Source organism: Amblyomma mixtum, chromosome 2 (genome assembly GCF_055824585.1).
Source record: "Amblyomma mixtum isolate Tamu chromosome 2, ASM5582458v1, whole genome shotgun sequence".
Lineage (NCBI taxonomy): Eukaryota > Metazoa > Arthropoda > Arachnida > Ixodida > Ixodidae > Amblyomma > Amblyomma mixtum.
This window is the reverse complement of record NC_143013.1, coordinates 79072188-79216022: the sequence shown is the minus strand read 5'-3', so window position 1 is coordinate 79216022 and position 143835 is coordinate 79072188. Positions and strand designations below refer to the sequence as shown.

At 46.1% G+C, this 143835-nt stretch overlaps 4 protein-coding genes, 2 long non-coding RNA genes, 1 other non-coding gene and 2 pseudogenes across 9 annotated transcripts in view; 4 read left to right on the top strand and 5 right to left on the bottom strand.

Moving 5' to 3' along the window:
• The window catches only part of LOC149359839 (engulfment and cell motility protein 2-like), a 4577-nt gene extending 2768 nt beyond the window's left edge, over positions 1–1809 (top strand). Inside the window, exon 1 of the mRNA XM_089571947.1 lies at positions 1–1809. This exon is cut by the window's left edge and continues 2768 nt beyond it. The gene's annotated coding sequence lies outside the window, so the exon portion shown is untranslated.
• Positions 1810–10848: 9039 nt separating this feature from the next.
• On the top strand, positions 10849–68801 carry Tomosyn (syntaxin-binding protein tomosyn). 2 transcript variants are annotated; one of them, XM_089571943.1, is made up of 29 exons: positions 10849–11154; positions 13068–13165; positions 16534–16615; positions 16730–16830; positions 17310–17444; positions 18349–18412; positions 22387–22470; positions 23782–23905; positions 25375–25450; positions 27223–27377; positions 27548–27620; positions 29806–29956; positions 33217–33284; positions 33671–33711; positions 35625–35833; positions 36840–36965; positions 40164–40318; positions 42081–42169; positions 42368–42483; positions 50309–50459; positions 53077–53145; positions 56210–56326; positions 56499–56615; positions 57039–57371; positions 59167–59275; positions 59482–59577; positions 61087–61211; positions 61919–62043; positions 65962–68801. In XM_089571943.1, the coding sequence occupies exons 1-29, from the start codon at positions 11017–11019 to the stop codon at positions 66097–66099; spliced, it is 3465 nt and encodes a 1154-aa protein (XP_089428069.1). In that variant the 5' UTR covers positions 10849–11016; the 3' UTR covers positions 66100–68801. The 2 variants fall into 2 exon arrangements, with proteins under 2 accessions (XP_089428069.1, XP_089428070.1); XM_089571944.1 differs by lacking the exon at positions 53077–53145 and having other exon boundaries at positions 10850–11154.
• Positions 65131–67186, bottom strand: LOC149359838 (uncharacterized). The gene is made up of 2 exons (XR_016288811.1): positions 65898–67186; positions 65131–65447 (listed from the first exon to the last, which is right to left on the bottom strand). It is a non-coding gene; the product is annotated as an uncharacterized LOC149359838 (long non-coding RNA).
• A 990-nt stretch (positions 68802–69791) lies between the features above and the next one.
• On the top strand, positions 69792–80632 carry LOC149359836 (uncharacterized; annotated as a pseudogene).
• Positions 80633–84453: 3821 nt separating this feature from the next.
• Positions 84454–107208, bottom strand: LOC149359833 (uncharacterized). Of its 2 annotated transcripts, none has more exons than XR_016288809.1 (3): positions 107160–107208; positions 99865–99928; positions 84454–87621 (listed from the first exon to the last, which is right to left on the bottom strand). It is a non-coding gene; the product is annotated as an uncharacterized LOC149359833 (long non-coding RNA). The 2 variants fall into 2 exon arrangements; XR_016288810.1 differs by lacking the exon at positions 107160–107208 and adding an exon at positions 100525–100593.
• Positions 94076–98853, top strand: LOC149359835 (uncharacterized; annotated as a pseudogene).
• On the bottom strand, positions 104686–104984 carry LOC149359834 (signal recognition particle RNA). The gene has a single exon (XR_016289309.1).
• Positions 107209–127447: 20239 nt separating the features above from the next.
• Positions 127448–130801, bottom strand: LOC149359832 (uncharacterized). Its single transcript, XM_089571942.1, has 2 exons — positions 130386–130801; positions 127448–127662 (listed from the first exon to the last, which is right to left on the bottom strand). The coding sequence occupies exons 1-2, from the start codon at positions 130649–130651 to the stop codon at positions 127602–127604; spliced, it is 327 nt and encodes a 108-aa protein (XP_089428068.1). The 5' UTR covers positions 130652–130801; the 3' UTR covers positions 127448–127601.
• A 4975-nt stretch (positions 130802–135776) lies between these two features.
• On the bottom strand, positions 135777–143549 carry LOC149359831 (uncharacterized). The gene is made up of 2 exons (XM_089571941.1): positions 138949–143549; positions 135777–136002 (listed from the first exon to the last, which is right to left on the bottom strand). The coding sequence occupies exons 1-2, from the start codon at positions 139227–139229 to the stop codon at positions 135948–135950; spliced, it is 336 nt and encodes a 111-aa protein (XP_089428067.1). The 5' UTR covers positions 139230–143549; the 3' UTR covers positions 135777–135947.
• Positions 143550–143835: the final 286 nt, after the last annotated feature.

Genomic DNA, 143835 nt, shown 5'->3' with positions numbered 1-143835 from the left:
GTTCCTTGGTCGCGCAGCTGGGGTTTATTTCCCTCTAGCTGCCGTAAAGTGTGATATGAACCTCTCTCGTGCGGTGTATTTGTGATGCGCGTTTGTTCAGGCTGCCGTCCCGTTCCTTTATAAGGACCGTATTTGTCAGTTGTATGCAATAGCGGTGACGCGGTGTCGTGCGTCGTGAGAGCAGCGATACAATGAGCCTCGTGTGTCACGGCGTTGAAAGCAGCAATCACATGTAACAGCTGTCACCTGAAGCTTGATGAATTGGCTTATCTTCCGCGTACGTCAAGTTGTGCGTGTTGAGCTGCCGAGTGAAGCTCCGCCCTCATCCAGGACCTCCGCGCCGAGTCCCTGCGTCCGTTATTAAATGTTTTCTTGTTACCTAAACAAGAAGCTAATCACCAGGAAAAAAATTATAAGCTCTAAATTTTCTACCTGGCTTGTTTAATACAAATATTGAAAGCCGATTTCGTTCACTGTTGAGTTTGGCCAGCGGAGTAATACAGGACGCCGCAGACCGTGGCCCAGTGTTACTAACTGCTGCTTATTTTATTTAAAACTGTATCCTACTATAGTTTAGGCGCAATGCATGCTGTTAAAATGTAATTACTGCTCGGAAAGCTTCCCTCGCTGGTCGCCATGACTACAACTCTTCCTTTGGCGTGTGAATGAAGATCGCCGTCTTGTAGGAATTTACGGCGACAACGAAGTGTTCTTTCAGGTTGTGCCTACCGAGGAAGCGGTGGGGAGCCCTCAAATAGAAGTAACCTGCAGGGACCACGTTATGAGATGGCTAAAGCCGTATGCCCTCCGGATCACAGTAGCTATTGATTCAGTTCTACGCGTCTTGTTCTAGTGTGGGTCCAGGGTGTTGGCGGTAGAAACCGTGGCTAGGTATCAACTGAAAGTGCCTGTTTAGGGCTGTGAGAAAGTAGTGACTCCATTTAGGCCAACAACATAAGCGAACAGGTGATACAGGCGTAATAGGAGCTGCCCCGCCTTTATAAAAATGGTCTGTAGACAGTGTATAGGCTTCTTATAGACACTATTGCCTTCCTATAGATATTTATTGTTTTGTATTCATAGTCTACAAAGTGTGTATAGACAAAAGTGTGCTGAAAGTGTATGTCCATAAATCTATAGATTGTCATAGACTGTCTACAGCATTTGTAATGCCTGTTCTTTAAGATTTGTCTATAGAGAGTCTATAGACACAGAAGTCTATGGATAGTCTAGACTGTCTAAAGAAATCTGTAAGGGCACTTGGCTCTATGGTTACGGTGATCGGTGCTGACAAGACGCGGATTCGATCCCGGCCGCGGCGGTCGAATATCGATGGAGGCGAAATGCTAGAGGTCTGTGGGATGGATGTGCACTTTGAAGCACCCCAGGTGGTCGAAATTATTCGGAGCCCTCCGCTACGGTGACCCTCATAGCTGGAGTCGTTCTGGGACGTTAAAACCAACAAACCGTTACAGGCACGACAAACACGTAAATTGTAAATTGTTTGACGTCCCGAAGTGGTCTACGAGGGACGCCGTTGTAAAGAGCTCCGGATTAATGTAGAACATCTGAGGTTCAACGTTCGCTGGCAAAGCACAGTAGACGGACGCATCGGAATATCGCGGCCGAGATAAAACTCGCTAACTTTGGATCAGCAGCCGAACGCCACTGAGCCACCGCGGTGGGTATACTAATTTAGCTGTTCTATGACGAAGCGATAGCTGCACAAGGTGCGCGGAAAATCTACCGTCCTATTTAAACGCGTCAAACACTATTTCACTGTGCAATAAACTTTGTTCCTGACTTCTGGTTTGGTTTATGGGGTTTAACGTCCCAAAGCGACTAAGGCTATGAGAAACGCCGTAGTGGAGGGCTCCGGAAATTTCGACCACCTGGGGTTCTTTAACGTGCACTGACATCGCACAGTACACGGGCCTCTAGAATTTCTCCTCCAAAGAAATTCCAGCCGCCGCGGCCGGGATCGAACCCACGTCTTTCGGGTCAGTAGCCGAGCACCATAGCCACTGAGCCACCGCGGCGGCCCTGTTCCTGACTTCTGACCTACCGCTTTTGTGATGGTGTTACTCAAAGAAGTTGTAATAGAATTGGTGCTCTAGGTCTTTACAGATGGTCTGCCGAGGAACTCGCGTATCCGACGACGTCAGGACACCGAAAGGATTGCCACTGACTAGATTTTACTTGGGTATTATTGCGAGGGCCCCCTGGGCTGAAACTGTTTTGTTAGGTGATGGAATTAATGGAAGTTTCGAACGTCCATTTTCCTAAGGCGCAAACCACTTGTCGGTATGGTTCCTATTACCGGCGATGCTATTCCGCCTACGGGGCACATATCTCTGGGTGCTACCAAAAGAGCGGATTCCCCCCCCCCCCCCCTCGAATCTTTAAGTGCGAAATCTATGGAAAAACCACTTTCACTCCAATACTTTCGGCAAATAAATTCGAAGAAATGTATGGTACAATTATAGGACCGGTCGTTCCCAGAACAGCAACTTTCTGACGGTTGACTGCTGAGCCGAAGAACCCCAGTTCAATCCTGGCCGCGGCTGCCGCTTTTCAATGGGATCGAAACGCAAAAAACGCCCCTATGTTGTGCGATGTCGGTTCACGTTAAAGATCGCCGGCTATCCGCAATTCAGGAGACCTCCAATACGGCACCTCCCCTTTAAGTCACTCCAGTGATAGGGCCACATCGAAGGAGGGGGGGGGGGGGGGGAGTGGATCGCTAGTGATTTAAGCACAGGTGTAGAGAGAAAGCGTCTGGCGACCTGTTATACGCACCGTTTTAAACAGAGGGGAGAATTTATTTTTAAAGGTGCTTTGCTCGAAACACCCGAAACAAGCGATTCTCACGCTCTGCCAATGTGCTCGTTGTGCAGCCTTGGAGCTGAGTGGCCAGCTCTGGAATGACACGTGGTTGTTGTGTTGTTGCGACTGAGAGAAGGAAAGTGCACGGGCCTGCCGACTGGCTCGAGCCGAGTCACCACCGCTGCCTCGTACAGACAGAGCAGAGTTAAAAGATAAGAGCAAAGAGTGAAAGAAGAGAGACGCGTCGCAACAACCGCGTCCGCCGAAGCGAAGACGCTGGCTGAAACGACAGATACCCCAAGATCTCCCCTCCCAAGTTGCTTTCCTGGAATGACACGTGGCGTGAGGGCACGGACTTTTCTTTTTATGCGAAGCATATTACTAGAGCTACACTACAGCCCGTCGAGCGCGGCGGTGGAGCTACCATCGACCTTTAGCGTGACCACGTGACAACATGACGTCACAGCAGAGGAGAGATGGGCTGCCGGCTCGCGCGGTCGGCCGCGGCGATGGAGGCTCCACATCAGAGGCGCGGCGGCTGACCACGTGACAACATGACGTCACAGCAGAGGAGAGATGGGCTGCCGGCTCGCGCGGTCGGCCGCGGCGGTGGAGGCTCCACATCAGAGGCGCTGAGCTGACCACGTGACGCTACAGCAGCGGTATAAAGCTGAACTTGCCTCGCTCTCCGGGCACTTACGAGGCGGCCAGGTGTTGGGATGCCGCCTAGAAGCAGGGCTGATTTGAACGAAGTCCGAATTACTAGTCATCAGGGACAGACGAGCTCGCCTGCCCGTCCCCGACCCGCAAGAACCTATTGTGCTTCAAGTCGACACACATCCCATACCTCCGGTCCGCACCATCCGCGTTCTGGGTATGTTAATACAGAACAACACGCAAAACTCGGAGGCCATTCAGCGCCTCCGCACCACAGCCAATCAGATCAACGGCCTTATCCGCCGCATCAGCACCCGCCGCAGAGGTATGAAGGAGGATGACCTCTGTCGGCTCACGCAAGCTTTCCTCATTAACAGGATAGTCTACTCCTACCCCTACTATCACCTCCGCCGGAAGGACGAGGAAGCTGTGAACAGCATTATACGTTCAGCGTACAAAGCGGCACTGGGGCTACCTCAGTACGCCAGCACACAGCACCTCCTCCAACTCGGCATCTACAACACGCTCACAGAACTCATAGAGGCACACAAGACCGCCCAAATCCACCGCCTCTCCCGCACTAAACACGGGCGGCTCATACTTGACCGTCTCAACATCAACCCCATAGGCGACGTCCACCCCACGACGCCCAGCCCATTCCGATAGGGGTCTATAGCCGCCTAGTTATAAAACCAATCCCCAAAAACATGCTACCTGGCCGCCATGATACGCGCCGTCAGCTGAAAGCCCAAGCACTAGATGCCACATACCTTGCCGACGAACACGCAATATACGTAGATGCTGCACGGCAAAGTGCAAACACATACGTGGCTTGTGCAACCACGCCACAGTCTACTCTCGTCACCGCCGCCACAGTAGTAGCTCACTCTCCGACAGCGGCAGAAGAAACCGCCATCGCGCTGGCCATCGCTGACCCACGTACGCGCACAGAAGCGACTCCAAAAGAGCATTACAAAATTACTCGGCAGGTTTTATCTGCCACCCCGCTGCACGCATCCTTCGCGGCTGCACTCCCGACCATAAGATCAACCTGGTCTGGGCACCCGCCCACGCGGGAAACTGGAAACGAAGGGGTCGACCGACTAGCCCGAGGACTAACCAACCGGGCGGCCGGCCTCACGGACCCAGACGCTCTTGCCGAGGCTCCCCAGACCTTTGCCGAAATTACCAACCTCTACAGAGAGATGAGACGCCAGTTCCCGCCTCCACACCCCGACTTGAATCGAGCGCAAGCCACCTTGCTCCGCAGGTTGCATACGCACTCTATCCTTAGCCATTCTAGACTTTCACTCATCACAGACGGGGAATACGACCCCGTCTGCCAAAATTGTTACCAGGGAGAAATCGCCACCCAGGCTCACATTCTCTGGGGTTGCGCGGGAAATCCGCCCCCTCGAAACTTACTGCCAGCTCCCTCCTAAGAAGGATGGAACCAACTCCTCAAAAGGCCAGACCAGGGTGGTATTCTCCCGGTGTCGCCTTTTGCGACATGTCGCAGTCGCACTTCGCTGATTGGCTCGAGCCGCGGTGACGGCGGCGTGACAACACGGATCCGCCTTCCTGCTACGTCGTCGTGACGTCGCCGCAATTTACTACGCTTAGTCGAACAACGGAATGCGCTGAAGCGATTCGCGCGGGCGACGGGCTACCGTTAGCGTACGAACGCAATCGGCAGTTGCGGCTTTTGCGCCCTTGGCGTGAAAACATGGCGACGTCCTTTCAAGCGAGAGCCGCCCGCTTCAGCCAATTCAGCAGTCCTTGCGATTCCGGTCGGCATGTTTACCGGCAACTACTGGTGTTGTTACTTTTCGCTATGACTTACCTTGCTTCGACGATAAAGTTTAAGCTGCAATTCAGCCTAGTTTTTTAGATACGCTCTCGATTCTGGAGCGCGCAAGCCTAATGGCACCTCCAGCTACACTGCTACCGTCTGCAACTGCCCGAAACGCAGCCGAAACCTAGCACAACCGTCCGGAACGAAAGAAAAATAGATTTGGAGCTTTTTCGCGGTGTTTTATAGACTTAAATGAAGTAAAGCGAGTTTATATTAAATTTGCAAATGTTTTTTTGAACATTAGACGTCATGTGATGGCAAATATTCTTGCTATAAAAGATACGAAACTACTGCTGCTAGTGAATCAGCAGTGGTAAATTGTCGCTTCTCGGAGTGAATGAATGCACCGCAGACGAAAGTGCCGGCGGCTTTTTCGGTTTCTTCGAGCATCTGTAAGCACTTTTTTAGGCCCCGCCCATATGCGACCTGTCGCAAAAGGCGACACCGGCAGAATACCACCCCAGAGCACCCAACTGGCACTCATTTCGTGGGCCCTGGAAGTCGCCCCCACCTGGGGCCACACCAAGCCCACCTGCCCTAAATCCCACCAATCTATGGCAATAAAGTTGTTTCTCTCTCTCTCTCCATCAATTTGCTTCGCATCTGACTAGGCTTAACCTTAGCTAAGCCTCAGCCATTTTTCTTCCAGCCTAGACGAATAAAAAAAAATGAGGCAGTGGCTTAGCTCTGGTTAAGCCTAGATATACAAGCGAAAAGTTTCAGTTATGCTTGGTTTGACGTCATGGCTGTCGCAGTTCGCGCACAATGCACTGGGAGCACCACAATAACGGTGGAGGCGTTCGGCCGTCCACACACTGCCTGCACTGAGGAATGCGGAGAGGAGGGTTGCCGGCTGCGACGCGGGCAACACGCGGCTGCAACGAAAGGTCAAACGGCAGGGAGAAGAGCGCGCGCAGTAGTAGCGGCGGTGAGAAGGCGGCGCACATGAGCAGTAGCGCGCGGCTGCGTCACCACCTGCGCTGCGCGTGACGTCACTCGGTTTCGCGCATGCGCATAACTCACCAGTTCGGCTCGCGCGATCGAAGCTCGGCTCTGACCCGCGTAGTGAAGCTTTTCGCTTGTTTAGCTCAGGTTACCTGGAGTGACCGCGATGCTACAGCTGGTCGAGTGGAACTCGCCGAGTCGAATTGCTGAGTCAGTCTTTCGCCGCTGCGTTTCGCTGGGTGTTTCTTCATCTTTGTCCCTGCACGTGGGTTCACAGTTACTGCGTAATTTCTTTCCTCAAATTCATTTTCTTCATTACGGCCCCTCTTTCTGTTTCTTCTTTCACTCCCACTTGCTCCCTTCCTCTACAAACGGATGTCCACCGAGATATGCGTGACAGTTACTGCATAATTTCCTTTCCTCAAATACAATTTTCATTTTCTTCATTACGGCTCCTCTTCTTTCACTCCCACTTCCTCCCCTCCTGTACGGTGCGGTTCGGGTGTCCACCGCGGCGGTTGCTAGGCAACGGCTCTTGAAACAGCTCCGGCGCACAGCTGCAGCCACGGGCATACGGCCGAGGTGCGACCACGCTCGACGAGGCGAAGTGGCTGGCGTAGTGAAGCTGTCGCTTCAAGAAGTTGGCAGTGGCTTAGCTCTGCTATGCCAGGATATACGCAGCGTCAGTAGTGACGTCACGTGGCTCTGTGCCAGCTGTGCACAGTGACGTCACTCGCGCATGCGCAGTATGGTCGACGGAGGGGGCACGCGAAACGGTGAGACTGTGGCCAATAGCTCACGCTACAAAATTGCAGCCGATTTGCATAGTTATTAGGTGCGCTAAGACTGCTTACCCCTGCTATACTTTTATAAGCGATGCAAAGTGCACCGGCATTCTATGAGGCCGCTCCGCCTTCTCGTCGGCTAATACGCGCGACGCGGCGTCGCCATCGTCTCCTCCGCGCGTCAAGCTCACGGAGAGCAGGGTCGGCTTGCACGAAAATTCTGAAATTTCCCACAAACGTCCTCACGCGAGAAAATCTGGCACTGCACTGAAATCAAGAGAGAGAGAGAATAAACTTTATTAATATAAAGTAATTACGTGAGTGGTACACTCAGGTCCACGAAACTATTGGCGAATACGGCCCTCCAGGCTTGACCGATCAGCTGGCGCTGATTGGGGAGCTTTGTGTGAGCCAGCTTCGCCTTCCACTGCTCATGGCTGAGTTCCTGTAAACTGTGTACTTTACGTTGGGCAGATCCAAACCTTGTGGAAGATGTCGGAAAGCCCGCTTTATCACGCACGCGCGGCTTTCATTACATAGAAGAGGTTTAATTAAACGAAATTTTTGTGAAATAGTGATACAATAAAAAGAATGATGCTGACCCAAGAAATGACATGTATTCTGGACATATCGTATAACACATTTGATGTTTAGCCAGAACTGCATGTTTCTAGTGGAGTTGGACTTCGGTTTTCGGCCGGCAGTAGATGTACTCGTCTAAATGACCGGCCGTTGAGGTGGCAGAATTTTAGAGCGCAGCTCTTTGGCGTCCGTTCCTGGGTTTCGCGTCGGCGTCGGCGTTGTCGTCGGCCTCGTAACCAGCTCCGCCCCCCTTTCATCCCCCCAGCGCTATCGGCGTCAGCGGTATCAGTCAGTCGCTGCTATCTCTTCCCTCCTCCCTTTATCGTGTTGTCCGCTTGCTGCGCGCGCTTCTGCCCCCATCGTTTGCCGCTGGGTGTACACGCCGCCCCCCTCCCCCCTCTTCCTGCGAGTCTCCGGTTGTCAAAGCGCCGGCTCGAACTTAATTCCTTTCTTCGCTCCTCCTCCAATGCAACCCCTGTGCGGTGGCAATCAGAGAGCCAGATCGGTGGCGGCGGATCTGTATATGTGCACCGCCCGAGCCGAAATTGCGAATACGTGTGAAAAAAAAAAAAATTCTGTGATAGCGCATACATGTGTTGCTCGATTTCTTTGCCTCAATCTATCGAAAAGGTGAAACAGCTTATTTGCTGCGCTCAAATTTCGCATTAGGAAGTAACGTAATCGTCGGTATTTTTGTTTCAGAGGGACAGGTCCCTGAGACCAACCCGTTTAACTCGTTCTCTTTGTCGGCAGAATTGAAGTTCAGAGGGTGCTACATCGGTCCCTGTATGAAAAACTGCACAAATAACAATCCGTGGGCACTGACAGAGGTGATGAAACCAGTCAGTCTTGCTAAGCGTGACCACATTTGCGAAATTAGTTTGTTAGAATCAATCACGAAATAAAGAAAAAGCTTTTTACAATTCTTGTGAATGCTGCCCACAAATCAGCAATCAACTAATAACACGCATTCCCTGCTCCAATGCGTCATTTTATGTCCTGAGAAAAAGAAAACACAGAAAACAAGAAGGTCTTCCGAGGCGATTTTGAGGATGGACAACAATGTCAGGTGCGTACTTGTCATATTAAGGACGACGCAACATCCTGAGGATGTACTGCCGAGATTCTACTCTGATATTGTTACGCCGCGCTGCGGCGCTGGCGCACTGCAGTGCAGCGAAAAGAAGAAGAAGAACTCGGTGTGCGCGAGACGGTGGTGGAGCCCGCCTGACGACGCGCGGCGCGGCGTAACAATATTATTCCTCAACTACTGTTGTTATCTTGATCATTCATCTATCCGCGCCTCAGGCGTGGTTTGTTCTGCACTCCACTAATGATCAGTCCGGCAGTCCGGACACAAAATAAGTCATAGGTGGGACACCCACTCCCCCCCCCCCCCCCCCCCCCTTTCGAGAAATTTTGCAAGTTGCCCATGATTGCACCCCTTCCCCAGAGTTGAGTGTACTTTCAGCAACGTAAAAACCAGGTCAGTGGTGTCATATGTGCTACTGCAATATTTACATAAAAATACGAGTGCACACAGACTACTAGGACTTGATTCGTAAAGATAATTTATTTTCTCACAAAAAAAGTACGAAAAATCGCAGTTATTTGCAATATTTTCGCATACAAAACAAAAACCTTTGCTCTACAACAAAGTCAGTAACTGCGAACGAATGGAATTTGTCAAAACTTCTACCCCATTCACGTGAATCTGCATCTTGCCGCAGAGGCGCTTTAAAAAAACAAACAAAAGAACACTTCTAATTTTCGCTATAGTTTATGATCATTTGAGGACAGTGCAAAGGATAAAAGAAGGCTGACGCGAAAAGGTGAGCTTAATTTTTTGAACTGTGCCTGTAATTAAAAGGAGTGCCATGCGTCGTGCGATGGCGAAGAGTGACTCTTTTCTGCAATAATTTCCACTTCTTATTATTGAGCCGCGACATCGTACATCAGTTTTTTCGAGTACAGAGAACAGGGGGAGAATTTCGGGGTGTGTTTTGACAACGAACACAAGACACAGCATTTGACAAGACACAGTATTTGACAAGACACAGCATTTGACAATGCTGTGTCTTAATTAGAGATGAATTATGTATGCAGACCTATTGAAGTAAGCCTTAAAGTGGCAAGAGGACAACTCAATCGTATTATTGTTTCCCGTAACAATTAATTCTCTGGTTCTTTCTGGCTGCTTTGACGTTTGTCCGGCAGCAAAAGACGCGTTTATCGATGAAAAAATTGCCACGAATTCAGTCTTTATATCCTTTGCGGCACTGCATGGAAGTTAGCATTCAGTCATCTATTTGCTTATTGGTTAGGTCGAAGCGTTTTTAATTGTATCAGCTGCGCAGGCACAGTACCCACTCCACGAACCTGTTGCCGTGTTTGAAATCGCCGCTGCTAAGGGTGATGATGATGATGATAGCTACATGGTTTTCGTTTTCAAAACAAATCACGCATACTCTGGCGGAATCCTCCTAACTTTTCTGCGTTTTAGTGTTCTGCTGGTTCTGCGTCCGTCGCAGTTTTTTTTTTATGGCTTTGCTTTGCTTCACGCGTGTAACTGTGCCGGAATAAAGTTTTCCTTGAACACTTTTTAAATAAAAATGTTAGGTATGGAAATATACTGTATTTTGAGTGTATTGGAGGTTTTTCGACATGCACGGTCTGACAGACAGAGGTATTGTGGTAGGTGCATTCAAAAAGATTTAGTATTTGGTCTTGTAGAAATCCTCCGAGCTGGCGCTCGTGGCACGCCTTTACAAGCACAAGCCACGCTCGCATTTTTCTGTTTCACCTGTAGTAAGAAAATTATGCAACGCATGGACTCGCATGGCTGAGCTCGAAACCGGGAGTTATGCGTGGAAATATGTCGCTGAAAACACCAAAAATGCTCGGCCGGTGCGGCCAAGGACACTCGTTTTAGTTTCGGTATTAAGCGTTGAGCAGATATTTAGAATATATGCTCCCAGAATCGTCACGAGCGTATTTTCGAGTGCCAAGCATAGAGCTGCTTGTATTATTCACCGTCTCGCAGCATGATTTGCCTAGAGAAATGCCTTTCCATCGTACACACACGTTATTTTAAGTGTTGACGGCATACCAAAACTACCTGTGCTGTCACGTGACGTACATCCGGGTGATGGAAACTTTGCGCTCATTGGACGCCGGAGAAACGGCTCAGCGACCCCTATCAGAAACCGAAAGAAATTTTTTCCGTAACAGTTCACGCTTCGCGAGTCGGGCTGTGTCCACGTAGTTTTTTTTATTTATCCTTTTACTCAAACATTGCTTTCAGATGCACTGAGTGCAGCGTACTCATGTTTCCAGTAGGATAACGAGACCGCATCTTCATCGGGGATGCCTAGATCCGATACGAAAAAGTCTGGATTTTTCAAGGGTGTTCTCGATGGGCTACGGTCCTCGGTAACCCAACCAGTGAAACCAGAAGCCGACGTCGAAGAGACGCTGCGACCGGAACATTTTAAGGTTTCCAGAGTAAGCGAACACACATTTTTGAGACCCGTTATGGATTGCGCCACCGCTCTTTGCGGGGACATAATTGATTTCGGTGCGCGCAGCCGTCCGAAAAGGGGGTGTGATTTGTGTTATGACGGGAGTCGCCATTTCATTCGCGGGTTCATGTGTGCTTGTCAAGAATCCGCCTACCACGGTAGGCGCATGGAATGCGCTCGGCTCTAAGCGTGCACGGGGCTTTTTGGATTGAATTAAAGTGGAATTTGTGCGGAGCTCGTCGAGTGTGGCTTAGAGAGTTTGTTCTGCACTGTTGGGTATGCAGTATGGCATCTAGACGGTTCGCGTGCCTTGATTGCGAAAACACGACTTTGTTCAGAGAGGTCTGCTACATCGCTCTGACCGTAGCGCTTTTCGTGCTGGTTGTGCCTTGTACGCATCTTATGGCGTGCCTGTAATCGTCTGGCTGTCACTTGACGTCGGAAGGACTGACCTCTGACCACCGCATGTGAAGTGCTGTACCGTGCGCCCGGAGATATTTTGAAGGCTGAGTTCTCTCTCCAGCGCTGTGACCGCTGCCAGCTCGTTTGTTTTGGTTTGCACCTAGATATATTGTGTTGTAAACTTCTGTTAAAAGCACGCCTGCTTACCTCGCGGCCTTCTAGGGCGCAACTAAGTTGATTCCTCGCAGCGTAACTCCGACATCGAACATCGCCGGGTTTCTTTAGCACGCGCTTTCGTGAAAGGTTCCCAAATCGGTATTTCCAACGCGGCGCGTAGTCGATTGCAGGCTTGTGAGCGGTGGCCGCAGGCTCAGTAGATGTAGTCGCCGCAGCGCTTGATGTCGATTATCGAATTCGTTGTCGCCTAAAAAAGGAAAAAAAAAAATCACGTTGGGTGCTATTTTGTCTCGAATGCAGCGAGCGCGTATGTGCTGGTGAATCGAGTCGCAGTCTTCGCGTGGCTGCATCGGCGGCAGCTGTGGTTACAAATGTCAACACCATATTGCTTACGTTAACTTTGTCCCGATTTTCGCTGGTGCTAACGCACACTGACCGTTTCCACTTTTTAAGGCTAGTTTGGACCTGGTGGACGTGCTAATAGCAACCGCACAACCTTTATCAATCTGGCGCCCTCGGTAGGCCGATGTAGACGCAATGCAAGTGACGCAGATTGGTTGCATTCCTGAGAGCGCATTAATCATTGCTGAGGCATGACCTTCTCTCTCTCTTTTTCCTCTTCTGCCCCTGCCACATTTGGCTTGCTTGAGTTTATGAATCGCCGAGGTCTTTCTGCAATAAATGAAGGTGTCCATCAAAATACCCACTGGGAGTGTACTGAAAACTGACACATGATCGTAACGTGTGCATGCTGTATACTTCACAAGCTGCAGATTGGAACACAGTATCTAGAATTTGCACACAGCGTGACCTTTTTGCATTCTAAGAGAGTTAGTACAGTGCAATGTATAGGTTGAATTTTTAATTGCCGTATTTTAAAAAAATGCCTTTCGGTAAACTGGCATGCATTTGCTTGTGCTTGTACATAAAAGGATGGCTACAGGGCTAAATCTAGATTTTGCGGATTCAATGTGATCATCTGCATCGCTGTACTTTTGCATCCTTTGTACAAATACTAAGTGGTCGTCTGGTGCTTTAAACTTGCAGAGTGTTTTGCACAAAGTTGAGCTGCTGTAGGGTCCAAACCTTAACAGTTTTAATGCTGTGCTAAATTTATTTGAAGAAAGAAAAAGAATGAACTATAGGGAGCTAAACCTGCTCTTCTTTTTTAGCTGAAACAGTTTGAATCACTTCTTGAAACCTGCTTATAACTGCTGAAGTTTTATTGCTCCGTGAAAAAAAAAATAAAAAATGTATATATGAGATCACCTACTTCAGTGTGCTGATGGACATTCTATCACTTTTCCTGTCTGGCAGACTGTGCGCCATGGATTTCCTTTCCAACCAACAGCACTGGCATTTGATCCTGTGCAACGGATACTTGCCATTGGAACAAAAAACGGCTCTTTGAGGTTGTATCCTTTAAAATGTGCATGTGATGGATACAGCTGTTGACTAAGTTAGTTTAAACTGAACCGGTGCTCAATACTGAGGCTTGTGGTGTACACTGTAAAGAACTCCAGGCGTTCGTAACTAATCGAGAGCCCGCCACTACACTGTGTACCTCAAAGCCCACTCTGCTTCTGTAATGCGAAAATCATCTTAATATTTAGAGAATGTTAGAGAATTACTTTCTTTTTTGAGTGGGTGAAATACAAGTGTAGCTGCTATATTTCTGAGTTCCAGCAGACAATAAATGTGATCGCAGCCCCATACTTGGTTCTTGGAACTTTCCCAGTGGGAAGTTCGGATCGTTCTAACATCTTGTTGGCATTGTGGGCTTTGTTTCATGTAGAAAACCTGCCTTGCTATGTACACGACGATGTACCGTTTATTTAATTTAGTTAATACATACTTCAGGCCCTTATCGGGCACATGCAGTAGTAGTTAAAATAATGATGTTGGAAAATCCAAGGCGGTTGGGCCATGTTGAAATTTATACAAAATGAGTGCAAAAACAATTGAGGCAACTGAAAGTATGCATTTGAAATGAGATATGCACAAAAAACTAGACAGTCAACCTATTTAAGAGCAAGAAAATACACTGCACAAATCAGTTTCTAATTCTAAATTGTGAATTTAATAAAATCTTCGAGAGAGGAGTAAAGTCAGCCAGAAAACCATTCTAGTGTGTGGTTGTGAGAGAAAATACTATATTAGTATAAATTTAAGACTCGCAAGCTATTGTTTTGTTCTATTTCGATTAGTTCTCAAACAATTCTAAAAGGATCCTGCATGTTGTGATAGAGAGCAGATACATTGGCTTTAGTGAGGAAATTATTCTGCCATTATATCAGTGCCATCTAATATGTATAAACATTTAAACAATTTTCCTCATTAGTAAGCATAACATTGGTGGTTTTGCTTATGCTAATTTTCATCCCGTACTTTATATACACTGGCTTTTGAATAGATCCTTATTTATTAGGTGTGAATTGGTCCTACACAGTGTTTTCAGCTGCAAATACTATGCAATCGTCTGCAAGTAGTCAAATGTTATTTGATGAGTTAATACTGAAAGATATTGTTCAGATAAATTAAAAGTGGAGAGGTAATTGAGGTTACTTGAAATACACCTAGTCATAGTGGCTCGCTGCCTCCAATTGCCAAGTGTTAGTAGATCCTTGAAATAATGTTACCCGCAGTTGCGATTGTGATTAGTTCATAGTAATGGTAATAGTGATATATATGATCATGAGGAAAGGCACAGTAACTGTCTGCATATGGTGGACATCCGAACTACATTGTGAAGGAAGGGATGAAGGATATGGAAGAACTGAGATAGAAAGATGCTGAGAGGGCTTTTGGTAAATTTCGACTGTCTGGGGTTTCTTATTGAAATGAATCCGAAATGAATCCAGAGGCTAGTTGCGAAATCGTGATGAGGGTCAATGTCAAATGCATTAGAGGAGTTGCAAAAAATCGTTTCTATCTGTATAAATTGCACTCCCTGTGTAATGCTTTCTTGGTAGTTGTATAATAGCTCTCATTGTCACCTTTTTTTTTGCCACCTTTTTGTTTGGTTCAGAATCATTAGTTGTTGAAATGATGTGGTTTTGCACCATTTATACCCTGATCTATACTTGGCCAGATATAACGGTCTTGTATGATTTCTGATGCAGTGAACCTTTTTTTTTTTTTTCATTCTGTTGGTGTTCTTTGCATTTTGTTGTATTGAAGAAAAGCCTTACGGTTATAAGCTCGCTGTAAGGGGAGTATATGTTGCACTGTAAAGTATCTGTAAAGTGAATTCTGCAGCAAAGCTTTCAGTAAACATTGAAAGGTGTGAAGTGTAACATGGACTGTAAGCTCTGTGTGTACTGTGCTGTTTCTGACTTAGCATTGCGTGAATTTTTCATGTTTCAGGCTTAGTTCTTTGTTAATCTCTTTGGTTTTGTGTTTGTGTTATTCAAGTTATTTCTTCTTTGCGCATACAGTTCTGTGAAGTTCAATGCTTGAGTTATGTTTATTGATTTTTTGTTGGTAGATGCTCTTTTTGTTCTGTGTGATATTTTGTGACTTTGTTTTGACCTAATAAATGGTGTTATGTTTCTTTCGACAGACCACAGTGTGTCATTGATAAGCCTTTTGCATTTTATCTTTTTATGTTTCTATCTTACAGCTTGTAATTTGGTATTCTGTTACATGCTTTGGCAACAAGGTGCTAGCCTTGATAGCCTGCACAACATTGGCACTTGCACAATGACACCTGCCCACAATTTCAACAGCACCTACGACTTTTCATTAGCTAAGAGTGTTTGCATACGATATTTTCACACCATACAGAACATTCCATCTTGTGTAGCTTGATGCATATGCAGATTGTCTGCATTGCGAGTTATTTATGCTTATTTATTAGGTAAACTCATGAACTACTAGCTTCTAATTCTTATGTGCCTTCTTTTCTGCGTGCACTTTCTGATAATTTAGTACTGTAACAAGTAATTCCACAGACTACGATAATTGAGTACTGTAACAAGTAATTCCACAGACTACAATAATTGAGTACTGTAACAAGTAATTCCACAGACTACGATAATTGAGTACTGTAACAAGTAATTCCACAGACTACGATAATTGAGTACTGTAACAAGTAATTCCACAGACTACGATAATTTAGTACTGTAACAAGTAATTCTACAGGCTGTTTATTGGATATCTTTTTAGTTTGGTAGTACTGTGAGAATCGGAGGGTGCCAGTTCTTGTAGGTAGGCATAGTATGCTAGCAATGACAATTGTCTCAAATGGCGTGATTTATTGTCTGATCCCGACATGAGATACATCATGCAGGTTAGCTGCATGCTGAGTGTGGTTGTTGTTGGGCTTTTTGATACATTTCAAGTTCTATGTCCTAATGAATGGGCAGTTGGAGCTTGATAAGATTTCATTTTGCATTGATATAACTGTAGAAGGAGATCGCTGTAGTGAATACTTTTGCTGTACATTTTCTGCCTTAGTCGACTAGGCATTAGCTGTGACCACAAACATTGCTACAAGGCTTTTGTGCTTTTTCATCACTTTTCCTCACTAATTTTCTTAGTGCACTGAGCCCGTGCATTTAACGTCTTTCGTATGCATGTAGTCAGGTGCACAGAGTCGATAGCAATGCATTTTTTTTGCTTTGCATTGCTAGTTGTTGCATTAGGCACTAGTGCTGGTGGTTGCAGGTTATATGCATGGTCATTAAAATGAAACTCAGTAAACGTAGGGAAGTTGAACACTTAAATTTACCCCAATACCATGCTTTCCATTTTGACTGAGCCTTGACCCAATGTACCAAAGGTTTGGCAGGCCTGGTGTGGATTGTACCATTCAACATGTGTTGGAGTATGCTGTGATACAGATTTTATTTTTGGTGAATGAGGTAAGCACCTTTGCTTCTTTATGCCTTATCATGAAAACAAGGGGCTGAGTGAGGTGCATGGCTGGGGAAGAGATATTCAGTGTGGCATGGTCATGATATTTGGCTGCCTTGCAGGGTGCCCTGATTAGCGTGTGCGCAGATGATACTCTCCACCTATGGAATCTGCGCCAGAAAAAACCCGAGGTGGTTCACACACTCAAGTTTCAGAAAGAAAGGCAAGTGTCGGCTTGTGTCCTTGCTTAGTCTGTGCTTGCGTTTTCATGGGTTTTCATTAAGTACATGTAAGAAAAGATGCACGGTGAAATTCCGTAACTGATCGCGGGGTTGAATATTGTGCGCTTCTTATTTTAGTTAGTCTTTAGATCAGTTTCAACATTTCCACTGTGAATTACAGACTGCTCATTTTCTTTCCAGCGTGATAAGCAGTGATTTTATTTGCGATTTCTTGTTTGTTCATGGTGGAGTGCAGTAACTAAGGGTTATGAACTCGGGAGATGCTCACATGAGCCATACTGAGCTCTCTCCTGGTTTCTCGCTGATTTCTCTCTGATTTCTCGCTCAGTATTGAGAACTCGTTTGATGCATGTGTTGATCACTGCTATTTTTCACTTTTCAGTGGAGTGAAGATATCACGGTGAACAGGATTAGCTGCTGTGAACTCTACTCCCGCTTTTTTTTTTCCCCTTTTGTTTAGGATCACCCACTGTCACCTGCCCTTCAGAAGCAAATGGCTGTATATTGGCACCGAGCGTGGGAATTTACACGTAGTGAATATAGAATCATTTACTCTTTCTGGCTATGTCATCAACTGGAACAAGGCTATAGAATTGTAAGTATGTGTACGCAGTGCATTTTTTGTACATTACTTTGAAGTCTGTAAATTTTTGTGCTTCGTCTGATTGTTTTATTCACACCCACTTGTAGTTTTGTGCATGCTGGGATGCTTTGTTTAGAAGCCCTAGCCCTCGGAGATTCCTTCTGACTTCTGTGCTTTTGCACAAGAATGTTGTAAAACAAACTGCTGTGCTTCCAGCCTCGTAGGGTCAAACAGTTACAGAGGTGAAGGCGTCATCTTTTTAACACCCATCGACAACAGATGTTAGACATGGGGGAAAAAAATGGCTTACAAAAATATATGTTCTAGTTAGGCCAGTGAGCCCTGTATTTAAGTGTACTGCTTCAAGTGGAGCCAAGATGCTAGTATTCTTGTCTTGTGGGTGTTGCTTTGTGGTAATCTCTCTGGAACTTGAAACTGCTGCAGTTGATTATCTGTGAACATTTAGTAAAGGTAAAAAAATTCATGACTGAAACTCTTATGAGAGGTATGTTCCCTCCATATGGGCTGCTTTTTTGCTGGTCCAGGGAAAAAATGCATGTGATATGTTTAACACTGAAATAAAGCAGGTTAAACTATGGTAGTGAAGCCATGAGGGAACTCAAGTAAAAGTAACAAAAATTGACAAATTTCCTGGCTTCTATTTCCTGCATTGAACATGTGTTTCATTGTACTCAGCTGTATTTTATGGTTTGGTATGTGTTGGCAGATTCATCTGATTGGAATTTCTATTCCCGTTGCTACACTAAAAAAGAAAAATTAGTAGAGATCGCAACAGAGGGACGTTAATTCAGTTCACTTGCTTATCACGATGCATGTTTTTGGCATAAAAAATGTCTGCTTATGTTTTTCGCTTCTGATGCACAGAGTGAGAACTTCGCTGTGGGCTTGTATGCAGGTCTCGCAAGACGCACCCTGGCGCAGTAGTTCACGTCAGCGACAACCCTGTGGACTCTAATAAGGTCAGCTGGGCTTGTTTGGTTTCTGTTGCATTCCTTTCCCACTTTGGCACTGGAGTTTCCTTAGCAGTGCGTGTGTTTTACTTGAAGCTGGCAGTGGCATCGGTCTGAGATTGTAGTGCTGTGTGCCACTATGGTGTCCCTTAAAGCGCCCACCTTTCATTGGTTTCTTCTTACATCGGTTCTTAGAATATCGAGTCACCCGTATCGGTACTAGTAACTGGCACTGGTTGCTGCCTAGGGCTGGAGTGCTAGACAAAGCATACTCATTGCAAGGTAGTCCAAGCATGTTATGCGTCGCCATCACTTTTAGGTGTGACACTGTGTGTAGAGGCCCGAGGTTTGTACTTAGAGCCACAATGCCGAAGTGTGGAGTTAACAGAGAAGGGAGGCAAACAGTAGCACTACTCGCTGCTAAGCACTTTGCTGAAAAGAATGCCTTTATACAGAAAATGCATCATGCCAACCAGAGGTGTACAGGTCCTTACAGTATGAAAGGGAACAACAAGTTCGCACAAGAAGATAAATTTTTTGGTTATTTCTTTATTAAAGTTAAAACTGATGTTTAGATATTATGCGTCAAGAGGGAAAATATAGTGAGCAAACGAGTAAAATTGTGCTTGTTACATGTTACGAAGTAAGCATAAGCTGAACACTCAAACTTTGTCCCCTTTCATGTTGGAGGGAACTGTACGCGGCCTCAGGAGCACTACTCATAGAAAGAAAACTGGGAAAAAAGAATTAACGACATTGAGAAAGAAATTCGTGAGAGAAAAAAAGAAGAAATCTCAACCACTTAATTGTTGCCATATCACACACTGGATTATTATAGGTTGGTTAAAAGGAAAAAAAAAGACCACTGAAAGGCAAAGGCTGTTTTATCAAGGTGAATGCTGTGCTTTAGAGTGCTTTTTGTTGTGTGTGGATGAAATGGTGAATTTGGTGTTGGTCAATTTGACGTGCATTTGTCAGAATTTTTTGTTTGCGGTCATGTAGGATGACTTCTTTTCAATTCACCATATAAACATGTGCTTATATGCTCTGGGGTTTAATTAAGATGTTAGTTGAGTACATTCTTTTTTATGCATATACGTGTACTCCATTAGATTTTGCATTTGTTGTGATGCCTTGTCATTTTATTGCCTGCCTAGGATTTGTATTATGTTATCACTCTTGTGTGTTAGTGTACTTAATTTCAGGTGCTTCAATTATACTATCATGTTATAACTAACCTGTTGATTTGGACATTTTTTTAGTTCGTGAAATTCATATCGCACTGTACACTACACCCCTCCCCCCATGTAATACTCTCGAAAGAGGACCTTTAGGGGTATCTTAAATAAGTAATGGACATTTAGTTTTATGTTGAAGAACATTCCTGCAAAAGCCTAAAAATAAAGAATATTGCATGAAATGAAGAATATGGGAAAATATATGAAAATATATGAATACTACATGAATATGTTAATTTTATATGAAATGAAAAAAAAAATGCAATAAAGTAGATAACCAGAGATGGTTTTGCATCTTCCACTGCACTAGCAAAGGTTGTCAGGACACGGCTCTGCGGTTGTGATCTACCATATGTACCATAGAGTAATGAGAATTTTGTTAAGCTTAGGCAGGCTATTGGTGTCCTCTGCCACCATTTTAATATAGAAGTGATGCTGCTGCAGAATTTATTGTCTGCTTTTTCTCGTTTAGTATTTAAAGCTGTGGGAGAGACTGCAGTTACCTTAAGCCTAGAGCGTTTTGAAATGGCATGCACATTTGTTTGTTTGTTTGTTTATTTCATCCGGCAAGCATAATATGTGTCCCGTTCTTTCCTGGTGATGCCACTTATGGAGCCCTGGAGAAAGTGCCCAGTCGGTGGCTTTATTAGGAATTATCTATTTGGAATACTCGTATAAATATAGGAGCTTGTCTTTTATGTGAGGGCAGACATGATCTTTCCATTTCACCTTTTTTGTTGGGGAAGAAAAAAAAGGGCACAGAACAGTGAGAGGGATCAAGGTTTTTGCTATCAGTAAAAAAATATCAGCTTTCTCGAGATTTACCACGTTGGCACATATGGGAGTGCCTTGTTATTACATCGCTTGCATGCAGAGGCTGCGCAGTTGTCTACTTGTAACTTTTTTTCATCTTTCTGATGACAGAGATGAATTGCGAGCACCCATTGTGCATTGTATGCTTGAACCCCAACTCTAGCGAGCATTTGGCAGAGCAAACATTTGGACCTGTTTCCATGCATGTGCAGAGTTGGCAGATGTATGTTGGTGAAATGAGTAGGAGCAAGTGTGGCTGGAAAAAATTTCTCTTGATATCGTATCATAATATTAACCGTTTACTTGTGAATTCAGTGTCACGAACTCGGGATGTACCGTTTGCCCCTTTTGTGCTCATTGCTACGTAGTGCTTGGATACAAAATTCGATGTCAAGTTCTCAGTAGCCAGTGCTTTCCAGTTAAAATGTTTTGCATCACTGTGAGCAAGCTGTGTGAAAAAAGGAGGGAGCGAATTTGAGACATCCAGCCAGTGTACAACATTTCCTCGTCTCTCATTTTCTGACAAATGCTGTGGGAAAAATTGGAAGACATTTTTGGATAAAAACTGTTTACGATCTCGGGTCCTTTGAGTTGGCTTGAGGTCTTTAATTTTGTGGATTACTGCACAAATTGCATCAAATATTAATTGTTGCTAATTAGTGGCATGCCGATTTCTCATCAGATTTTAGCGGAGGTAACAAAATCTTGATATTGGCCTTTGAATGTGAATATATTAGCTAGCATAATGTGTAATTATGGATTTTTCTTTGGTTCCTTCATAATTTAGGCACTAAAGGATAACAGTGATAACAAGTCTTCATATTAGGATAGCTGATATGGTGTGTTGCCAAAGGCAGGAATACTTTTTCTCTCTTTTTGCAAATACGTGATAATGTGGTGCACAGTGTTAGGCTGCGATATACAGTAATGGAACGTCTGCTGTGATACTGTACACAACTGTGACAAATGGTCAAGTCATTGGCTCTATCTTTGAAGTGGGCAATATGCTTAAGTTCGTTACTGTACGTGGAGTCTGAAATCTGAGTTGTTTGCTGTTATTTTTTGTTAGGAAAATTTACCACACCTTCCCTTGAGTAATGTTCTGAAGTGCAAGTTTATGAGCAAGTCTTGCGAGGCTGCTTTCTTCTGTTCGAAATCTTGCCCTTGAGGCAGCTTGCCTCCTTGCTGTTCTGTTCTTTTTCCTTTTGTCGGAGGCAGTCTTGTGTGTCTAGTAGCAGTGTCACCTGCAATCATCACTTCAGTCAGGTTTACCTCATGCACACCATTTTATCTACCTTTGCGGCCGCCGCGGTGGCTCAGTGGTTACGGCACTCGGCTGCTGACACGAAAGACTTAGGCCCGATCCCAGTCGCAGTGGTCAAATTTCAATGGAGGCGAAATTCTAGAGGCCCGTGTGCTGTGCGATGTCAGTGCACATTAAAGAACCCCAGGCGGTCGATTTTTCCAGAGTCCTTCACTACGGCGTCCCTCATAGCCTGAGTCTCTTTGGGACATTAAACCCCCATAAACCATAAACTTTATCTACCTTTGCCAAGAGCAGGCATGGTTAATTGCATTGGGACTACAGCTGTGGATTTTAGAGAACTCCCCAAGTTCTCTAAAGGCTCCCCAAGGGCTCTTTGCATGAAGTTGACAAAAGCTGCTAAGTTGAGCAGTTTTCTGCATTCCTTTAAAATTCTGTGACTTCTTTGACAGCATGAACTGTTAGCCTTGCCTCTTGATCTGCGGACAGCTTCTGTGACCCTCCAAACCTCAGATGTGCCCATATCCCCATCTCACTTATTTTCAGAATATCACAAGTCGTGCGCTGCATGCATTGAACACTTGAATATTGATGGGAACTGATTCTCAGTGAACAGAATTAAGGTTCCTTGAATTGAAATATCCGTACTTTTTTTCTGAAATGCACAGCTGCTGATTGGGTTCGAAACGGGAGCACTAGTTCTTTGGGACCTGCGCAGTCGCACTGCTGATGCAAGGTTTCAGCACTCTGAGGTGAGTATGCTCCTGAAAGTGCAGTTTTTTTTCTTCTAAGTTCCCTACATTCGCTAGCTTTCTTGCTCCAATTGCAGGAGAAGCTCACTTTTTCAGTGCACCACTGGCGGGAAAACACTGCTGAATGGTGTTTATGAGGTGCTTGAAGGAATAGTCCTTGAGGGAATAGACACTTGATTTTACACTCCCGTGAGAATATCATCAGTCGATTTGGGTGAATAAGTTACTTTAATGTACATCTAAACTCGCGCGGAAAACATGTGAAATGTGCGTTTTGATGTGCAAAAAAAAAAAACTATGGCCTTTTTAAGCCCTGCAAATTTCAGTGGTTGTCATCAGTAATCAATGTAATGCTAGACAATTTCTTAAACAAGACCGCAAAATGTCCACTACTCGTACCCAGGCCAAGAAACAAGAAAAAAATGTTGTGGAACCCAGATGCATACCACACCTGTTATGTGGCATGGAATCATCCCAAAGAGGAAAGGCACGTGTGTGCTGAAGAGACGAGAAACACCATTCCCTTTGATTCCCATTCCACAGATTGCTGTGGAAGTATGGACACTGTACTGAGTCATTCTAAATGGCTAACATTGGGAATAGTGGGCACTCGAAGGGTTATAGCTCGGAATGAAAGATAGACATTACAGTGCTGCACCAGTGGTCAGTTGTTTGTTAGGATTTGCACGCAACCTTGGGTCTCCACTGTGCTCATTGTTTGCATTTCGATCAGTGTCATTTTCTTTGTTTCTAAGTTTAAACTGGATGACTTGTGAGAATTATGAGAATAGTGGATTCTGCCTCAGGGCAAATTCAAAGTGGGCCGCTATTTGCCTCAAGAAATTTCAAAGCGACTATTTCAAATACCTCTACTACATAAAAATGGCTCAGTGGCACGGTTAGACATTTTAAAAGAAATTATTTTTCTAGTATACAGAGTTATTGCATGCAAAAAGAAACGTCGCACTTAAGTCCTAAAGCTCAAGCTCTAAAATTGCAAATGGAGTGCCTCGAAGCACGTCAGCTGAGCACCTGAAAACAAAAATCGCTGAAAGGAGGTGTTCCAAAAACACTGTTTGCTCGTGATGAACGCTTGAGGTTTTAAATGATAAAGATAAGGATTAAATCGAATACTGGGTATTTTACTGTTCACCTGAATACCTAAGGTCATTGAATATTCACGTAAACTTTGAAACAAAGATTGGAAGTTTCACATGAATGCATTAGTTTGTGATGTTGTGCTCTGCGCACTGAATAGCTTGCACGCCAAACCTGGCTGCCTGTCTGACAACACTATTTTTTCATTGGCAGGCTCTCCATTCTGTGGCATGGCATCATGAAGGCAAGCAGTTCATGTGCAGCCACTCCGATGGCAGCCTGACTACATGGAACATACGAGCACCAGCAAAACCAATAAACGTCATCTTCCCGCATGGTAGGCTATGCACTGCCACTCAGTTTCATGAGCTATGTCATGGACCTTGTCTTCGATTTGCTGCATACTGTTAGGTTTAAATATGTTTGAGTTTACCTGCTTTCGTGTTGGTTGAAAGTTCGTTTTCATTTGTTTCCCATCTTTTTACAGTAAGTTCACTGCCGTAGAGGTATTCTTGATATTTTTCATGCTTGTGTGAGTGCTTTAAGAATCTGTGACTATGGTTGCCATCTAAATTCTGGTTGTATCTATATTACTTTATGAGAACTATCTTTCTGCAAAACTGATTTTTCTTGAATGTCTTCCCTAATCACAATATGCTTGAGGTGTGTGTATTGTTCTAATGTAAAAAGGCTGGTAGTTAGTGTTCTGTACACCATAGAGTCTGCAGACTGTATGGTGTACAGAAACCTTGAGATGCAGATCTCCACTTACGCCTATACCCCATTGAACATTCTGCTGTATTGTAATGACAGCACAAATGAAGCAGTGCCCGTGGCTGTAAGAAGGAGGGAACTTGTGTAAACGTAACAGTTTGGAAAATATCACTGGAGTAAGTGGCATTTTTAAACAGTAGTTCAGCATGAGAACTTTGTAGGGTGACTTTGGAAAACTGCTTTGAAACATTCTTGATGTCATGCTCATTAGATAGCTTTCAGTATATGGTCACCAGTATTGTGCCTGCAGTACTGTAAGCAGGATCAGTACAATATTAAGGTGAAAGCCTTTAATGCCTCATCATTGTCAACAGAAGGTTGTCAGCAGTGGTGTTACGCTTTTCTAGTCAGACCAGAAAAAAAATCTTTGTGCACGATGTGCTTCGAACCACCATCCTTCCGTTCCACAGCCGAGCGTGCTAATGGCTACGCTACTTCCTGCCAACGCATATGTAGTTCTCCTAAAGCCTTTAATAATGGCTCATACTGTCGTCTGTTGACAAAGCGTGTCACACGCGTTTAACTCGAGAAATAAAGAAGAGATAGAGGAGGAAAAAATGAACCTAGAAGCCAAGTTTGATGACTGTAAATTAATTAGTTGATTCTATAGGCAAAAATGTCAAAATTGCGTCGAAATAGCGCGGACATCGATGTAGCCATGGGAAAGGTGTGATGTCACATCCACCGAAAGTCGTCACGGCATAGCGAAAATTGTCACAGAATGGTCGGAATAACGTTGGATTTGTGTCAAATTAGATGGAAAAATGTGTAATTAAGCGTAATTAACACTTAAGATCCCCGAAAGATGTATAATTTTGGTATCGATATAGCCACGGGGACAGTGTGGCGTCACATCCACCGGAAGTCGTCACATCATAGTGTCCTCGGCTTTCGCGTCTCAACACTTTAGTTGCCAAAGTGTCCTTGCAATTTTTTTGGCTATCTTTCACCTTATCCTTGCTTCTCCTCTGTCCTGTGTCAGCATATGAAAGGTCATGTTTCTTTTTTCAAAACAGTTCATTTCATTTCCAGTGCGGAATGCAAAAGAAGGCAAACCTGATCCATGCAAGCCCATTTACAAGGCGGAATGGAAAACAGTCAGGGGGGCGTACGTATCAAGCTCAGAATTCTTTACTCCTTTTTCTTTTCCGCTTTGCTCTTGAAGCTCAGTTAACCATAGCTGTTCTGTTAACCATAGCCACAGTAGTAACCTGCACTAACACTGTGAGATGTCAGCTTCCGTTCAAAATCCTTTTTTTCTCCTTTCTGAACAGGAAGTCACGTCATGCAAGTACCTTAACCGAAATGGTTTGCATGCAGCCATTTGCCAAGGAAAAGATGTGTGTCCTAAGTAGCCAGGGGTCTCTGTGTTTGTGTGTTGTAATGTTACCCTTGAACGGAGCCCTGCATGCCGGCATATACCTTTCTCTGACGGTGCTGATGTGCGCTAAGTGATGTTATTCTGTTTCCTTAGGTTTAATCTTACACTTTATTTTGTTGCAATCGAAGCATCGTAACTTCAAGGCAGAACATTTTAGGTCCTGCTCAACGTGAAACGTAATCGTTTCCTTGTTTTTAGGAGATAGTAAAAAGTAGCGGTTTTAGATTTTGAAGCTTAAGTTAAGGATAAGACAGCGAGATATGGAAAGAAAAATTGTAGGTGTAAAGTTAAAGACACCGGAAGCAGGCAGAGTGGGTGAGGGAACAGATGGGGGTTAAAGGGGCCCAGAAACACAGTCTTAGTTAACTGTTTTGCCTGTTGATTGCATACAGTGAGTTATAATGGTTCTATTAGCGTCGGTAATACCACGTACATTCCGTTTTTTAATATTTTAATGCCCTCCCAAAAACAACTTCATGGCTCTGATGGTGTCACCACACAGTGGCGGGTTTTTAGCAGCGGATATGACATCACCTGGCGCGAGCTTGATGACCGGACAAATAGTAAACATACTGAAAATTGTGTGAATAAATACACATTTTGTCACCTGTCTGCGTTTTATATTAGATCAACAAAAACAATTTGTTTGTCTTAGATAAAAGCCCTGCAAAGCAAGAAAAATAAAAATACACCACCAGGGGCGCTCTGGCATGGAAACAACGCTGCCAGTCTCACAGAGAGCAGGCAATCATGGAGTACAAACTTCCGCGACGTGCTCTGGCTGGCTGTTTTGATTGGTTGCGCCAGGTGCCGTCATTGGGAGAGCGAAATAGGAGTGGGAAGCCCCGCCAAAATCGAGTTGAGGGCAGCGTTTTGTTTGCTTGTATTTTGAAATTTCTTTACTGAATAACTCCCGTTCCTGTGCATCGATTACTGTAATTCTTTTTAAGTCAGCATCTGTGTGACATAAAGAACCCACCTGAAGTATAGCCGGTATTCCCCCAGGCAGTGTTTCGCAGCCCCTTTAATGATGCCCTAGTCGAAATCAAGAGTAAGAAATGGGTTTGGGCAGGGCATATAATGCGAAGGCAAGGTAACCGCTGGTCCTTAACGGTAACGGAGTGGATTCCAAGAGAAGGCAAGCGTAGCAGGGGGCCGCAGAAAGTTAGGTAGATGGATGAGATTGAGTAGTTTGTAGGGATACGGTGGCTGCAACTGGCGAAGGACAGGATTAATTGGAGTGACATGGGAGAGGCCTTTGCCCTGCAGTGGGCAAAGTCAGGCTGATGATTTCCTGAAATGGACATAGCTTAAGCATGAGATCTTAAGTGTGCTGTAGCACATTTGGGAGGTTCGTACTTTTAGGCAAGCTCTGTCTGTTAATGTAGCTTTTTTTTTAGTCTGGTAGCCCAACGAGTTTAAATTAGTTGCTTTTACTTGAATGCTTGCACTGAGTTATGCATGCTTTGTTACACTATTTTTTTTTCTTTTTCTTTCAGGGACTCCTTTGTTATTTTTTCGGGAGGCCTTCCCTTCGACAAGAGTGGCCAGACACCGGCTTTGACTGTTATTCATGGAAAAACCACAACAGTTTTGGAAATGGAGCACAACATTGTTGATTTTGTTACCCTCTGTGAAACCCCATTCCAAAGTGGTGCGTTTCCTAATGTCTGCTTGTGCGCACTTAAAGTTGAAGTAGTTAGTGGTGGTCCGTGTTTTAGAATTGCGTATCTCCCAGGCCTAACTGTCTTGATGTGCAATGTGCCAGTTTAGTTAAAGAACCTGATGGGCAACGTTTTCACTGCCTTCTGTGTTTACTTGCAGATTTCCATGAACCCTACGCTGTTGTTGTTCTTCTACAGAATGATCTAGTGGTGGTTGACCTCACAAGCCAAGGGTATGTATTGACAACAACCCTGCTGCTACTGCTTTTTTCTTTATGGTATCTTATTGCTGTTTTAAAGCGTAAAGTTACTGCTTGAGGCCACATCGGTATTTGCTACCTAAGCAAGAGGTCTGCAGTATTGTGTAAATAAATAAATAAATAAATAAATATAAATCAGTAATATGCACAGTTACTTCCTTATAGTACTACATGGCTTGCATCCCATTAGCTGAGAGGGGCACATTCTAGGTTTCTAATGGGGCGAGTGTGTGAGCTTCAGAGCTGGTTCCTACCTTTGACCACTTGTGGTGTAACAGGATGTCTTGTATCAGCCGTTATGGTCACAGGCAGTTCTAGATGACATTCTTGAAACTGGGTTACATATTGATGCGCATAAACACCTACAAAAGCAAAGGGCAGAACAGCTACAGGTGCTGCAAGGGTAGTTGGTGTGCCGTATAATGTGTTAAGGTAACAAGCTCTGTCTCCACCACTAACTTTTTGCCTGTCGTTCTGCTTTCTTCCTGTTTATTTGCTGTCTGAAAATGAAAAGCCAATCCTCGACTGCAATGAAGCTCTGCAACTTGCTCTGCATTCTTTGGTTTTTGAAACTAATTTGCTTTTTTGGTATACTCCAGCAGTGTGTGGAAATGTGTGCTTCAGATTTGAGTCGAACGATAACTTGCTAGATGATTCCACTTAGTATTCTGGATCTTGAATAATTTGAACTGCAAATAGTCAAGCTTACGGTGCCAGTCTCCTGACTTGTGCACGATATGTTTCTGTCTTTGGAGATCACGGGGCCATGCCAGTGTTCAGCTTTGGTTCTTGTGTACCAATTAGGGAGCTTTTTCTTTCCTCTTCTGTTCTTTTTTTCTACTGTAACCTGGGGTACAAAATTATTGGCAGCACATTGCCGGCACGCTGTGTCCGCCCTGTCTGCATACTCATTGCATTGTACTTAGCCCTAATGCCCATGGTTTCTTAAGAATTTGTTTTTAATATGTGCTGACTTCTGTTGCCATGTTGACTGTGGCTTTGTGTCATTTCTTGCGATTATTGTAACACATGTGTTACTTGAAACAAAATGGGAAGGTGTGCCTGGGAACTTTGTCAGAATGACAGAGTGAATTCCAAAGGAAAGGAAACGAAGTTGAGGGCAACCAAAATTCAGGCAGAGAGGAGAGATTAGCAAATTTGCTTTGGTGGCTGGCATGGGACAAAAATAACTGTAGAGCATTAGGAGAGGCTTTTTGTCTTGTAGTGGATATATTGGGTTGTCGATGATGTGATCTGGTGGAGCGGGCTCATTTGTTTGTTTCTAGCCGTTTGAAAAATTTTCAGTGTTGGACATTTGCATAACTAAAACTTCACTTTCCTTGGAAACATTTGGCTGCATTTGCAGCTGAAACTTCATTGCGCACTCCTAAAGTGTTCTCATAGTGAGTTCATTCCTCCATACACTTCACATGCATCATCATCATCATTTATTTACCCTTAAGGGCCCTTGGCTTAGGGCATTACATAAGGGGGGGGGGGGGGGGGAAGGTCGTTTCATAATCAGTGGTCAGTAAAATCAACAAGAAATACAAAGTACAGGGTTCATGGTCAACATTAACATTATCAAAATATTAACATGAGAAAGACACAGCAGCTCAAGAACAACTTGGAGAGAGATAAGAAAAAAAAAAACACACATGCACACACTCAAAAACACGACAAAATAACTCAGCCCTTGAAATGTGATGATAATAACTGCCTGAATTTATTGGGTTCTGTTTCAATAACTATGAAATCGGATAAGTCATTCCACAGTGTAATGGAGCTAGGTAAAAAAGATTTATTACTAAATGAGTTTGTGGAGCCGTGTATGCGCTGCAGACTTAAAGAGTTAAAAAGTCGTCGTGAGGTGCGAAGCGGCGGGTGCAATACAGAGTTTCTTAGCTGTGGGAAGGTGTAGTACAATTTGTGAAACAAACAGAGCTGTGAAATTTTATGCCGGAGTGCCAGGGGTTGCAGATCAAGGGATGCCTTGATAAGAGTTACACTGTGATTTCTGCCGTACTGCACTGCAGTACCTTGCACTGCAGTACTGAAGCCATTTCATTCCTGTATGAAAAGTACAGCCTCTTGCGAGTGCAGGTGTTTTGTCGCTAGTCTTTCCTCCAGTGACTGACCGTGCATTCTGTGGTTGCAGCTACCCGTGTTTCCAGAACCCTTACTCGATGGACCTGCATGAATCTCCTGTGACCTTTTGTACCTACCTGGCTGACTGTCCGACAGACCTCATACCTGCTTTCTACTCGGTGGGAAGCAAGGCCAACAAGAGGGGCGGGTTCTCGGAAAAGGTGTGCACATTGCTGTGGCCACCCCATTCTTGCCGATTTCCGACTGGTAAAATTTGACAGTATACGGCTCCCAGCCTCTGACTGCTGTTAACCGATACTTACCGAGATCCACCATCCAAACATAGTGACCTAACTCATTTGTCCAAAAAGAAACAAATTACAAGGAGGCACCCACTATGTTCTTGATAAGTTGCCTATGGGAAATTTACTGTGGTCTAACAGACTAACATCGCTAATTGCATATATTCTAATCTGCGATGTGAAGCAGCTCTCTGAATCTGCGAAGTAGCAAGATATCCATCACGGTCCAATCGTAACTGAAGATCTGAATCCAAATCGCCCCTTAGAACAATTCTGTTCAGTTTCGCGGAGCTAGAAAATTTCCTCTGGATCGTCGATTGACGTATGCCATAAGAAGACACTGACTGAACGGTGCCCTCCAGTAGTGCAGGACCACCATGGCATACTTATAACTGTGACATGGGCTGAATTGTGTTTGATTTTGAGTGGTAATAAAGCAGCAAGAATGCCTTTTGCTGCTACAGCACTTAATTTCAAGCATTAGAAAAGTGTATATATTTTAGTTCCTGTGGTGCTTTCACACAGTGTTTGGTGTATTTAAATAGTATACTTCTTCTGGACCTGTTTTGAGAAATCATTTGGCTTAGCAGGTTCTTGTTTGCTTTTATTTTTGAGAACGATGTAAACATGCATTGAATATTATCAGGGGTATACCTTTTTTTTTTTTTTGAATTTTTTTCTTTATTATCAGAAACAGTACGCAACCAGTTGGTTGGACCCACAGCCTTTACGGCTAGTCAGGGGTCCAAATACAAAACAAGTACAATATTACTGCAGACCGTGTAAATAAAAAACTTCAAGATTAACACACACAATTCAATTCATTCGTAAATTTCCATGGAAATTAAATAGTGTTTTAAAGATGCCGAAAAGTTATTTTTTTCTTTAACTTCATTAGGGATTTCATTCCACACATGAGCTCCGCTGTATTCTAGGAGTCTCCGGGCGTACATATTGTAACAAGGTGGTAAATTAAATAGATTGTTGGTTGCAGCTCTTGTTTGTTTCATTGGTAATCTAAATAAACTAAGGGGCAGGGGGTTGTTAGATTTTATTACATTGTTTACTATTTCAGCTATCTTCAGTTTATATGCCATTGATAGGGGTAAGATACGAAACTGCTGAAAGAGTGGCCTGCTGGCTCTCGGCGAATGTTTGAAAAGTCAGAAATAGAGAGCACGCAATCTTCACTGTCACATTCAGGTTGGCTTGGCGGGTCGACTGGATGACGGGACAGGCAATCGGCGTCTTGATGCAACTGGCCAGACTTATAAACTACTGAAAAATTGTACTCCTGAAGGCGCAAGGCCCAACATCCAAGGTGGCCAGTAGGGTCTTTGAGTGTAGAAAGCCAACACAAGGCGTGGTGGTCAGTGACTACGGTGAATGGCCGCCCATACAAGTAGGGGCGGAACTTCGTAATGGCCCAAACTAGGGCTAAGCACTCACGTTCAGGGATGGAATAATTCTGTTCGACCGTAGAGAGGAGTCGGCTGGCATAGGCGATGACGCGAGGGGAGCCGAGCTGACGTGCAAGAACGGCACCAATGCCAGGACCACTTGCGTCGGTACGTACTTCTGTGGGGGCGGATGGATTGAAGTGAGCCAACAGTGGCGGACGGGTGAGGTGGGCAATAAGAGCGGCGAAGGCGGCCGATTGTTCGTGGCCCCAGGAAAAGGAGACGTCTTTTTTCAGAAGCTGCATGAGCGGACGGGCGATTTCCGCGAAGTGTGGTACAAATCGCCGGAAGTATGAGCAAAGTCCAAGGAAGCTACGCACGTCGCCGCTAGATTGCGGTATAGGAAAACCACTTACAGCGCGAATTTTGTCGGGGTCCGGCTGAACGCCATCGGTGTTGACCAAATGCCCTAGGATCTTGAGTTCCCGGCGACCAAAGCTACACTTCTTGGAGTTCAACTGAAGGCCAGCTCGTCGGAAGACGCCAAGGATAGCCGAAAGACGATGGAGGTGGCCCTCAAAGGTTGATGAAAATACGATGACGTCATTGAGGTAGCACAGACATGTGGTCCATTTGAACCCGCGTAGTAAGGAGTCCATCCTGCTGTATTATTTGAATAAGTTATCATACGAAAAGCTCGTTTTTGAAGGCGAGAAACAGGATCTAGGTATGTTTTATATGTACCACCCCATGTTTTCCACCTCTGAAGATTATTTTTATGGTATAGGGGACTATTGCTTGATTGTTGTATTTGCAGCCAAAATTACATTGCTGAGTACCTTGCTCATATGACTCTGTTACATATGTTGTTCTTCATAGCTTCCTGCTTTATGCAGATGTGCGGTGTTGTTTCCATCAGGGGTGCAGCCAAAATTACTTTGTCACTAGTCCTAACAGCAAAGAACAGTCAGACTTGATGCGATCACTTCTCTACTTGCATACCTTTCACAACTTGGCGCAGGCTGTGACACACATTAGCTTAGCCCACATGGCATGGAAGTGCCTGGGTTTTGCACACCAAGCTCAGAAAAACCTAGTAGATAGTAGTATCATATCTGAAGTGTTGGCCGCTTCTTCATCATCAGCCCTGAGTGATAACTTTTGGTGCTTACAAGACATTCAGAATTTTAAACAGCTCTGAAATTTCTCCTGTCAGAAGGCAGTTAGGGGCTGTACAGCCGCCCCAGAATCACACACAAACTGCAGAAAACGGCCAGTGAGCATTCATGGGCCCGTGTGTTCAATCCAGGTCGTGATACTCCTTGGCTGTTGATCGATAGATAGGACATTGTAGAAAGCAACCTGAGTGCTATCATATTTGGCCATTCTGTCATGCATAGCACATGTGTGATCAGCACCTGTTACTATTCATTGCACTTGCAATGCTGACAGCCGCAATCTACAGCATCCACGTTTAATTCAGTTCGGTTCACTTTATCCCGTTAATGTTCCTTATAAGGGGCATTACATAAGGGGTGAGTGTTAGCAATTCTAGTTCATTTCTGCATGCTGAAAATGCGAATGGAGCAAGCATTTAAGTGTTAATTGTCATTTCACTTAAAGAAGAAAACAAAATACTAGTTGCACAACTTGGAGATGGTGGCACTGGCTCCTGAATCTTGGAATTACTTAAGAAGCTTGTAACTCTCAGCAACCTCTGCTGATGTGTTTAGGTGCCTAATCTTTTGCCCCTCCTGCTGCTTTCCCGTGTCTTTCTAGGAGTGGCCAATCAGTGGGGGTGAGTGGGGCACATCAACTGTCAGCTATCCTGAGGTGATCATCACTGGGTAGGCATTGATTTTATTTGCTTGAGTGGCTATTCCCAAGATGTGAGATGTGCCTCGAGATCCCATATATCCGGACCTCTGTCTGTATCACTGTATGTCTATGTAGACAAACATAGACGTATAGACCTGCATGTCTATGTATCCCACACCTTGGAATATTTCCCAAGAGACAAATCCCATGATGTAATAGGATATGTCCTTACTTATCGTATGTATATGTATTGCAGTAGGAACTGTAAGGGTCTGTTACTGCTGTTCACGTGTAAAGGATACTGTAGTCGGAGAGGAATATAGATATTTTTGAAAGAGCAGGTAGAAGAGCAGCAATTGCCTTTAGTATTTTACAGGGCAACTGTCTGAGCTTAATGCTGCTTGTATTTTTCCAGGCATGCTGATGGCTCCCTAAAGGTGTGGGATGCGTCTTCAGGTAGGAACTGTGCCCTTATTCAATCCTTGTTGTTTTGTTACGTAAGTGTCAGCACTTGAAAGGAGACATGGGGAGACTAGGACTTGCAATCTATGTTAGTGCCTTTGGTAATAAAATGCTTATACATGGTGTGCTAGTATTACTTACAGCTGGGTTTTATAGTCACGCTGAAGCTTGGCTGGGTATCGAGGAATGTTTGTGTTTGCACCACAGAGTTAAAATCACTGGACTGCTGTTTACCTATTGCTTATACAGTGAGTACAAGCTTTGCTCTGGCCTGGCGCTCGGCTTTTCTGGGGTGAAATGCTTGAAAAATGGGTCTTTGGCACCACCTCGTGTAAACGAAAATACCTCGTGCCATGGCGCACTGTGGCAATAGCTGTCCTTGTGCCACATATATTCATCACCAATGGACTGCTGTTAGATAAAGAGCAAAATGCAATTTTATCAAGATGTAATGGCACTAATGTTACACTTGCAAAGCATATTTTGGCACATTTTTGTGCATAATTGTCTGTACTCTCAGTGTCAATATGCGTTAGTTTGTTAGAATCCTTAGGAATGAACAAAGAGTCCTTAGAAATGAACGCCGCCGCGGTGGCTCAGTGGCTATGGTGCTCGGCTGCTGTCCCGAAAGACGCGGGTTCGATCCCGGCCGCGGCGGTTGAATTTCTTTGGGGGAGAAATTCGAGGCCCGTGTACTGTGCGATGTCAGTGCACGTTAAAGAACCCCAGGTGGTCGAAATTTCCGGAGCCCTCCACTACGGTGTCTCTCATAGCCTTAGTCGCTTTGGGACGTTAAACCCTATAAACCAACCAACCTTAGAAATGAACACATTTACGTGGTTCATCATGTTCGTTTTTCTTAAAAGGGATGCCTTATTATATCCTTCTTTGTGCTTATACTTGTATTTGGAGTAATCATCTGGTAAAAAAAGTGCAGTCAGCTGGTTCCTGCTGTCTTTTATTTCCAACTTTGTGTAATCTGAAGATGTATAGTCGAATATCGATGCAGAATCATACCATTCTAAGTAAATGTATTGGTGAGAGGCAGTAGGTTTCTTGCTTTTGAGACTCTCCAAGTATCACTGACATGCATCATCTGTTCATCAGTCTTGTTGCATCCTTTGAGGATTTCTGACGCTTGTGTATAAATTTTGCAAAACCACATTAAAGCTAAATGTTTTTAGCAGCTGTTTTGGCGAGATGATTTTGGGCAGAAAAAAATAAATGTGCGTCTCCTCACTGAAATGGTCTTGCAAAAGTTGTGAACAAACTTGGACACCTGGGGAAGATGAGCATTGCTGTCAGGAAACTGAGAAACTAGCTTCAGATGTGGTGCCCATTGTGTGCCAGTGTACTTGTCGGCTCTCTTTTCTTGTTAAGCCTACACTGCACCATCCTCTTCGCTCGAAAATGTGCTGCATGTCACTGAGGCCGTTATCTGATTATGTGTATCTGCCTATGCTTTTGTGTGTTTCAGGCTGGTGAACTATTGGTTTGGGCTTGTTGGTGTAGCATGAGTAAAGTGGTAGCACATAGTTCGTGGAAGTAGAAGCTAGTTAGCTGCTTTGTATGTAGTTGTGATGGATAACATAAAATGATTAGTAGTGCCAATATAAGCATGCCAACTGTCATGTCTGACAGAAAGTTTGGATTACTTTAAGATATGTCTCAAGATGAAAAAAGACTTTGGTATTAATGCTTTAATTCTTTATTTTGTATTTTTAGTACTTTTTTAGACACTGCCAAAGGTGTATAGTTATGATATTTGTGATAAACACAGTGTTGGAAGTCGGTATCGTCACTTCATTTGTTTGTGCCCTCTATGTTGCACCACGGTTACTTTAAGGCAAGTTGATGGAGTTTAGTTCAGCACTGAACCCGCGCGTTGTTCTCTGTCGCCTCCGCAGTGACTCTGCAAGTACTGTACCGCTTGAAGACCTCCAAGGTGTTTGAGAAGCCCAAGAGCCGGGGCAGCCAGGAGGTGCCGGATGACGACCCCTTTGCCGTCGAGAAGGTGGCCTTCTGTGCCGAGAGCCGCCTGCTGGCGGTGGCTGGCTCCAGCTTCTACGTCATTGTGTTTGTCTTCAAGAAGCAGGAGGCCTCGGTGGAAGTGGACGTGAGTTGTGTCATGAAATTGTTCTCGCGCAAGAGCACTGTCTAGTCTCATTCAGGTCTAGTCTGCAGCAACACTGGAACTAGCTTCAGGCTGTCTGTTTGCTGTCTCTTAAGAATTGAAAGCAAAGCAAGAGAACTGAAAGGAAACGGAGAGTTCAGTTTTTTAGCACATTCACTGGAGCAGTGATTTTCGGGATCCTAATCTCTTAGTCATGGGCTACCCTTAGATTTTCATGGGTGCGGCATGACTTACCAGTGAGCCTCTGGTGACATGAACTTACTGGAACTGACAACAGGTGGCAATAGCAGCCTGACATGTGTGTTTTTTGCATGTTCTTTGAGAATATGAGCTGTCCCACGGCTTCATAGCACCACTCAGTAGTCGTGCTGCACAGCTGAAATACATGGCGTGACCTGCCAGTGACCCATGACACAGTGAATGCATTAAGCAACTTTTATTCTTTGCCAAAACTACCTTTACCGTGAAGATTTCCCTCGAATTGGGGAAAATTGGTAAATGAGGATTGCAAACAGGCTATACTTTTGCAGAGAAAATCATAAGTTGAAGTGTGTCAGTCCAGCTGAGCTTCAAATTATTTTAGAGTAGCATCATGATGCGCCTTGGCAAACTTGGGTACACACAGCTAGAATTTTTATTCTAATACATGAATGGTGTTTACTGCATGAAGTTTTAAAATTTCATTCTTTGCACAAGCAGTCATAACAGAAAGTCTAAGATTGTGCCATGAGCTTCGATGAGAGGTCCAAGTACAGTGTAATGCATTTTAAAATGCTAAACATTTCTTGCATTCACATAGTTATTTCATGTCTCAATTGAAGAGATTACTAAGTGTTGGTTGTGTGGAGGATGCAACCATCCTACTTACCTACTTTTATTGGAGCAGTTACTGCTTCCTTGTCCATGTAATTACAAAGCCAGTTGTGTACGCTTTGTCTCCCCAATGGTCTTGGTGTGTTGATTGCATGACGTGAGTGACTCCCTGCAGGTGCTTGAGACGCCAATCCTGTATGAAGTTGATGATGAAGGTGACTGTTCCCCTGAGTGCGAGTACCAGCGTCAATCGTCGCAGCAGGGTTCCTGCCCCAGTGCCTTGGAAGAGGGGTGTAAAAAGGTGGGCATCAGTCGTCCTGCGTCATTTAACGAAGCGGTGGTGGACTGAGCATGCTGAAGCGATGCTGATCATTTATGCAGTTAAGGATATGTTTTGCTTTTATTTCGTGCTTTGTCGAATCTCCAGCTACTATTTTCCAACTGTACCTATTTTTTCCTTCAAGAAATCAGCATTTTGACCATAATATTAAATTCAGATCATCGTGTGACTTGAATTTATGCAGGAGCAGACAATTTAATGGCATGAAAGTTTTGGACATCTGGCGGTCTTAGTATGTTGATATCTCAACATCTGGGACAGATAGAGATGTCATATTGTTTGCTAAGGGAAGCTGAAGGCACAGCGTGTGCAATAATCAAAGTAGATTTGTTCAATCGCACTTCAGAAATTTATAATTTCGCAATGTTTATCGATGCATTACATTCACGCCTTGAATCTTGATATTCTAAGTGCTGTAAAATTACTAATGAGTAGGGGTGTGCGAATATTCGATAATTTCGAATATTCGATCGAATAGCACGGTATTCGATATTCGCTTCGAACCGAATTCTCGGTGTTCGAAATTTCGAAGTATTCGCCTCGCGCGAATAGTGTTTCTGGGGCGCTTGCCCGCTTGCTTTATGTGGTTTCAGTTCCGAGTATTGCCGCATAGATGGCTTTTTTTTATCGCGCTTTCAACGCTCGGGGGTCAGTCAATACACGAATCACAACCAGGTCGGGGTGCGAACCCAGCTACAAACGAAATAAAGGTGAGGGCGACGCGCTCTTGCGGAAGATCCTGCGTTCTGGCCGTCTCCGCCGCGTCGCTGCCACCGTGTCGAGGCAGACGCAAAGAAGGAAGAGCACAGCCATCAGTCGTCTAAGCTTCAAAACAAGAAACCTCAGTTTACTGTTGTTGTTGTTGCGACTGAGCGAAGGATGAAGAGGAAAGTGTACGGGCCTGCCGACTGGCTCTAGCCGAGCCACCACCGCTGCCACGTGCAGATAGAGGAGAGTTCAAAGATAAGAGGAAAGAAAGACAAACGAAAAAAGACGCGCGTCGCACAACGCAACAACCGCGTCCGCCGCGGCGGACGCTGGCTGGAAGATCAGATAAGCACCGAAGCTGCGCCCGCTCCACTGCCTCGATTTTTTTTTCCCGTTAGAGTTGCGGAAAAGATTACCAGATAGGACAGATGCGAAGATAAACACGCAGCCCTACCGCGCTATCGCTTCACCCTGGTGACGAATCATGCGTACGGAACATGAGCGACTGTTCTCGGCAGCTTTCAAGCAAGCCATCATATTACCGGCGGAGGCGCGAAAAATTCAGCGGCAGCGCGGGGACTCGATGTCGCCGAAGTGTATACTTACGTCAATGGGAAGGGCGCCTTTAGCCTGTGATAACGCTAAGCTTATTGTGCACCCGTGGAGGATTACTGCCGTTAACGCTCGGCATCTACGACTGGCGTCTTTTCTTGCTATTCTGACTGCTTGCGCGTTGATGGGAACGGAACGCCGCCGTAATCAGGGCACTGAGCCATCTTCGGTGGTGTGCCGAACTCCGTCGCCGCAACTCGGGCACTCCCATACGTTGGAGGCTGAGAGCATTCTTTATGGAAGCGCGATGCTGAGTGCTGCTCGGAAGTACTACCGGGGACAATTTTGCCAGGACGCGCGAGCGGTGCGAATGACGTTTCGCTTGCGGCGCGAGTTTTGTACAGCCGTTTCCATTCTTGCTCGAGGGAATGCAAGTCTGGGAATGTAAAAGTTGTTCTTCCAGTATAAATTGCCAGTAAAAATTGTTCTTCACTCTAGGTGTTAAAATTTTGAAGTGTGGTTTTAAATAAAGCCTCAGTGCAGTGTGTAATGGCATCGTGTGTTGGGAAAATAAATGGTTTTGGAAATGCCTATTGTCACTCAGCCTCTTTTTAGTGCCAGAAGTACTATTCGAACTATTCGCTTCGAAATTATTCGAAGAAAATTGCTATTCGCTTCGAATTCGCTTCGAATCAAAAAACCACTATTCGCACACCCCTACTAATGAGGGTACAATGGAAAAATGGTTTTGATTATTGCCCTCTTTACTCACCATACTGTGTAGTCATGGATTAAAAATGAATTTTTATTGGGCAGTTTTTTTTTTTGCATCGAGGTACCAATGAATGACTAATTAAAATAATTATCTTGGGAAGCGACTAATTTTTCAGAAAAGTAATTTCATTGATGAAATCAGTATAAAAAACTGAGCAAGGTGGTACAGTTTCATTATGATTGGACTAAAAATAAGGAAAATAGGTCTAAGACCAGTGTCCCCCCTTACGGTTGCTGAAAAAAAAAAGGGGGCATTTGATGGCTCATTCAAAAAAAAAAAACTTGGTGTCTGTGCTGGTACATTGTCACAGGTGGCTCTTTTGTTGGTTACCTTAACCCTTTGAAGGTTTTTGCCGTATATGTACGGCGGCGGTTTTCTGTCCCGCAATGTCTTTGCCGTACGGGTACGGTTTTGATCTTCCGTTTGAAATTTTGCACCAAAAGAACAATGCGTGCTCACTGGGGGGTGCTGCCACCTATCAGGACTTACAAGAAGTGTTTGAATTTTGTGCTGCCTTCTTACGGAGATAAGCAGAACTTATGTCTAGCTCTAGCGCGGCGGCATAGACTGCGGCAACACCCCTTTTGTAGTTTTGGTTTCGCCGCGTGATCGCAACGGAGTCGCGCGAAATTTGAGTTTTCTTTTTGTCAGCACTACCTTGCAGGGGCTGCCGAAGTTGATTTCTATCTTTATTGGCGCTGCTCTTAGCTTGCTTAATGTTGCTCGCGAGGTATTCTCGCCCTCTGTGGCAATGCACCTACGCGGTTTCGATTCCGCCGCGGGATCACAACTGAGTCGCGCGAAACGTGTTTTCTCTTTTTGGGCACTCTCTTGCAGAGGCGGCGGAAGTTGATTTCTATCTTTATTGGTGCTGCTATTAGCTTGTTTATCACCGTCGCTCCTGAAATTCTATTGAACATTTTCCAGTTGTGAGTGATGCTGTCACCAAAGTACTGTTCCTAATATTTTTTTAGTATTTATTCTCGATTATATACATTTTGTAGATTCAAGATCCGCAATAAAGTAATTTGACCACCTGGGAAAGTTTTCTTCAAAATAATTCGACCCTCAAAGGGTTAAAACGTAGAACTGCCGCCCTTGGTGTCTTGATTGGTGCTGTGCAGGCTGCGTCGGAGCACTACACCTCGCTGAACGTCAAGTCGGGCCCGCAGAAGTGGGGCACAGGCTTCCAGCCTTCCCTGGTGTGCATGCTCCCATGGGTGCGGGGGGAGACACCCGGACACATCACTTCTCTCAGCGTCAACTCTACGTACAATCTGTACGTCCTGTGCGCACACCACTGTACTGTGCTTCTGTAGGGGCAGACTGCCTTGCATGCGTACATGCCGTCATTAATGTGGTTGCTTGACAGATCAGCAGTTGGCATCATTGTAAAGAGCTTGTCAGTGATGACTAGGGCCCGGAAATTTAGGCATTTGCCTAAACATGCCTATAAATGCCTAAACGGGGGATTTTTGCGCTTGCCTGCAATTTTGTCATTTTTTAGGAAATACTACCTATTTAACTGCACTTTTTGCCTATACATGCCTAAATCTGGCACTTTGGTCCTCTGTGCCGTTTTGGTGAAAGGCGCGCGACGATGCATGCACAAAAGGCTCGGGTCTCGCCGAACCTTTTTCTTGAATTGTAACTTGAACGCAGTGTAACGAAGTGTTTATCTCGAAGTGTAGTAAGAGGCGAGTTTGGAAAGAGACCTGACATACATTAGTGCAAACTTCTCAACATTGACAGAAAGGATGACAAAATTGGAAAAGGCTGGACTCTCAATAGATGAACCGTTGAAGGTAGTGGCAGAAGTACCAGCAGCACTTCAGGGACTGGAAGGAAAGGGTGCTACTGCTTCCACAAAGATGCAACAATTAGTAGAAATAAATAGACGCCTAGAAACAATTTCCCAAATCAGAGACTTTCTACGCGGAGACGACACGGCCACATCACCTGAAGGCCTAAGCCTTTATCGACTCTAATGTTTTAGGTTCGCGCCACTAAGTTCATGTGATGTCAAGAGAAGCCTTTTAAAGTACAACGCTATGCGTAGCGAAAACCGAAGAAGCTTCAAGTTGGAAAACCTGAGAACGCACTTTATTGCTTCAGTTGAGGACTGCATACACTCTGTGCTTGACTTACAAATCTTGTACTTATGAATAAAGAGTATTATTCAACGCGCCTATTTTTGCTTTATAGCACCTATTTCAATATTTTTTAGAGCCTAGATGCCTGCCTATTTCGGGGTTCTTTAGTGCCTAAATTTCCGGGCCCTAGTGATGACCTGGCCTTGCTGTCTGTCATATGCTTCAGATCTTTTTTTTTTTGTTGGCCCTCTTTACTTCTAGCACTGCTGGCAGTGTAACCAAGCTGAAGTGCAGTATGGCACATCAGCTATGCAGATCTAGTTCCTTTTTAGTGATATTGCTGAAGCATTTGACCAACAGATGCTATCATAAAACAATGATGGTAGAAAAATGATAAAAAAAAAAGTGGAGGGGGAAACGTCCAGATATCTGCGGTTTTATGGCATTAAAAAGTGAGTACTTTATCTTAACATGCACATTGTGCAAACATGTTTAGTGGCCTTCTACAGCTTGCAAAAGCTGCAAGAAGTAAATTTTTAAACATTTAGAAATGACAACTGACATCTCCAGCATGTGTCATTTGTCACCAGAAAGCTGAAGCTTGGTCTTCATGCATGCTAAACTAAATGACTGACTTGAAAAGCATGTTCTGTTTAGGTTCGTGAACAACTGTACTTAAAGAATGTACTCACGACTGTGGCCCATGGGTTTGAAACGCAACAAGCCATGCACAGTATCCAGCTATAGCTCTGGTGTGGTCACGTAAAGCGATGGATTACCTTTTGTTAGGTATTTCGTTATCACTATTGAGGTAGCATGGTGGTGTCCGCAGTTGTTTCAACCTAGCAGTCTGGAATCTTCCTCGTGTTTACTTAGAAGTCAACTGCTTTAACACTATCCTCACATTTTGTTACATCTGAGGCAGCGTTCATTCCTCTCCCTCTGCAGATTAGCCTATGGCAATGAATGTGGCCTGGTTGTTGTGGACCTTTGTACGAAGACCTGTGTGTTAAACCTTGGTACCCCCGATTTGTATGGTAAGTGCCCGCAGTTGTCACCTAATGCAATTTCTGTGTTGTTCTTGGAGTCAGTGAAATGAAAAAAAAAAAAAAGCCAGCAATTTCAAAAATTACTTGCTGATTACGCCTGGTAGCTTGGCCAGGTTCATGGCTTTGGCGCACATTTGTTGCGCTCATTGCAACAACTTTTCTAAGTTGTGTTCCTGCCACCCACAGGTTCGTCTGATCCCTACCAGAGAATTGCCCGATCACCCAAACGGAATGCAATACTGCCTTCTTGTGACAACAACTCTGCCGAACCGGAACAGTGTCGTTCTCCTAGCGCCGACCAGGTCAGGTCTTCCCGGCGTTGCTTCCCTTAGCTAACACCTAACTAGGGTAGCTAGCCATTCTAACCAAGCGTTAATGGTCACAGGCATGTGTTTAAAGTTTCAAACACAGCTGTAAGCGTTTTACTGAGGATGCCAGGCTGGCAACATTTTTTTTTTAATGCTTTTGCATATTTTTTATAGCTTAGACTGCTAACGCGCTTGGGACATTTTTGGCAGGTACTTGTTTGAAGTCTTAGCTTTTGTATCGTTTATAACTTCTTGAAGGGCTTTAGATAAGCAGGCATGTATCGTACGCATTATGTGAAAAGCTGCAATATGTTGGTTGTACAGTGTGTCCCATGACTCTAGCCAAGCTGTTTAAAGGCGGCGCATCCTATAACCCTGACCTTAATATAGTGCTGTTGGCATTTGTCTTGGGCAAGTAAGTAGAAGCATTTTGTCTTGCGCAGTCAAGAAATATACGTAGCATTAAAATGTCTGGTTAAGTGGCAAAAAGTTGCAATTGGAAAGTAATAGTGCGTCACAGGAAACCTCGAAGACACAGTTTCTAACCTAGTAATTTCATTGTAAAAGCCTTTTCTGCTCTCCAAACAAAGCTTGCAAAGTTTGTGATGCAGTCAAACCATGCTATGGCAAATGTCACTATAGTGAGATTTCCAGTACAACAAAGCATTTTGGATTTTGTCACCTAACCATATAATGTAATGCAATTGATTTTTCTGCACTGTGAACAATTTTTAGTCGAGGTTCTACTTCAAGTAAAATTTTTTGTGGAGTAAAATTAGGCATGAAAATGTTGGCTGTCAGTTTATTTTACGACATGCAGGGATTCTTGCGCAGTTTAATATAATTGTCTGGCTTCATCAAAAATGGCTGCCAAAGTAGGTACTCATTTTGAATGCTGCTGTTGACATTCCACTCGTGTTGGCGTACAGTGACCACATTGTGCACAAACACTACCAGTGGTCATGTCATTGTCGATCATCCGGAGTGGACAAATTTCTAGAAATAAACATTTGGGCAATCTCTAGTGAATAGTCTAAGTCTAATCTTTCATTCTGGCCTGATCTCATAAAAGCAGTTGCCACATCAGTAAAATCTTCAGTCCCATAGATTCCGTTATAGTTCCGAAATGAAGTTCTCTGCATCGAGAACTTCATTTCGCATGCTTTGTTGTAAAGGTAGAATAAGGTTTTTGCTAACCATACAGGTGTTTTCTTTTGGTTTCTTTTAAAAATTTCAAATTGAAATATTTCATTCATTTCTGGGGTACCATAGTTTGACAGTTGACCTTGTTGAAGATACTGTTTGTTTAACAAGTATAATTTTATTTGCACAAGACAATACTTCAATACGGATTCAATTTAATCCATGCAAGTTTGCTGGTTTTCTTCGAAAAAAGAAAAAAAAGTTGGTCAAGAGACTTGGGACACCCTGTATATGAGTGCAATGTGTACAGCAGAACCCCGCTATAGTAAACTCGGTTATAGTAAAAGCTCTGATATAGTAAAGTGAAGCTGTGGTCCCATTTCGCCATAGGCGACTGTACAGATTTTTTTTTTTGGTTACAGTAAAGATTTTCTCCGAAGAAACGGCTATAGTAAAGAGCGTACTCCCCGAAGACTGATGACATCGCGGCATGCGCGGCGCGAAGTCTAGGATCGCGAGGCAAATAGATACTGAATGCGCTCTTTGAGGTGGCTTCACCACTAAACTGAGAGCCGCGAGGAGAAGCCAACTTTTTGAAGATTTTGAGGCCGTGAGGCAAAGCGCGCGGCGCGCACGGAAAAAGTAAAGCTGGCAATGAACGTAGAAAGAAGGCGGCGTGGGTCGCTGAGAAAGGAAAGTCAGTAAAAGTGCAGTGAGGAGCAGAAAAGGGAAGAAAAGGGCGTGCGTTTGTAGCACGGCAGCGCAAAGCCCGGGGAAGCAGTGGCAAGATGTGGAGGCGGGGCTGAACTGCTTAGGCAGTTTTGTCGCACTTGACTTTGTCATGCGCGTTTCTGAACTACTACTTCTTAAATGACGCTGAAGCCACAGAAGACAATGATGTGATTATGAAAAGCTCTGGTTTGTCACATGAAATCAAACAGGCTTTATTTTAATAGCCACATTGTATTCGTATAAATGCATACTTCTACAAGACGTTAACGATGTCGAAAATGTTATAACGTGTGATAACTGATAATAAATGATTTTCACCTAAAGGTGTCTCTCATGGCCTTAGTCGCTTTGGGACGTTAAACCCCATAAACCAAAACCAAACCAAACCAACCACTTCGTGCTTAGTAAGCAGCTAGAGAGCATAGTCAGAGCCATGCCATCACCAACTACAGATATAGTAAAGGCCCTGATATAGTAAAGATGTTTTACTGGTCTGAGCTGCTTTACTGTAGAGGGGTTCTACTGTATTGGTATATTCTGCATGCAATTGCTGCTGTGCATTATGGGCTTTTTCCACAACCTGCAAAATGGCTTTCTTACACTGCTCTGCTGTCCATAGTAAATTAGGCACAGCCTCCCTTCAAATCTGCCATTCGGGAAATTCTAAACAGTCCTTTTTTTTATGGTATTTTGTTTTTATGAACGCATTCTCTGGAGCACGTGCACATGACTGCCTGGATTGTTGGCACTGCCATACGAATACTGTACAAGCCATTTCAGTGAAAAATTCGATGTTTTTTTTTTAAAACCAAAGCTTTAAACTAAAGCATCAGTGTGAGCAGACAGTATTATAAAGCAACTGTTCACCTGGATAGCCAGAGGTTTTGTTTTTGTGTTGGCTTTTTTTTTTCTCAAAGTGCCTGAGTCATGCTGACAGAAAGTCTATACCAAAGGCAAACTGTTTTGCAATGTGACAAGGGAATGAGGTCATGTGAGGAAGCCAGCTTGTGTTTTGTGGAAGAGCCTTGCTGTTCTATCACACATGCTTTTGTTATTGGCAAACGTTTGCTATAGACTGTGTAGCTCTTTTTTAAAGCCTTTTTCTGGGTTTCTGAATTTGCCGCGTAGTATGGTGTTGGCATACGTGACATCCACTTGTAAAACTGTGTATGTGCTTGACAGGAGTGTCCAGTGGAATAGCAGGTGCTGGTTTCAGGTGGAAGTTCTTTTATGAGTGTACGATAGCATACTTGTCTGTTATGGTGAAGAAATATAGCTTTGCGCAAAACAACGTAACTTTTGATAATGTAATTTTAGTGCTTCCTGCATGCTCTTTTGATCATTATAATGATTTTGTCTGGGATTAGTTAAACCTCAGGCATTATTCCACTGGGCATTCTTTGTTCAGGAGACCTTGGTGTGGCTTTTGGTGTGATGCGAACATGTGGTGCTGAATATGTGGGCACACACAATAGACACAAATAATGATTTGCGCGACGTTTTGAGAAAAGAAAAAGTTCACCACATGAATCAAACGCTTTCATTTCTTCTGCATCTACCATTTTGTCAAGTAGCGTTCAGATCAATTTGCACACCTTGCCATTATCTTCCAGTATGGCCGATAGCCAATGTTGGCACGGAAATAGCTCCTTTGGAGAGGGAATGGAAGACCTAAGCCTTCTGCTTTCTGCTGTGGTGATCAGAAGTCACATTCTCCCTAAAATGAGCATATTCGAGAGTGACTTGCAGAAGTGCATCAAGGTCTCCTTTTAGTAGCAAGGCTGTTGTCAGGCATGCATTTGTGGAGGTTCTGAAAGCAAAGCATGACACTCCGCTTTTCAAGCTTGCGTGCTGTTCGTGTCTGTGCTTAACAGCTACACCCAGCAACTGTGCGCCATACATGCTTTTTGTGAAAGGAAATGCTTAAGGGGACATTAAGATGACTTGTTCTTTTTTTTTTGCTTTCCAAGAGTAGAGACCAGGGCTTGTAAACTGCATTACTTGTGTGCGTAGTGCACATTTAGGTGCATTTCACAGAAAGTGCACACTTGTTAAAGCAAATTGTATTTCCAAGACTCTTAACACGGTAGTGACACCAGTACAGAAACACCGTTGGGCAAGTTTTATGTAGACTTCATTGCAATATACCCCAGCTGTTTTGTTGGAGCTAATGCAACACCTAAACCAACTAACAAGAGTGTTGTGCAGTCCATGAATATAATCTCGTGAGAACGTACCATATAATCTCGTGAAAGGGAAGCACCTGTGTATGGGCTGCACTTCCTGTTTTGGACTAGATAAATGAGAGAGAAAAAAATACGGTTATGCCTCATTTTTAATTCATGTATCGGTCGCACCCTGAAAATTCACACAAAAACTTTTTTAAAAGTGTGACCACCACACGATTTTATACGGTACATAACTGTCTTCATTCGTCGTACAGAGCGAGACAACTAGCTAGCCTCACAGCTTGCCAAGTGATAGTGCAGGCTTATGAAAGTCTCAAACACCTTGCTGCTGTTTTTGAATTTGTGGCGGAAGTCTTTAAAGGAAGTCAACAGTAGCTGCAATGGGGTATAAACGGGTGTTCTCCACGTTCAAAACATTGTGCGAATTCACTGTAGCTGAATGTATTAAGGTCATTAATCATTGTCATGAAGTGCCTCTCTTCTGTCACTGGGTGTCTCTATGTCAAAATTTCGTGCGTGTGCCTTTCTGAAGAATGGAATGCTGCCACGCAAACATTGATGGAGTTGCCAGATGGTTCTGTCTGCTTCTGTATTTTATAAACGGGTGGAAGCTTCCAAGCATGGCCGAACTGTTTAGTAATGTTTCACGTAGTTTACTGTTTAACTGTACAGCCATTATTGGTATTTCATTTAGTGTCCCTTTAAGATTGTATAATCGTGCTGCTACATCACAAGCTGTTGCATGCAGAACCTCTGCTGAAGCAAGTGCATGGCTTTCAGTGTTGTCCCTTCTGTGAGGTGTGGCCTTCCTCCCTGGCTCCTCTGCCCATTGTTTATTTAATTTTGTTGCCTCTGCTTGCACGGAGTACGGTGTTTTGTGACGTTCACCCTGCCCCCTTTAAAGAGGGTTGTGAACCTGAGCTTTGCTGTTTTGAGGGAAAAGCGTTGTTCAGTTAAACAGAGCTACAAGCGAAAGTGAATAAAGGGAAAGGAAATTGAAAAAACGCAATAATTACGAAGTTCCACTGCATAGACTTTTGCCCTTGTTATAAGTTGCTCAGTCTATCCTTGCAAGCGGCAAAAATTGAACTGATATCAGCAGGCATGACCGCTGTGTTCTCAGCACAATCTTTTAGCTATTTTCGCACTGTTCTTGTAGAGCTGGGAAGTTAGGCTTAAAATTTCAGCCTAGTGCCAGGTCATAAAATTGCGCGAATATTCAAGGAGTGTACGATGGGGGCCTAGTTGGTAATGCATGAACTTAGCGCGAATATCTTCACTGCCACCTTGTTCTAATGATTCATTGTTTGTGGCCTGCAGTACATCGTAGTGTTACCGTAGCATTGGTAAATTACAACAAATTTTGGCCTTTGTCGCCTTGAATACAATTTAACTTTCTTTATATGCTTCATTTTAGTATAGTATATTTATCAAGTTTCGGTCAGCTTTTGGCTAGAAAGCTTTTGCTGGCGGTCCTCTTTTGTAACGATATATTATAGCAACTTTCTGTCAGTTAACTCACATACATCACATGAAAGTAACAGATGAGTGCTGTCAGGTGCCTAAAAAATGTCTTTTGAAAATTTGTAACCGTACTGTTACCCTAGGAATATGGTCTTAGTGTTGTTTCCTGCGTATGCCAAAGATGCTTGCGTCTTACTCTTGTAAGCAAATTTGTTCTTCAATCTTGCACCCGCTTGTATGGAACTTGCAAACTGAAAGGCTAAGAAGTGTTTCCTGCCAGTGTTCAGAATGCTTTTGTAGTTTTCAGTCTAATTAAACAGGTAGTTCCCGTACGAGGCATTGAGTTCAATAATTTGTGCAAGCAGGCCAAGCCATATGTGTAGGCATTGCACTTAAAGATCAATGCTGGGTCTGCATAACTGGGAGTGGGGAAAGTTAACATAGGCTTACGTCCAGAAGATATGTCTGATTTTCCCTGCGAACTTTTGTAAGATGATGAAATATGGGCTTTGGGATCTAGGTATCGCAAAAGAAATATTTGATCTTGTATGAAGATGGCTCATGTAATTCCAAATAGTTGTTCATAAGCTGCAAAGGTGATGACTAGGGCTTTAAGGGGGGAGCCTGGTCTTGAAAAGAAAATTTTATTAATTTAGTCATAGTTATGAAATTTTCAGGGCACATGTATTTTTGTGCGCTGACCCTAGATATGTCATTTAATTTCATGTAAAACAATTTCTTGAGCACTTATGCACTCTTTATACAAGTATTTTACGAAGAGCTTTGAAGAAAATTTGCTCTTAGAAACTCGCCGAAATTTATTCCATTGGGTTCTTTTGATACCAAGGAATGCAATAAGGGTAAAATTATAATCCTGGCTATCATAGAACTTGAGTAATAGGGTACTGAAGCTGCCACTTAAGAAGCAGGAATGCACACTTTTCTTCTCATTTCTGAAGCGACAACTTCAAAACCCTGTAACATAGGTTCAATGATAGGCAGGAAGACAATTTTACCCTTATTGCATTCCTTGGTGTCAAGAGAACCCAATGGCATAGATTTCAGCGAGTGTCCAGCAAGCAATTTTTTTCAAAGCTATTCACAAAACACATGCATAAAAAGTGCATAAGTGCTCAAGGAATTGTTTTACATGAAATTAAATGGCATATCTAGAATCGGCACACAAAAATACATATTCCCAGAAGGTTTCTTGACTGTGACTTCATTAATAAATTTTTTTATTTCAAGACCAGGCTCCCCCCTTAACGGTAAAATTGATGGTGCTTCTGTACAAACCGTTTTACTAGAATTTTGTACTTTAAACTATTCTGATTTGCATGGCACATGCCAGGCCATAGTCAACCTTGTTTTTCTTTCGATCAAGCTTGCGCTAGCTACTCACACTGTCGCTACTCTCTCCCTTGTGCTGTGACCCACAGTGGAGATTTCGTGTGCGCCTCACCTTGCTGCCGTCTCTTGCGTGCTCCATGTGCCTTATTTCTTTTTTTTTCTCCCTTCCGCCCCTTTGCCTTGCCATCACCTCATGCCCTCTCATCTCTTGTCACTTCACCCTCACTTCACCATAACCACTACCACAACCACCACCACTACCACCACTGGTTCCTGACCGTACCGTGCTAATTGTGCCCTCCCAATTTGGCTGGATGCAGAGGTCTATAGGTAGGTGGCACCTGCTTTCAGAACCTTGGAAGGAAAGTGGCACGCTCATGTGCGCCCGGCGTGATAGGCGAGGCAGCTCAAGGTTCTGGATGTCTGCCGCCGAGGCATGTGGAAGTGGAAGACTTGTTTCGGGACACGGATGTATTGCTGCACTGTATTGCATCTAGGTGCAAGCTGAGCTTTTGACTTCATGGCTTTCTGCGCCCACACGTGTGGGTTATCAGCATGAAAAAAAAGCAAGATATTGAACTGCTGCTTCCTTCTTTTTACTCGGGGCATGTATGGCTGGACAACATGCGTGTTAACCATGTTGTAACATTGATTTCACTAAAAGGTGAGCATACCACCAGCAGTTCTTTTTGCGCGCAGAAGTTTTCCAGCACTGCGTGCGCAGTGTCCAAAACCGAAGCTGCATTGGCTGTTTCAACCGGCTGAAACTGTGGTTTGCAATTACACGCGTGCATGGCTTGGGAAAGTTGCGTGACAGGTGTCCAGCTGTGTCCTGAAACAGTCGTTGCACTGACATGCCTCGGCGGAGACGACGATGCCGTGTGGGTGGGTTGATGTGTCCTTGCTGACTGTTGACCTTTGTCCTCCTCCTCCTCCCTCAGATTAACGGTCTTTGCAATAGTGGCACGGTCGCAGCCCAGCCATCTCAGTCTAAGCGGCAAGCAGACGCCCGCCGCAATAAGTCACGCAAACTTCAGAAACTACCCAACTTGGTTTCCACAGAGGAACCACCCTGTTTCAACACTATACCAGGTGGCTGATGAGCTCGCCTCCTTCTCCATCTCTGTGGCGCCTTTGGTGAAGTTGATGTGTTCATGCGGTGCGGGTTTGGGGTTGTGCGAGTGCATAGCTGCCTGTGTGTAGTTACTAATTTCCAGTGCACCTGATATGTGTAGTGTGTGTGTGTGTGTGTGTGTTGCAATATGCTATTAGTAGTGATAGCACAGTGTTGCTTATAGTCTTAGCTTCTTCGCAGATTTGTGGTGCTGTGTTGCTGTAATCAGCAGTGCTTGTGTAGACCTCATGGGCTATGTACATTGTGCTAAATGTGGTAAACTAGTTGCAGCTGCCGGAAGTAAAGTTGGCTGACAGCATAGCACCTGGATATTGTCATGGCGAGACGGGAAGAAACTTGAACAGATAAAAAAAAAAACTTCTCATTTGTTGTAACGACAAATGTTGCATGGCAGTATGTGACAGTAATGACAGCGGCAGCTTTGTACAGCTGTGTAGTGCCTTCACAAGTTCGTTGGTCTCTCTGAATGAACTTCGGAATTATTTTGTGCTGCTCTGACCTCGTGCAGTAGAACGGGTGACATAAAAAAAAGTAGCGCCATCGTTTACATTGCCTGCTTTCTCCGATTATAGAGACTTTAAAGCTGACAGATAATTTCTTGTCCTGTCATTGCCGCATACTGTATGTTAGCACATGTTTTGCTGAGCATGATTAATTTGTGAGATTTTCCTCTCACAGTTCATGTTTTAACAAGATCCTGAACAACCCTTTTCCTGTATCAGCTCAGTGAAGGAGAAACGGTAGTGTTTTGGTGTCAGTATACGCTCACTCACAGTCTGTTGGATTCTACTCCTTGGTTATTAAATTTTTCTGCCACCTGTGGCGAGGTTGCTATGCAAGTATGTGAGCATGCTAGGGACAAGCAAAGGTTAATTACTTTTGACATTAGCGACCTTCCTAGGTTTTGTATTGGAGGTGACCACCTCCTCCATTTAAAGGGACGCCAAGGACAAATTGAAGTTGGCCTGTGCCAATAGGGTACTGTGTTCTAATCAGGAAGACGCCACTCTCTAAAAAAATCGAGCTTTTTTGAGGTAGAAAATACCACAAAGAACCAAATGCAGGCGTCCACCTCACCGGCCAATTCTGCAGGTAAAATTCATGTGTGAACACCCATTTTTGGGCATGTACCCTAGAGACTACACCACTCTGCAAGTCACTTCAGAATGGTGGCAACCAGTCCATTTTGGCGTATGTGTCATGAGCTTGAACTGAATGGCAGGAAAATTTTGTAATTCGATTTTCTCAGCCCTGAATAAGCCTTGTACTGCCGGATAAATGTCGACATACCCAGAAAGAGCCGAAGAATCAATTTTTACTTTACAATTACAATTACTTTTTAATTACACGGAGTTGTCCTCAGTACCCCCTCAATGTACAGCAAGGAGCAAGGGTTAAAGGGATCGACAACTGAATTTTAAGGGCCGAATTTTTTTTTGGTGCAACAGAAAGATTGATGTCCAAGCTGCCCACTTTCACAATCGTTTAACTAGAAATTGCATGGAAGATTTTTACTAAGCATTTTTCTGTATATGGGAGCACACTCGTTTTTTATTAATCCTGATACATCTTCTCGATGACAGCTTTTGTAAACCATCTGTACCAGCGGGCCGGCAAAGGCAACATTGTGGCGCTGTTTATTAACAATTCAAAGCACCTCAGCTCGGCAATCTCAAGGGAGTGGTAATTTTTTTTTTTACATCAAAAGAGGCATTGGAGAGAGTAGAAACCATGGTAAAAGATAGTAAATAGTTTTGAGAAAAAATATGCATTTAACATATGAATTTTATTAGACTGAGATCTGGTCACATGGTAGGATACACTCACAAATTTTTGCAACAAAACATCGCTTCAGCTTCTTTTATGTGACTTTCAATGGCAAATTAATGTTTTTACTCCTTATTGCATTGGCATTGGGATGCTTGTGTCTGTAAATATGAGGCAAAGTCTCCGTTTTTACCACGGTCTCATGACATGTTTTGGTCAGTTGTCAGTCCCTTTAGCGGTTTGAAATGACAGGTGCCAAATTGCTTTCGCGCACTTCTCAACTCCGTGGCAGCCGATGTCGATACTTGCAAGATATGGAGTGGCACATGGGAGAAATGTAGTGGCACATGGGAACTATGTAAACTAAGTTTCTTTGCAGCCTGAAAATGCATTCTGGAATCAAAAGGTGCATTCTGTGGTTATACGTGTGACCACTGCATTGCACCTCTCAGTTCCAGACTGTGTGGCCAGGTGACAAAGAAATTCATTTTTTTTCTCGCAACTGCCATATTCAGGAAGCATCTGAAGCCAGGCACATATTAGCGCATGCACTCAGTTTCAAGCCTTGATGGCAGGCATTACGCTTTAAAGTACACAAAGGTCGTTCAGCATGATACGCTGAGCCTCTGTATTTGTGTTTGAGCATATGTGACGTCCACGTGCTTTCCCGGTGCCTTTCTAGACTGACAGCACCTTATTATCTTGAGCGTCTGAGTTGTGCTTCAAGACACTGTGTGTGCGTGTGTGTTTGTGTGTGTGTAGTACTGCTCTTGTGAGGGCCACTCGTAAGTGCTGCTTTTTCGTTAGGAAACCCTCAAACACCTAGAAATGAGCGGCAAGGTCTGAAGTCCCCCAGTGTCGCTTATCAGCGAGATGGTACGCCCCACTTGTTCTTGGTGCTGGGTATGGCCAGGCTTTTGGTGTGCTGCTTTCTCTATGTCACCACCACCACCACCTACCTGCACGCACGCAGGCGCGCGTGCCAACCCGTAGTGGAGCATTGCATTGTGGCCCTCCAGTCATGAATGTTCGTCTTGCATGGGCTTACATGAACACATGACAGCAGTCATGCCGGTGTGTCTCCTGACATGGGGCTTGTGCTGTGCAGCAGTTCTTCACGGCGCACTTGTCCGCTGCCGCTGTGGTTGCTTTTGGGCTTCCGTTCAGTGTCGCTGTCATGGCACAAATTTTGGTGCTAGAAAATAATCTGCTGAACTGCTACACGACGCAACTTCGAAATCCATATTTTGAAGGGCTTTCTTTCTTTGCTGTGTTGCATGTCGTCATCATTCAGTTTTGTCACACACAGCTCTTGGAGGTACTTTCAGAACCAGAGTTTTAAGTTTTGGCAAGAATAGTTAAAATCAGATGTGTGCCCACCTTTCTGTTTCTGTGCTCACAAGACAGAGAACGATGGGGCTGAAAAAGACGAGTTTTAGAGCTGTTCTGGAAATCATCAGGGATAGAAATAGCTGTAAAAGCTGTTTCCACTGGCCACTGGCTTACTTGTCATTTTTTCTGATCTATGCCCTATCTGCACCTAAGAAGATGAAAGCTTATGGTGACTTGTGCCCATCTTTACCATGCACTGGGAACAAACTTCTCGCTACTGAGTTTTTCTTATGCTTAACTTGTTTTTGATGCCAGTTCATGAAGGAAGATAAATATTTCTGTTTACACCTTTCAGTACTGTGCCGTAGACATTCACTACAAACACGAAAAAAAAATGCTTCATTCATATCATCAATGTATTAGATGTAGTCCCTCATTAATGTACCAGCACTGCATGTGTCCTGTAACCGTGCACTCCCTGTACATATGTAGTATGGCCGCAGACGCACATTGGATGGCCAAGCGCTAGCAGTCATTGTTTGAGCTGTTAAAGTTTGCTGAAGCTTTTGATGTTGTCAGGACAGATACGACGTAGAGCTTTCGTGATGCTATGCATGTAAAGCAAGCTAGCAGCCTTTGCCTACTGACAGTGTGTGTGTTCGTGCTAATTATTTATGCATTTATTGTTATGATTAACCGAACAAAGTGCAACTTGCAAGTATGATGTTAGGACTTGACAATCAGAAGCCTGTTTGAATTTTGTCTAGTATAGAAAAGCCTACTAGGCAAGAATGCTATCATGAGCTTCGGTAACTAGAATTTGACTGCAGTATAAAGTGGCTGCAAACTACTGTACAAGTGCAAGTTTTTTATGCAATTCAAAGCACCTCCTCCCTCTGTTTCTATGTTTTGGCAAACCATATTATGAGAGGAAAGTCGTAAATACAGACAGTTATTTCAAATATATATTGCAGTAGCAGTGGCATTGCATCAAGGTTACCAATGTCCAAATTCTTGTTTACGAGACACTAGCCTCATTAAGCACCAGCCAGCATTTTAAAATATAAATTTGCAAGTGCGTATCCTCTTTCTCCTTGGGCTTCTGCCCGCAACATATGGTCTGTCTAGCTCATGAACAGCACAGTCTTGTTCTAAATACAGGCTTGAAGTTGTGTATTTGAAAAGAAAATGAAACAAACTGAAAGCAAGGCAATCACATCTTACTGTGAGTGATGGCAGCACACTAAATTGCACATCAAACGTTAATCAAAACTGTGGAGAAGTGATGCCTTATGTAATGGCATGGTGCATTCGTGAACTTTAGCAGTTAACTTTGTGTGCCTACCACCATCTTAAAAAGGAACTGTACTCAGTAGTGGTCATTGCTATTGTTTACAGAATTTCACTAAAGGGAGAGTGCCTGCACATACTGTGCGTTTCGTATTTATCTGTCCAGGTTGCAAAAAATTCACTTGCACAAACTATTGGCCTTTTTTGGCTCAGCCACCGACCACAAGTTAGCTTATGGTAGTTTGTGTTTTGCGATAAATAATTAACATCGGAACTTGTCTGGATTGTCTGGAATCGGTGAAAAACTGCATTTGGCTGTGCACAGAATTTTCGTTGAGGCGAATGGAACGGCCTATATGAGAGGCTGCACCAGCTGAGAACTGCAAGGCAACCATTGCCCCTGCTCTGGGAGCTGGGTTGTGTCTCTCAGTTCCCCAGATGACGCAGCCTCCCAAATCGACTATTCCACTCATCTCGATGAAAATTCTGTGCACAGCCGACTGCAGTTTTTCGCTGATTCCAGACAACCTAGGCAACTTGAGACGTTAAATTACTTATAAAAAAATGCAGACTATTATAAGCTACGTTGTGGTCACTGATTGAGCCCAAACAGGCCAAAGTTTGGGCAGGAAAATTTTTTACAACCTGAACAGATAAACATAGAACACACAGTACATGCGTTAGGCTTAGTTTGAGGTTCCAAGAACTACCAGCAGGGAGTGGGAGGGGGTGCTTGAATTTGCCTTAATATTCTATTCTTTGGAACTTGCCATTGCAATGGAAGCTTCACAAATAAGGCTGAATGCATCATAGCAGTGTATGTTTGTGTGAAAAGTGCAAGCTAGCCCTTTCTGGAGTCACCATTCAGCAAACTTACAACAAATGGCCACGTTAAAAGTAAACAGTTTGTTTCTGATTCTGACAGAGAACACAGGCTGTACAGTGTTTACAGTGCCTGTACGGTCTGTTACTTTTGTAAGATGTGCAGGTAGTTTCACAGTTGTTGTGGCCAAATCCTCTGGATGGATGACACCCTTGTTTGATGCTAGCTGGCACTTCTCACATGAGCTCTCCTTTGGTGGTGAATTCACCTTTCTGGAGGAGAGGAGCATTTATATTTGGTTGGCCTTCTGACACAAAGACTTGACCACTGTCCATAGCACAATCCCCCCTTGCAACAGGAATCGACTGCATGCTGTAGGAAAAGCAGGATTAGGTGCACATCCCTCCCATAAGTAGATCAACATCTTACCCCTTGTAGTAGGCTCAATTTGCTTGATTGGTTGGACGCCTAATCACCTTGCACAATCTGTTTCAGACAAATTGGACAGCTCCTTCTCACGGTCACGTAGCTCAAGCATGTCAAGTTTAGAAAATATTAGTTCTGAAGCAATCCTTTGTCTTAGCTATGCCGAAGCCTTCTGTCGAAAAAGTGGTGAGTAGAGCTGCTGCTGCTTCTTCTTCTTTTGCATTTGTATGTACACTAATGCGGGGAAGCGATCTTATCAACAAAGGCATGAAGTGTGTGCACTGAGTTTTTTTTTTAACGCTGAAAGTGCTCATCCAGTGATGTTCAGTGATGGGCTCTCATTGTTCGCCTTACACAGACACATCAATGTCCGCTAGTCTTTGGGTCGGCACCCAGCTCGGATCTGTGCTTGCCGTCTCCCTGAGTGTGCCCACGGAATCTAGGCATACGCAACCTGTCATTGCCTCTCCAAGCGGTGAGCTGCATTTGATTTAGCACACATCTTGTCCAGGCTTGTCACGTTTACTGGCCCATTTTTAACATCCCCCCCCCCCCCCATATTCATTGTTTATCTCATCTGTGGCCTGGTCAGGACTGTTTACACTAACTTTCGTTAATTTGATTTAGCTTGATTTGAACTTTTGATTATTTGAACTGATTGCAACCTTAATTTTCTATGGTCTCCTAGATTTTAACACGTATCCTCACTAACCAAAGCAGGCTGGGATGCTATGTGCTCGCCCCCTTTTTCTCTTTTTCGTTTTATTTAACGATCCACAAACCAGACCCTCCCCTTTCGTGCCTCCGGGACCAGATACATTGGCTAGAGATTTTTGTTTGTTTTTTCCTTTACTTAGTACTGCTTTCAGCGATGCCTTTCCTGTCCCCTTGTGAACAGGGAGCATATTTCGCCTGAAGGGTCCGATCCTGTCCATCTCGTTCCTGGACAGCAGTGGTGTGTTGATGCTACCGCTGAGCGAGCAGTGGAAAGACCGACCAGACTCACGTGAGCGGGACGAGCGACGGTTGCGCAGCATACCGTCACGGGGCGCCCGCATTTCGCCCACGACATCCCAGTCGCTGGAACCTCGGGACACGCAGTTTGTGGTGATGGCCTCCGAGAAGCAGGCACGCATTGTGGCCCTGCCCTCCCAGACCTGCCTGTACAAGGCCACTCTCACGGAAACATCGTTCGTTGTGTGTGCCGAGGTGCTCTCCATCAAGAGCATTGGTGAGACCCCTGAGCAGCCTCTTTCAATAGCAGATTAATAATCACCTGTCCCTGCGGGTTTTTGTAAAATTGCATAATGTAGTTACTGTAAAAACCCGCGTATAATACGAACCCAAATATAATACGGGGCTAAGTTTTAGAGACGCGAAATGGGAAAAAAAGTTTCACCCGCGTATAATACGAGTAACACAAGCTCATAGAAGACATTTATTCAAATCGCATCCCGAAACTTCACTTCAATTACTTTGTTCTTCAGTAGCGCTTTCTTCGGACATTTCTTTGTCCGACAAATCATCCCAAATGTACTCATCTTCCGTGCCATCGAGGGCGTTTGAGATGCCGCACTTCTTAAGCCCGCTTCAGCCGCCCGGTTGGCGTCACTGCAGGCTCACCTGAGCGCATCCACTCTGCGTAGCACCGCCTGACTGCGTCCTTGAACGGTTTGTTTACACAACCATCAAACGGCCGCGAAAGCTTTGTCGTGTTCCGCTGCACGCGAAAAGGGCTTCTTTCTGTTGTGGCCATCCACGAATGCTTCCTTCGACGACACCAAACTGCCCCCCGGCCGCACCGTTGCCGATGTTCTCCGCAGCCAAAATCGCTTGAAAGTAGCCGAGTACTGTTTTCAAGACCGTGACATCGTGCTCTCTAAAACAATATCCACTTCACGAAGCGTGCCTTACATGCGAGCACGTGCGTTGTCAACAGGCACACCCAACGGATCAACAAAGAAACAACGTCGTGACGTCGTTTGTCGAGAGTAACGAAGCCAAGCCGTAGCCATGCGCCAATAGCGAAGCCAAGCCGTAGCCACGCCGTAGCCACGCCGCAAAAACGAAACCAAAACTTCGAGCAACTTCGAAAATTTTTGTTCGGATCCGTAAATAGTACGAGGCGGAAATTTAGGACACCAATTATGGGAAAAAAACCTCGTATTATACGTGGGTTTTTACGTATGTAGTGCAGTTTTCTTCAGTGTGCTGTCAGCACCTCTGCTTACACATGAAGCACCTTCTGGTTTAACTATAGGTGGTTGTTAGGCTTTGAGTGCCCTGACCCTGTGCCTGCTATGTGCACTTCTCTTTCTCTTCTAGCTTCTGGCCAGCTTAATGAAACTGTGGAGTTGAGTAAGGGAATTAATGTTTTCCTCTTATTTTCGGCTGACAATCCAACCCACAAACCCCACCTTGTGATCGCGAGCACCATAGCACTGCTGTGATGCTGAACTATGTCAAAGGCATGAATGTGAACAAATTTGAAGTTTTGCATCCTGCCTGTCTTACACACTATATTGACGGCATCTATTGCTTTCTACCCAGGGCTAGGAGAAATTGCTAGTTAAAGTTTGTGCCTTCAGTGGCCATGCTTTTTGCACTGCAGTTTGTCCATTGAAAAACCAAGGTTCCAGAGACTCACTTATTGGGTGGTTTCGCAATGCTACTACTGCAGCACAGGCTGTTTATAGCTTGTCGTTTATAGCATTTAAATTACTTTAATTAAAGTTTACTGTACACTGAAGCATGGTAACATTGCCTTAATGAAAACTACCAGCACCATAGCTCCTACAAGATCAGCTTCATAGTTAGGTATGAAAATGTCATCTTTGTGAGCTTGTATGTGTGTACCTGCATGGAACTTTGCCTTAAAGAGAAGTGCTGTATAGTTGTTGAGGCTAAAATGCCAGTTAGGAAGGATAGTGTGGAGGTGCCCGTGAAGTTTGTTTCTCCTATGAAAGTGTGCCCAAATAGTTCTGAAGTGCTAATGTCTTGTTCTCTTTTGTTCCTCTTATTTGCAGATACTGCTTGTCTTGTGTGTTACATTGCAAATGGCAACATTGTTGTGTACAGCCTTCCTAGCCTTAAGCCACTTTACGAGACAGACTTCCTGCCACTTGTCGACATGAGGTATGTGGTGTTACATCATTTTTGTTGCCCCCCAATTTTTTTGCACAGTCAGTGTAGTATTTCACTGTGCAAGGTCAGTGATATGATTGCAACAAGCTGTGGCAGTTTAGCTTCTTGTGGCGAGTCGGAAAAAGTTTAACCCTGACCACGTCTTCCATCGGCTTTTCTGAACTCATCACTTGATTGGATGTTGCGTCCTTTCGCAGAATTGCAAGGACCTTTTGCTTTAGCAAGAATGGGCATGGAATGTTCTTGTGCTCCCCATCAGAACTGCAGAAGTTCACCATTTCTTCTGATTTCTGGTAAGATTTTCTCCTTGGTGTTCTCTGTAAGTAGTAGACTTTTGCGTGCCAGGGACTTTGTGACCATGTCATGGCAGTATGACATAAGCTAAGCATCTTTACAATAGTATCCATAACAAACTTTGTTTAGGGTCAGTTACTTTTGTTTCCTCTAAATTTGAGGGTAAAAATTGAGCTTGTTTCTTTTTCGGTGCAAAATTTGGCACGCACTGGCTATTTTAGGAAATTGTTTTATAGGCCTGGTTTTTTTCTGGGTTACTTCTGCCTGTAAAAGTAACTGTTTTCTCCCATTTTGCTGTGGGACATGAAAGCTCCATTTTCGTTAAATATTTCCATAAATGATATGGATGGGAAGTTGCTCCAAGGAGCTGTTCAGCAAATCAAACATTCATTTGGTTTGTTGCAGTTTTTTTGTCTCCTAACTACCATTTACATGTGCAGAATTTCCGTATCTATGCTAGGCCTACCTGCCTTTGTGTGTATGCTGTGAAAGCATCCTGCATATCAGCTACCATTTGGATTGTAAACGGGCGTTTGATAAGAACAACGTTAGCATAGATAGTACTTGACATGGTGACGCTAATAAGACACCATTTCAGTACCTGCTTTTTGGCAGCTGGCTTCTAAAATGTGCTTTTCAGATTTATTTTAGGGTACACCTTATGTGATGGAAATGGCAAGTGGTAAGGAAAGCTCACAATCGGCAAATAACTGCAAACACTACTGTAGAATATGTTCAAAATAGTATCTGCTTGCTCCCAAGCTTTTTGCTGTGGCAAACCAGTTTATATAAAAGGCTATTATTTGGGTAAAAACTGGGTTTAACCTCATTTTTGTGGAATCTGTGTGGGGAGTAAGTCAGTGGGGGGGGGGTGAAGGCTTTATCCATCGATGGAGGGCCTAGATATCTAGATATTTCACTGGTCATAGATTCTATTTTCGTAACTGTAAACACTTCTCATTGCCCCTTTTGTGAATGAAACTGTAGTGTACTTGTACATTTAATGTTCTAAAGTTCAGTCAAACCTAGGAGCCTTCCTTGAATGCGGCCGCCGCGGTAGCTCAGTGGTTATGGCACTCGGCTATTTATTGACCCGAAAGACGCGGGTTCAATCCCGGCCACGGCGGTCGAATTTCGATGGAGGCGAAATTCTAGAGGTCCATGTACTGTGCGATGTCAGTGCATGTTAAAGAACCGCAAACGGTCGAAATTTCCGGAGTCCTTCACTGTGGCGTCCCTCATAGCCTGAGCCGCTTTGGAACTTTAAGCCCCCACAAACCAAACCAAACCTTCCTTCAGTGTATCAGTTATATTGGTGTGGGAAGTTGGTAACACAGGCTCCCGAGCACACCATTTTTCTCGGCACTCTGACGGGCTTGCTTGCAGTACGGTATCGCTGAAAGACGGGGGGGAAAGAGCCTTTGGAGACAGTTTGCTATAGCTGTCACCGGGGGAGCAGCGTTTCTCCACACTGGGCCATACTTAATCTGCGCACTTGTGTCCTGCAGTGCCAACTTGCAGGAGATGCTTGGTACCATATTCCTGAACAAGGATATGCCTGAAGCACCGAAGCAAAGTTTCTTCAAGGGACTGTTTGGAGGCGGACCAAGTGTGTTGGATCGAGAAGAGCTGTGTGAGTGTACATCCACTGTGAGGATGTTGCCGGCTGCCCCTTCCCAGAGGCAGCATCTGGAAGGGCTCGAAAAATGAATACAGTGGTGCAGATGCTAGATCTTTTGCAACGGAGCCTGGATATCTGCCCATCCTCGTGGTCTTAAAAGTCGCACTAAGAAAGCTTCCGAGTAATGGTGCTGAATTGAGAGTCTGTGGAATACAAACCTGATGCTTTAGAAGGTCAAACAATGGAGGAATGCAGTGGAGGAATGCACGTTGGTCTGATCGAATCGATACAGCATGTTTAATTGGTGGTTTAGTCCATTTGCCACGTGTTGAATCACGTCATGTCATTTGTCATGTGTTGAATCAATTTGGTGAATGCGTTCTTACCCATCAAGAGGGGATTGCTTGCGGTTAACTTGGGGAACTTACTGTAAGGAATTTATCAGTGATCTTTGCTTGACATCAGATAACACTGAGAGACCTGTTGTAAAATTTTTTGTGTATAGGCCTGTGGGTACTAAGTTGACCACGGAAAAGCATTTCATATTTGTCGCTACTTTTAGTAGCAGCACACATCTGTACTTTGCTCGGTTAATTTTTCTCATCATAGCATCTGCTCATGCATTAGAGAAAGTCTCATTGTCAAAAAAAAAAAAAAATCCTACTTCAAATTATTTCTTTCTGACTTGTTGTTGCCTTGTGGTCTTGCACTGTTTGCAGTTGGTGAGGCAAGTGGCAAGCCTTCAAAGACCATTGCTCGTCACATTCCTGGAAATACTGGCAACGTAGAAGCCGTGAGGGCACAGGCTGGCACACTGGCTGGAGAAGTCATGAGGGCCAGGCAGGTGAGTTGGGGAAAAAGGGATACTCAGCAGCACCTCTGATTTGCCGCTGTTCAGAACAGCACGGTGGTTTTGGAGTTGCAGGTCACCATGGAGGCTAAGAAAAGGAAAGTTCTCTTTGAGGATATTTTATTCTAAGAGAACGCGCAGCATGGCATACATGTTATTACATGGCATTATTAAATACATGGCATTATCGCGGGGGATACAAAGTTTTTTAAAATAAATACACGGTATTCAGGCTCACCACATCCCATGAAAGTGAGTTTCATTCACTTATGGTTCACACAAAGAAAGAATGGTGAAAAATGTTTGGCGTAGTACTATATGGTTGGACCTTGTAACAGTCAACTCTGAAAGATAGTAATGCAGCTGGTGCAAATTAGATGAGGATGAAGCTCCTGTATGGTTATGATAAATTGAGTAAAACAGTTTTAACCCTTTGAGGGTCGAATTATTTTGAAGAAAACTTTCCCAGGTGGTCAAATTACTTTATTGCGGATCTTGAATCTACAAAATGTATATAATCGAGAATAAATAGTAAAAAAAAAAATTAGGAACAGTACTTTGGTGACAGCATCACTCACAACTGGAAAATGTTCAATAGAATAGAATAGCAACGGTGATAAGCAAGCTAAGAGCAGCACCAATAAAGATAGAAATCAACTTTCACCGCCTCTGCAAAACAGTGCCCACAAAGAGAAAACACGTTTCGCGCGACTCCGTTGCGATCCCGTGGCGGAATTGAAACCGCGTAGGCGCGTTGCCACAGAGGGCGAGAATACCTCGCGAGCAACGGTGATAAGCAAGCTAAGAGCAGCGCCAATAAAGATAGAAATCAACTTCGGCAGCCACTGCAAGATAGTGCTGACAAAAAGAAAACTCAAATTTCGCGTGACTCTGTTGCGATCACGCGGCGAAACCAAAACTACAAAAGGGGTGTTGCCGCAGTCTGTGCCGCCGCGCTAAAGCTAGACATAAGTTCTGCTTATCTCCGTAAGAAGGCAGCACAAAATTAAAACACTTCTTGTAAGTCCTAAGAGGTGGCAGCACCCCCCAGTGAGCACGCATTGTTCTTTTGGCGCAAAATTTCAAACGGAAGATCGAAACCGTACTCGCACGGCAAAGACCTTGCGGGACAGAAAACCGCCGCCGTACATATACGGCAAAAACCTTCAAAGGGTTAAACAGGGAGCTCTATGGTGTTCACTCAGTGGAACTCTGCTCGGTCTCTTCATGTTGCTTGAACAGAGAGCCCTACGGTGTTCACTCAGTGGAGAGTAGACCAGTCCCTTCTGCATGTTGCTTGAGCTAAGGAAGCGATCATGCAGGCCAAGGACAAATCTGGCAGCAGCAGATTGGATACGTTCAGTTGTATCTACATAAACGTTGTAAAGCAAATCACACACTGGATAGGCATATTCAAAATGGCCCGCTTATGTACTATCAGGAGCAAAAATTTCGAAAAAATTTATTCCCACGCAATAACCCGATCCATTTGCCTGAAATGTATGAAGATAGTAGTATTGAGAAACATACATGTTCCTCTCTCTGGTTATAACAGCAGGCGATTTGGTGGCGAGGTAAAGTGACATAACTGTTCTTCCAAGAACTCACGTCCCGCAAACTTTTGCCGCCGGGAACTTCAAGGGCAAGCATTAATATGTGATAATTTGTCCAGTGTTTATAAAACAGCTTTCTGGGCATTCATTTATTAGCATTTGGATTTAGTATCTACATTCCTGTTTCTATCCAGCATTGTGAGCATTGAACGCAGCATTAGTCTCTTAGTATAAATTAACATGTAAAGCGCAAGCTATGTACAGCCTGCAATGAGTGAAATACGGGAGTAGAAACTTGTTAATATGCAATTGGGGGGAATTAGTGTGAAGTCGACACCATGTGGTGGTATGGATTTACAGACTACAGCGAAGTATTTCATGCTTGCATGCCAAAAACAATGCAGATGCTAATTAGTAATGGTCCTTATTAGGAAACGCATACGTGCAAGGTTTGTTTTTCCATGTGAGGTGAAGAGCCAGTATTTTATTTGTCGCTGCCTTGCAATGAGAACTTCACATGTGGTTCAGACTTGGAAGCCAGCTTGACCTTTGGTGGGCAAACTTGCGTGTCTGTGGTAGTCACAGTGACAAAAAGTGAGCATAGTTCCGAAGTCACATTAACATAAAAGTTAAGAAATCAGAAGACAGTCACTGTCGTAGCTCAGCTGGTCAAGCACTGCTTAAAGCACATCGGCCAGTTGTTCATCTCTGTAGCTCAGCTGAATCGCACTGCGACCGATTAGAAGCAGCCTGCATCAAGTGCCCCAAATACTGTGATTGCTGAATCTCTTGTAAAGCCAGTGACCTTTACTAGCACTGGCAGTAGTTCTTGAAAAGCACTTGAAAAAGCTTGATCACTGATCACCGCATCAGTGTGCTGTATGTGCAGTTCACTTAGGTTTGAAGTAAATGTGTTGAGGAGACTAGTCAACATACTTGTCAGTTAGTTGCAAATTGCGTCTGCCGACACCCATTCTTGCTGATTGCCAACGTGAACATGCCTCTTTTACCAACGACGCTTTACTCGCAGTTAAGGCCATTTCAGCTCATGCTGCACATGCTGCAACAGCTTATGTCCAACTCATGAAAACTGTGCATCCCTGGCTGGCTGGGCTACATTTCCATCAGGGTCATAAGCATGGAAACTGGGATGAGGCTGGAAGTGATAGGCGGGTGGTTCAGTGTGAGACCTTCAATGGGTGCTCCATGTTCGGTGCATCTTCGTGCCATATCAATGATTTGCATCTCAAGGACTAGGTGATTGCAGCTTTTTGAATCACCAGTGCCTTGCAGGAGGGCTGAAAACATTTTTGTGATGGTGCGGTGCCAGTGAAGCTGCCACTCGTGGAGAAAATACACTAGTTTCAATAGCTGAGTGGTTAGGGGACTCTTTGCGTCATGTTTATACTGGGATTAAGTGTTCGAGTACATATCAACAAGGTTTTGCTAAAATTCAAGTGCGGTGTGGTTTCAAGTAAATTATCGCTGTAGTGTGGTGTGTGTAGGCCTTTCGGTAAGTAGTCAATCAATCAATCAATCAATTTTATTTCCTTAAAGACCCCTTTTCAGGGGCATTACATAAGGGGTGGGTACAACGTTTGCTGAGACAAAGTAATCATGCGTTATGATGATGACAAAAAGCTGCTAGCTCTGCGCGCGAAGTTCGTGGGACAGGTTATTGTTGCAATGTCAGCGGGAAGGCCATTCCAGTCCGCGGCGGTGCGTGAAAAAAATGAAGCTGCGAAGGTGACTGTGCGTGCACGTGGACGGCTGATCTGGAGTTGATGGAGAGTGCGGTAAGATATGCGTGCCGGAGGGACCATGTAGGGTGCAGTTCGTAGATGGCTGTAAAATAAGTTGTGAAATAATAAAAGACTGGCTGTGCGGCGGCGCAGCTCGAGTGGCTGTATGCCTGAAAGCGATTTCAAATACTTAACACTCGTGCTGTAATGATATGAGAATAAATTTGACTGCGCGGTTTTGCAAAACTTCTAATGCGTTGGTTAGATAAGCTTGATGTGGATGCCAAATGGGTAATGCGTATTCTAATTTCAAAACACATGACTAGAACAAGCTGTCTTACATATTTTATTATTCAGAAGCATCCTTTAGTGCATGTCTTTTCAGCCAGCATCACACAGCACCAAATCCATCTAAAGCCATGCACAGACAGTACCTGGTTTCATCCATTTTTGACTCGACCCCTTGCAGTTTTGATAAAATTTTGGCTCGTATCTGTTGAGAGCAGTTTGTGAAACTAGCTTTCAGTGCCTACAGCCAACAGTGAACACTCACCATTTGCACCCGTTGCTGTGAATGCTTGGTGGCGATTGATTTGTGCCTCCCTTGCTTTTCTCAGGGGCTGACCGAACGTGGCGAGGCCCTCACGCAGCTGGAGGAGCGCACCGCTCGCATGATGTCTGAGGCTGAGAGTTTTGCCAACACTACGCACCAGCTCATGAACAAGTACAAGGATAAAAAGTGGTACCAGTTTTAAGGGAAGGAGGTGGAGGAGGTCTCCGAAACACCTTCCCCCGCCTCTCTCTCTCTCGCTCTCTCGGTGTGTGCCTCCACTCTGTGATTTTGCAACAGGGTGACAAACGCCAGCTGGGTCGCTCACGCTTTCGACGCATCTCTCAGAAGCGAGGAGGTTGCATCGGGGGGGCGGTTGAGGCTGTGAGAGCAGAAGCTGCGTAAATCGATCCGTGTCCTGTACTCCTCCTCTTGAGGGACCTTAACGGCTTCGACCTGCTTGCTATTCATAACTGAAGTGGCTCAAACAGTACTGACATAACACAATGGCAGCTGGCCAGTTATAGTGCTATAGAGAGAGAGTTACCTTTACTGCATGCACTCTTTACATATTGCATACTCTCAAGTATTGCCTCTTTTGTCGCCAAGTGTAAGAGCGCAGGCTGGCATAGCAGAATGCAAACGAGTTGTAGTGAGAGGCTTGGAAGCTTTGCAGGCAGACTCTGTGTGTAGTGGAGGGAGCATGCTAGAGGCAAAAGAAAAGCAAGCTGGAACCTTGCCCGTACGATGCCGGTAGCAATAGGCAGTCTTCTCCTGCTTTCACTTTCATTTTTATACTGTCTGGGTGCAAATCGCACTTACCCAAGGTTGGCCAGAGATTTTTCTCTTGCGGAGAATGCAAGAGCATAATTCAATTAAGGTTTACTCTGTTCGCAGAATTAATGTCTTCAGTCACACTTGTTTGCTTTTTCTCTTAACAACAGGTGTGGGTGCATTCTTGTGTGGCACTTTGACCATAAAATGAAAGTTTCAAAGGGGAAGTCCTGTGGTAAGGTTTTGGGAAGCATGTTTAACAAGCAAGCAATCAAAAAGGCACATAGTGCTGTTTCAGTAGTGAGCATGATCAAAATAATGTGCATGTCAGGATTGCGTTGGCAACTTTTTCTAACCTTAATAACTGCAAGTGGTCTTATAGCAGCCTACGCAACAAAACCCATCACTGTCTTTCTTTCCTGTTCACTTGTATATGACTATAAAGAGACTTGTAGAATCTCGCAAAAGCAAAAGGAAAGCGCAAAAACTGTGCGTCTAGACAGCGAAATGTTGCTGGTGACCGCTTTGGCAGTGATCATTTGCTGTCATAGCTCAGCTGTTGTGCAGATATAGGTTTTATACAGACAGTTGAATATATCTGTCTTTTAGTTAACGGATGCTACAACGAAACGACCTTGTAGTCCTTATTCTTCATACAATATCCTTCATTATGAACTGTGGCCTGTCACCAGGCAGTTCACTTGATAGTTTTTTATGTACTTGGATATCAGAAATATGTCACCTTGAACAAGAGTATCTCATTAGCTGACTAACTCTAAGATACCTCTTGTTGGCTGACGTTGGCTTATGTAGTGTCCATGCAGCCTCGTGTGACCAGTATTGATAAGGCTTATTTAACACCACCCCCCCTCCACCCCACCCCACCCATTTTTTTTTCTTTTGTAGCAAATGAAGTGAGAGTGTCAGGGTGTCGCTCCACATTCCGAGTGTTTTCGTTGGCATCTAGCACGGTTTCCTTACGGGAGATGCGTCGAAAGTTGAGGACTGCTGCGGTTTGCTGCCCTGTACGTACACTCCTCAGTAGGAAGGTTGTACTAACTTGATTCCACTGCTGTGTGCTCCTTTCCTTTGCTTTCCTCTTTATTTTTACATCGATTTCTAAAAAAAGTGTTGAAGCCTTGTTTTTTTGCTCTGTTATTTCTTCTATCTTCCCTTAGTGTTTGTTTCACGTGCAGAGCAAAAAAAAAAAAAGTAATGCGCACCACCAACCACCACACAGTCCCGCCAGGCAGCAGAATCACCAGCACCACCACCACCACAACTGGATGTGTACGATGTGTATATATGTAGCATCAGAAATGTTGACTGTTTAAGTGGTTCCACACACACTTTTCTGTAGTGTTTTGCCGTTTCCTGTATTGTATTTCTTGGGGATCAGTGTTATGACGGCGAGGTCAGTGAAGGCAAGATGCAGGGGTCTAAAATACAGCATACCTTCTTTTCCTTTGTTTCTTCCTTTTTCTTATTTTTAGCTTTCTTTTCTTACTAAAGGTGTCCCGAGGTATTTTTCTAGAAGAGGCTTTGAAACCCATATATGCAATTTGCCAAGCCGTATAGAGGCACTCTTCACAATGCTGTTCTGTTCTTATCTCCCAGTAGACTACAAATGCTGCAGCTTTTCCCATTTGGTTCTTTAGACCCTTGTCTTCACTGTGCAGATTGTGAGCAAACAGTTCTTCCATGGAAAGGTGTGAACTCTTTTCAACCATTTTGCTCTTGAGTAGGCGTTTAGGGATTTTTGGAAGGGATAGGAACTCTCTCCAAGGAACGATAGCGTGCAATTTCCAACTCTCGTGAGAGGGATGCAACTTAAGGCGAATAAAATAAAAGAAAGCGCATCGATGATTCAATTGTATTATGCGGTGGCAGTTTGTTTTCTGCACTTGTTTTTGTAGCGAGGTTACGAAAAAAATGTTTCTGTGATCAGCGGCATCAAGTACAATTGTAAATAAAGGATATGTACGAGTTGGCGTGATGCCATGCTTTGTCTGTTGCCGTTGTGTGTTAAGTATGAGATTAATTCAATTTCTCTTGTTTTGTTTTTCTACACGCCTGAGTTTTCTTGTACCCGGTTGTCATCCACTGGACAATTAAACGAATAGAAATGTTGCAGCCTCTGCTCTGTCTGTACTCTGTTGATCATTCACTGGCTTGCATAAGCTGGTGACCCTAATCTCGTCCAGGCAGGGAAGTTCATCAGCAAAAACCGGCCGAGGAAATCTGGAAGGATTTTATTTGCACTTCACCTGTGTAGCAGCACTACCATCATCAATGTGGCAAAAGCAGTGACTATGATCAGCTCCTCCCTCGTGCGCGCCGCTGTTGCCTATAGAGCACAAAGTGTTCTCTCGGGGCATTCTGTTTGGGCAATGTCGCCTTGCAACCTGTCAGAGTTATGTGGGGACTAGGCCTAGGTTTGTCTTCCTGCGATGTTTCGTCCTCCCTAGTTACCCCAACTGTCAAGCAAGGGCGCATGAGCCAGAGCAGCACTAGCACTGGAGACAGTGGACTGCTGCAGGCGCTTGGGGGACACTTCTCGATCTTTGCTCATAACTGAGTGGTGAGGCCACGGTTGTTTGTTTTATCTGATATACAGTGCCATATAGCTTTAATACCTATTTTGACGGTACCTCAACCGTCATCCGTAATAAGCAAGAATTCGTTATAACTGCAGCCGTTAAAACGTGAGCTTGACTGTATATAGTATGCCTGAATACACCTATTCTGACGGTACCTCAACCGTCATCCGTAATAAGCAAAAATTCGTTATAACTGCAGCCATTAAAGGGGCTGCGAAACACTACCTGGGGGAATACCGGCTATACTTCAGGTGGGTTCTTTTTGCCACACAGATGCTGACTTAAAAAGAATTACAGGAATTGATGCACAGGAACGGGAGTTGTTCAGTGAAGAAATTTCAAAATACAAGCAAACAAAACGCTGCCCTCAAATCGATTTTGGCGGGGCTTCCGACTCCTATTTCGCTCTCCCAATGACGGCACCTGGCGCAACCAATCAAAACAGCCAGCCAGAGCACGTCGCGGAAGTTTGTACTCCATGGTTGTCTGCTCTCTGTACCTCGTTCTTGCTGGGTCCGACTGAAATGAGAAAATGAACCTAGGGACACCAACCCCCGTAATGTCCCTAGCGCGTCAAAAGTAGAGCTTTTTGTTCGCCAGTTTATTAAACCTAGGGAACGTAGCGCTTGACAGTCCCTAGGCACAAAAAGTGGTCGTTCGCAGGTATTCGCCTCGGTATTTGTGCATTTAGCAATGGCTCAACAAGGCGTTCTGGTCGGCAACAGCCAACTGAAGCGATTGTGCAGGACTCGCCTGCGTTTTAGGCCGTCGGCTGAGACGTGCACATTTAGCCTCGGCGGCTACGACGCCGTGCGAAGCGCTGTGCGGCGACTTAATTTTAAGCATAGTGATTTTGCCGTGGTGTACGTCGGAGGTAATGACCTCACGGGCCCTAATGCCACTCCGCAAGCGATTTGCGATAACATCAAGGTAGGTGCGTGGTTGCTCAACGCTTTCAATTTCGGTTCATTTCTGTACGGAATTCTCATATATTTCACGTCACAGGCCCTTGTCCTGCACCTGCTGCGCGTCGTGTTCGTGGCGAAGGTCTTGCCGCGGTGTTTTGCCACGACGGACTCCCGATCGAGGCAAGCCGTCGCGTGCTTCACCGCAAGCTGACGGCTGCACTTGAGCGGATGCGGTGTGTAGGCACCTTGAACCCAGACGTGAGTACCGATTCATGCTTGCCTTAACTGTTGTGCGCCTTTCAGCTAGAGGAAGGCAAGTGCAGTCAGCAAGCCTGCCGAGCGCTGGAGCGGTGTGCCGAGGAACAAAAAAGTGAAATATTGGCTCAGCGCAGTTGACAGGACAAATAGTATGCCAACGTGTCTTCGGTCTGGCGCCAGCATAATATAGCTACTTTCATTTTCGCCCCGCCGCGGTGGCTCAGTGGTTGCGGCGCTCGGCTGCTGACCCGAAAGACGCTGGTTCGATCCCCGCCACGGCGGCCGAATTTCGATGGAGGCGAAATTCTAGATCTACTGTGCGATGTCAGTGCACGTTAAAGAACCTCAGGTGGTCGAAATTTCCGGAGCCCTACACTGCGGCGTCCCTCATAGCCTGAGCTGCTTTGGGACGTTAAACCCCAATAAACCAAACCAACCAAAATGACCTTCCTTGCTCCATTATGCCTACCAAGACGATAATAGAAGGCGCCGACCGAAAGAAAGAATGGCATGACGTTTCGGCTCCCCCACGGGAGCCTTGTTCACAATGAGGCATAACATAGCTGGGTCGGTTATTTATACACGGCGCATGAGTGAACCCAGGCACCTGGCGTAGATTGGGGACAAGTTTGCATCATTCCGATTAAGCGTATGCGCTGTCGTGTAAATAATCAGCGATTCCACATAGAGCCGTGATTTCTTGTCCCTTTATTTTGTGATCAGCAAGCCCATTTTGATCTTGCGCGTCGGTTTCTGACGTCACCCTGGTGTTCATGCATCCTTCGCTCAAAGTCACCCGACTCGCCGATGTACACATACGCGCAGTAAGCACATGGGATCGAATACACAACACCTGGGAACTTTTCCTTCTTCAGCTTGTCTTTGATTTGCACAAGACGACTCCTCAGTTTTCGAGCTGTGTCACGGATCCCCCCAGGACACTCGGGCCGAAAGAATGGACTAGGCGACTGATGTACCCACACACACGCACATTTAATACACCTATGCGACACAAACAATAGCACATGAAACTAACAAAACTAGCACAAAACACAAAGACTATCAATACACATGGCCCGGGAACAACCAGTCTACTAGCGTTCGGTGTTCGTACTCACGGTTCAGTGCTGAAGAAGCATTATAGGTCCGGTCAGTGGCATTTCGGTAGCCGGCGTCGAGGCGGCGTTCGAAGTGCTTGGGCTGGCGTCACTGGCAGCGTTATTGGTGGTGTCGTTCGAGCTCCCCTGGCCATAGCAGGTGATTAAGTCAGCTGCCGGAATGGGCTCAGGAACGGCAGGAAGTCTACCGTGCGACGCCGTAGAACTCGAGAAGCAGTAGCCGGCGTTGCTGTCTTCCAATCGGGTTCATGACCCACCTCGCGCTTTTATGTTGTTGTTGTCCTCTAAATAATGGCACGTACCCACTACGGGGGATTGGCCAAGACACAGGCGGCGACTGATAGGTGCTCAGAATGTTAAACAAGAAAATGATGGATTAAAAACAATAATTATAATGATAATTGAATTTAGGAAATATATGAAAGAAATTCAGATGTGTAATTGAAATAAGCTAAACAAATACTTTGAGATAGGTGACAGAAATTGAGAACGGGGCTAAAAGTTCCATGTTTCAGAAAGCTTTCGGCGCAGAGAAATATTGATCATGAGAAAGAGCAGAGCTTAAGGCGGCAGCCGTTTAGTGTCTGTAAGGAAGTTTTGCATGGCGGAGATCACATTCCAATTACTGTGCCCAAGGGAGGAAGCCCCAAGAGACAGAACAACCCCAGCTGACAGCGTTAGACCTAGCTGTCGTAACGGATGTTCTAGCAGGCGGCTCCGTAAAGAGGAGAAACGGCGGCAGGTCAGCAAGAAATGATCTATCGTTTCATGTTCTCCGCAGAACGGGCACAACGGGGAGACCGCCAGACCAGATCTGTAAAGGTAGAAGTTTAAGTGAGCCACGCGACAACATAGACGCGTGAAGGAAACCTCAAGCTTGCGTGATCGCCATCCTTTACTGCTCCATGGGTAAAGGAGATGCCGGAATTCGGGAGAGGAGGTCAGAGCTGATGCTGCGAATTCATTCAAGAGCAGATACCTGCGAAATCTGGCCGCAGTAATATATGCGCTGGGTGGAAGCACAGATACGACTGGGCCTTGAAGAGATGCCTTCGCCAGGGTATCGGCAACCTCATTCAAATGGATTCCTGTGTGCCCAGGCACCCAGACCAACCGTAACGAACACACGTGGGGAGGAATCAAGCATTTGAATAAGTGTAGAGCCTGAGATGTTGTAGGCGCGTTGAGAGAGGAACACAACGATAATGAATCTGTCATAATTATGACAGAAGACAAAGAGCTGTTTAATTTGCGAAAGGCCAAGACTACTGCTAGAAATTCGGCCAAATAAATGGGGGTGTAATCGGGAAGGCGGAGAGAGAATGACCAGTCAAGGGAGATGGACAAAATGCCAACACCGGCCTTTTCTTCACACTGTGAGGCGTCTGTTGCTATGAGCACATGAGATTTAAAACGCAGCAAGTAATCCTGTAACAAACCGCTCAGTAAATGAAAAGGCATTAACTTTGCATGTTTAGGAAAGATGTCATCGAAGACAATCTGGATAGATGAAGAATTGGCGCATAGGAGAAGGATGTCCGAAATGCGGACGTTTAAGGTGTCAAGGAGGGATTGCACACAACAAATCTGAGGGGTGCGGAAACGAGACCAGGTTTCGTTGAAAAATGGCCGAGGCTGACGAAGGAAGATCAAATTGGCGGCATGAAGCGATGAATCACACATTTTTAGAAACGTTTTCACCTTTAAGAGCCGAAATCTTGAAGGCAATGATGGAATACGCGCTTCCAGGTACAAAACGGAATTCGTCACAAATTTTGGAAGGCCCAAACAGAGGCGCAACGCCTCCCGCTCCAAGAGAATCAAGGGGCGAAGTTTATACGCTGGCGCACCAGAGAATAAAGCACAGCCGAACACTAAGACAGGACGGACGTACATTCTATAAATCATAAGAAGCGAGTGTCCTCTCATGCCAGAACGAACATTGCTCAGCCTGCGCAGCATACCGACTGCTCGGACTCCTTTCGCAGTGATGTGCTCTATATGGGCCCGCCAGGAAAGAGAAGGATCATAAATTACTCCGAGGTATTTGATACTTTGCACTTGAGGAATTACATGGTTCTGATAAACAATAGAGATATTAACTGGACGAGAGAGTGGAAAAACCAATAAAGCACATTTATTGACATTAAGGGACAGATTAATGACCCCTAACCATTGGTCCAGGACATTCAAGTAGGACTGTAAGGACTGGTACAAAGAGGAAATGTCGTTCTCTGAAGCAAAAAAGGCGATGTCATCAGCATACACATAGATGGACACCTTGGTACTGCACGGAATACTGCTGAGTAAGATGTTGAAAAGTACAGGGGAGAGGACCGCCCCTTGGGGCACTCCTCTCGCTTGTCGAAACCTGCTTGATGAAATACCATTCTGGAAGCAGTAAAATTCCCTGTCAGCAAGAAATTCAGCAACCCAAGCCACAAAGTATCTCGGAAGTCCTACTGCCTGTAGTCTTTGCAAAAGCGTCCTGTGCTGAACGCTGTCATAAGCCTTAGAAACATCTAAAGTAACAAGCGCTGCGTATTGGTTTCGGCGACGAGCTAACTGTATGCGGCTCTCCAGATCAGTATGGGCACACCATATAGAGCATCCTGGCCTGAAACCTATCTGGCAAGGGTTCGACAACCCAGTCTCTGAAATAACAGACATTATTCTACCATGCAACACCCTCTCAATTAACTTTACGAGATTCGAAGTTAAAGAAATTGGCCTTATATTGTCTAACACATAACCATGTCCCAGCTTTTTAAGCAAAGGGATGATCTTTGCTAGACTCCATTCAGTTGGAATCCATGGCCCCTTAAGAGAGTAATTTATAAGTGCCAGTAAGTCGGTGGGAGATTCCTCGAACAAAATTTTAATCGTAGAAGAAGTGACACCATCAGGGCCAGGGGCCACGGGTGGAAGGCAGGATACAGTGTTCGAGAGCTCAGTGAGGGTGACGTCCTCGAAATCGTCCAATGTGGCAAGAAATCTCGGAGGAGAAGGAAGAAGAGCTGTAAACCGACGCTCAAGGCCTCTGCCTATCTCTTCTAGAGACTGAACTAGGGAGACAGCGCTCATGGTGGTCGAGATTACTTTTCTGGATTTTAGGTAATTGAATAAAGCACGCCTATTACCTGATTTCGAAAGGAATTCGTAGTGTTCAGTATCGTACAACTCCTTTGCACGAGATACGGTGCGCTTAAACGTAGCAGCAATGAACTTGTAATCGATCCAGTTTTTGGGACACTGATTGTGGAGAAGCTTCTTCCAAGTAGCCTTTTGGCGCTTTTATAGCCTTGGCGTTGCTACACGCCATCCTTGTCATCGTCGTCATTGTCTTCTCTTCTCCACCAATCATCTCTTCCCACCTCACCAAATGCTTCTTCATCTTCGTTATTCTTGGATTAATAAAAGTAATGCTTATCGTCATCCTCGTCTTCTCCAAACTTCTTTAGTTCATACTTCTATTTCCAATTTCTTATTACATGTGACAAGCTGGCACATGCGCGGTCTTTACATCGTAGGACCGTAATATCTGCGCCAAAGGTTCGCTGACGTCAGGAACATAGGGAATCACGGCTCGTTTCTGGGTAGCGGGATCAGCTTGGAGCCTGGGACGTCCCTTTTGATGCTGTACAGAGTCCATGACGTGTACAGGATAGCCACAGGTGGACAAGTCACGCCGTACACGCACATCTTCAGCATTCGGTCTTAATTCCCTAAGTTCCTGGCATCAGCGAACCTTTGGCGCGCATATTGCGGTCCTATGATGTAAAGACCGCACATGTGCCAGCTCGAAAATTGAGGAGTCAGCTTGTGTAAACCAAAGACAAGCTGAAGAAGGAAAAGTTCCCCATGTGTTGTGTATTCGATCCCATGTGCGGACTGCTCATCTGTGTACATCGGCGAGTTGGGTGACTTGAGCGAAGAATACGTGATGACCAGAGTGATGTCAGAGACCGGTGTGCAGATCAAAATGTGCTTGCCGAGCACTCGGTGTCCGCCGCACACAACATAAACTGGGCAGAAGCACGTGTGATCACAAAAGTAAGGGACGAGAAGTGACGGCTTTATCTGGAATCGCTGATTATTCACACGACAGCGCATACGCTTAATCGGAATGACGGAAACTTGCCCCCAATCTACACTCCCGTGGGGGAGCCAAAACGTCATGCCATCCTTTCTTTTGGTCGGTGCCTTCTGTTTTCTTCATGTACCGTCCCGACCAGACGGGTTTCTGTCAGACACTAGACAATGCCTACCAAGCTTTCACTTCACTATTTCAACGAGCTATAGCTCAGATGAGGCGAGCATTGGCAGCTTCTTCGCTGAAACCTTGCTAAAATACTTCCTTTTGCAAATCAGCACATGCTTCTATGATTGGCTGCTCTTGCGAGTTGCTTTTGGGCGATGAATGAGCGAAATTTTTGGCAAACCGAGAATTTGAGTGATGCGATGAGTTCCAGTAGTTTTATGGTACCAATTTTAATGTGCGTTGGCACGGCTGCTTTTACCACTGAAAAATTGTGAAATGTATGTTATGGTTTGGATTATCTGAAGAAATTTGTCAAAAAAATACTAAACATTTTTAGCAGCTATGTGTGTGGGCGATATGTGCCCACATATCACACATATCACCCACATACATTGCTGTTTTTAAAAGCAGTTTGTTTACAGCTTGCACAAAACACAATGCGGAGTTTATTGCAAGACAAGCAAACATCGAAACTGATACCTGGAGTGGGGCATGACATTATCGCAAGAGCCTAGGGAGTGTATATGCATAGCATATGATTGAGCATGCAGCGTCCAGTTGCCTGTGAGTCTCTGGTACGTTAACAGTGGCAGATCTGTCTTCCAAAAGGCCAGGTAGGCAAGTTGTAACGTGTAGATATGCAGGCATTCATGCGCAAACATGCCACTGTTTGTTATGTACTGCACATTCTCCAGTGTCTGGTCAGCTACCTTGGACATCTCTTGGCAGCTCAGATTGTAGCTAAGTGTCGTGGCACGGCAGTGGCCACAGTGACAACTAGGGTAAATGCTTTTGTACCGACTGTTGCGGAAATAAACGACCACAGTAGAATGCTTCTCTCAGCTAAACCGGTGCACGTAGGACACGGCATTGTAGCTCCTGTGAACCTTTGTTCACAGACTCATTCTGAAAAAAAAAAAAGAAAATTATAGTAGCTGAGAAGACTGCAGTAGGAGAAGATACAGGTATCAATATATGCCAGTATCTTGCCAAAAAGCACTCCTAGCACAGGGGGACATCCGGGTCTCTATTCTTATCCTTGTGTGCTTGGTTACCTGCCTTGAATATAATTAAGGCATTTTAATTTGGTTTTCAGTGAGCACTGCATTTGTGTGGATGCATTCTTTCTGCCTTCTTTATGCATTGTTTACTGGTGAGATCTGCCAGAAAGCTGAAGTACTTGTTGCAGCTGTATGCTATCGGGATTTATTGCTCAATTTACCTTATTTATCAGCATATCGCATTTTGTTTTCAGCATCGCTTCCTGGATGCAATAAAGACACCCAAGAGGCACCTTTTCGCCACCGATGGCTGTCACCTGTCGGCTGGTGAAGGTATCCAGGAGCTGGCAGAGGTCTTCGCCAGGGGCCTCGCAAGATTCTGTGGAGTGGGCATCCTGGCACCGTTCTCAGGTGTGCCTGCCAGGTGTATCATCCGCCAGTGCCATCACTGCGGGTCCAAGGGCCACCAGCTTGGGGACGAGTACTGCAGGCCATAGGACCTGCACTACAGCCTGCAGTACTTACAGCAATGGACAGTGCAATCATTGTAAGGTTTTGGTGAGTAACTTGGTGGCAGTGAGACCTGTTCCTTATGTGTTTCTGAGCTGTATCTGCTCCATTGAGTCTGCAGCATCACGTGGGGCTCTTTATTGTTCACTGACATTGCCCAGCACAGAGGCATTTTTGCATTTAGACTTTTGCATTTAGACTTGCATTTAGCAGGATGGCACCAAGACTAAAGGAGCTGCCATCGGCTGATACTTTCATCTTGATCACAGAGTTCAATGCGAAGCACGGCCTAGCCTGCATCCGAAGCCTCCTTCGCTCTTTATGTGCTTATGAAAGTTGCTACGTATGTGCTTATGAAAGCGAAAACTTTCGTGAACTTCATTCACTGGATGGATGTACTAGGCTGTGAGGTGTTGCTTGACTTATGCGTACGACACACATTCCACCTCCGAGTGCGCAAGTGAATTGAGAACATGGCGCACTTGAGCTCCCACACACTACAGCAGCGTACGAACCTTGACTTCATCCATTGCCAAAGACTCTGCCATAGCGACAGAAAAATCTTCAAATTGTTCGACCCATGATGACCAGGAAGCCAGCTCATACAAGTTGAACGCTGGTGGTGGCGCTGGGCCTACCAAACTGGCGAACTGAGGTTGTGTCTCAGAAGCATGAGAGTTCACAACGAAGATGGTCTTGAGTTAGCGTGCCTCGAAGGAACTTGATCCTGGATTCCAAGCAATTATAACACCATGAGGAGGTGACCTAGCCAAGCCTAGCCGTGATCCAGGCTAGCAGACGGAGCCACAGCAACCGAGACACTCTCAATGCCAGAAGTTAAGAGCCTTTATTTCAGCCAGCGTTCGTTTTTGTGGGACTGAGCAGCGCCCTGTAGGAACGCCTCACACAACATTAACTTAGGGCTGTAAAAGAGCTGGTCTGAAAGCTTGCAGTCAATCAAACCAATGATGAAGCATTCTTGAAACAAGCATATCTTCAGTAGTAGGTGGTGCGTAGTCTCAGTGTTTAACCATGGTATGGAGAGCAGTGCTAAAAACAAACGGTCTCGTCCGGTTGCTCCATCCGGCGGTAGGAACAGGCATATTCATATAGCTTGAGTGCATGTACGAAGTGGTCGGTGAATGCCTTCTCGAAATCTGATATGGCCCTAATGTAAGGACTGTTCATGCGTGTGGCCCCATGTAGTGGAGCATGGGCCACATGGACCATGGAAGCATGGTCTTAGGGCATACTGTTCAATTCTGTCTTTCAACTGTAAGGCTCCAAGGGAAGCAACATCTGCTCACTCTGGTGACCATTACATTTTACTGGGGCATAGCATTCAGATATACTGTCTCCAAAATGGACAAACTGCAGTGCTCCTTTCGTTGGTTGTTTAAAAAAAAAGTGAAATGTTGGGTATGTTAAGATGTTCATGACTTGTGTAAGGTTAGTAAAACTTGAATGGTTACACATTCTTTAAAAGGTTATTTATGGTAGCGAACTGAAGTGTGTGCCTGGTGCTACCAATGTGAAATGGTTTAGAACTTGTGTGTATAAAAATGGGTCCTGTCACTTAGTGTGAATTATCTTCATATTGCTGTTCTGTCATGTGTGTGCACATTTTTATGCTATGATTTGTTCCCAGTCACATTGTTGTGTGATGTGTTGAAATTGACAGCTCTGTGTTCGCTTGTTTTCAAAAGGTGCAAAATTTTGGGGGTGTTTCATGAATAAATCAAGCAAATGTTCCAATTGGAAGCCTTTGTCAGCTTAGTCAAACCTTAGATGGCTTGACATACTTTCAAATAGTTTTAGTTGGAGGTAAACTGAAATGTGTGCCTTGTGAGGACAGTGTGCAAATTTTAGAAATTGAGTTTATGGAAGTGTAATTTCTTAAGTGGCATGAATGGTCAACTTTATTTTGGTGCTTGTTCATGTAGATGCATATTTTTATACAATGCTTTGTATTTGCAGTGACTTTGTTGCATGACAAGACTTGAAAATTTCAACATTTTTTAGTTTTTCCTGTTCGGCTACAGATGTCTTTTGTTTTCTAAAATGAATTGGTAATTCACTGTACCTGCTCATAATTTTGTCCAGTTCCTCAAAGGTCCCGGCCGCGGCGGCTATAATTTCTTTGGACGAGAAATTCTAGAGGCCCGTGTACTGTGCGATGTTAGTGCACGTTAAAGAACCCCAGGTGGTCGAAATTTCCGGAACCATTCACTACGGCGTCTCTCATAGCCTTAGTCGCTTTGGGACGTTAAACCCCATAAACCAAAACCAACCAACCAAGCTCCTCAAAGGAACAACGGTGGTGCAATGTGCGATTGTATTTTTTGCGATGTATTGTAATTATCACGTATTCAGCATATGTCAGGTGTGATTGCTCAGAAAGATCTGTGGAGTGACTATGATAAATTGAGATCATAATAAGGGGCATGGTTATGGTGGCATATGCAGGTGTAAAGCACACAAGTTGACGCATCATTGGTTTGGTTTCATAATGAGGGATGAAGGATATGTTGGAAACAGGATGTTGTAGGTGAACATAAAAAAAAAAATGAGAAGCATGGGTATGTCCAAACATATGCAGATAAGTGGTGGAGGCACACCTTTCGGAGAAGTTGTCAGTGGAGGCATTTGAGGACAACTTAAACTATAGTCTGATGCAACTTAAGTCTGCAGTAAAGCTCCGCCCACATTCAGCCTCCGCCCACAGAATTCCTCCACGATGAAAAAGTAGTCCACTGGATAAATGTTCCTTGTTTTCTAAACAAGAAGCTCATCACAACAAAAAATTGACTCAAATTTTGATACATGGATTGGTTGACGTAGTCAAACATGAAAAAGCTGATTTCGTTTACTGTTGCAATTAGCCACCGGAGTAATACAGGACGCCGCGGACTGCGGCCCAGTGTTGGGAACTGCTGTTTTTTTTTTTAACTTATATCTTACTATATGAGGTTTTAGCTGCAAGTCTGACATGGAGTCCCGGCTGTTCCTTTGACCTCCTTGAAGTCAGTATTACAGCGTGCAGTGCCTGTGTGTAACTCTTCATTTTACCCTGATAATATGAGGGGCGTACACAGCCTGCAAAAGTATGGCTGTAAACTAAAGCTATCTCTTTCATTTTCTTCAAACGTTCTGTGTTGTGTTAGTGTTATGTGCCGCCATCACATGGCTTGTGTTTTCAACAATTTGCTGCCTTACCACCAGAATTGACGTGCGAGGACTCCCATTTTTGCTGTTTGTGTCGTTTGGCGTTGGTCAGTTACACCTAATAAACTAAGTGACACTTTGCAGGCTACGCCTCGTCCCTCCTTGCCGGCCTCGTCGCGTCTCATTTTACGCAGCGACATAGCGTGTCACGTCGGAACCAGCAGTGATTTTCTGTAAATGAGCTTTATGAACGGCACCAGCTGCATAAATCTGCTTTTTGTTTTTCGGCAGTCTTATTACCAAAATGACGTGGAGGTAGCAGGACCACAGTATTGCAGAATTCGAGGTGCGCAAAAGCACTAGCTGATAATTTAGACCTGTAAAATTGGCATCAACCTGACGGGCCAACGCTGCATCGCTCAGGAAGAATATGGGGAAAAAAAATTTTTTTTTCTATATCGCCTCGCAAGGATCACTTTCATTCATAGGTAAAGGTAGTAAAGGCAACAACCAGCGTATCTCAGTGGAAAAATGCAAAAAAAAAAACCTTGCAGTGCGCCTTCAGAGTTGTGCTGTTCAATAAAATAAGGCGGTTTCGGAATCACTGTAAAGAAAAAATGTACTTCCGCGTTGCGAATTTACGAGCCTGTATCCATCGAGGGTCAAGACTGGCCACAAGCCTAGCACAAATCCGGTAAACGAATTCAAATATGGCGGAGCAGTAGCGGCGCCGAGTTTTATTTGCATTAACTGCTCTGGTTAAGAGCAAAAGCTGTCGTGGACTTTGCGAGTATTGAGCGAGTGTGTCTACTGTTACCCAGCTGGTGGCTCAGGATTAGAGCACCGGGAGGATGGAATGCGAGCGATTGTGATGACGGTGGTGGCGGCTGTCAACGTGAGTGATGTAGAACGTAAAAAATCCTTGGGTGGCATGCTGACAACTTTGCGATGCGTTTGCACTGCTTATTCTTAGTAACTGCTTATGTTATTCAAACTTGAATTCCTTACGTGTTATCATTCTTCATTCAAGCACCAGTGCGGCCGCCGTAGCTGGCGCGAGTGCTGAAAGCAGACTGCGGAACGCATGAGAAGAGTTAGCATGTCGAAGTGTGCTCTGCATTTTGGTCGCGCCTATGCAGCGGGTTCACCGAAGGAATCATTCTACGATGCCTGTTTAGCGTTGAAGCACTGCACATATCTGGTCTGACCGCTACCCAATATGCTAAACTTATGCAGTTTATGGATTGCAGCAAAAAAAAAAAAAGAGGCACCTCTCTCGTTCTTTGCAATCGTGTGGCCGTTTTTGCTTTGCCTGCATGAATTGAGTAGTTTTTGGCGCTTGATATTTTGCGTCTTTTACTGCCCGTCGTGGTAGCCCAGATTTGCATGGAAGCATTCCAATATTGCACTGCTGTTGTCAATGTATTGAGGTACTTGCCTCTTGCAGTATGGTGCCCGGGTTGCATCCCAGAACTTGAGAGACGAGGCTTGAAGGTGAAGAGAGCACGTTGAGCAAACCGTTCTTGTAGGATGCCACGGTTTGTAGCCATGTACCGCACAACACTGCTTGACAATAGATCATGTCTGCACTATCAACCGGCTGGTAGAGAGATGCAGTGAAACCAACCCCTTTATATAGCAGTCATATATTTTGAGAAAGCTAACTGTTAACCAGCAGTCATCAAGACGTTGCGGAACCAAGGTGCAGAAGAGGCATATGCGAAAGTACTGCAAGATATTTACACTGGCTGTGCAACTAAATAGGCCCCATAGAGAAAGCAATAAAAGTTGAATAAAGAATGATGGTGTACAGTAAGACAATTTCTCCATTGTTCACTTGCATGCAAGAATTATTGTCGGAACACTCAGGGAAAACAATTAATGGACAATATCATAGTATTCTGCGATTTGCTGACAACATTGCCTTGCTAAGGTTACAAAGTCTCTCCTGACGGACAAGCTTGTGCATCGTCCAAGTGACCAAAGGTAAGCATCACGTGCACCAAAACAGCATTTCAGCTTGCCACTGGCAGGGTAAAGTACTGTACCACCTCGGACCATTTTTGCTTGCAATGCATCCAGACCACTTTTTTGGAATGTGCTTCAGTTTCTGTGTAGTAGCGGCTTATTTGCAATTCAACTGCTCTATAAGTTGTTTAAAAGGGTTATAGTACTGCGGTGGTGGACCAAAACTTTCAGAATTCAACTACCCTGCTGATGTGTGAATCAACATACTGACATGGTTACGAATATCTTGCAGCTAACTCAAGGTATGAACCTTCCAATTGCATCACAAAGTTTTGTTCTGCAGTTCATCGAACTGCCATACACAACTGAATCATAGGAAATATATTTGCTTAGCAACATCTCAAAATCAAGTTTGGTGGCTTCATTGCTCTTTCACAACTTAACATATAGCTCTGTATTTCACCCTTGTGGCAAAATACAAAAAGATGCACAAGGCCACTTAGCATAGCAGTTGTAAAACAGTTTATTGTCTTGTATAGGTGTATTTGCAGAATCCTCCCGGTGCATGCTTGGCAAGTAGGCGGGATCCTGCTGAAATCAACACCTGTTGGTCCGCGGGTGCAAGCACCATTCTTATCACACTAGCCTCAACTGCACCTATGCCAGTCATGGGGAATTAACTGCAGGCATAATGAATCAGTTTTTTCAAGGTTTTTCCTGCTAACAGCGTCTTGCAAGTGACTACAAAATGCAGAGGAGCAGGGCCCGACTGCGATAGGCGCTTCCCTATCCGCCACCTGGGATCCGCGCTCTCTAGCAGGCAGGTTCTGCCGAGAGAAAAATGTGTGCTGGTTTGGCTTAATCAGTCTTTGTTCTGCATATGATGTTGGTTCCCAAGCTGACCATTGGACAAAGGATACATGTCTGGGCACGTCCAACTATCTGCAGCCGGGTGGACAGCAAGCCCCCCAGAAGTGTGCCGGACTCCTGCTATAAAAAAAGCACATCACTTTCGAGAATAACTGAACAGCAATGATCATACCTCGCCACACAGGAAGCTACGGAGACACCTCATTTGTGTTCAGTAAGGCGTCTAAAATACTTGTGTGCCTTTGATTTCAGCAGGTACTACAAGTGCTGCATCTGGTTGTGCCAGGCACAGCACTTATTCAGGTACATGGTACAGCAAGACCTCGAGACGACTGTTCGAGCAGCACACATGAATACCTACGGTTCAGAGCACACCACTGCAACAGAAAGCCTAGTAAGACATGATGTTGGGCTAGTCGGTTCATGGTTAGAGCGAAACAGAAAGCCTAGAGCCACACTGCACTATTACTTCATGCCTGGTTCTGCCAACAGAAAAAATACTGCAATGGTAGCTAACACCGAAGCCACCTACCTGAAGACCTGGAGATGACTAGTTTAGCAACACACACACTACCAGCATCCAGAGCAGACCACCACTATGCATGACACTATGCAGAACATTTAACAAGGGCAGCCTGCAGGAGAAGCAATGGACTACATTTCCTGCACCATGTGTGATAACTGCACCAAACACTAAAATTTATGGTTGCTATCGGTATGAATGACAGGAACCTCCGCATCATTCAGAATGATGCGAAAGCCCTGCAATGCGAAAGCCCTGAGGCTAAAATAAATGAAATGTTATTCAAGTAGTCCTGCTGCAAAACCGCAGGTGCTGGAAAGCGCGTAGACGCAGCAGATGCAGAGGTGCGGTGCTTTCTGGGTCAATAATCTGGCTGCTTCTCCAGGTTTTTCGTACTAGCAGTGTGTTTCAGTAGTGATGGCTGCTTGCCTAACATTTGCTTTGCAGCTTGGGTAGCATTATGAACATTCTTTTTGACTACTTGTACCAGTGATGTGTAGAAATATTACGCGACGTCATTACAGAGTCCTGACAATGAGGGGGTGGCCGTTTGATGCCCGGCGTAGCCGGTAAGCAAACGTAGTGAATGAGACAGAGGCGTGCTACGAGGTAACAACAACAAAACAACATTTATAGTTCAACTGAAGAATGCGGCTGCTTTCACAGAAGCGTAATATACATTCTACAAAACAATGTCAGAAAAAAAATAGCATTAAATACACTCAAGTTATACATTGAATATGTCTACACAGGTCAGAACACAAGTGAGAGTCCAATTAGCTACAGTCGATAAAAGTTCAGAAGGGGAACAAACACACAGTCAATCGGGGAGCGCGGCTGCAGTCCATCCTCAAGCACGCAGTCAGTGCGGCCCCCCGAAGGTGACGTCCTTCCAGGGCAGCTTGCGGTTTCGCGGATGCGGTGCGGCGGCTCGGAGTCCCGGGTGTTCGCGGCGGCAGTGTCTCCACTGACGAGCGGACTGAAGTTCGTGCCCATACGGCCCCCTTTTTAAAGTCCTCGGCCACTAGCGGGTGAGGCACTCACGGCGCCACACAGTCGGTGTCGAGAAAGCAAACACCAAAAAGCGCAAGAAGAACACGTAGGCACCTACACTTTTGACACTGCATGGCCGCCATCTTGGAGGAAAAAATTAACGGACGACTAAAAAGAAGCCCTAGGCTTCGACTCTGGATTCGGGGACCTTGGAACCACAAAGAATTAAAACAACCAAAAAAGGGAGTCGCATACGCCCGCAACTTCTTTCCTGCTAATGGTCAGCTCAAGACTTCGGCAGTATGGGGGCCGGCCTTGAGCCGCCTCTGCTTTCGCAATGCGAGGGGGTTGTCTAAAAAATTGGCAGAGGCTTAGCTTGGTTAAGCCTGGCAGGTTGCGAAAGCTCGTTGTTTCTTCCTGGCTTCACACTGGCGAGCTGCCTTCTCCTTCTGTGTGGCAGTAGACGGCATGGCAAACTATCTTTGTACGCAGTGAGAAAGATCCACCGTGACTACCCGCCATGCTCCGCCGACGGATCGAGCTGGGGGCCCTTTTTTTCGCAACTGGTATGACGTCACCTCGACTGTAACGCCACTGGTGAGAGGAGCGCGAGGCTCACCGCCGTGACTACCGCCGCCCTGCACCGACTGATCGAGCTGGGGGCCCTTTTTTTCGCAACTGGTATGACGTCATTCCGCGAAAGGTCAACTGTAACTACCGCAGTGCCACGCTGAAGGCTCAAAACCTACCGTATTATTGCTTTCGTAATCTGTACCTTGTATCACTCCTATCTTGGTCCTGACCGGACTGATAGTATCTCTAATAAATAAATAAATAATAACTGAAACAGCGTGCATGTATTTTTGACTTCCCGAGACGCATACAAAGAAACGCGTACGCATCAGTTTTTTACAAACAAAAGTAATTTACAGACTGCCACCACTTCAGTGACGTCATGGATCAGCCGAGTCGTCCTTTACGTTCATGAGGTCCTGCAGAAGAGCTGCAGTCAGAGTGCGAAAGCCTTCCATTTCCAAACTTTGTGACTGAGGGTTAGAACCAGCCTGAATGCTAGCAAGAAGCGCCTCAGGCTCACCCAATGGAAATGACCTACTCTGCGCAGAAGTGGAGGGAAGAGCTTCATTTTTATGAGGTGGGCTCTGAAACCCAGAATTTTGTTCTAGTTCCCACTGCACAACAGCATGAATATGCTTGCACAAATTCAAGCTGTTCCTGAAGTCAGCGCATGTACAATGGAACCTGTGGATTCAAATTCGGCATTCATGACAGCTCTTCCTGCAACCTGTGCATGCTGTGCTCCCCTTGACAACTATGTACTGATGTTGCCGCAAAGATTCAGACTCCATAAGCCAGCCACCATGAGGTGCTTTGCTAACACCGGACTTCAATATTATGGAACCTGCACAGTGCTTCTTGAAGTTATCAGCTGTGCGGTGGTCTGCCCTGGGCCTCACCTCAGAAGCAAGCTGCTTCAGGAGCCGGTCATTAGTGAACCTCTGCAAAGTAATCAACAGCTTGTCTAACCTCTGGCACTGCTTCCTCTCCAAGTAGACCGTCTTGAGCTCATTATGTAAGCTCCCCAAATGGTTATTAGGAGTGAGACCGCTGCCTTCTCTATAGCAGAGTGCCCACTGCTGTGGGCGCTTTGCAAACACCCTCTCAAAGTACTCAACGAAGGCTCTGAGCTCCTCCACAGACTTTGACGGCAGAAGTTTCGCAAGGACAGCCTCAACTTCTGTTACGCTTGGGCAAAGCGTCAAAGTGTGCAAAGTTTCCCTGACAAGTTTCCGATTTTCTCTCCTACTAACTTTACTGACATTCAAGTTCCAAATACGCTTGACATGCCAAGTACAGAGCAAGCATTTCTAGGGGCTCCCCATTACCCTTGCCCAAGCATTGTAATATGCTGGCGCATCGTCTGACATGAAGAGCTCGGTGCAAAGTGCCTGAGCAAGTCTCTCCTTGACTGCCTGAAAAAACAACAACCATAGTTTCTTCTGTAGTACTTTTTGAAAGAAGGTACGCGCATGGAATGCCTGACAAGTCTTCGCCAATTACTAGCAGTGTTGTCAGATGAAAATCGTGCGAATTCGTTCCATGGGTGGAATCAATACAAACACTTTTCCTACCATATTCGAGCAGGAATTCCCTGAGTGCTGTTCATGAGAGCCATTTTAAACTTCCCTATGCCTTGTTCCGTAAGCAACTCTCTATCAGCATAGAGCGAAACTGAGGTTTCTTGGAGCTCATTAATCCACATACTCATGCTGACAAACTCATCTGGGTCTTTCTGCTCCTCATTTCCAATATGGAACTTTCGCTTTATATTATAAACATCGTGCCTGTCCAAAGTGTGGAGCACATTCAATTCATCTCCACCAGTTGCATGTGCATCTAGCAAAATCCTTTTACTAGGAACTCCTAGGCTCAGTTTTGCTGCTATGGCATTCTTCTGAGTGGATGTCAAGCGCTGATGCTTCACACTTTTCTCATGGCCGTAGTGCTCCGCCTAATACTCAACACTTACTTTCTCTCCTTCTTGCGTGACAGCCATAGTTGCAAAGCAGTGCTTGTTGCACTTCCCACTGCCCACTAACTTTGGCTGCCGCTTACCTTTTCCAGTTTTCACCTCCATTCCTGACCTGTGGCAAAACAGGTACCTCTTCGTTGCTCCTGAGGGTAAACGCTTTGGTCCAGTAGTGGCTGTGAATTGGACTTGCTCCTTCATTTCTTCTATTTCCTTCCATGCTGCAAAATCTACAAACAAAAATACAAATGCACGTATTTAATGGAGACATATTACACAATGGTCAAACTTGTTTTGCTATGTTTCGAACAATTTAACTGAAGTTTTTCAAGATGTAAGGCAGCCATCAGAGCAACATGGACTAGCTATAGACTTCTCAAATGTGATCGCTCAAGGGTAAAGCACTCTTAGTGCATGAGGCCCACCTGCCCCAAGTTCTGCTAACACTTCATGGATGACGCACTGTAACTGCTCCAATATTTACTAATTTAATCTACCTTGCCCTTTAAAAGCGATTCAATACAGTTTTGTGAGGCATGGCTGCCATATATTCCACAAGGCTAGCAACCTAATGCAAGCTATAGACAAGCGTCAGGCCATGACGTCACGGAGATGCGGCGTTGCTGGAGTCAGCAGTGGCTTTCGTTATGTAGGCAAGAGCCGGTACCGTGTGCCTTGGGTATGCCACGCTTGAGCGTTTTTGAGCGTTTGAGTAGTTTTTTCTCTATTTTTCGCTTCCACGAGCTTCAACATGTACATTTTCTTCACCACCTATCCTAGAAAGGGATAAAACGTCGCTAAGGTATCGGCAAAATCATGCAGTTACTTTTCATATTACCTGACTTTTACTATTGCTGGTCAATCAGAACCTGGCGAAAACAGCTAATACCGGACCGAAAACCAGTTATCAAGCAGAATAAGGCCTGCAATGACTTAAAATATTTAGCTCTGCAGAGCAAACGTAACTTCGTTGTAGCTCGACGTAAACTTCTATCCATTCGCCTGTGCACCTCTCTTAAAGCCAAGCGAATAAAAAAGCATTTTTTCAGACATTACCAGTGAAGATCGCAATTGCATGACTCATTCAAAGTAACTGCATGGCTTCAATGTCCAGTAGTGTTCGGCGTTCTCCGCACTGAAGTGGCTGGACGAGAGCAGGCACATCACAAAGGTTCGTCATGTGAGAAAGCTGCCTCGAGTCTTGCATCCCGCCGTCCTTCTTCTTGGACTTAGCGATCGGGTATGCTGTATCGCCCCAAACGTTGAGACTGCAGACCTGTATACCTCGTGCTTTCTCGGTTTCATTTTATAAGTCAACCTAGTCGACCGTCGTAGCCACGCCGTTGCTGCCAAATATAGGAGCACAGAAGGAAGCCTATGCAGCGCTTCACCAGATAATTCCGCCCAGGTTGTCGAACTGGAATTTTTTTGGGTTCAGTTCAGTTCCGGGTTCGGCTCCGGAGCGACATTTCGTTCCGGTTCGAACCGCTCCGGATAGCGTCGAACCGGTTCAAACGGGTTCAGGCTATAAAAAATTCTGAACGTAGGTTTTTATTCAACCTTGTTTTGCTGTTTACTTTTCTTTGTGATATCAGCATATAAAACAACACTGCAAAATTTGCTCATTGCGAGATGTTTTACTGTTCGCGGCAAAAAGACCTAAATTTACGCAAGAGCCGCGAAATCAAATGAACTCAGAATTAGTGTACACCAGCTATGTATATTAGACTATCTGATGAGTTACATAAAAAGAAAAGGTGATGGATTATTCATCTACAAAACCTTTCAGTTTCAGCAGTTTCGAAGTCCCCGTCAGGCGAGTAATAGGTCTCTCTTGAAGCTCGTGTCAATCGGGAATTTCTCCAGCCCAAAATGCTTAAGCAGGCGCCGTCAGGACCACTGCATGTGCCCACTATGAGCGGAAGTTGCCTTGTATTTGCAGGTGTATAAAGCCAAGACATCTTTCTGTCACCCCAAAAGCGGCTTGCCAGTCACACCCCCCCACCCACCCACTCTGGCACACCTGCAGCATACATCTTGAGAGTTTACCAAAAATATTTTATTTTCATCACCTGCTCTACATTGCCTTTGTAACTCGCATTATCTCGACCACCTATAGCTCAGTTTCTTCAAAAACACAGCTAATCGTGGCATGTCGCTAGTACAGTGTAAAATTAAGATTTTGTCCTATGCTGATGTCGTCTCCGTCTCTTGCTCTGACGAAAAGAATATGATAAAAAAGCAGGCTTGCATTGGTTGGGGGCTCTTCGTGTCTGTACGGACACAAACTTGCGACGTCTTAGATGCGACGTTGCGCTGTGAAGATGTTGCAATTGGTGCATTGCAAGGGGACGATCGTAAATTCGTTAAATAGAATCTTTGTTACTTTTCTGGGTCGCTTTCAAAGGGAGCCCATGCGTGGACAGAATTTTATGCTACCTTGATACAGTATGGTGAGCCTTTCGTGCAGTTTTTGTCCACTAACCTGTTTCATGACTTATTTTTCGAAACCCAAAAAGCCACCGCTTCCTGGCAGCTGTGCTAATAATTATTAGGTGACTAAATGCTCATCTGTCTTTTATGTACATAGTCGCGATGGAATTTTGTGCTGACACACTCGATTTCCTAAATATTCGCTTTTTCTTAGAACCTGTACGGCTTCTCCAGAAGGCAGCTGACAAAGGTTCTGATCGGTTATTACTTCCTCTACGTGCAGCCTTACCTAGCCTTTGCTGACGGTCTTATATTAAGTAAGACGAGTTCAGAGGATGTACATTCAATAGGCCCCAAAAACCTTTCTTAGACCTCAAACGTCGACTTTACGTATTAGGACATGCCATCGAGCCAAGCGGACGTTTGTGCCATGATCAGTGAATTGCTACATCTGCAAGCAAGGAGGAACTATTGAACAAAGAAATTATTTGTGACGCTATGTTCGTTTGAGACACAGCTCACTTCAGCAGTCTCTTAAAAAGGACACTGAGGTCATGCCTTACACTATAAGATTTGTGCCAGTAATGAAGGACACCAGAATTCCGTGTGAACATTTCCTGCTAATAAGACTGCTTAGCGTGTGAAGAAGCTCTATGCTTGATAAACACGCACAATCGCCACTTTCGGCGAGGTCACTGTTCACAGAACAGTTCTCATTTTAGCTCGGAACGTTTATGCTGCGAAAGTTAAACCTCCTGACTGATCGCCCTTTCTTGACGTGTGCACCTTCAGGAATTTTTATGTGCGGGCAGAGCAAGGAAGTGATAGTGGCATGAGGCCGTGTGCCGAGGTCGCGGAATTCGACCCAATCAAGTAAAGCAAGACAAGGTCAGGGAGGTTCCCGATATTCCATGCGGCAACAATAAAAAGAATCTTTGAAGATGGCCGAGTAGCCTACGGCATCAGTAAACGAAGCTTCTCTGTTGCGCCCGCCGCCACTGGCTCGATTCCCACTTACGGTTAAAGCATTGTAGGTGGTTTCGTTACTGCGTTAGCAGTTTAGTCTCCTTTCTCAAAAATTTCCGTGGTGTGAGTGTGTGTACATGCACGCGCGTGTGTCCATGCATGTGGGCGCTTAAGCATGTGTATGCACACGTGTGCACAATTCGGTGGGCGCACATCCGGGCACTCACTGGCAAAAAATTTACAGACGGTTGCAATTGGTGGTAATGCGAAGTTTAAGCGCAACTTTCGCCACTGCCAGGTTGACAACAAACCCGGTGACCAAATCTCGACATGGACTCCTGTCAGCTGCCAAGGCTTGTCTGAGGAACTGCTATGCCGCTATTTTGGCCCTTAGAGAATGTTACAGAGCGTTAACGATGTCGACTATGAAATGCTTCCAGACAATGCAGTGCAACTGCGATGCAGACAGCTCAGACATTGTGCGCGTTGTGTATGGCTTAAACCGTTCTATACACGGTAATGGCAAACATGTTGAAGTCGTAACGTGCTTCAGCTGGAATGCTCTGCTAACCCCCCCCCCCCCCCAACGTTTATTTTCGGTATTAAACTTACGTTGACCGCGAGGCTGTCGGCATCACAACAATGCTTCTCTTTTTCGGAAGGGGAAATAATGCCACATACAGTCCGACAAAATGTAAAAAAAAAGCAGCAGCTAGCAGTGGGCCACGATCCGCGACTCTACTGGCCAATCCCAGTAGTAAAAAGTGGAACAACTTTTTACTATTTGAGTACAGCAAACAAGCCAGGGATCGAAATTCTAGAGCATATAATTGTTTCTCTTGTAAGCGGCTTTTTCTTTAGGTGAGAAGAAAAGTTTTAACAGATTACTTTTAGTTGTGGAAGAATTCTTTGCAAAGGTCCTGAATGTGGGCGAAGCTTCACTCCAGACTTGAGTTGTATCAGACTATAGTATTGCCAGGTGGCACGTGGCTGAGCTGGAAGATGACGATGCAGCGCTCACGCTGTCATGCATCGGCCACCAATCGACCACAGTCTTGCCCAACACCAGGTATTAAAGCACCCTGCGTCAACAAGCATGTCACAACAAGAGAATCGAGCAAGTTCTCAAGAATGGAGATAGCCTAAAAGCGGTGAAGAGGAAACTAGGCAGAGAGAAAAATCGGATGTATTCATTAAGAGAGAGAGGGCAGTGTCATTTCCAAAGTAGGCACAGAGTTCTACTATATAGTAGCCAATGGAATCAGGACAATAATGAAAGGCAGTAGTGCACAGCACTGACATCCCGCCAGTAGCGAACGAGGAAGTGAAGGAAGCCTTAGGAGCAATGCAAAGGAGGAAATCAGCTGGTGAGGATCAGGTCCATATATGCTGGGAAGGTCAGAGGGGAGATGGTGCTAGAAAAACTGGCCACCCTGTACACATAGGGTTTTTCGTGTTTGGGTGAAACCGGACTTTACCACATTAAAATTTTTACACCTCGAATATGCTCTTGAAAGATTGGGTGAAACGTGATTTTCCCCCGATTTCTGAACTACAATGCCCTTAGACAGACAACGAAGAAAACAATCTAACATTATTGAAGTTGACAGCCGTACTGGATCTACTCTAGAAGTGCTTGCTGAGTCAGTCATCCAATGACTACCGACATCTTGATTTCCGTGACCAACGTGTAAGAATATATTAAGGTGCTGACACTGCGCCCGGCGGAGCGGCCAGACCTTGTTCGCTGCTCCTTGCGCTTCTATCGAACGCAGGCAGGTGGCACCATACGATGGAGGCTTGTCTAGTCGCCGAGCTGCGGCAGCTACAATGCAGGTGCTGAGCAATCGTTTGGTGCCGCGGCATGTAGTATGTGCGCTTTCTTAAGTGCAGCAAGGCACCGAAGGATTGAAACTGCTGTTGACACCAAATAATTTTGGGCAACTTCGTGTTATACTTGCTGGGACTGCGTGAATGGGTGAAGCAGCAGCGAGGACGATGCCGTGCGATCCTTCCGAGCTCGTTAACGAAATGCATTCACTGCAAAGTTTTTCCCATCCATCCACACGAATGCTCAGAGCATATATAATAACTATACTGACTCCTAAAATATTGTCACGAAGTTGTGACGACGGGAACGGGTTTATTTACAAGTGGGGATCAGGGACGTCAGTGGACGGCCAGCGTCAGGCGGGCTTCACCACAGTCTCGCAGACTGTCGTTTTCTAGGAGGCTAGGTGGCATTTCGTTTTCTAGGTGGCAACACGACCACAACCATAGTAGCCTTCAGAGGACCAAAGGTACCAAACTTTGTCCGATATGGTGTCACGCTCATACCGTGCCACCTGTACAGAAAGCAAGTCGATGTCTGCCACCAGTGTGGTCGGGTCGGGCATCGCAAGGACGTGTGCCCGATGCCAACCAACCGGATCTGCAGGGGCTGCGGCCAAGCGAACCCCAAGGAAGACCACAAATGTACCCCCAAATGCAAACTTTGCGGCGGCGCTCACCCGACCGCCAACACAGAATGTAAAGCCAGGTACAAGGTTCCCTACGTCGTTCGCAAGCGTCAGTGGGAGCGCCGAAAGGTCAGCCACCAGCTGCCGTCGGAGAGCGTTTTCCAGTCACTCGATAAGCCAGCTGCCCATAAGTCAAGAACGCCATCAAGAAACCGCGCGCAGTCGAGAAATACCAGCTGCAGGAGCCAGAGCAGAGACGCGCGAAAAACGAAAACCCAAAGATCACCGTCGCGCGAGAGAGTCTGTTGGGTCAACGCCGCACGAGGTATGAAGACCAATCCGAGCGACAACGTTGAAACAGAAGACAACGCTTCAACCAAGGAACGAGAGATCAACGAGGCCCTGGAAAAGGAGAACGCGACCCTGCAAGCCACCATCAACAACCTCACCAAGGAAATCGCGGAGATCCGCAACGCCCTCCGCAACGTCATACAGCAAAGATCCAGCCCGAGCGGCAACAACAAGGCCGAAGAAACTACGGCCGGCACAGACAAGGAGCCGCCAACGAAGAAGAGGGCCGTCGAATCGCGCAAGACCAAGAACAACATGAGCAACTGCAGCACCGACAGCAGCAACAACAACGTCGAGGCCAAACTCAACAGCCTCGAGGATATGATCAAATCGATGAAGGAAGCCATCGAAGCCTTCCAAACGGAGAACGTCAATAGACTCAGCAATCTGGAAAGCAGTGTGCAACTAACACTAAGCAACCCATTGTTCATGCCAGTACAGCAGCAAGTCAACCAAGCGCAGCAACTCGGAGAATTCCGAACAGGACAATCATGGCCTCCAACTCCACAGGCATAACAGTGTGGCAGTGGAACTGCCGCTGCTTCGTCAAGAAGAGGGCAGTCGTCCAGCAACACATCGAGCACGCGGCACGCAAGCCCGACGTGCTCCTGCTCCAAGAAACACTAACGGACAAGCCATCCCTCCCCGGCTACAGGGTGCACGCGGACCCGCCCGACGGCAGAGGCCTGTGCACCCTGGTCAGGAAGGGACACACCTTCGTCGAACACCGGCTAAGCAACGTCAGGATCGAACACATGCTCACTGAACTCATACCGACCAAGCAAAGAAAAAACAGCATCTTCATTTTGAACATCTACAGTAACCCATCGCAGAGACTGCAGAAGTTGAAAGCCATTCTTCACAAGGCAAGCACGACGGCCGGCCAGAGCACGCTGATCGCATGCGGCGACTTTAATGCGATGGATCCGGCGTGGGGCTACGTCAAGAGAATGCGAAAGGCAGAAACCTATCCCAAGACGCGGCAGAACTCGGCTATACCCTCATAACCGACCCGGCTTACCCAACGAGAATTGGCAACTCTGTGTCCCGAGATACCAGCCCAGACCTCACGTTTGTCAAGAACAACGAACCGATTACGATCACGTTGAGGAACACGGGGGTGTACCTCGGCAACGACCACATGATCGTGGAAATCGGCATACCGGAGCAGAGCAGTACCAACGTCAGGAAACATACGTGGATCGATTGGACCGCTTTCAGAGATAACAGAAATCAGGAGGCGGAAGAGATCGAAATCGACAACATCGACACGTGGACCAACAAGATCCTCCAAGACGTTCGAAACTCAACCAAGGACATAGAAACAGACCTCGAAACGAACAGAATGGATAGCCGACTGGCCCACCTCATCGAAGCCAAGCAGTCCATTCTCAACAGATGGAAAAAACAACGCCTTAATCGTAGGCTACGAAAGAAAGTCGCAGAACTCAACAGAGCAATCGAGGACCACTGTCGCACGCTATGTGCGCAACAGTGGAACGAGATATGCAACGCCGCCGATGGCCAGATGCAAAAGAGGAAAACATGGAACTTGCTGAAGCATCTGCTCGACGAAACCAAGACTAAGTCACACCAAAGGGACCGACTGGCGAAACTCATCCATCGAGAAGTCACTAAACACGGCGCTGATGAGGTGGCGAAACGCATCAGCGACAGATACCTGCCGACTACGCCCACGGAGTGCCACGGGGGGCTGCCCAAGGCCCATCTCGACAGAGATATAGACGTAGAAGAAGATCGCACGGCACTGCAGGACCTCAACAGCAGGTCGGCGGCCGGGCTGGACCGCATCACCAACAAGGCGCTTAAGAACCTCGACGACAAATCCAGAGAAAGCCTCGCGAGCTATTACAACAAATGCTGGAAAACGGGAACGCTGCCGACGCAGTGGAAGAAGGCCAAGATCATCCTGATCCCCAAGCCGGGCAAGCCATCCGACACGCATAACCTCCGACCCATATCGCTCACATCTTGCGTGGGCAAGGTGTTGGAACATGTCCTGCTCAGCAGGTGGCAAGAATACCTCGAGAAAGAAGATCTCTACCCGGAAACAACCATTGGCTTCAGGCAGCATCTTAAGTACCCAAGACGCCATGATACAACTCAAGCACCAGATCATCGACGGCAACACCGGCGACAACAAAGCAATACTGGGACTCGACCTGCAGAGCACCTTCGACAAGGTGAAGCACTCGGCGATCCTATCCCAAGTCTCGAAACAACATGGGAGAGAGATCATACAATTACATCAAAGACTTCCTCACGGACAGAACGGCCAAGCTCAGAGCGGGGGGACCTCCAAGCACAGGAAAAGAAGCTGGGAAGCACAGGCACACCTCAGGGATTGGTCATCTCGCCGGTGCATTTCAATCTCGTGATGATAGGAGTGGCCGAAAGGCTCAGGAACATCAAGGAAGTCCGACATACGATATACGCCGCCGACATAACGCTGTGGGTGGAAGAAGGCAGCGATGCCCACATCGAATCCACTCTACAGGTGGCCGTTGATGCGATCGAAGACCAACTCGACGGAACGGGGCTCCGATGCTCGCCGAGTAAGTCGGAGCTCCTCGTCTACCCGCCCGTCAAGCACCGCAAACCAAAGAGCAGCCCGAGAGAGTGCGAGGCAATCAAAGTCAAGACCAGAGAGGGAAACGCGATCCCAAGAGTCAACAAGATCAGAGTGTTGGGAATGACGATCGAGACGCATGGCAGAAACGGCGAGACCGTCACCCGACTCATTGCGAAAGCGGCGAACGCCACGAGACTACTCAAACGACTCACGAACAAGAAAAGCGGAATGACGGGAGAGAGCCTCATCAGACTGATCCACTCGTTCGTCATTGTCACGTAGCGTACGGGGCGGCCTACCACAAGTGGAAGAAGACCGAGAGAAACAAGATAGATATACTCATCCGCAAAGCCTACAAGACAGCAATGGGACTGTTCGAAACAATGAGCACCAAACGCCTCCTGCAGCTGGGGGTGCACAACACTCTAGAGGAGATAGCGGAGGCCCAACGCGCCGCACAACTCGAAAGACTGTCTATGACCAAGGCCGGCCGGAAAATCCTGGACAACCTGGGAATTGGATATCAAGGCAGGGAGCAGACGCAGCTCCCCGTCCCCGATGAGATCAGGCGCAACATCAGAGTGGACTCGGTACCGAACAACATGCACCCGGAGTATAATAGAGGGAGGAGAGCAGCGAGAGCCAAGGCGCTGATAGACCAGCACGCGGCCGACACACACCCGCACGCTACGTTGACGCGGCTGAGTACGCCAAGATACACGGCTTCACGACAGTCGTCGTCGACGACACAGGCACCGTTCGCATGACCACCAGCACGAGATGCCCCAAGGCAGAGCAAGCGGAGGAGGTGGCCATCGCCGACCGCGACTGCCACACGGTGCTATGCGACTCGAGGCAGGCGGTGAGAAATTATGCCAAAGGCAGGATAGCGAAGGAAGCGGTGCACATACTGCAAGAAACCAAGAACGACGATGGCAGCAAACAAGTGAGAATCAAGTGGTTCCCGGCGCACGCGGGCAAGGCGTCAGACCGCAACGCCAACCACAACGAGACGGCACACGCCGAGGCGCGCGCGCTAACGGACCGCGCCTTGGTCGACTGGCCGCTGTGGTTCAGCACCAAGGACCGAATGACCGAATACAACGAAATAACCAAGGCGTTCCGCCTAGCTCGCAGAACCCTTCCACCCTCTTGCTCGGGGCTCAGTCGAGAGCAAGCCGTTTTATTCAGACAGCTACAGACGGGCTCATTCCCCAGCCTGTCGCTGTTGCACAGAATGTATCCCGAGACGCACCCGACAGACAAATGCAGAGTCTGCCGAACGGAGACGGCCGGCTTCGCACACATTCTGTGGAATTGCAGCAAGTACCAGGAAGAAGCTAAGTCTGGGAGGATCCCGCCACGACTGGAAGCAGCCGCAGGGAGCGACAAACAAGAGGAACAACTTTGGGCCGTCCAGCAGGTCATCGAGGCGCTGGCTCGGCAGGGACCCAGCGAGCCGGCAACGGCGAGCGGGGACCCAGGCCGCGCGGCCGGCGCCCAGAGGATGACATAGGCCCCGTCCGAAGCGCGCGTGCGCTCTACTGCAGGCCCCAAATAAACGTTTTAACAATCCAATCTAGGAGGCTTTCTTGAACTTGCCTCTTTTGTCAGACTGGGACATCTGGGAAAAATACTGGGCACAGCATCAGCCAGAAGGATCGGTTTCTTGGGTGCATTTAAAAGTGCCTTGCCATTAAACTTGGCATAGTACGATTTTATAGTGTAAGCTCGGGAAAATGCTTCGCGCAGATGTGGTCACTAGATCGAATTATCCTACCTGTTCTGGGCAGATGGGATATTTATTTCCTATCCTCGCCTAGAACCAAAGTTCTAGGCGATCGGGCTCAAACGCAGCTTTAAAGAGCGACACTTGGTCTGGACAACTCTGGTAGCCTGATCTGCACTTGGATACTAAGTATAATCACGTATGGTCAGCTTCTGCTGCCATGTACATAGGCCGCAACAGCCGTCCAAGGTGTGAGCCCACACCACCACGTGGGTTTGCACAATCACTGCAGCTGGTCCCAAACCGCAACACAAAAGCTAGTTCTACCAAACTTTGTTCGCGCACAGTGCCTACGACAACATCGAAGGCATGAACCTAAACGTCCACACCTTGTGATGCACTCTTGCAGTGCAAAACACCGAAAAACAAAACCTAAAATGGGACCGAAAGCCGTGCAAACCGTTCACCCGCGTCCGCCACTCTGCAAGTGAATGGCCACCACTGCGCTGAGCCCCCGCGCCAGTGTGCGCATATAGTAGAGGGCAAACATGATCTGTGCGTGCTCTCCGCAGTGGCAGACAGCCAGTGTCAACACCGAAACTATTTTTACACCGTGTTCATGACCGGTGCAGACCCTTTTTACAAGCAGTTGAACCAGTACTTGATGGAAGCGAAGCAAGCCCCACAAATACAGGTGTTGAAGTCAGGGACTATTGGAATGACAACTGCGGGCTACCCCAGGCTAGGAAATGCTGTGTTGACGGTCACAATACTGTAGACAATAAGGAATTTTAACAATGGCTGCACACGAAGACATTTCAAATTACAGTACAAAAAATCGGAGAGGAAACAAACTCCACCAGAAGGGTATGACGCGATAGCATGTGGATTAATTCCCGTATATGCAAAAGGTCATTATCTATTTTAGATTCTTATATCCCTGACAGTCCTCATACCCCTCCTGGTGCAGCGGATAAGTCATACGCCTCTGCCCTGCAATGGCAGGTGCTCCCCAGCGGCAGCTCTATATGACCCACGTTGCTCTTCCCAAATACGAGTCTTTCATTTAGCTGGGACCTTTCCCACTGGACAGTTTGCAATGGGTGGGTTTGAGGACGCCACAAGGTCGTGTGACGTAGGTGGGCCACCTGCCTCGTAGGTTGCTCCCGCAGCCAATCATTAAGTGCTACCTGCCAGGTTGCATGAGAATGCCATGTTTTACGGGTACCATTGAATGTTAACACACACACACACAAACGAGTTTTCGCTCAATGAGGCAAGCAAGGTTTGCGCATTAAAATTAGTTTTGTATTTGCACTAGTACCCTGCACATGCAATATAAATATCATGCAGAAAGGAGCCATGCTCCTTTATTGAGAGCACAGAGACAGCACTGATGACTTCTTAGTGAATAATACAGTTTACGTGAACTGTTCACAGAAAGAAAAGATCATCATTTCGCCAGTTCTAAGCAAGAACGTGCAAGCTTGTAGCTCCATTGTGTCCAAGTTCTCACCCCCGAATACTGCACGTTTGCCGAAGCAGAAAGAAGAGGTAAACTGTTGCTCCATGCGCATTAAAATTACAGAGGAGAGAGCTATAAACAACAGATAAGCAGAAGCAATGAGGCGCATAATGCTTCTTATTCGTATGCATTTCTCACGATATTTTTTTTTGCGCATCCTGTGCTTCTGCTGTGCCTGCAAATAGCATTAACCAGGAGTCGTCCTGCGCTTGCTGTGCTTATTCCTTGCTTTACCCAGCAATATAATTCGCAATGCACTGACCTCTGTCGTTCATGTAAGTACCTGGAAGCGCTTTAAGCTGTCAAAATTTCGCTCCCTTTTCCTCCGCAGAACACTACGCGAGCGGTCTACGCAAGCTAACATTTATTCGTGCATGCACAAAAAAAGAACGCCAAGAACGCGTGCATCTTCCTCACCTGAATAGGAAGAAAACTGAAGCGTACTTAGTCTCGACACGAACCCATGGTTCTGCTCGTGGTGCTGCAACAATTCGCCACGGCGGGCAAAGTTTACATTAGTACACTGGCATGGCCTCCTGTATTATATAGGAGGCTATGACACTGGTCACAAGAATAGGAGCCTTTCGCGAAACAAAGAGCGCTTATAGCTTCGGGATGCTGGTTTCGCAAATGCCTCCTTTGAGAACTCTCAAAAGCAAACTTAGCTTGGCACACTGGGCACAGATACTTATCAGGCGCAGGTGACTCGGCGGGTGGTGCACTTGGTCCCTCCATTCCTACAAGGGCACCTCATCGACAGACACAAACACAATTTATATTGCCCAATAAAGAATGCGCAACGGCGCTAACAATTAGAAAAGTGCGCACCCAGCGCAACACAGAATACGGCAACGGCCAAAAGAAAGCTCAACAGAGCTGCTACTGAACAAAGCGGTTATAAAACAGCGTGAAACAGAGAACGCGCAACTGCGCTAACAACTAGGAACTATGAATATGGCAACGGCCAAAAGAAAGCTCAACGGAGCTGCGACAGAAAGAGGTAATAAAACAGTGCAATCAGCCCTACAGCCTAAAAGACCAGCGAAGACGCTCGCACAACGGACAAGGTGGATGTACCTTGCAACGGACACGAGAGGACCGTTAGAATATCGAAGTGTGCAAAACAATGAAGTCACGTGATCATGCACAAATAAAAGCCCAAATTCAATTTACATGAAAAAAAAACTGTAAAAAGCTTCTATAAAAGTAATAAGCATTGTTCGGACATGCATTGTTTGTAAATATAGTAAAAAAAAATATTATTTCAGCTAGACAAAAAACACAAACAAACGTAGACAGGGGAAGAGAATTACCCCTAGGGACAGGGATTTCTAAGGGGCGGAGTCAAACCTAGGGAGGACCCGGATGGGTTGAACCGCACAAACAAAAAAGAAGGCTGTTCATTTTCTCATGTGAGTCGGCTCGGTTCTGGCTGAGACTGGCAGCGTTGTTTCCATGCCAGAGCGCCCCTGGTGGTGTATTTTTATTTTACTTGCTTTGCAGGGCTTTTATCTAAGACAAGAAAGTTGTTTTTGTTGATCTAATATAAAACGCAGACAGGTGACAAAATGTGTCTCTATTTATTCACACAATTTGCAGTATATTTACTGTTTGTCCGGTCATCAAGCTCGCGCCAGGTGATGTCATATCCGCTGCTAAAAACCCCCCACTGTGTGGCGACACCATCAGAGCCATGAAGTTGTTTTTGGGAGGACATTAAAATATTAATAGCACCATTATAACTCACTGTATGCAATCAACAGGCAAAACAGTTAACTAAGATTGTGTTTCTGGGCCCCTTTAAAACGTGAGCTTGACTGTATATAGTATGCCTGAATACAACGAGCACCTGAGCTGGGGCAGCGGAAATAAAGGATAGCAGGCAGTGTGTAGAAGTGAAAAAGAGGTGAGGGGATAGCAGAAAGGACAGGGAGAGGGGTACAGTGGGCAATAAAACTATTTACATATGCACATGATAAATATATATAGGTCGCAGGCGCGTGAAGGTCTGGTAGGACACAGTACAAACACACGTGCATGACAAAGCACAAAACAGCTGGAGTGGGGGTGTCCAGCTGTTCATCGTCCAAGGTAGGACACGCGGAGCGTTAGGTCACTGCATAATTACCTGGCGGAGATTCCTAATTTGGAGCTTTTAAGTTTTTTCAGAAACAGTTATGTATTGCCACATTCTTAAATGTATGTATAGGATTGCTTTAATTGAGGCTGATGAATGTACCCAAGCAACCACAGATATCCGTCGGACGTACGAGCTAGATCCGAACGTCCTTTGCCGAGATCGGACGTCCATCGGACGTACGAACACAATCCGATTTCGGATGTCCGTATTCGTACATACGCCGGACGTACGGACAGTGTCCACTTTTGTACATCCGCATGAGAGACGAGGTGTACGTCCGAAGGATGTAAGGCCGAGTATTTTCCCAGGCCATGAGTATGGACGTTTTTTATTTCACAGAAAATTCGCGTCTTTCGTGTATGTATACTGTTTTATTTGCATCAGTTGGAGGGCTTGACGCGAAGATGTTTGTAAATTGGTGCGATTCCACTCCTTCCTGCAGTGCAAGAGCCGCCAACGAGCTTTTATCGAAGAGAAGCAGGTGTTGCAGAATTTTGCAAGAACTCAATAACTAGTTTTATATTTATAAAACTTCTCCAAATTAGTGGAGTTGTGCGACATGTCCACCGTTTTGCTAGCAAAACTAGCCATTGAAACCACTCGTAAGTATCATCAAAACTCCCGTGCATTCTGCTATCACCATCATCATAGATGTCAGTTCGCGGTCAGTCCAATCCAATCCATCAGTACGGCTCCGTAGCGCTGTTTTGATTTGTCGCGTAGTGTTGTCGCGCAGAGCTTTATAGCTCTGTTATTATAATGTGTGGCTTTGTTCGGTCTGTGGACGAAAGTAGTATGTAACTAAGCAATTCGAAAGATACGGGAAGCTCCTGAAGCTCTTCTGGAACACCGGAATCCCGTACTGCGTCGACCTTGGTTTAAAGAAGGCTTAGTGCACATGTGATTGCCTACGAAGGTATGTATCCAGTACACTTCTTGGAACTTGCTTCTAGGACAATGCAGCATGCATGCTCATATAAAATTCGTTCACAGGACAGTGGGAGCAGTAAGCGCGAGGAGATGGCTTCCACAAGTGTGTGCTGTTCTCACACTTTCGGGAGCCCTCGACTCGCGCGGCTAATTCCCACTCCTCTTCAAAGTTGCGGGACGGAGTATTTTCGCATCTTGTTAATATTTAAGGCATCGCTAGGTTCTCTGTGCCTATATAAAGAGTGACAACGCGCGAAAGGCAGACCATAGGAAGCACGTGTAGTTCGCAGTGGTTCGCAACGGAAGCTTTGCGGCTTTCTGTGCACAGTCGCGTACAGTGCTGCGCAGGTTAGTTCGCTAAGGCCCATGAGAATAAATAAAGAACATATACATTGTCAAATATGGTGTGGAAAGTGAGAGCAGTTATTGCCTTATACTTATTGAGAGAGAGAGAGAGGGAAAGGCAGGGATGCCTTTCCCTAAGTGCATTGTCTGTTATACTTGCAGCATTAAACACTTCTATTAATTGGTTCCAATGTTTTTACTTGGGCTGCTGCATTGTGCCATTTGTTTTACATGACTGATGTTTGCCGCGTTCTTTTTATTTCAGAAATACTGTGGGTGGGAAGATTACGGATGTGTGTCCCAAGCTTGCCACATTTGAAGAGTCACATTTACGAAATTTTCCGAATATAACCCATTGCTCTGCTGATGTATCATCAACCACAATAAAATATGCCTGCTATGCATCAAACTGTTTTTTGTTTTATTGCATCGCGCGGAGTGAAAAAAGCACGCATGCACCATATATGCGAATATTCGAGAAAGATCCGCCAATGGACGTACTCAACTGGACGTCCGTCGGCCGGCGAACCGTATACCTTTGGCCACCTTTCGGACGGCCGACGGACGTCTACCGGCTGTTTGCGGATGTTCAGCGGACGTACAGAACATCCGAAACAGACCTCTGTCGGCCGTCCGAAGGATATCGGTGGTTGCTTGGGTAGCTGCAAATGGTAGCATGGCGCATCAGTGTAGTAATGGTGCATACACCTGTCGGGGAGCAACCAAATAAAATGCCTTTTGTTGCGAAAGCAACACTACGCAAGCCAGCTCGGCTCGTTGCGTGGTCGCACTTCAGCCGTATGCCATGGCCCACGAACGACCTTGAGCCGTGTCGCCTATAGCAACGCCGCAGCCGCGCTCCAACAGATGACGCCGCTGCCGTCGCCACTCACTCCACCAGATGTGCTCCGCTGGGGTAGAGGGAGAGGAGGTGTCGCCTCGCGGGGGGGTATGAGTGGATTCTAGTCGTTATGGAGAGCGCGAAAGAGAGGCAACAACGAAAGAACGAAGCGAGGAAGACACAACGCGCTCAATTGATTTCGGAATTCAACTAGGGTTAACCAGAGCTAAACCACAGCCAGTTTTTCTATAGGAGCACACAGTGCGGCAATTGCAATTCTGCAATAGGACTCTGAACATATCACGAAGAGCTGCGAATTATTACCTAGTGGAGGTGTCTTCACAAAGTTACTCGTAACATATTCTGCATGGAAGCTGTTGTCATCTCCTTCAGTCATTAGCTACTGACACTTTTTTGCAGCTCCTGGCATAGACAGCAAAGCTTTCGAAAACAATGCACATATCTTTATTTTGTCAGACCTGATTAAATTTAGTTGTCAGCAGTACTCCCGCCACCCTACGGCAGGTTACCATGTATTAGTATATAAAGGTAAACAGATGTAGCCATGAGGTACGAGCAGTGACAAGCACAGTCGGCCATATTCCTTTGTTAGCAACACAATATGTTGGTAAGCAAAGCAAATTCAACAGCTACTTTTAGCTACTTTCAAGAAAAAGATACGCTTGGGGGAAACTATATGGACAAATTCTGCAACTGCAAATTCCTGTTCACGGAGGGCTTTTTATTCTCGTGCGATCTGAAGAGGGACCTCCCTCGGATATTCCAGTCTTCTTTACTATCCGGGCACGGCCGCTCAATGGAAACTCTTACCAGTGCGGTCATGGTTGTTGGCTGCTCCAGGTACTCCTGTACTCCCTTAGCGCTCGTAAAGCGGATCGTCGCATTCTATATATATATAAACTCGTTGTAGACGTTCATTTCACGCGTTCTTTTGAATATTCGCACTAAATTAAAAAAAAAAAAAGATCTAGGTCCGGATCTGACCACCGGGCTGCACCGCGGCCCCCATTCCGGGGCGCTATCCCACTACTGCGACACGCGGGAGCTTTTGCCTGCTGCGTCTCCGCCCTGGGCCGGTCCGCTCCTCCTTAGGCGACCTGGCCGCCGCCGGCCTCCGCCGGGGTGACCATATCGACGCCCCGCTTAGCGCGGACGCCCCGTCAACATGGGCGACCGTGGCTCAGGACTCCCGGTGTCAGCCCGTCCTCTAGACCTCGCCTCCAAGCAGCTGGATTACAGGGGTACGCCACGACCCCCGGCCGTTAGCTAAGCGGCAGCAGTCGCGTTTTCTAAACACTGTATCGATTTCTTTTTCTTTTTTTTTGGAAGCGTTGGTTACTTCGAGGGCCATGCGCATTAGAGCTCTGAAACGAGGTATAACCGCGGGTCTTCAGCTGAACTCCTGCCAAAACCATGTGCTTCGAATCGCCGTGAACACGTGGACAGCAGCTGCGGAAAGCGCATCACGCGTTAACGGAGCGCACACGTGAGGGCGCCACACGTTCGCTGTGTGCGTTACGGCAGAACGTTCAAATCGCAAAGCGCGCGTGAAGAGGACACGCATGTTTCACAGATTTTATCGCAGAGCAGGAGGGCCTCGAGTAGCTTGTGACATGGTGGCGTTTCGTTGTTATAGGTCATGCATTTGTCTTTTTCCGCCGAAAAAAATGTTTTAGAAGTAAAATTTCTCGCTTGGGCGGGAGGGTGAGAGGGGATCGTTTTGCCGTCATTCCACCACCTTATTCGCCTCTGCGTTGATGCCCGTCAAAAGCTTTTTCTTTTCTTGTCGCCCGTTCATTGCCCCTTTAGTGAAACGAAACATTATAGTTATCACAATCCTCAACTCTTTCAAAAGCTTATGCAGCAACATGGTCACTTTTACTACGTTCACACAAGAAATTCAAGAGGGTGCCAAACCTCAACAGTAACGTGCAGCGCTAAGGGAGTTAATAAGCAGTTTATTTCAACTTCCCCTTCAAATCTGAAAACACGTGTTTGAAGTCTGCATTCAATCCTGGGACAGTACCCGAATTTATTTTCATTAAACCTGCAGTTCTTATTCTATCAAGGCTCGGTGCGTTGGAAAGAAATTGCTCGGAGTGAAGTGAGCGGGTGCATTTGCAGGATATATTTAAAAAAAATGTATGGCCTCGCATCATCCAAAATTTTATGTACTTAGGACGTCCAAGGGTCTTCCATCACGATGCACTCGCCAATTAAGCGTCACGGACGAGAATCTCGAGTGCTAGAGTGGCTCGTCCTACAATAAATTTAAGGTCGTCATGTCAGTATAGCTGGAAAGCCTTGAAAAAAATTACCCCCTCAAAGGGACACTGAGGTAATATTCTCCATTGATCATCACCACAAAATAAATAAATATAAATAAAATCCCCTGTGTTCCTTGATTTCTGTGGCTGTTGGCATCTCTTGAATGTATAACGCTCGAGCCCCTCATTCCCCCCCCCCCCCCCCCCCCCCCCCCCACACACACACACACGCACGCACGCACGCATGCACGCACACCGCTATCAGCGGCCTATTTCGCAAGTAAGCTGCGTACGTCGACAAATTTCTTTCGCGGATTCCAGAGGTTATGCTACACCGCTTTTCGCTTCAAAACGACGGCAACCAGTTCTCAACATCGACGTCACGAATTTGAATCGAAATGGCAAGAAAGTCGTCACTTTTGCGCTTTGTCCCAGTGCGTAGATAGAGCGAAAGTAAGATGGAAGGCGAGGAGAATATAACAGTATTCCGGTTGCCTATCCTGCAGTGAAGGGAAGGGGTGGATGCATGCAAAAGGGAAAGTCGAAGACGAAGGACGCCAGTTGAGGATGTCCGCGCTACACAGTCACGCGGTAGAGTGACCTCCAAAAGTCTGGCCTGAAAGCCGCCAAGTCATATCACTCTTGAGCCTGTCGCGTGGTATCTGCTCGCTCGCCGCTAACACCCGGGCGCTGCAAAAAGAGCACATGCCTAACCCGTACCACTGAGTGACGCGCACTCGCATATGCGTGGCTATAGCGCTCTCTCCCGCCGCGCGGTTTCGATTTTGCCACTGTGCGACCCCAAAGGTCCTCGCGCTGCAGCGGCGACTATAATGTAATTTTAGAAAATCTAGAAACTCACATGCATATTGCTTACGGTGCACTACAAACCTCTCAACAAATCATGGGACTATTTGTAGTAGTTAAATATTATGTATTTAATACTAGTTAATCAGCCTGCTAGTTAAAACGTCTTAGCTGTGTTCTAATACACACCACCGCTAAAATGCTGTGCCGAGGTGAGCGCTCTCCACTTTTTGATATTTGCTAACTGTCTTAGGTGAAACGCAGTGTATTTTGCAGCGTTTGCTGCGCAAGAGACGTTGGCCCGTTTCACGACGGCCGAGGTTCGCTCAGTTGCACAGGTGCTTAACAGGGGTAGACTGACCTTTGAACGGGTGCACCTGTGCAGACGTCGTCATTATCATCATCATCAGCCTGACTACGCCCACTGCAGGGGAAAGGCCTCTCCCATCTCTCTGAAAACGAAAATTGAAAATGTAAATGTAATTTGCTCTTGAGATAAAGAAACAGGCAGCAACTGTCTCACAGCTCGGTGGCCACCTCAAGCGCGCCCATCTACGACATTCTTGGACAAACATTTTGAATATTGGAAAACTGTAAGGTACTGTTATGGAAATATTGAAGATAATGGTCCGTTTTTTCAATATGTAGCAAAATATTTCTTTTATAGTGTTTGGTTGGTTGGTTTATGGGGTTTAACGTCCCAAAGCGACTAAGGCTATGAGAGACGCCGTAGTGGAGGGCTCCGGAAATTTCGACCACCTGGGGTTCTTTAACGTGCACTGACATCGCACAGTACACGGTAAAGATGTCAGTGCACGTTAAAGAACCCCAGGTGGTCCATCGCTCGCATCGAGCAGTTAAGACTGCCATAGAAAACCAATGGGTAATGCTTTTGAGGAAAGCAAAAACGTTGATAGCAGAAAAATGCAAGCTTGCCAACGGGAGTTCTGCGAATATGTTGATTGTTATGCGCCACATCTTCACATGGAGCGGCCGTAGGTGGACGACGGTGATGGCCCTCGCCAACCAATTAACTGTAAATTGTTTTTTGAGGAAAGGAAACGGCGCAGTATCTGTCGCACATAACTCGGCGGACACCTGAACCGCGCCGTAAGGGAAGGGAGGAAGGTGAGAGTGAAAGAGAGAAAGAGGTTCGTAGTGGAGGTCTCCGGAGTAATTTCGACCACCTGGGGTTCTTTAACGTGCACTGACATCGCACAGCACACGGGCGGCTCTTGCATTTCGCTTCCATCGAAACGCGGCCGCCGCGGTCGGGTTCGAACCCGGGTACTCCAGCTCGGTAGACGAGCGCCTTACCACTGAGCCACCGGGGCGGGCAACCAATTAACTGGCCATGGCTCTTTCGGTGGAGGAATACGCGTGGGCCTTAGTTCAGTCGCAAAGAATGCCTTTTCCCTCTCTCTTACGCAGCTATCGTCGATTAAATTGCCAGGCATTTTCCCACACCCGATTAGGCGACGAGCACCCCTATGACCTTATTTACATTGATTGTTTCGTTGGCAGCGGAGTCGCGAAGGCCCGGGAATGCAGTCGGTTCATCCACGGCTTGCCACAAGGATTGGAAGCCGCTCCCTCCCGCCAAAGGGCTTCACATCGAGGCTGGAGACGGGACGTGTCTGGCGCACGAGGCCACATCGAAAGCGTCTCGTTCACACGCGCAGCAGCGCGGAAGTCGAGTTACCGCGCCGAGACTGGTATGGGGCGACGCGCCACGTCAGGTGCTTCGCAGCAACGCCAGCCCTCCATCACGTACGCCACGGTCACATGTCTCGCGCTGCCCGGAGCTGTTCCCACGACGACCGCTTTCGCCGCTCGGCCGCCGCCAACGCACGCGGTGAGGATAGCCGATGCGTCGAGACGCTCAACCAAGGACGCAGGCTCGACGGACGGATACGCTCGCGGCGTGCCGCGTCTGGTGTCGCGCGACACGGTGAGACACGGAATAGTGTGTCGAAAGGCGCTGTGCTTGTCATGGCTTGATATAAAGAGAAAAAAAAGAAGAAAAGAAACGGAAGGAAAAGAATGGTGTGAGTGTGGCGCAACAGTTCTTTCCAGAGGCTGTGAGTACCCTGCCCACATCATGGATTTCCAGGCCTGGACTGCTCTTATGTCGAAATAGAGACCATCAACCAAGGCCCGGGAGACAGTATTGAGCAAGGATGTTAATTTACACCGCTATCGACTCTCACCAAGTGTCTCTCGAGGCAGCATGCTCTCGCGTCCCCTCACATAGGTCAAGGTTCTGGGATCGTGGCATCCGTTTTAATCACCACAGAAGACCACCAAAGTGTTGCTTTGATATTTAAGAGCCATACTTGAGCGGCCTCTCACAGATGGACTGTGGGAATTTACTTTTTTTAATCGTCCACGACAGAGCCGTTACCATGATCACGTCCCACGGACACGAAGGAATCGCATTACTAGCCTCCATGCTAGCCTCACAGGGGGAAAAAAAAAAGTCTCGATCATAAAGTTAACCCATTGGCTGAAGGGAAGCGACGTCACCAGACAGGAAGTGACAACTATACGTCCGTGTCGCCAAATCGAGATCTCACTCCGGGGAAACCTAACAACATGCTTGATGACCCGTACAAATTATCTGGTGGTGTGCAGAAAAACGTGTAGCGGTCCGCAAACACCATTACGGGCGAATCACAAAACTCGATGTAAAGGCATCAACAGCCTCTAATGATGTCGCACTGCCAACACATAGTGTAATCAGGGAACCCTACGAATATTTATTCCATCTTTCTTTTATGCTCCTCTGCACGTGCAGGTCAGCCAACGGTGCATTACGTCAGGTTTAAAGATCGAATTAACATTGTGCTGTGCTCTAATTTGCTGTGTTATGCTCTAAGTACAGTTGAAATGTTAACTAATAACTGTACAACATTACCAATATATTTCAAGCATTATGTTTGAGAACTTTTTCCATTGTTCGCGCAGTAATTGATTTTCAACTAGCACGATTTGCCAGAATCTTTCAGATGATGTCTGCCATAGATTGCATGCGCAGCCCCAAAACTTCCAGAAAACTTTGAATATTATACATGCAGCACTATCACTTATGGGATACCTGTCCTGACTGGCTTTATAATCATGCGGCCATGATACCCGAAGGTGAGTATATGAATAGCATCTATTAGCTTTACTGAGCTGCTCGAATGTCGCCCTCATTGCCCATTGGTCACTGCGGAGTATATATTAAATTTCTGTACTCCCTCACAATTGGCTGGTCTGGTCTTGCAGGGTTACTTTACCAATGTTCCAAACGTTTTGTACTGGTTTCTACTGAGGATACTTTCCCCTTACATTGTTTATCCCTAAACCCTGACCCCTAGCTTACCCTTTCACACGCCATTTTTTGTTTCCATAGAAATTAAATATTTGTCCGCCTAAATAGTGTATTTATTTATTTATTTATTTATTTATTTATTTATTTATTTATTTATTTATTTATTTATTGTACCCTCAGGGCCCGAAGGCATTACAGAGGGGAGTGGGAATACATAAAATTTTCAGTCTAAACAGCAACAACAAGAGAAAACAAAAATAAACCAGGAATACATGACAAATTGAAAACACAGGAAGGCAATAAGATTAGAATGCAGTAGGGATATATTAAAACAGTGTGTAGACAGTGAAAGACAATTTTTATACAGTAATAAACGACACATACTCAGAAAGAAACATTAAGGACTTGACGAAATGCATTTTTATCAGAAATACCTGCGATGTCGTGGGGAAGGTGATTCCAGCTGGCACAAGTTCGAGGTATGAATGAGTCATGAAAACATTTGGTGTGACAAGATGGGATTCCAACTTTATGACGGTGATCAACGCGTGCTGATATGTAACATGGTCTTGACAGTAACTTAGGGTTGAGAAAGCTGTTGTGGTAAATTTTATGAAAAAGACACAATGAGGCTATTGATCTGCGGTGGGAAAGAAGTGGTAGGGACAAACTTGATTTCATGGCGGTTACACTGCTTGTTCAGTGATAATTAGAAAGAATGAAACGGCATGCGCGGTTCTGCACAGCTTCCAAATCTGAAACAAGTGAATCGATGCCAGGGCTCCAGACAGATGCAGCATATTCTAACTTGGACCGTACCAATGTTTTATAAAGTAATAATTTTATTGAACTAGATGAACGTGAGAAATTTCTGCGAAGGTACCCAAGCATGCGATCAGCGTTATTTATTATGTATTCAACGTGAGTTTTCCAAGACAGGTTACAAGAAACGTAAACACCCAGATATTTATAACATGACACGGTTTCGAGAGACACGTTGTTAATGTGATAAGAGGAAGGGGCATTAGAGAGACGAGAAATGCGTACATGTTTACACTTATTAATGTTTAGTTGCATGTTCCAAATAAAACACCAGTCAAGAATCTTGTTAATATCGGATTGAAGACAACAGACATCATTATCATCTTTAATTTCGCGGTAAATAACACAATCATCGGCAAAAAGATTAATTGAAGAAGAAATGTTAGCCGGTAAGTCATTTATATAGATGAGAAAAAGGAGGGGCCCAAGAACTGACCCCTGAGGCACTCCGGAACGGACAGGCAAAGAATGCGAGTTTATATTGTTCGCTGTTACGAATTGTGAACGGTTAGAAAGAAAGCATTGTAGCCATGCAAGGACATTAGGGTCTATGTTAAGATTGCTTAATTTATGAAAGAGAAGCTCATGCGAAACAGTGTCAAACGCTTTCGAGAAGTCCAAAAATATGCAGTCTGCCTGAGACCCGTGGTCAAGGATGCAATGAAGGTCATGTGTGAAACATATTAGCTGTGTGAAGCCTTAAGAAAGAAAATTTACAAGTTTTCGAGCTCAAGATACTAGCGGTTGATTTCTTGCAGGGGTGTGTACAATATCATACAAAGTGTCATAAATTTCGCGACTTATCAAGTAAACACCCGATGGATCGTGGAAATAATTTCTATTTTGAAGGTGCTCATTACTCATGAAATTACAAAAAAAAAGATGTTAGTACGGGTGGAATATTGTCTGCATAAAAATGGCGGGAGACATGCTACCCCACTCACTGTTTCGCCAATTATTACTACAGCGTTCGCTACGTAGCTTAATAAGCCAGCTTATCTGCGAGATCAAGGATGTGAAATTTACCTGAAAACAAAAAAATCGCTGCTAGGTGCCGCTCACTCTCACAAAAAGTTCGCTTTGTACGCAACTGTGTTCATACCGTGTCAAAGGGTTCTACTATTCGAAAAATTGTATTCCACTGTCTCTTCAGACTTTCCATACACTATAAAAGAATCATCACCCAGGGCACTTCTTTATGGCTGCTTGTAGCAAGACCCCCTGAACTCGCATCAAACAATATGACACTGCCTCTTGACATAATTCGATTCCTTTCTGACTTCATATTCTCCCCTTACTATGAAGTCCAGAGTCGACTTCGTTTCCCTCGAATTTACCCATTTCATAACCTTTTCTTCTTTGTCCCGATATTCTTTATTATTTTTTAAAGTCGTACCAACAGCTATCACTATAATATAGAATGCGCATGTCCATATGCTACAGGATTTTAAGGTATATAAGTTTTAGGGGGTTCGCGTTGGTTGGAGATAAAGTTATGGTAACTGCGTGTGGTTTGTTTCAAATGACTCGTAGTAATGAACATTATTTGGCTGCCGAATTAAGCGCCAAGGAGGTCGGTGGCTTGTCTAAAAGACTTTATATAGCTTTCATACGAAACAAGCCTCGCTCTTCCGATCTTGAAATATTTTGTAGAGTGCGATATTCGCCGAGTGCACCTGCACTGGACAGTTTTATATTAACATTGTTTCGAGCCCAGATACTATTGATGCAGTAGCATTAGAGCTGTCGTCCCACCTACACCCCGCCACGCAAATGTCCGCTGACAGGAAACTTTCTGATTGATCGAGAGAGGTCGCGTGACCTTGTGACGTAATCACAACCAGCCCTGATGGGCCACCCTGATTGGCCAAGAAAGGTCACGCCACCTTGTGACGTCATCACAACTTGCCCACAGGGTTGCGAGCAACCTAATTACTTGACGGCAACCTAGGTACAGAATCAAAAATAAGAAAAAAAGTGATACAGCTGAACATCGTTATACCGAAGTTGAAGGGATTATATTCATTTTTTCGCTGCAAACCGCTTCGTTATAACGAGGTCCGACTTATATGCAAATGCCGGCACCGTCACGCCATAGGGGATACCTGCTACTGCAGCTAGCAGTCCGAATATGGCATTCGATGGACCGACAGTTGCAAAAAAAAAAAAAAATGACGCAAACACATACAAAAGTTGAAACAGAAGCTGCGACAAATGTGGTCTAATGCTATCGCTCTCCACTCCTAATGTGACTTAGGCGTCCCCATATTTTTTCTTGTCTTTTTCTTGCATGTACTCGGGTTTCAAGTCTTTTTTTTTTGTTTGGTTTATGGGGTTTTAACGTCCCGAAGCGACTCCGGCTATGAGGGACTGCGCAGTGGAGGGCTCCGGAAATTTCCACCACCTGGGGTTCTTTAACGTGCAGTTACATCGCACAGCACACGAGGCTCTAGAATTCCGCCTCCATGGAAATGCGATCGCCGCGGCCGGAATCGAACCCGCATCTTTCGGGTTAACAGCCGAGCGCCATAACTGAGCCACCGCGGCGGCCTCAAGTGGTTTCATTGTTCGAGTCAACGCTTTGCTCGGCCCTCGCATTCCACTGTAAGCTTTAATAAAGCTGGCACTGGCAAAGCAGTTTCCCGATCACTCTCCACAGTCATTGACACTTTTTGTCGCGGGTTTCAGACTCACTTTATTAGAAGAACACATCGGCTGCAAAGGATCCTAAATTTACAGTTTCATTTGCAGTATCCCTACATGTTCATCACCAAGCCCGCCTAGCTTGCTGAAGAAGGAATGGCTTGCGAAATTATTCTCGACTCGCTAGAAATCTCACTTCCAGTGGAACGACTGTGCTGAAAAAATAAAAACAGACAAACAGGAAACAATTGTATTTGTACCCGGGTGGCTTAACTCGGTCGCCGTAGTTGCATCGCTAATTAAGTTTTCCAAAGCCTCGCAGACCATGCACTACGGCTCACGCGATCGTGACGCCGCCGCGCTAACGCAATGAACGCGACATCGCTCGAGTGCATTGCAAGCATGCCGCAATGCGCATTGCACTCTTCTCCCTTTATTTCTCCCTCTCTCTCTACGCATCCCCTTGCAGCTTGCCCCTGTACCACAGGAGGACATTTGCATTTAAATTTACTGCGTCGGCTTCCCCGGTGGCGCCGACTAACGCCATCCGTTCGCGGGCTGCCCGCTTTGTGCCACCGCCAAATCGTGCTCCTGCGGTTGCGCGAGGATGCAGCGCGCAGCCCTGTACCCCGGGCCGCAGTGCGGCGCGGACGCTTTGTATGCGCGACGCGGATGCATTGTGCGAACGCTATAACCGGGACGTGGGAATGCGGGGAACACAGGCTGGCGTCGCTGTTTGCTCGTCCGGCTGGCCACAGCTGTGTAGGGCGGAAGCTCTCACCGGCCTGAGCGCTGTAGTTAATGGACTCCGGATGGGAGGAGGAAGTGGACGAGGACGTAGAGGTTTGCTGGTCGGGCTGATTGGAACCTTCACAAAGTTCAAAGTCACAATTGCGTTTCAGGTACTCAAACTCTATAGTGGATCGAATATCTGGCCCCAGTAACAGCTTGAAATTTGATCATGTCCATCACAGGACAACTGATCTCTAGTTAGCTGTGCCCAGCTGCGCAATACCAGTGATTTTTCTTATCACAGCTGGCCGCCTGGCTATATGCGCAGGCATCCAGTGAGGCTATGCTAATCGAAGTGCGACCACACTAGAAGGGCTCACTGCAAGAATTGCAAAATCGAGCAATCTCGACAGAACAAGAGTTGGCCATCCACCTTCCAGGTGAACTTATCAACGAAAATGTGAACGGCGTCAAAACTTGACGTGTATCAGTGCGACTTGGCAGCCTTGGCCACCCCCCCCCCCTATATTCGTGTGCGGCTACATGCATGCATATATATATATATATATATATATATATATATATATATATATATATATATATATATATATATATATAGAGAGAGAGAGAGAGAGAGAGAGAGAGAGAAAGAGAGAGAGAGAGAGAGAAAGCAGCCGTGTGCGACATAAGCGATGCTGTCTATGTCTTAACTCATCTTAACGGCCACGGTGGCAGAGCTAATGGCTACTGATATTTGGAGGCACAGGAGTTAGAGATGAAGCATGGCGATGACGATGCTTTAAAACGCATACCAGGAGAGGCTGCCAATTGAGTGCATTTTTTTCAGCGCAAAATAGACAGGATGTAGGCGTTTGTACTGTGTGTGTCTCTTTCTGACGTCCTGCATAATTTTGCGCCCAAAAAATTCATTCGAATTACCAAGACTGACTAGCCCGTCTTTATACTCTAATAAATGTTCTAACTTTGAAACAGCGCAAGATGTTGTGGCTATGACCGGTTTCTCCTTGCACTAAACCTTTTTTTTTTTTAATCTGCACACTGAAGCTCTGCCTGCCAGAATCGGCTGCACAAGAAAGGAACCTTTCTATCCGACTCTGTATCTGTCCTGTTAACTGTCGTCCATGTTATGTACGGGAAAACATCGAGCACTTTTTTATTAAGTGTAAAGGTGCAATTTTTTCTTGTGGCATCCTACAAGGAAAACTGCAAACGGACTTCTTTTCAAGTTTCCCCAATGTACGGTATCTCACTGCAACCGCCAAAATCAAGAACATTTAGACATGATTTTCCACTTTGTTGGAAATAGCGCGCATGCTGGATTGCAGTGTTGAACGCATTGTTCCCCCAAAAAACGCACTTTATCCACACAATGCTCAAGTTGAAAGATGTCTGTGACGAAAGTGATTTTCCACCGGACCGGTTGTCAGTGCGCCGTTGCGAAGAGGCTCTTTTGTGTCTAATCCTACGTGCCGCCTGTATATATATGTCCCGTAATGTTAGGGGATGCACTGGTCACCACTGCACCTCTTTGTAAATAGCATCTGTACTTACACCCAGTTATTGTACATAAAAGCGTTAAATAAATGCCTTGGAGGAAAAGAAAAAGTGCGGCGACAACAGAAGGGTGGAATCGGGAAATCAAGCTGCCCTGCTTGCGCCGGCACTAGTTCGAATCTCTCTTGTGGCTATTGTGCGGATTTTTTTTTTCCATTGGATACCATTTATGCGGAATATTTCGGACTCAAAGTTCGACATCATATTCGGCGTCATGTTCAGTGTCATGTTCGGCCTCAGGTTCGCCCCGGATTCCTGACGATGTTCGCCTGAGTTTGCCGGTATTGAAGATAAAAATATTTAATGCTTTGCAACACCTTCAGTAGCTTGCATTACCACGATGTAATGAACACCAGTGTATATAGAACACGATGCACAGTTATCTATTGCATCGCACCGATAGGGCGCGGAACGCCCGTATATTCCTCTTTTTTTTTCTTCCCTGGTGACAATGGGTAGATAGGCAGGTCTATTTTATAGCTCTGGACTTTATTAGTAGGCGTCTTAGTGCCCCGCTACAGCAGGTTTTTGCGAAATCAGTAAATATACAGCAGATATACAGTCTGCTTCCTGTTAATTTTCAGTCATAAAAAGGGCCGGGAAGCGAGTCGAAAGATCAAATAACTGCGGCATGTGCTGCGGAAAAAAACAGGAAAATGAGTCAAGTCCGCTCATTATTGGCCAAACAGAGTGCGCAAATGTTGGCTGCCTGGTACTATAGAAGTATTAATATTCTGTATCAATGACGACGTAGCGGAAGTCGTCGACGAAACATTAATGACGAGGTGCCAGTCATGGTAAATAAACTTAATTATAAGTACAAGTTGAAGGCTGTCCAGGTCTGCCCACCTATATACATATAGTCATGAAGACGAGGTGGTCAAAAAGGTTCTACGAAACGCTCTGCTGATGGCGACTTTAATGCAAGGCAGACAAGAAACAGGATGACGAATAGGCAGCAGTGGACTACGGCAAACTAGGTTTCATGTAGCGATGCTGGGGGGGGGGGGGGGGGGGGGGGGAGCTATTAGTACAATTTGCAGGCAGAAATAATCTGCGAATAATTAATGCCTTCTTCTACAAACGGGAGAAGCGTAAATGGGCTTGGAAGACCCCGACTGCGAATACTGAAAATCAGAGAGACTTCATAATGTGCATCCTGGCATCGTGCAGGATGTCGAGTTGCTATAGGAAAAGTGAGAAGCAGCTACCAAAGGCTGGTGAGGGCTATAATTAACCTATATTTGAATATCGAATGGGAAAAAAGTGTTAAGGAAGAAGCACATAGTCAGAGGTAAGAGGAAAAGGATACGAATTCAGAATCTCGCTGCAGAACCGATATTCGCTTCGAGTGAGGAATCGGACCCAAGCAACAGGCAATCAAGGCCAACGTTAATAACCACGGGGTGCGCAGTAGAGGTAGGGGGTACGGTATAACTATAGGCAAGATACTGGCAAGCTCTCCCGGGACAAAAAGTATCTGTTTACAAACTGTTAGCGCCTGCAAGCCTCCAATCCCAAGGATCCCAGAGAACAGACAGAACCGTTAACCAATAAGCATAATAACAGCCACATAAAGTGCAACATGGAAGTATAACGCTTTCTCTCAGATTCGCCTAATCCAAGCTTAATCCTAGAGAGGGCTCCAACTCTTAAGGGAGAGGCGGGAGCGGGAGGGAGGCGGGCGTTACACGTATACCGCTATGACTTTGCTCAGACTCAGGCATTGCAAGTCCGGGAGTTTCCTTTGTATCCTCTGTCGCGAGTTTTTGCTGCATTTAATTGAGCAGGCGTCCACAGGCACTCCTGCATGCAGAGGCTCGTCTCCTATTCTTTGGGCGTAGACGCTCAAAAATACGGCCTACCCGAAACCCCGCACGCCCTGTTACTCTGACTTCGTTCTATTTCTGGCTCTCGCTTCCTGGTGCTGATCATGCAGTGATGGCTTTTAAGATTTTAAGGCAGTCGGCGGCAACCTTTTGCTGCGAACTGACTGCAATCTTTGTGTACGACAGGTAACTGCTTCCGACGGCCACCTGATACCATTATCCTGCGCATATCGTGGAAGAACTGGACAGCTCGGCGCAGCAAATCAGTCCACTTCGGGACAGCGTGACCGGAAGGACCATCACTGCCAGGCTTCCTGGAGGCGGCACTGCTGCCGCTAGACAGCTATAAAACCGTGGTTCACCTGGTTCACCTTCGCAGTCGGCGGCAACCTTTTGCTGCGAACTGACTGCAATCTTTGTGTACGACAGGTAACTGCTTCCGACGGCCACCTGATACCATTATCCTGCGCATATCGTGGAAGAACTGGACAGCTCGGCGCAGCAAATCAGTCCACTTCGGGACAGCGTGACCGGAAGGACCATCACTGCCAGGCTTCCTGGAGGCGGCACTGCTGCCGCTAGACAGCTATAAAACCGTGGTTCACCTGGTTCACCTTCGCAGTCGGCGGCAACCTTTTGCTGCGAACTGACTGCAATCTTTGTGTACGACAGGTGAGCATTGCTGAAAACTCATCACTAGCCTTTTGTCTCGTTATGCCGCCGACTGCAATCTGTGCAATTTGTACCTTGTCATACCGTGTGCTTTGCTACACCTGCTAATATTACTCTCGGCTGTTCACAATGGCACGTTGTGGGGTTTGTAATGAGGCTCTACCTACAGATGGAAAACGAACTGTTTGCTGCGAATGTAGCATTGGGCACCATCTCGGTGACTGCTCCGGTCTTTCCGAGAATACATTTTCATCCATGGGACCAGGAAAACGTGAAAAATGGCGATGTCGCGTGTGTCGCGGGGAGTCACTTCCCGTGAAATCCAATGATAAGCCAACTGAAGAACCATCGGACGTTTTTAAAAAAGTGGCTGCGTTGGAAGAAAAATTGATGGTTGTTTCTGAACTGAAGATAAGCATAGATAGCCTCCTGGCTCTGCCGGCGCAACTCGAGAAGCTTGTCATGACAATTCAAGGCCTGCAAACGACAGTTACTGAGGTTCAAACATCAGTAGAATTCTTGGCATCCAAATACGACACGCTCCTTGCGACTTGCAACGATGCCGTGCAGGCAACAAAGACGCTTGAGCAAAAGGTTGCATTTCTAGAAGGGACTATTGACGAACAGGCTTCGATGATTCACCGAATTCAGTGGGAACTCAATGAAAGTGAACAGTACAGCCGTCTGTCCAATCTAGAGATAAGCGGACTGCCAGTTCAGCCACAGGAAGACCTGCGGGCTGAAGTTGCGCAGATGGCTGAAACACTTGAAGTACGTGACTTCAACCAATCTGAGATAGCCTCCTTGCACCGTCTATCATCGAGACAAGGGAAGATTCCGGTCGTAATGGTCAGGTTTTCGTCCCCGAGCTTACGGGAGAAATGGCTGCAGGTAAAAAGCAAACTTAGGACGCTAAATGAGTCCCACAAGCTCTCCTCCGTTTTCTTCAATGAAAACTTGACCCGTATGAACAGTGAGCTGTTCTGGAAAGCTCGAATCCGAGGAAAGGAAAAGTCTTTCAAATTTGTCTGGGTCAAGAATGGCAAAGTTTTCGCCAGAAAAGAAGTGGGGGCTTCCGTTATCAAAATCGCGTCTCTTTCAGACATTGACAAAATGACGTAGGGAAATTCACTATTACTGCTATGGCTTCTTTTTCAAGTTTTGACGTCTGTTTCCAATCATTCCATCCAGTTTCTTTGAGTTCTCTTACTATTCTTCACATTAACATTAGAAGCATTCGAAAACATTGGAATCAATTTCTGGTAATCGCACAAGACCTTTACCAAGTAGTAGACGTATTTGCTTTCACAGAGGTAAATATTGCTGACAATATTACCTGCATGTTCAAGCTTCCGGGTTATACGGAGCATTTCCTTACCCGCCAAATGGGTAAGGGTGGAGGAATTGCTGTTTTCTTCAAGGATTCATTATCGGTTTCCAATATCAACATCTCCATCAACGCTGCAGAGGCAATGGGATTTGAAATTTCGTACAGCAACATTTCGAGTCATCTCCTTATCATATACCGACCACCGTCTGGAAACGTGGCTAATTTTATCACAGCATTGCATGACGTTTGTAAGCAAAGGTTTAGCCAAGGTAACCTATGCATAATGGGTGACTTGAATATTGATCTGTTAAAGCCTGAGAGAGCATCTGCACAAAGCTACCTAAATGCCCTTGCGGATCATGGTATAGAAACACTACTTTCAGATCCTACTAGAGAAGAGATCGTAAACAACAGTTTGTGTAAAACTTGCATAGACCACGTTAACGTACGCGCGTCGGACTTGTCTTATGTTATGGCAGCTGTCATTCGAAAGAAATTAGCGGATCATTACTTTACGCTATGCCACTTTGCTAAGGTCGATTCTGCACAGAAACCTAATGATAGCAGGTGTGTTATGACTATACTAGATCGAAAACTATTTGACAGTAAGGTGTCATCCTTCGACTGGAACTCATTTATATCACGAAATAACAAAGATACCGCCTACGATAACTTTGTTTTGGTTCTTAAAAATTTAAAAGAATCCTGCAAAAAAAGTATCATTGCCAAAAAACGAAATAATAATTGCTTCTGGCTTACAGCTGACATTCTCGCAGCCATTAGATGCAAAGAAGCGCTGTGGTCAAAATGTCGCGCTTCACCAAAAAATGCAAACTTACGAAATGAATTTCGGGCTGCTAGGAACAAAGTAACCGCTCTTCTTCGGTCCTCTAAAAGGCGTTACTATGCTAGCCAGTTTCGCAATTGCCACCATGACGTGGCCAAAACTTGGGCTATCGTGAACGAACTGCGCGGGCGTCAGCGTAGACCGGTCAAGGACGCAATAGAGCATAGTTTTGGTCACTTGACATCCTCTTTGGCAAATGATTTTAATAACTTTTTTTCTAAAGAACAGCGCATTGCCCGTGCCACATCACGTTCGCCGTTACTTCCTTCTTCTGTGATTGACTCAGCATTTCTTCCACACATAACAGAGCCAGATCTTTTCAGCATAATCTCCAGTCTACGGCATAACAAATCGGCTGGAATTGATGGAATATTTATCAGCGACCTTTCCAGAAACTTCCAAAGCTTGAAGTGTGTCCTTCTTTTTATGCTAAATGATATGATTGAAAGTGGCTTCTTACCATGCTCTCTTAAACAAGCGCGTGTTATACCACTTTACAAGGGTGGCAAAAGAAATGATATCACGAATTATCGCCCAATATCTATCGTGTCGTGTATATCACAAATTTTAGAAAAACACGTCTTATGTACAATGTCAGCATTTTTGCTGAGGCATAACGTGCTTAGCCCACATCAATACGGATTTGTTGCTGGTTCTGGTACCCAAACGTTATTAGAAAAGATGTCGGATTCCGTTCATTCTAGTTTTGATCAAAATGAAGTGGCATTTGGTCTCTTTCTTGATGTCAGGAAGGCATTTAATACTGTTCACCATGATATTCTCTGTGAAAAGTTGTTTTGCTATGGTTTTCGTGGTCCTTTTCAAATGTTACTAAGAAATTATGTGTCTCAGCGATCTCAAATGGTGGAACTTGGACCTGTGCAAAGCAGAACTATAGACTTATATAGTGGTGTTCCCCAGGGATCCGTCTTATCACCCCTCTTATTTAATCTCTATGTTAATGACCTCCCCAGCATTATAACTTCATCACAGATTTATCAATATGCAGATGACACCCTCCTCATCTCATCTAATACAGATTTTTCTTGCGCACTCCGTCAACTTCAACAGGACGCTACTAATCTATATGATTGGTTTCAATGTAACCTGATTGATATAAACCCCCAAAAAACTCATCTAGTGTGCTTTAAAAATGCACACAAGCCAATCCCGAAAAACGCTGCGGTTTTTTTGCACAGCTCCAGTTGCACTGCATGTTCTTGCTACCCCATTACATGTGTTCCGTCCGTGAAATACCTTGGCATTTACTTTGACAGTGATTTATCCTGGAACACGCACATGGCACACCTCAGTAAGAAGCTTAGAGGCGTCGCATGCTTGCTCTATGCTCTAAGGGCCTACCTGCCATTTGCCATAAGACGTTTAATTGCACAGTCTTTGGGGTATTCTCTGCTGAGATATGGCATGTGCTGTTTCTTCAACTGTTCTGCAACATGGAAAAATAGGATAAACCGTATTCTCAAGAATATGGCTAAGAGTGTCATCTATTCAATACCCCATAAACAGCAAAGTGTATTCCTTTCTTCAGGTCTGCCTTCCTTTGACATTGTGTTCAAACAAGTCACTGTACTCAGATATTTCTGGAACTCTGAATTTCGGTTCCACAACGTTAAACCAATCCCATTAAGAAAAGTTTCTCGATATATTGTCCCTGCAGTGCGAACTCATTTTGGTATGTCTATGAGGTCATATTATATCCCATGTATATTCAATGAGATGCCTGATAATGTTTTCAACTTGAACACTCGCGGACAGTTACGTGATGCTATTGCCGAGCTTGAACAGCTCTAGTGCATATGTTTTAATGTAGTACACAAAACAATGAATTGATTTGGTAACACAGGTTGTTGCTGCTGCCGGACGGCGCCCTACAAGCCCAATTGAGGCTTTGGCGCGTCCGCGTCTTGTATTGTTTCTTTGGTGTGAATAAAGTATTTATTATATTAAAAAAAAAAAAAAACCGTCTTATCCTATCCCACTCTCTGTCTATGTCCCCCTACAGCTTCTTTCCTTGCACGCATCTTCTCGTGACTGCCCTGCGCCCCCCACACGCCCTTGTGCACAGCGCACCACGCACGGCAACGCCGGCCGCGCTGCTCTGTCAGTCATTTCGCGAGCGCTGCGCTCGCTGGTAGAGAGAACACGCCTGGCTGTGTGACTGCGCCTTCTGGGGCTGCGAGGTTTGCCCGTCGCACGCTCGAATGGTGGCGTGCGTATACGAATGCATTTCCGCCTCGCGCAGAAAGGTAGAAATAACGGTGCCTTGAAAACGAAACGAAGTTTCTTCTGATTTTTTTTTTAAGGGAGAGATAGGCGTAGGGCAGGTGGCTTAGGAAGAGGTGTGGGGGGTTCTAAATGAGCGTCAACCCGTCGCCGCCCATATTCTGCACAGGAGCAGTCGGGCCACAGGGCGCGGAGGCCACAACCAGTTCAGCGGAGAGCTAAGAAAAGCAGACTCTTATGGTGTTTGGTTTGGCTCGTGGGGTGTCCTCGCCTTTCAGTTAAGTGAAATTTTGTTGCAACTACACTGAGTAAGAGAAACAACAGCAAATGACGGCAACAGGGAGCAATTAGTGTAATCTTGCTGCTGCTGGTTTATTAAAGCGCAGAGTTGAGCGTTTAAATGTTCAACGTGTGCCGACGACAGCGTCTCGGGGTATCTCTCAAGCAGCAACGTGTAGTGGGAGTCGAGGGATGCGGTACCCTCAGAAGTCGATTAAGTGTAAGTCCTAGCTAAGTTTCATCTGCTTCTCCTTGCCCCTGACTCTGTATATCCCTTCGCTAAAGCGAAACACCACTAAGGACATTCGATTGTGGTGACGACACACACACACAGCCACGCGCACACACACACACACACACACACACACACACACACACACACACACACACACACACACACACACACACACACACACACACACACACACACACACACACACACACACACACACACACACACACACACACACACACACACACACACACACACACACACACACACACACACACACACACACACACACACACACACACACACACACACACACACACACACACACACACACACACACACACACACACACACACACACACACACACACACACACACACACACACACACACACACACACACACACACACACACACACACACACACACACACACACACACACACACACACACACACACACACACACACGCACACACACACGCACACACACACACACACACACACACGCACGCACACACACACACACACACACACACACACACACACACTTTCACATGAATACTGTGGCTGAGCTGCGTCGGGCCGGAAAAGGACATGCTCCCGGACTTGCACTGGACTCGCGTCTGATTCTGCTTGAACTGCATGTGAAAGCTCTATGAAAGCTCTTTGATTTTCTCCGGAGTGTGAGTGGGATGCAAGCACCGTTGTCATATGTACCCATGTAGAGCAGACAACGAAAGGGAAAAGAGGGGCTCGTTATGGCGTACAAGACGGAAGCTAAATAGTCACTGAAACCAAAGTCCATAGGGGATGTTTTTTTTTAATCTGTGGTGTTCATCTATGCGAGATAAATAGGTAATAGATAAATATAAAAATAGGTAAATAGGCCATCATCATCCACGTCCCTTATAAAAATGGTCTATAGTCTGTCTTTTGACTTTTTATAGACTCATTTCCGTTTGTGTATTCATAGCCTATAGTCTGTCTATACAGAAGTCTACTAAATGTGTATGACCATAAATCTACAGATTGTCTATATACTGCCTATAGATTTGTATTGCCTACAGACTGCCTATAGATTTGTATTGCCTATATACTAGTCTATCGGATTTGTATATATAATGTCTATAGACTTTATAGACGAAAGTCTATGGACAATCTCTAAGGAAATTTTCGTAAGGGCAGCAGAAAGCAGAAGCCACATGCCTCCGGTGAGATCCGAACCCATGACCTCCGAATTTCGCTAAGTCATTCATGTGAAGTGCAGTGCATGAGTATGAAATAAATTGTTTGGGTATGTTCTGATATTTGCATTGATGGGCAAATGTGTCGACTTACAGGAATGAACAGTTTTGAAAAACAGCGCTGTATTTTTCTTCAAAAAACCTCCTATATAGCGGAGCACTCAGTCGCCTACTAATAAAGTCGACAGCTATATCATAGAGGAGCGTCCTATCGGTGCGCTGCGACAGATGAACATCTTCTTTTATACACTGGCGTCCAGGGCTTAATGACAGCGACTCAAGGCGTTGTGAAGTATTAGATACTTTTAGCTCCCAATATCAGCAAACTCAAGTGAACACCGTCCGGAAACCGGGGTGAACCTGAGGCCGAACATGACGCCAAACATGTCACCCAACATGACACCGAACATGACGCCGAACACGACACCGAACATGACACCGAACAGGACACCGAACTTTTATTCCGAAAGATTCTGTATAAACGGTACCCAGTTGAAAAAAAATCTCTGCCTCTACCGTAACCGAGAGTAGAGTAAGCATGAAATGTTTACGGGCGTAACACATAGCGGCCGCATAATCATGGCGTTGTCGGCAGGGGCGAGCAGTCTTCTTCTGTGGCGTATCACTCGCAAAGCGAACGCTTTCCGCAAGACGCTTCCTACCTCTCCTTTCATCAGGCTCCATTGCTCGGCTTAAGCAGCTGAGACGGTGGCGGCATTGAAATGCAGGACGATGCAGAAGCTTACGCGGACACGACGAGACGCAGGCCTGAGAAGAATACATATGCAGCGCGTTCGAAACTGTCAAGTGCGTAGAGGCGAAAGCGTTTTCCGCACCACTTTACCTATGCGACCCTATGTGACACTGGTGACGTCACCACTGGATTACGTCACACACAATTGATGACGAAGTAATAACAGATTACTAATTAGTGACTAATCACTGATTAATGACTAAATACTAATTAACTGCTAATTAATGACGCTCAAGCTACGCCTTTAGGAGTGGAACGCGACAGCGTGTTGTAGCGCTGCCAGGCAGTCCACGGAACGCCACCACCCGTTCGGCGCGATGCCTTGCCCTTTGAACGCGACGCTTTTTGAGGAAAGGAAATTGCGCAGTAATTCTCTTGTCATTTCAGTGGACACCCGTACAGCACCGTACAGGAAGGGAGGAACGCCACCACCCGTTCGGCGTGAAGCTACCGGCGCTTGTATGCCGGTCCTGTAGGAGGGCATAGGGAGTCTCGTTAAATCTCGTACGGTGCCCGGATGCTCTCGTTTCAGTGCCCGAATGAGTGGAATTCAGTGCCCGGATGTTGGCTCTGGGTCTCGGCGTGACGTCACCACACTGCCGACAACGGGAGCTAAAAGCATATCATGCTTAAAAAATCGTATATCACAAGACGTGGAAAACGTCTGTTTTGCGATTTCGCAAAATTTCAAATTTGGCGTGCTGACGAAAGAAGCACCATTAGCATTGCAGATTGCGTTGCCATTGCAGATTTCTCGGTCAGCTCATAGCTCGGTTACCACGCGAAGACCCAGGCTAAGCGTCACAGCCTCCCGCATCTGTGTTCAGTCCCAGCAGGTAGACGAGAGCCCCGAAGGAGGTCGGGGTGCTAGACTTGTACCAATGGTTCGACGGAGAATCTCCCTGCCAAGATTAAGTACTGGTTGAGTAATAGTGCCCAGAAGTCGTTTCAGTAAAGTTTCGCAATGGCATCCGCAAAGTCTTTGGTCCGGGAGTGGCCATTGCAGAGCAAAGCACTGCGATGGCACTGTCCTTTAGCAAAAAAAAAAGGTGCCCTAAAAATATTTCGAACACACTGTATCGATGTCATATTTTGTTTTGTCCCTATGCTGAAATACCAGAATGGGTTTATGGAGGTTTAACGTCCCAAAGCGACTTTGGCTATGAGGGACGCCGCAGGGAAGGGCTCTGGAAATTCAGAATGAACGCTCTCTAAATGTGCTCGGAGTAAAACTACGAATATTCTTACAAATGTCACAAATACCACTTTTGGCCCGCTTACAAATTTCTGACATTAAACCACATAAAATCCGTTTGGCTTATTCGCCAGTAATGTGACAGATCTAAGGTAATCTGGCACCACAAGCCGCCGCGGTGGCTCAGTGGTTATGGCGCTCGGCTGCTGACCCGGTAAGACGCGGGTTCAATCCCGGCCGTGACGGTCGAATTTTGATGGAGACGAAATTCTGGAGGCCCGTGCACTGTGCGACGTTAATGCACGTTAAAGAACCCCAGGTGGTAGAAATTTTCGAAGCCCTACACTACAGCGTCCCTCATAGCCTTTTTTTTTTTTTTATGGGGTTTAACATCCCAAAGCGGCTCAGGGTATGAGGGACGCCGTATTGAAGGGCTCCGGAAATTTCGACAACTTTAACGTGCACTGACATCGCACAGCACATGGGCCTCCAAATTTCGCCTCCATAGAAATTCGACTGCCGTGGCTGGGATCGAACCCGAGTCTTTTGGGTCAGCGGCCGAGCGCCACAACCACTGAGCCACCGCGGCGGACACACATAGCCTAAGTAGCTTTTGGACGTTCAACACCCCTGAATCAAATGAAATCAACAGGTGATAGTTTCCGGATAGGCCAAGCGAAACACCTAGCAGGCCTCAAGCCACATCAAGTAGTATTGAGCCATAAACCACTCGAGGCTAGCAAGGCTGCTTTCTTAGAGTTGTATGCCTGGCGTCACCAAGGCGGCTGTGCTTTTTAGACGCTCGACGAAGACTCTACGGTAAAGTGATTACTGAGTTTCCAGGCCATCGACTCGATGGCACGGTCGAACAGTGCGTCTTCGACAAGGTTGATAACACACAGACGGTGGTGTTGCTTCCAGCCATATCACACAAATCGATAGAAATTCGCTTTAATATCGGTTGACGGCCGGTTAAATCGTCGCCGCGTACTTCCTGCATGCCCCTTTGTCCCAGCCAGAGAGAAAAGGTAGGCTGGCGTTGGAGACCGACTTGGCGGAAGCTTCTACGCCGCGTACGCATCAATTGCATTAGGGCTTGTTCCGATCCAGGCCAGCTCGCTTGACGAAGGCGAAGGACCAATCCGCGTTCCTGCGCATGTAAAAAAAGACAAGGTGTTTACTTCCACATATGAAAAAGGCTTTGAAACGGCATAATTTATATTAATGCATGTTTCAGAAAAAGAAATAGTTTTTAGTTTAGTTTACAGGGGTTCAACGTCCCAAAGCAACTTAGGCTGTGAGGGACGCCGTAGTGGAGGGCTCCGGAAATTTCGACCACCTGGGGTTCTTTAACGTGCACTGACATCGCACAGTGCACGGCCCTCTAGAATTTCGTCCCCATCGAAATTCGACCGCCTACACACATGCTATGGGATGCATGGTCACAGGCTCGGGGTGTTTCGACCATGTAAATTTTTAAAGCGAAAGCCTTACTGGCCTAGTCAACACACCAAGGTCATCGGCGCCGAATTTGACCAAGTGGTGGCGTGGCAGCCACGTGACATGCCACGTCACTTCTTGCCCGGCCGGGAGCTTTGGCTCTCGGCGAACGGGTGTAGCATCGAACGCAACCAGCGTTTCACCGAACGCATCGAAGTGCACCGGCATTCTTGCAGAACCCACTTTCATGCCCTGCGCATCAACGTTACTAGAACCAAGAGTTGGTTCTAGTAACGTTGCTGCGCATGTGATGCCGCGTCTGTAGGAGGAATTAAAAAAACAATTCAAAACATGTGTTCGTCTTTATGACCCTAACCTGGTTTAAACACAGCGCAACCAAGCATAACAAAACCTTTCACTTGAATATAACCACGCTTAGATGAACTAAACTGCAACCATTTTTAAGGTGCATGAATATCTCACTATAAACGGCGATGAGCAGCGATTGCATTATTCATACTTCAAAACGCGGTGGCTTTGCTAAGAATCGAAACTACCCACTGGAGGTGCGCCGGAGAAGTTCATTTAACATTTTAAAGCAATGGTTGACACATTGCGGCTGCTGCGCAAGCCTCTTAGGGCTGGATCAGGGCAAGAATACATCTATACATTTGTCTTTTGAGCGGCACGGGTGGTTGGAAAGGCACCCTCGTAGGTAGAGTTCAACTGTAAAATCAGACCCTCACACACAGCATAGAACACAGTCATGATTATAAAACTCTCGCCATTTTTTGTGCGACGCCCTTCTACGTGTATGATTTAATTGGTTTTTGGGAAAGGAAATGGCGCAGTAACTATCTCACATATCTCGGTGGACACTTGAACAACGCCATAAGAGAAAGGATAAAGGGGTACTGAAAGGAAGGAAAGAGGAGGTGCCGTAGTGGAGGTCTCCGGAATAATTTCGACCACCTAGGGGACCTTCAACATGCACTGACATCGCACAGCACACGGGTGCCTTTTGCGTTTCGCCTCCATGGAAACGCTGCTGCCGCGGTCGGGTTCGAACCCGGGTACTCCGGCTCAATAGCGGAGCGTCCTAACCACTGAGCCACCACGGCGGGTATGGTTTTCGAGACGGCTATTCGTCGGATACCTTGGTTAAGAGGCACAGAAGCGCAACGAACACGGACGACAGAAAGAAGGGCAACACACGAGCTGACTTCGCACTCCTTCACAAGCCTTCATACACCTCCGGACTGAAGCTTTGGCACATCCTTAAAGCGGAAGCCTGAAGGCAAGTCCGTCCCCACAAAACCTAACCAAACCAAGCCAAATTGTCCTACATCGGTCGGATGCCTTCTGGTGTCCCACGAAGGTCACGCAGCAACTACAGCGAAGCAGATTATAAAAGAATTTGATTGGTTTGGTTTATTGGGGTTTAACGTCCAAAAGCAACTCAGGCTATGAGGGACGCCGTAGTGAAGGGCTGCGGAAATTTTGACCACCTGGGGTTCTTTAACGTGCACTGACATCGCACCGTACACGGGCCTCCAGAATTTCGCCTCATCGAAATTCGACCGCCGTGGCCGGGATCGAACCCGCGTCTTTCGGGTCATCAGCCGAGCGCCATAACCACTGAGCCACCGCGGCGGGGCTTGGAGGACGCTTACGCTTCACCTTTAGGAGTAGTTGGTTGGTGTATGGGGTTTAACGCCCAAAAATAACTCAGGGCTCCGGAAATTTCGACTACCTGGGGTTCTTTAACGTGCACTGACATCGCACCGTACACGGGCCTCTAGAATTTCGCCTCCATCGAAATTCGAACGCCGCCGCCGGGATCGAACCCGCGTCTTTCGGGTCAGAAGCCGAGTACCATAACCACTGAGCCACCGCTGCGGCCCTTTAGGAGTAACGCGATAGCATGTTGCAGCGCTGCCATGGCGGATGCGTTTCGATGGAGGCGAAACGCCGCGGTGGCTCGGTGGTTATGGCGCTCAGCTGCAGACCCGAAAGACGCGTTCGATCCCTGCCACGGCGGTCGAATTTAGATGAGGCGAAATTCTAGTTGCCCGTGTACTGTGCGACGTCAGTGCACGTTACGGAATCCCAGGTGGTCGAAATTTCCCGAGCCCTTCACTACGGCGTCCCTCATAGCCCGAGTCACTTTGGGGTGGTAAACCCCCACAAACCAAACGTAAATGCACCCGTGTGCTCTGCGATGTCTGTGCAACCTTCTGCGCATCGCGTGAGCAAATGACCTGCAATACAGCACGAGTTCGTTGCTTCCCCTAGCTTATTTCTTACAGCGTAGAGGGGGCGCGAGCGTCCAGCGCGTTCCTAACGCCTCAGTACAGGTCGTTCCCCCGTTACTGCACGGACAATGTGGGCAACTCAAGCAGCCCATGTAGGATAGAAATGTATCAGCAATACCTGCGAGGGGATCCGAACATGTGCGTATTGAACCGGCGGCTTCTGGTCCCGGTATGAAGCAGCACAGGCAGCAGCTTGGGCGTCTCCGTGGAGGGTCGCGTTCTGGCCGAGCAGCTCGCCGAGTTGCACCGTCTCGCCCAGGATGAGCCGCTGCAGGCCAGGGCGCCGCTGTGGGCGTACAAAGCGCCTGCCGCCGGCTGCCCCATGCAGGCTGCCGCCGGCTCAGAGTCCGAGCTGCTGCGGGAGCTCGCCCAGTTGTCAGCCATGTCGACGTGGACTGCGTCTCCTGTGCAACTGGCACCACTGTCTCTGCCGCCGGTGCTGCTGCTTCTGATGCACGCCGCGTTCGGAACGCAACGCGCTGCAAGCGCGCTTGATGATGATGATGATGATGCCCTCAGGCTTAATGGCACGCACCCACGGCGGGGTATTGGCCAGGGTGCATAGCGGAACAAACGCACTCATGTGCTAGGAGTGGAGTATTAATTGTTTTGGCACTTAAAGCTAGAATTTGTACCAAAAAATACGGAAAATAAAAAGCAGAGCGCTTTAGCGCCCGACGTCCTCTCTTTCTTCTTTTATTTATTGGAGGTAGATTTCTTTTATTTTTTATTTATAGGTGCCAAATTATGTTTGTTTTTGATTGGTTTTTGAGGAAAGGAAATGGCGCAGTAATTGTCTCATCTCCGCGGTATAGAGTATATTCTAGGCACTATATCCGCGGACACCCGAAACGCGCCGTACGGGAAGGGAGCAAGGTGGGAGTGAAAGAAGAGAGAAAGAAGTGCCATAGTGGGGGTCTCAGGAATAATTTCGACCACCTGAGGATCTTTAACGTGCACTGACATCGCACACAACGCGGGCGCCTTTCGCGTTTCGCCTCCATCGAAACGAGGCCGCGTTTCGTCGAATAAAAAAACGCTAGAAGGCGAAACGCAAAAAGGCGCCTGCAGAACTTGAATTCAGAGGTGGAAGGTTGGATAAATGGTTTGGTTTTGTTTATGGGGTTCGTAGTGGAGGGCTCCGGAAATTTCGGCCACCTGGGGTTCTCTAACGTGCACTGACGTTGCACAGTACACGGGCCTCTAGAATTTCTCCTTCAAAGAAATTCAACCGCCGCGGCCGGAATCGAACCCGCGTCTTTCAGCCTTAATACAAGGGTGAAAGGCGCAAGACAAGGAACAGAGGAATAATAAAAAAAATGCCGACGATTACGTTACTTCCTAATGCGAAATTTGAGCGCAGATCATCAGATGTTTTAGCTTTTCGATTGATTGAGGCAAAGAATTCGAGCAAGACGTGTGTACAATTACAGAAAACTTTTTATTTTTCACACATATTCCTTCTTCAAGAAACACTCTACTAACAGTTCTTGCCATGAAGGAAGCTTTGTGGTAGGAGCAATGGATGGCTATATGCTCGACTTGCTGCACCAATGCCTGGTTCTCAAAGACGAGGTCTATGCAAGTATTTCACGAGGTTGTCACAGCCGTGGGAGGTGTCACGAGCGAGAGGAACGGGTTGTTCTCCCGCATAAGTGGTAAGAAATGCTTGTGTCTTTATATCTAGGTTAAAGTCACCATCCACCCTGCCGCCCTGGCAGGTGGCAGTTAATGGTTGATCGCGAGAGTGCGCTCACCTGTTGTCAGCGCTAACGCATGCAGCCCACATGTGTCTCTTTTTACCCCACGTATACCCATAAGCGCGATTCAGGCGTCCACTGACCCAGGTGCGCACTCCCTTTCCTTAAAATGGCACAACGTTGTCAATTCCATAGCAAGCAGCGTACATCTGTCACTACCGCCACGTAGCTTAAAGCACGATTGAGGTGTCCACTGTTCCAAGTGGACCGTTATGTGCCTTTCCTTCCAAGCTCCCGCTCCATTGGTTTCGCAGCCTAAAGCGCGACTAAGCGCGACTTCTCGGGATTTTTCGTGGATTTGCTGCTCACAGTTAACGCTCTTGTTGGTGGCTATTTATTAATTATAAAAAAATAAAAATAAAAATAGAAGGAACAGGTGTTGCTAGGCGCGGCATCTGCCGTCGAAACCTGAAGCACCTGAGCTGCGGCTAGCGGGAATAAGAGGACAGCGAGAGGAAGGAAGGAAAGGAGGGGGGGGGGGAGCGATAGAAGAAACCATAGGGATAGGGCAGCAATATACACTATGTACAAATACAGTACATTAGCCAACGATATTTCAGATATGAATGAAAAAATTGTTTTTTTGAGGAAAGAAAATGGCGCAGTATCTAGGGTCATTTCTTTAATCTACACCAGCTACACCAGTGTAGCGAAGCTTCATTGGAGGTACTGGACATTTGCTACACTGGTGTAACTGGTGTAGGTTAAAGAAATGGCCCTTCTGTCTCACCAACTGCGCCGTAAAGAAAGAGATAAAGGAGGGAGTGGTGGTGATGGGTTTGGTTTGGTTGGTTTATGGGGTTTTAACGTCCCAAAGCGACTAAGGCTATGAGAGACGCCGTAGTGGAGGGCTCCGGAAATTTCGACACCACCTGGGGTTCTTAACGTGCACTGACATCGCACAGTACACGGGCCTCGAATTTCTCGTCCAAAGGAATTCAGCCGCCGCGGCCGGGATCGAACCCGCGTCTTTCGGGCCAGCAGCCGAGCACCATAGCCACTGAGCCACCGCGGCGGCTGGTGGTGATGGGGGTGTAACACTTTTATTAGAACATCCTTTCTGTTAGGCGTTCAGAACGTCTTGAAAGGTGGAAGTGAGAGAAGAAAGGAACAAATAGATGCCATAGTGGAGGGCTCCGGGATAATTTCGACCACCTGGCGAGCTTTAACGTGCACTGACATCGCACAGCACACGGGCGCCTTTTGCGTTCCGCCTCGCCGAACAAACTGTCCTACTAAACCAGCTATCACTTGTATTTTTTCTGTGGATCACATCGTGATGAAATAAACAAATATTTAAGCTTCACAACGCCCTTTTCTGCAGCTCCAGTATTTTTTTTTGTACTTCGACTTGTTCGGTTTCATCAGCTGTAACATTTTTTTAAGTAATAGACATTTTGGGCCGCAAAACGGCTATTTCTTATTTCCTTGCAGCATGTTTTTATTACAAAACAACAAAATGGTATATTTTTTACAATATATTTAATATCTAAAGAAAATACTTCTACCATACAAAAATACATGGTCCGAATCAATTAGAAAGCCAGAATCCTTGCAAATGTCACTTAAAATGTGTGTAGTGTTTCTTAAAAATTTGCATTATCAGTTACCGAGCTTTGCCCTGTTTCATGCCTTTTCGAAATGTGCACACTGCGCTAAACATGAGAATAAATTTTGTTCTGCGAAAATATTTTAGGTTTAGGTTATTAATATCGCGATAAGTTGTAATGAATACTTTTTAACAAATCCGTGAAGGTCAAGCGCAACGTCTAGATGTTTGTCGTGGAATAACCCTGAGTCAGAGTTGTTCTTAGCGCTCACAAAGACGACGCACTAAAGGGCAAGGAAGATAGCACATGGCGCTACTTACAACTGTTTTGTCCGGGAAGAAGCAGGTCAATACATAACCCCGCCCCCTTGAAAAAAAAAAATTCAGGGGCACTTTGGCTCTCTAAAGTGCTGCAAGGCGAAAGCGTTTCCTGGCCACTGTTTGTTTTTATATACTTTTTTTTAAAGCATGAAATGCTTTTAGCTCCCGTTGTCGGCAGTGGGGTGACGTCACGCCGAGACCGAGAGCCAACATCCGGGCACTGAATTCCACTCATCCGGGCACTGAAACGAGAACATGCGGGAACCGTACGAGATTTAACGAGATTTAACGAGACACTCTAAGCCCTCCTACAGGACCGGCATACAAGCGCCGGTAGCTTCGCGCCGAACGGGTGGTGGCGTTCCTCCCTTCCTGTACAGTGCTGTTCGGGTGTCCACCGAGATGATAGAGAATTACTGCGCCATTTCCTTTCCTCAAAAAGCGTTGCGTTCAAAGGGCAAGGCATCGCGCCGAACAGGTGGTGGCGTTCCTCCCTTCCAGTACGGTGCGGTTCGGGTGTCCACCGAGATGACAGAGAATTACTGCGCCATTTCCTTTCCTCAAAAAGCGTCGCGTTCGATGGGCATCGCGCCGAACGGGTGGTGGCGTTCCGTGGACTGCCTGGCAGCGATACAACACGCTGTCGCGTTCCACTCCTAAAGGCGAAGCTTAAGCGTAATTAATTAGCAGTTAATTAGTATTTTGTCATTAATCAGAAATTAGTCACCAATTAGTAATTTGTTATTACTTCCTCATCAATTCTGTGCGACGTAATCCAGTGGTGACGTAATCCAGTGTCACATCGGCAAAGTGGTGCGGAAAACGCTTTCGCCTCTACGCACTTAAGACAGTTTCGAACGCGCTGCATATACATTCTTGTCAGGCCTGCGTCTCGTCATGTCCGCGTACGCTTATGCATCGTTCTGCATTTCATCCTTACCCTACTCTCGGTTACGGGGGAGGGACAGATTTGTTTTTTTTTTATGGGGTTTAACATCCCAAAGCGGCTCAGCGTATGAGGGACGCCGTATTGAAGGGCTCCGGAAATTTCGACAACTTTAACGTGCACTGACACCGCCCTTTACGGGGCGGTTCGGGTGTCCACCGAGATGGCAGAGAATTACTGCGCCATTTCCTTTCCTCAAAAAACCTTGCGTTCAAATGGCAAGGCATCGCGCTGAACGGGTGGTGGCGTTCCTCCTTTCCTGTACGGTGCGGTTCGGGTGTCCACCGAGATGACATTAGGCCCGTAAACATTTCATGCTTACTCTACTCTCGTTTACGGGAGAGGCAGAGATTTTTTTTTATGGGGTTTAACATCCCAAAGCGGCTCAGCGTATGAGGGACGCCGTATTGAAGGGCTCCGGAAATTTCGACAACTTTAACGTGCACTGACACCGCACAGTACATGGACCTCCAAATTTCGCCTCCATAGAAATTCGACCGCCGTGGCTGGGATCGAACCCGCGTCTTTTGGGTCAGCGGCCGTGCGCCACAACCACTGAGCCACCGCGGCGGACACACATAGCCTAAGTAGCTTTTGGACGTTCAACACCCCTGAATCAAATGAAATCAACAGGTGGTAGTTAGTTTCCGGATAGGCCAAGCGAAATACCCAGCAGGCCTTTGCGAGAAGTCTCAAGCCACAGCAAGTAGTATTGAGCCATAAACCACTCGAGGCTAGCAAGGCTGCTTTCTTAGAGTTGTATGCCTGACGTAACCAAGGCGGCTATGCTTTTTAGACGCTCGACGAAGACTCTACGGTAAAGCGATTACTGAGTTTCCAGGCCACCGACTCGATGGCACAGTCGAACAGTGCGTCTTCGACAAGGTTGATAACAGACAGATGGTGGTGTTGTTTCCAGCCATATCATACAAATCGGTAGAAATTCGCTTTAATATCAGTTGACGGACGATTAAATCGTCGCCGCGTACTTCCTGCATGCCCCTTTGTCCCAGCCAGAGAGAAAAGGTAGGCTGGCGTGGCCTACACAGGAGCGTTGGAGACTGTCTTGGCGGAAGCTTCTATGCCGCGTACGCATCCATTGCATTAGGCTTCGTTCTGATCCAGGCCAGCTCGCTTGGCAAAGGACCAATCCGCGTTCCTGCGCATGCAAAAAAAAGACAAGGTGTTTACTTCCACATATGAAAAAGGCTTTGAAACGGCATAATTTATACTAACGCATGTTTCAGAAAAAAAATAGTTTTTAGTTTAGTTTACAGGGTTCAACGTCCCAAAGCAACTTGGGCTGTGAGGGACGCCGTAGTGAAGGGCTCCGGAAATTTCGACCACCTGGGGTTCTTTAACGTGCACTGACATCGCAGAGTGCACGGCCCTCTAGAATTTCGTCTCCATCGAAATTCGACCGCCTACACACATGCTATGGGATGCATGGTCACAGGCTCGGGGTGTTTCGACCATGTAAATTTTTAAAGCGAAAGCCTTACTGGCCTAGTCAACACACCAAGGTCATCGGCGCCGAATTTGACCTTTAAGTGGTGGCGTGGCAGCCACGTGACATACCACGTCACTTCTTGCCCGGCCGGGAGCTTTGGCTCTCGGCGAACGGGTGTCACATCGAACACAACCAGCGTTTCACTGAACGCATCAAAGTGCACCGGCATTCGTGCAGAACCCACTTTCATGCCGTGCGCATGTGATGCCGCGTCTGTAGGAGGAATTAAAAAAAAAGCAATGCAAAACATGAGTTCGTCTTTATGAGCCTAACCAGGCTTAAACCACAGCGCAACCAAGCATAACAAAACCTTTCGCAGCCGCCGCGGTGGCTCAGTGGTTATGGTGCTCGGCTGCTGACACGAAAGACGCGGGTCCGATCCCGGTCGCGGCGGTTTAATTTCTTTGGAGGAGAAATTCTAGAGGCCCGTGTGCTGTGCGATGTCAGTGCACGTTAAAGAACCCCAGGTGGTCGAAATTTCCGGAGCCCTCCACTACGGCGTCTCTCATAGCCTTAGTTGCTTTGGGACATTAAACCCCACCAACCAACCAAAACCTTTCGCTTGCAGATAACCACGCTTAGCTGAACTAAACTGCAACCATTTTTAATGTGCATGAATATCTCACTATAAACGGCGATGAGCAGCGATTGCATTATTCATACTTCAAAACGCGGTGACTTTGCTAAGATTCGAAACTACTCACTGGAGGTGCGCCGGAGAAGTTCATTTAACATTTTAAAGCAATGGTTGCCACATTGCGGCTGCTGCGCCAGCCTCTTAGGGCTGGATCAGAGCAAGAATACCTCTATACATTTGTGTTTTGAGCGGCACGGGTGATTGGAAAGGCACCCTCGTAGGTAGAGTTCAACTGTAAAATCAGACCCTCACACAAAGCATAGAACACAGTCATGATTATAAAACTCGCCATTTTTTGTGCGACGCCCTTCTACGTGTATGATTTAATTGGTTTTTTGGGAAAGGAAATGGCGCAGTAACTATCTCACATATCTCGGTGGACACTTGAACAACGCCATAAGGGAAAGGATAAAGGGGGTACTGAAAGGAAGGAAAGAGGAGGTGCCGTAGTGGAGGTCTCCGGAATAATTTCGACCACCTAGGGGACTTTCAACGTGCACTGACATCGCACAGCACACGGGCGCCTTTTGCGTTTCACCTCCATGGAAACGCTGCTGCCGCGGTCGGGTTCGAACCCAGGTACTCCGGCTCAATAGCCGAGCGTCCTAACCACTGAGCCATCACGGCGGGTATAGTTTTCGAGACGGCTGTTCGTCGGATACCTTGGTTAAGAGGCAAAGAAGCGCAACGAACACAGACGACAGAAAGAAGGGCAACACACGAGCTGACTTCGCACTCCTTCACAAGCCTTCATACACCTCCGGACTGAAGCTTTGGCACATCTTTAAAGCGGAAGCCCGAAGGCAAGTCCGTCCCCACAAAACCTAACCAAACCAAGCCAAATTGTCCTACATCGCTCGGATGCGTTCTGGTGTCCCACGAAGGTCACGCAGCAACTACAGCGAAGCAGGTTATAAAAGAATTTGATTGGTTTGGTTTATTGGGGTTTAACGTCCAAAAGCAACTCAGGCTATGAGGGACGCCGTAGTGAAGGGCTCCGGAAATTTCGTCCACCTGGGGTTCTTTAACGTGCACTGACATCGCACAGTACACCGGCCGCTAGAATTTCTCCTCCAAAGAAATTCCAGCCGCCGCGGCCGGGATCGAATCCGCGTCTTTCGAGTCAGCAGCCGAGCGCCATAACCACTGAGCCACCGCTGCGGGGCTAGGAGGACGCTTACGCTGCCTTTAGGAGTAGTTGGTTGGTGTATGGGGTTTAACGTCCCAAAACAACTCGGGCTGTGAGAGACGCCGTAGTGAAGGGCTACGGAAATTTGGACCACCTGGGGTTCTTTAACGTGCACTGACATCGCACCGTACACGGGCCTCTAGAATTTCGCCTCCATCGAAATTCGAACGCCGCCGCCGGGATCGAACCCGCGTCTTTCGGGTCAGAAGCCGAGTACCATAACCACTGAGCCACCGCTGCGGCCCTTTAGGAATGGAAAGCGATAGCGTGTGTCAGCGCTGCCACGGCGGATGCGTTTCGATGGAGGCGAAACGCCGCGGTGGCTCGGTGGTTATGGCGCTCGGCTGCTGACCTGAAAGACGCGGGTTCGATCCCTGCCACGGCGGTTGAATTTCGATGGAGGCGAAATTCTAGAGGCCCGTGTACTGTGCGGCGTCAGTGCACGTTAAAGAACCCCTGGTGGTCGAAATTTCCGGACCCCTTCACTACGGCGTCCCTCATAGCCTGAGTCTGGGGTGGTAAACCCCCACAAACCAAACGCAGACACCGGTGTGCTCTGCGATGTCAGTGCAACCTTCTGCGCATCACGTGAGCAAATGACCTGCAATAGAGCACTTCGTTGCTTCCCCTAGCTTATTTCTTACAGCGTATAAGGGCGCGAGCTTCCAGCGCGTTCCTAACGCCTCAGTACAGGTCGTTCCCCCGTTACTGCACGGACAATGTGGGCAACTCAAGCAGCCCATGTAAGCTAGAAATGTATCATCAATACCTGCGAGGGGATCCGAGCATGTGCGTATTGAACCGGCGGCTCCTGGTCCTGGTATGAAGCAGCACAGGCAGCAGCTTGGGCGTCTCCGTGGAGGGCCGCGTTCTGGGCGAGCAGCTCGCCGAGTTGCACCGTCTCGCCCAGACTGAGCAGCTGCAGGCCAGGGCGCCGCTGTGGGTGTACAAAGCGCCTGCCGCCGGCTGCCCCATACAGGCTGCCCCCGGCTCGGAGTCCGAGGTGTTCGATGTGCAGCTGCTGCGGGAGCTCGCCCAGTTGTCAGCCATGGCGACGTGGACCGCGTCTCCTGTGCGTCTGGCCCCGCTGTCTCTGCCGCCAGTGCTGCTGCTTCTGATGCACCGCGCGCAACGTTACTAGAACCCACTCTAGTAACGTTGCCGCGCGCCGCGTTCGGAATGCAAAGCGCTGCACGTGCGCTTGATGTTGATGATGATGATGATGATGCCCTCATGCTTAATGGCACGCACCCGGTGAGGTATTGACCAGGGTGGATAGCGGAGACAAACGCACTCATGTGCTAGGAGTGGAGTATGGGTAATTTTGGCACTTAAAGCTAGAATTTGTACGAAAAAATACGGAAAAGAAAAAGCAGAGCGCTTTAGCGCCCGACGTCCTTTCTTTCTTTTATGCGTAGCATATTGCAATCACTCAGTTCAGCCCTTGGGCGTGGCCGCGCAGCCACCAAACCCACGGGGTTTGGTGACGTGACGTCACCAAACCATGTGAAAAAAAAACAAAAAAAAAAAGAAAAAGGAAAAAGGGAAAAAAAGGAGAAAAAAAAGGACGGCTAAGCATGGTGGCGGTTGCCACCGCCTCGTTTCAAAGGGGGCGCTCCTATCCATCCATCCATCCATCCATCCATCCATCCATCCATCCATCCATCCATCCATACGTCACGGAGGAAAAGGCTGCTGAGAAAATCGAGTGCCGCCAAGCAATACCTCGCGCAAAAAGACCGCGCAATATGCAACGCATTCTTGGCTTAACCAAGCTAAGCATGGGCATCTTTTTTATGCGAAGCATACTACTTTAGCTACCACTTCAGCCCTTCACCCTGGTTATGCGCCTCCAAATCACGTGATACATGACGTCACACCACGTGACACGATGACGTCACGACAGTAGAGAAACGGGTGGCCCACCTCGCGCCGTCGCTGTGGTTGTGCGCCTCCAAATCACGTGACACGATGATGCCACACCACATGACACGATGACGTCACGGCAGTGGAGAAACGGGGCCCACCTCGCGCCGTCGCTGTGGTTGTGCGCCTCCAAATTACGCGACACGATGATGCTTCGCATTCTCCAGGCTTAACCAAGTTAAGCCTCAGCCATTTTAGTTATTGGAGGTAGATTTCTTTTTTTTTTTTGGTGCCAAATTATGTTTGTTTTTGATTGGTTTTTGAGGAAAGGAAATGGCGCAGTAATTGTCTCATCTCCGCGGACACCCGAACCGCGCCGTACGGGAAGGGAGCAAGGTGGGAGTGAAAGAAGAGAGAAAGAAGTGCCATAGTGGGGGTCTCAGGAATAATTTCGACCACATGGGGATCTTTAACGTGCACTGACATCGCACACAACACGGGCGCCTTTCGCGTTTCGCCTCCATCGAAACGCGGCCGCGTTTCGTCGAATCAGAAAACGCTAGGAGGCGAAACGCAAAAAGGCGCCTGCAGAACTTGAATTCAGAGGTAGAAGGTTGGATAAATGGTTTGGTTTGGTTTATGGGGTTTAACGTCCCAAAGCGACTAAGGCTATGAGAGACGCCGTAGTGGAGGGCTCCGGAAATTTCGACCACCTGGGGTTCTTTAACGTGCACTGACATCGCACAGTACACGGGCCTCTAGAATTTCTCCTCCAAAGAAATTCAACCGCCGCGGCCGGAATCGAACCCGCGTCTTTCAGCCTTAATACAAGGGTGTAAGGTGCAAGACAAGGAACAGAGGAATAATAAAAAAATGCCGACGATTACGTTACTTCCTAATGCGAAATTTGAGCGCAGTTCATCAGATGTTTCAGCTTTTCGATTGATTGAGGCAAAGAATTCGAGCAAGACGTGTGTACAATTACAGAAACCTTTTTATTTTTCACACATATTTCTTCTTCAAGAAACACTCCACTAACAGTTCTTGTCATGAAGGAAGCTTTGTGGTCGGAGCAATGGATGGCTATATGCTCGACTTGCTGCACCAATGCCTGGTTCTCAAAGACGAGGTCTATGCAAGTATTTCACGAGGTTGTCACAGCCGTGGGAGGTGTCACGAGCGAGAGGAACGGGTTGTTCTCCCGCATAAGTGGTAAGAAATGCTTGTGTCTTTATATCTAGGTTAAAGTCACCATCCACCCTGCCGCCCTGGCAGGTGGCAGTTAATGGTTGATCGCGAGAGTTCGCTCACCTGTTGTCAGCGCTAACGCATGCAGCCCACATGTGTCTCTTTTTACCCCACGTACCCATAAGCGCGATTCAGGCGTCCACTGACCCAGGGAGCCAGTTATGCGCACTCCCTTTCCTTAAAATGCCACAACGTTGTCAATTCCATAGCATGCAGCGTACATCTGTCACTACCGCCACGTAGCTTAAAGCACGATTGAGGTGTCCACTGTTCCAAGAGGACCGTTATATGCCTTTCCTTCCAAGCTCCCGCTCCATTGGTTTCGCAGCCTAAAGCGCGACTTCTCGGGATTTTTCGCGGATTTTCTGCTCACAGTTAACGCTCTTGTTGTTAGTGGCTATTTATTAGTAATAGAAAAATAAAAATAAAAATAGAAGGAACAGGTGTTGCTAGCCGCGGCATCTTCCGTCGAAACCTGGAGCACCTGAGCTGCGGCTAGCGGGAATAAAAGGACAGGGAAAGGGAAAGAAAGGAGGGGGGGGGGGGGGGAGCGATAGAAGAAACCATAGGGATAGGGCAGCAATATACACTATGTACAAATACAGTACATTAGCCAACGATATTTCAGATATGAATGAAAAAATTGCTTTTTGAGGAAAGAAAATGGCGCAGTATCTGTCTCACCAACCGCGCCGTAAAGAAAGAGATATTGGATTGAATTAAAAACATCCTTTCTGTTAGGCGTTCAGAACGTCTTGAAAGGTGGGAGTGAGAGAAGAAAAGAACAAATCGATGCCATAGTGGAGGGCTCCGGAATGATTTCGACCACCTGGCGAGCTTTATAACGTGCACTGACATCGCACAGCACACGGGCGCCTTTTAAGGCGGAAGCCTTTAATGTCTCATCGTTGTAAGCAGCAGTTGTCGACAGAAAATGTCACGCTTTTCAATTTGTGGAAACGGTCGTGACGTCACAGTGCGCGAATTTCAAACGGGGCCAATTGTACTTTGGCTAGTAACCATGCAACCAATTGAAGGGATCGTATAGTGATGCTCCAATTAAGTGGGACTGAGATTAGTTAATTACTTAATTATCCAATTAGCCTAATTAGCTTTATTAGTCAGGCCATATAAATAAATAAAACCGATTAAGAAATTGGTCGAGCTCAGGAATCGAACCCCGGTCTTCGGCGTGAGAGACGAGCATGCTATCCACTCCGCCATGCCAGCTCGATGGTTTGGAATGAACAAAGGCGCGTCTAGTGAATGCGGTGTCTTCACTCACTCTCATCCTCCTCCATTCCCTTCCCGCGAGGTTTAGGTGTCCACCGACAAATGAGAGACAGATACATTTCCTTTCCTTAAAAACAAATTTACTGACGAGCAAGGCGTAGAACCGAATGGGCGTAGGCGTTCTATGGACTCCTTGGCAGCGTTGCAAGACGCTGTCGCGTTCCACTCTTAGGGGCATCTGTGACCACACTTTAGGTCAAAAAAGTGCCCCCCTGAATTTTGTGAGACAGTTACTGCGTAATTTCCTTTCCTCAAATACAATTTTCATTTTCTTCATTACGGTTCCTCTTTATCTTCTTTCGCTCCCACTTCCTCCCTTCCTCTACGGTGCGGTTCAGGTGTCCAGCGAGATGACAGAGAATTACTGCGCCATTTCCTTTCCTCAAAAAGCGTTGCGTTCAAAGGGCAAGGCATCGCGCCGAACGGGTGGTGGCGTTCCGTGGACTCCCTGGCAGCGCTACAACGCGCTGTCGCGTTCCACTCCTAAAGGCGGAGCTTAAGCGTCATTAATTAGCAGTTAATTGGTATTCAGGCATTAATCAGTAATTAACAATTAATTAGTGATTTGCCATCACTTAGTAATTGGTACTCAATTATATGTGACGCCACCAGTGCCACAGAAACAGCGAAGGTGGTGCGGAAAACGCTTCCGCCTCTACCCACTTTAGACAGTCAAAGTGCCGCCTGAATTTTTTCTGTGGATCAGATCGTGATGAAATAAACAAATATTTATGCTTCACAACGCCCTTTTCTGCAGCTCCAGTATTTTTTTCTGTACTTCGACTTGTTCGGTTTCATCAGCTGTAAATTTTTTTAGGGCGGAGACCGAGTCTCGTGCTGCAGCACCCAACAGAGAAATGCAACAGCGGCTGAGGAGGTAGCCATTGCTCAAGGCGTTGTGAAGTATTAGATACTTTTATGCGAATCATATTACAAAAAAAATGGCTGAGGCTTAGCTAAGGTTAAGCCTAGTCAGATGCGAAGCATATTGATGGCTAGGCTTGGTAATACATGGCTTTCGTTGGTTGAATACTTGGTCATTTTAATACAACCACTAGTACAATACAACGTATGGCTGCGCTCGGGTGGATGCCAATGAGTAATTACTCCCTTATTACAAATCTACTCCACCTTGGGGGTTTCCCCTAAACATTTGACCAACGATGCCAATGAGTAATTACTCCCTTATTACAAATCTACTCCACCTTGGGGGTTTCCCCTAAACATTTGACCAACACAGTTCCCACTT

Coding starts and splice junctions, on each gene's coding strand:
- Tomosyn (XM_089571943.1), top strand. CDS start 11,017: ATGCCTAGATCCGATACGAAAAAGTCTGGATTTTTCAAGGGTGTTCTC. Junction 11,155..13,067: donor AACATTTTAAGGTTTCCAGA/GTAAGCGAACAC, acceptor CCTGTCTGGCAG/ACTGTGCGCCATGGATTTCC. Junction 16,831..17,309: donor CTCAAGTTTCAGAAAGAAAG/GCAAGTGTCGGC, acceptor CCTTTTGTTTAG/GATCACCCACTGTCACCTGC.
- LOC149359832 (XM_089571942.1), bottom strand. CDS start 130,651: ATGGCTGACAACTGGGCGAGCTCCCGCAGCAGCTCGGACTCTGAGCCG. Junction 127,663..130,385: donor ATGTTCGGATCCCCTCGCAG/GTATTGCTGATA, acceptor TTACATGCGCAG/GAACGCGGATTGGTCCTTCG.
- LOC149359831 (XM_089571941.1), bottom strand. CDS start 139,229: ATGGCTGACAACTGGGCGAGCTCCCGCAGCAGCTGCACATCGAACACC. Junction 136,003..138,948: donor ATGCTCGGATCCCCTCGCAG/GTATTGATGATA, acceptor TTGCATGCGCAG/GAACGCGGATTGGTCCTTTG.